The sequence below is a fragment of the Enhydra lutris genome, unplaced genomic scaffold (assembly GCF_002288905.1).
Source record: "Enhydra lutris kenyoni isolate GAN:26980312 unplaced genomic scaffold, ASM228890v2 scaffoldscaffold58, whole genome shotgun sequence".
Lineage (NCBI taxonomy): Eukaryota > Metazoa > Chordata > Mammalia > Carnivora > Mustelidae > Enhydra > Enhydra lutris.
This window is the reverse complement of record NW_019154142.1, coordinates 5,567,207-5,711,385: the sequence shown is the minus strand read 5'-3', so window position 1 is coordinate 5,711,385 and position 144,179 is coordinate 5,567,207. Positions and strand designations below refer to the sequence as shown.

At 37.1% G+C, this 144,179-nt stretch overlaps 2 protein-coding genes and 1 pseudogene across 2 annotated transcripts; 1 reads left to right on the top strand and 2 right to left on the bottom strand.

Annotated features, from left to right (window-relative positions):
• Positions 1 to 25,694: 25,694 nt before the first annotated feature.
• Positions 25,695 to 86,118, bottom strand: LOC111158284 (WAS protein family member 1). The gene is made up of 9 exons (XM_022520218.1): positions 85,943 to 86,118; positions 42,472 to 42,632; positions 37,030 to 37,164; positions 34,523 to 34,676; positions 33,314 to 33,431; positions 31,445 to 31,617; positions 29,177 to 29,356; positions 27,463 to 28,091; positions 25,695 to 26,555 (listed from the first exon to the last, which is right to left on the bottom strand). Exons 2-9 carry the CDS (start codon positions 42,602 to 42,604, stop codon positions 26,398 to 26,400), a joined length of 1,680 nt encoding a protein of 559 aa, XP_022375926.1. The 5' UTR covers positions 42,605 to 42,632; positions 85,943 to 86,118; the 3' UTR covers positions 25,695 to 26,397.
• A 561-nt stretch (positions 86,119 to 86,679) lies between these two features.
• LOC111158315 (cell division cycle 40) lies at positions 86,680 to 139,591 on the top strand. Its single transcript, XM_022520285.1, has 15 exons — positions 86,680 to 87,138; positions 99,960 to 100,046; positions 106,762 to 106,891; positions 115,773 to 115,856; positions 117,704 to 117,843; positions 119,897 to 119,993; positions 121,323 to 121,462; positions 122,307 to 122,381; positions 124,684 to 124,729; positions 126,912 to 127,013; positions 128,016 to 128,131; positions 128,359 to 128,492; positions 134,686 to 134,762; positions 136,265 to 136,409; positions 137,619 to 139,591. The coding sequence occupies exons 1-15, from the start codon at positions 86,950 to 86,952 to the stop codon at positions 137,794 to 137,796; spliced, it is 1,740 nt and encodes a 579-aa protein (XP_022375993.1). The 5' UTR covers positions 86,680 to 86,949; the 3' UTR covers positions 137,797 to 139,591.
• On the bottom strand, positions 110,642 to 113,378 carry LOC111158226 (annotated as a pseudogene).
• Positions 139,592 to 144,179: the final 4,588 nt, after the last annotated feature.

Sequence of the window (144,179 nt, the reverse complement as noted above, 5' to 3'; positions counted from 1 at the left end):
AGTCAATGGACAAAAGGGGTCATCCAGGTCTACATTTCCTGTTCTCTCTGGTAGGCTTGAAAGATCCCAGGGAGCTATTTTGGCCCCTGGGGAGAGGGCAGCAGGGAGGTTTTATGGTGGAACCAGTCCTAACTACTGTTAAACGGTAAAACCAATAGAAGAAATTGCCTCGAGCATTTTATAAACAAGGGTAGGAGTAAGTAAAGCAAGCATTAAGAACTTAATCTTAGTTTAAGTGGAAAGGAGCCTTTTGTATTTGGAATTTTTTCCTTTTTACTTCTTTCACTACAAGGTACTGTGTGATGTCTGCTTAAAAAGTACTTTTAGGGGCACCTGGGTGGCTCAGTGAGTTAAAGCCTCTGCCTTCAGCTCCGGTCGTGATCCCAGGGTGCTGGGATCGAGCCCCGCATCTGGCTCTCTGCTCAGCGGGGAGCCTGCTTCCTCCTCTCTCTCTGCCTGCCTCTCTGCCTACTTGTCATCTCTGTCAAATAAATAAATAAAATCTTTAAAAAAAAAAAAAGTACTTTTAACTGAGTTTTCCTCTGCTGTCCCCCAATGATAAGTTTACTTACTTTAAACCTGGGGTGGACGGCATCCTCTGTGTTCCTTAATTGTATCACTTTCAAAGACTCAGCACTGTGTGTGGCCCTGATGAAGTCTTGGTGGCCAAATAGCATTGCCAGGACTTGCCCTGGTCCTTGTGCCTAAACACACAAGGTGAAAGATGTGACCTTGAGCAAGTCAGACCCTTTGGGCCAGTTTCCCCATCTAACACAAGCAGACAGGCCTACATGGTTTCTTGTCCTCTGTGGGGCCTTCTGATTCTACACACAGAATAATTAACAACAGTAGGCATTTGCTTATTGGCAGGCTCTGTGCTAGGGTTTTGTGTGCATTTCTCATTAAATCCTCTCAGCATCACTATGACATAGATACAATCATTATCCCCATTGTACAGATGAAGAAACTAAAGCCTAGGCAGGTTAAGAAACTTGCCCAAGGTCACAGGAGAGCTGGGGTGAGGAGGGGCAGAGGGAGAGGGGGAGAGAATCCTCAAGCAGACTCCCCGCTGAGCGTGGAACCCGACATGGGATTCGATCCCGCTGAGCGTGGAACCCGACATGGGATTCGATCCCATGACCTGGAGATAAGGACCTGAGCTACAACCAAGAGTTGGAAGCTTAACTGACTGCAAATGGTAACCTTCTCAGCACTGATCGATAACTCGCTTCCCCCCCCTTTCTCTTTTATCTCCAAAATTAAGCATAGAGACCCTTTTTCTTTTAGTTTTGTTTGTTTGTTTGTTTAAGGGAATGTGGGGCGCCTGGGTGGCTCAGTCATTAAGTGTCTGCTTTCAGCTCAGGTCATGATCCCAGGGTCTTGGGATCGAGCCCCGCATTGGGCTCCCTGCTCAATGGGGAGTCTGCTTCTCCCTCCCCCACCACTCCTGCTTGTGTTCCCTCTCTTGCTCTCTCTGTCAAATAAATGAATAAAATATTTAAAAATAAATAAATAAGGGAATGAGAAGGATAAGGACAAGGCCCATCCAGAGGATCCGGAACCTTAAAAGTTGTCATAGTCCAATTTCTAGGTTCCGTGCCCCCTAGGACCTGGAGCTTGTGGCTCTCTTCCTTTATCTTCTACACCTGAGGGTGCAGCTCTCCAAATCTCAGCATCCCTCCCCCAGCCTCCGAGTCCCTGACACCGCTCAGTGCTTTGTTCTGTCCTTCTTCCTGAAGGTGCCTCTCACTAGGGAGCAGTCCCGAGCTGACAGCCTGGGGGAAACAATGCTTCGGATCAGCAGGGTGCTCACGGGTAGCCTGCTCTCATTCAGGAATCATCCATCTCAGAGCAGTTTGCCATCCACGGTCACCCCGGGCAAGCTGGCACTTAGTAACTTCAGCAAGTGACAAGAGTCTGAGCTAGGATGTTAAAAGTCGGATTGCAAGAGGAGGGGTTAAGTAGAAGAAATAATGCAAAGAGAAATGCAACTCGATAACTGACTAGTTCATAGATGGAGAGAAAGGAGTGAACTGCTGTCTAAGCCTTAGGATCCAGGACTTGAAGCTCAAGCAACCAGAAGAATGGTGGGGTCAGAGTTAAACAAGACATCCTTTGTAAAGGGCTTTCAAAACTTCGTTTTTTTCTAGGTTGAATACTGTACTTATCAAATTTCTGAGGCAGACCGGGCATGGGGAAATCTGTGGGTAATGGATTTTCTCCAGCCCTTCTCTGCACGTTTTCTGCCGGATTCCATGGGCTGCTCTGCCCCTCGGCTGCCTGTCCTCTAACCCCTGCTAAAGTGATGAGCTGTACCAGGTGTGAGCTGCTAAAGGCAGAAGCTGTCCCCTCTCCCAGGGGAAGCTACATTTAAAAGGAGTCTCAGGAAGAAATAAAGTGTTAAGACAAAAGCAGAAGGCACCTGCAAGAGTGGAATTAATGGGTCCTAGGGTTCATTTTTTCAGATGAGCGGGTAGTGCTAAAATCCCATGACTGGTTAATCACAAGGTTAATTCTGTTCTATTGGGATCGCTTAATTTCAAAGCTTTTCTTGCCTGACAGATTATCGCTGGAGCTTTAGTCCTGTTCTTGTGGGAGGTACGAAATCACTTTCTTTCTTTCTTTCTTTCTTTCTTTCTTTTTTTTTTTTTTGACAAAATTACTTTCTAACCATCCGTTTTTTTTATTTTAAAAGATAACAGTAGGGGCGCCTGGGTGGCTCAGTGGGTTAAGCCTCTGCCTTCGGCTTACCTGCTTCCTCCTCTCTCTCTGCCTGCCTCTCTGCCTACCTGTGATCTCTGTCAAATAAAATCTTAAAAAAAAATAAATAAATAAAATAAAAGATAACAGTAGAGTTAGAATAATTCTTCCACATTTCCTGATGGTCTGTTCTGGTGGGTTTTTCTGTGGTCCATAAGAGGTCCTCTATTACTGGGAAAATGTGATGTTTAATGTCTCATTAAAGAAGAATGAAAACTCCATCCCCACATCCAGACCTTTAGGAGAGACACATGGCTCTTCTAAAAGAGACAATTCCCCGCCTGCCCCGTTAAGTGGAATGCAATAGAATGAGCTGATCTGTTATCGCGAGCAAGAGCTCTCGGACCAGAGCCAGGAACTCAACAATGCATGCAGCCGGCAGTCGCCAGTTCCAACTCAGCTGGTCTACCAGAGGTCCAGCTCGAGGAGACACTTATGGCCTCACCTCCTCCAGGCATTGGACACTGAAAATGTTCACGCTGCATTAGTAGAGGGTAGAGCGGTGCAGAGCACGGATGCTGGAGCCAGGCTATTTGGGTTTAAAGACTTGCTCTGCCAATCACTACTTGGGTGACCTCAAGATATTTATTTCACCTGCTGTGTCTTGGATTCTAGAAAATGGGCACCCTATTCACACCTACCCTACAGGGTGGTTGTGAACACAAAATGACATCAGGTATGGAAAGCTGTTAGTGTTAGCTTTTAATGACTTCAGTGACTGAAACATTTCTTATCATTTCAGATTTTGCAGGCATTCAATTTTGCAAGGGATTTTAGTTAAAATGAGACTAAAGAAAAGAAAGCGGTATCTAGCCTCTTTAATCATTTCCAGTTTCCCTTGGATCTCTCATGGTCTAGTAGTGATGTTCACACGTGACAGGCCACACACTCAATGGCAGGGATGTCTGGGGACACTTTAGAGCCACCCTTCAATTCTCATTGCCCATCAGGGCCACAGAAGCCCTTTCCATATCCCTTCAATGTCACGCTGTCATCCCTGGCAGAGTCTCCAGTTTCGACTGAACTCAGCCAACAACTTCTCATTTCTGCTTCAAGTGAGCACCCCAACCATAGAGACAAGACCATTCAAAGACACCACATAGAGATATATTCCACACCCATGTCCTGAAGACACTCTGAATGGATGGGTCCTTTTCATCATGATATTTTATTATTTCAGTGCTGTGGAGCTATACAAATATTTATTGAATATTTCTGCTTGGTGTTTTCCCTCTATGTGTAATGCCTCTCATCTAAGTGTTAATTCGTGTTTGTTGATCTGTTGAAAAGTTAGGATAACCTTAAGCGTTTAAATTGGTGGTTGAAAATTATTTAGAAGTATTGTCATTTAGATACTCTTTCCTCTGTGTTCTGGCATCTAACCAGGGTAGCTTTTTCTAAAATAGCATAGCAGAAAAAAAAACTCTACTCCATATATTTTTAACAGTTTCTATTTTTGTGGAGTTCAGCAGGATTCCAAGAAAGAAACATAGTGAGTTTAGTATTTTACCTTTTAGCTTAGCTAGCGATTACCAAATTAAAGCCACATATAATTTAAGACAGTTCATACTGCTATTAATAAAAAATTTACTTTGATAGCATTATTTTTAGATATGAAAATGGAACATGTTTGAATGAACTCCAGAGATTACATATTTTCTTTGAGAAGACAAGTCATTTCCTGCTGAAAATAAAAGGCTGAATCAAATACTGATGTTAGAGGTCTGATAAATCTTACTGAAGAATTACAGAAGTATATAAATATACCTAAAAGGTAGCTCATTCTAGGAGAACATATTAGATAAGTTTACATGTATGATATATATTTTCTTCCTTCGATCTATTTTCCTAGAAACTGAATGAAGTATTTTAAGTTTGAACCAGCCCAGAGATGGCTCTGTTTCATATCCTATATTACCCAATCTCTTATTCTTTTAGTTCTAGAAAGACTAGATCTCATCCTGGATAATGGGATATCTGGCACAATTTAATTTTTTTAAAGATTTAATTAATTAATTAATTAATTAAGATTTTGTTTATTTATTTGACACAGAGAGAAATCACAAGTAGGCAGAGAGGCAGGCAGAGAGCGAGGGGGAAGCAGGCTCCCCACTGAGCAGAGAACCCAATGAAGGGCTTGATCCCAGGACCCTGAGATCATGACCGGAGCTGAAGGCAGAGGCTTAACCCACTGAGCCAGCCAGGCTCCCCTGGAACAATTTAATTTATCTAAAGATCTCAGAAGGTTACATCTAGAATAACAGGAGTTTTACCAAAGAAAAATAGGGTTCTTCAGGGTTGTAAAATGTGCAAGGGTAGGGTTGGATGAGCTTAGCTGACACAGCTGGATTCAGCGGGATGTTCCTTCCTCTACAGCTGTGTTTGTTGGACATTACTCTCTCACAGTATCAAAATCACAAGAGAACCCAAGACACCTCAAGTCTTGGGTGTGAGTTGAAAGGCATCCAGGAAACCTTGGCCTAACACTTTTCCTGAAATGCCAAAATCACCTGTTAAATGATCATTCTTTTGGTTTAAGCTTTTCCAGTCTTCAGTATCTCCTGTTAAAGATGTTATAGGTACTAAACTCTTAGCAACAAACCTTACGGGGGATTAGCTTATTGACTTGCTGATAGTGTACAAGCCCACTTGAGACACAGGAGAGGACTAGTGCGTTTTGTTGGTGAGATGGGGGTGAAGCATTGTGGGGGGTGTGCCCAGTGGGTTTAGGGGGCCACAGAGTCGCTGCACAGTGGACGGAGGAAGCCCTGAGGTGGTTGGGAAGGGGTATGTGGGGTGTGATGAGATGGAGAGGTCCTTAGAACTCAGGTGGGAAATTTATTCCAGGAGAGAATGGAAATTATAAGAAGTAAACACTTTGTCTCTGCATATATGTAAATGTATACATACGTGTGTGTGTCTGTGTCTATCTTTCCTTCCCTCCTACCTCAGGCTGGCCCTGGCTGGTGATTCTAACCCACCATCAGCATGGTCTTCTGCAGATTTTTTAAAGCTCCCAAGTAGGATTTTTTAAAATAAATCTTATTTTTGAAATACAATTTTGATGTGGAAAATGCATATTATCTATAGAAAAAAGTGGCAATTGTATGATCCAGAGATAGAGCTGATATATAGTTCATTCAAGAGTTCAATGTTTTATTATTTTTGCATAATTGGGATTATGTCAATAAGATTTTTAATAATCTGGATATATGTTTGTTTTTAAGGATTTATTTAGTTATTTGACAGAGAGAGAGCATTGGGGGTGGTGACGGGCAGAGAGGGAAGGAGAGACAGTCTCAAGCAGACTCTGCGTCGAGCAGGGAGTCAGTCTTGGGGCTCCCTCACACGACCCCGAGATCATGATCTGAGCCAAAACCAAGGGTCAGACACTTAACCGACTGCACCACCCAAGTGCTCCTGTTTCTTCAATGATTAAAACAAAACAAAACAAAACAAGTAAACAGCAAAAACCATTAAATGTTCCCTTCCTAAGGAAAGGAATTATGATTATAATTATTATCTTATTATTATTTTTTAAACAATCCTGTTTTTTCCCTAGAGATAAAACCTAAGTTCCATGGCATACCCTCTCCTTCCTCCAAACTCTTGCCCTTTTGTCATGGTTTAACCATTAGCTTTGGTTTGCTTCCAGCTGCTATTCTGAAGTACCCCCCCACCCCAGCCCTGCCCCATGAGACAAGGTTAACCTCACCTCAACCGTCAGCTCTCTTGTGCTCATGATTTTACTTCACTCTCTTCAATCCCTATCCATTCCCCTTGTGCTGTAACATAGCAGGATTGTTGTTGGTTCTGATCTTTACTATAGTACAAAGCAAATCTTAAGTACTCAAACAGTTGACGGATTAAACTGTCCTGTTCAGACCTTGCTGTGAGTGCCTTCCCTAGCTTTCAGCCCTGGGGACAGAAAGGGGGCAAGATGGACTCTGTTTGCCGGCTTGAAGGCTTATTAAACCCCTGTTAAATTGAGTTCTTTCGGACAGGCTGTCCTTGTTTTTGGAATAGCATGATTATTTCCCTGTCTGGACCCAAGTATACCCTTCCGACATCAAAATTGCTTTCCACGCTTTGGGCTCTGCTAAGAAATCACCAACATGCCTTCTCTCCTGGCCCTCGTGCCCCAGCTCTTTACCCAATCTGCTAATCAGAGCTGGCCATCTCCACTAGCGGATTCCAACCTTCAAGTTTATTCTTCCTGTCCTTGCCATTTGAATTCTTAATGCAGTGAGCTGAGCGTCTCCAACCTCTCTATTCAGAATTACCTCACTCTGATTCCCAGGAGTGTATGTCTATACCCACATCTTCTCTGAAAAGCCTCCTACTGCTGTATACCCTTGTCTCTGTTGTTCCTGGAATATCTAAGTTGTATCAGGGAACGTATTCCTTCATGAGCCACATCGTTCATGTATACATTCGCATGTTAGAAAGTTTCCTGGGAAAACAGAAATTTCATATGCTTCGGCGCATACATTTCACAAATTTTATGTATTGCAAAACATGTAAAAAGAAAATGCCTTCCAGCTTTTGCTACAACAAGCTAGTTCAGATATTTTATTAAAGTGAGCTGAAATTTTCATGGACTCATTTATTATCTGCCTTCCCAAAATGTAAAATTCTGGTAAGAAGGTGCTGGTTTTATTTTCTTAGGAAGATAGCTTCCGTGTCATTTTAAGTTAATGTGACACTCTCCAAGTACACGTCACCGTAGGAAACTTCAATCCTAATTAAAACCAGCTCCTTTCTTTCTTAAAACTAACTGTGTTATTAATGTGGATCTGGCACTAACTTTTTAAACTGATACAAGCAAACTTGCCCTGATTTCTGTTCATTCTTATTCAGGTTTCAGTGTCACAAATCACCACTGGCCAATACTAAAATCATGTTTTAATGAAATATCACCACCATTAGTATTTCTGAATTTATGAATTTTCATTAAAATATTCAGAGACTATCTTCTGCCGTGTTCACCAGGCAGCAGACTGACGCCAAGACCATGCCCACAGAATCCCAGATAATCGAATAATTAATCTGTTATCAACTGCTCTGCTTTCCCTTTCCTTTAAGCTACTTTTCTTTTTTCTACATGCCAGACTGGTACCGTGTGCAGTAGCTCGCTGCAAGCCGCAAGAAATATCTGTGTGGCGCTGGCATGTGCAAAGGTTTTTCAACCTGCGGTAATTAGAATTCCTTTGCTGTGGTTTTCTAATACAAATCATTTGTCACTAACATCTATGAAATCGGAGAAAATTAAGTAAATATTTTAAAATCATACATTTCAAATAACAGTAGACAGCATGATTTTTAAATCAGATCTCACCCTAAGGAAGGAATGAAATAAAAAAAAATGTAATGATACCTCTAGAAATCATGCTTTGAAGATTCATAACAACTTACACATGTGGAACTATGATATAAAATATCATAATATTCCTGTGAGGTGAAAATAGCTTTATTGGAGAAATACTAGGTGCCCAAACTATCAACCACAAAGTTCCTATTAAAATTTCAAGATGGTAACACCGTTCTGAGCACATAGCAACTCCAGGCTAACGTTTCTCACAATAGGATGGAATTAAGTATAAGCTGATACACAAAAGGTATCTGATGTTCTTTGTATTATTTCTTATTCTTGTGCATTTTCTGTAAGTTTGAAATTATTTCCAAATAAAACATATTTTAAAAGTCAGTTAGCCAGTTTGTGGGTTTAAGGGAGAGAGAGGGTAGGAAGAAGGAAGGTGAAGAAAAGGGGTAGATGTTAAGTTTCCAGCCAAGCACACACAGTCGGCTGAGGCCTAGACCTAGAAGTTCTGGTTCTGATACTGGCTATCATCTTTCATTAATTACAGGAAGAAAGACTTTTTATAGCAAATTTTCTGACCCAAAAAAAAAAAAAAAAAAAAAGTGTTCTTTTTTGGCCTTGGTTCAGAGTCCCAAACCCCAGTTCTAAAAGGCCCTCCTCTAAGATATGCCCAATTTTCAGAATGTTCCTGCAAGGCTACAGACAGGTTGGTCACAAGAGGAGAAAATTCACTCATTTTTTGATGGTTCCAGTTGCAGGCAAGTCTCAGACAACCTCACTGGCTGCATGGTTACAATGTCGTCTGTCAAGAGCTGTGAAAGTTCTGAGATTTCATCCTGTTTGCAAGCTGTTTTCCTGGATGCTGACAGAGGACATGAGACAGCTGAGTAAAAAGTGAACTACATTATTACTCACAGCAAAAGCAGTAGCCAGAGTGTCAATGTTCTCAGTGGTTCCCCAAGCTCCTGGTCCCGTGGAGGTTGGGGGGTGTGAATGGGCCTAGATGTAGATGGACCTGCATACCCAGTGGGTTATATTATGGGAGAATAATACTGAGCTTGGGGTATCCATGTTTTAGAGCAGGAAGCAAATAAGTTTTCTCTTCGTTGGGGAGAGAGAGATTACCTCACTCCTTAAGGTTGCTCACTGCAAAAACAAGGCTGAGACATGGCCCAGGTAAAGAGTGGTCTGGGCCTTGCTGGAGTGCAAGAGTATAGAAGAGTGTCTGTCTCCCAGCAGAGTCCCTTCTCAGTCATAGATCGCTGATGAGTGGTCCAGTGCAGGTTATCGGTCATAACACAAACATTTCAGAATGGAGCTGATAGAGTGGGTTGTGTAGAAAATAATGGGTAGAAGTGGAGGGGCAGGCAAGTACAGCTCATCCAAGGTTTTCTCTTTGATGAAGAAATAGAAAGTGTAGAAGAAGAGAGCAGGAGCTTATGACTTAGAGGCTAGAACCTCCCAACGGCAGTAGGAAAGGTCTCTTTTACTTGTACTACTTTCACTTGAAGCAGCAGCTGCTTCTTCCTACCTGAGCCACTCCTTTTGTCCTCTATGGGATGGCACTTTGGTGGCTGGCCCTTCTTTGCACTGCTTTCCTCTGAGATGTTTTTCAGTCCTCGATTCTAGCTGAAGTCATTTGCTTCTTGTCCCTCCTTTGTATCTTAGACTTTACTGAAGGTTCTAGTTTCACATTGAAACGAACAGAATTTAATTTCTCAAATGCCCAAAAACTTCTCCCGCAGTCCCAAGATCTCAAAGGTACAGAGATAGTCAATGTTTTTATTTTCTTTAATCAAGAATTAAAAACTTAAAAAAAAAAGAATTAAAAAATCACATAGGGCTTCCATACATTCCACAAAACATGTATTGATCACTTTCTTCCTCCTAGTACTGTGCTAATGCTAGAGATATCACATTTATCAAGACAGGTGCTTATTCCCAAAGATTTTACCATCTCTGCCTTATAAACTAAGGTTGTAAGGCATACGTAAACAGGATGTTAACTGGAACTTTTGTGCTTTATCATCCCAGAACTGTTAAGACTGAAAGTGAGGTCAAGAGTAATCAAGGACACACCCTGCGGGAACACTACCATGAACCAACCACATCTGGGACCAGATTCTTCCCTTTAGGGCATACAGGATTACCACCATCCACTTCTACTCCGCACAACGTATTAGGTAGAGCATTTATGAGGCCAAAGAAGGAGTGGTCAGCAAGAACCTTAAGAAGAGTGTGGTAATTCATGGTTGGCTGAGTGGGTGTAGGGAGGGCAGTTGGTTCAAGAGAGACTAATAGACTGGAGATGCCTAACAGTGAGTTCTCTATTTGGTTGCTAACTGAGCTGCAAAATTTGCAGGGCACCCAGATTGTCAACTAAGTATGGAAAGGGAGTTCTTGGGAGTGGCTTGACAGGTGCTCCCTGGACAGTGGAGTCATGTTATATTTATACAATCTATGCACAGATAGTAATCTATGCAATTTCAATCAAAATCTCAAAAAAAGTATTCATGGCATTTGCTAAGTTGGTCCTAAAGCTCATTTGAAAGATTAGAGGGCCAGAAATAACCAATATTCTTCTTAGGAAAAGTCAAAAGAAATTTGGCCTCCAGAAATCAAGACTTAGAAGTCTATAATAATACATTTATAATAATAAAATGTATTGCTGTAGAGAAAGACTGAATACCACCATTCTCATTCATACACAGGAATGTGATATGTGAGAGTAGGTGGCATTACAATTCAGTGGATAAGAAGGCCTGTATAATTGTTTATTATTCATAAAGAAAAATGATTCTTTATTGCATACCCCAAATAAAAATAAATTCCAGATAGTTAAAGACCTACTGTAAAAAAGCTAACTTCTAACGTTTTCAGAAGAAATTATATGACAATATCTTTACAACCTCGGGGTAAAAAAAGCTATCTTTATTTAGCAATGAAAAATACAACCATAAAGAAAATTAGTAACAAGTTTGCACATTAAAACTGAAAACTGCTGTATGATAATACTCTTCATACTCAAAGTTAAAGGCCAGGTACAGATTGGGAGAAGATATTTACAGTTCATATTATTGTATAATATAAATCACTAAGAGAAAGACAAATATTCTATTAGAAAAATAGGCAGAGGATACAAACAGATGCAGATGAAGAAACTTAAATGGCCAATAAAGATATGAAAGAAAATAACTAAAGAGATAACGTTTCACATTCACCAGAACTACAAAGATCGTCAGTACCTATCCTTGCTGGAATCTGAGACAGGGAATTTTAAAACAACAATGATTACTATGTTAAAGTCTCTAACAGAAAAAGTAGACAACACACGTAAGCAGAAGGGGAATTGAAGCAGAGAGATGGAAATGATAAGAAAGATGAAATGGAAATGCTAGAAATGAAAAGCCCAGTAAGGAGCTGTAATGCTTCTGACATTAGTAACCTGACACAGCCAAGAAGGAAATCTGCGAAGCTCACAGATAAGGCAATAGAAATTACCCAATCTGAAACACAAAAGAAAAAAAAAGAGTGTGTGGGAGGGTGGGTAAGAAAGCAGAACAGAGAATCCAGGGGCTGTGGGATAATATCAAATAATCAAGCACATGTAATTAAAATCCCAGAGGAAGACAAGAAAGAAAATATGGCAGGAAAGAAATTTGCTGAGATAATGGCTGAGAGGTTTCTAAAAGTTCCATAGAAGAACCTGATGATCAGCCCAGTTAAAAACCACTGGGTACAGGGTAGATAACTCCTCCTCACTCCTTGAACTAATAGCGCAAGTGAACTGGAAGTGTAGATAGAAGCTTTACGAGAGGTATCTGTATCCGCTGCATTAATGAGGCATGAATCATGCTGACGAGTCAACATAATAGGTCAGCAGAGGATTTGGTTTAGAGCCGGACGATTCTCTATGTTAAGTATGTTGCCATCTCTCATTTCTAATTGTTTTTTTTTCTGGAAAAAAAACAAACCATCTTACCCTTCCTAAAAGAGGTACAGCTGTACGGGCTTCACTCCTTTATGAGAAGATGACTGTAAGCTACTTTAGATCTGGGTCTTTCTTTTCCTTACAAGCACATAATAATCATATGCACCTGACGCATAGCAACAATTTGTAAATATTTGTTGAATGATCAAAAGAGATCAGCAAAAATGAAAAATGACACCTGGGACTTTTCTCCAAAGAGAAAAATTCAAGTACAAGGATGGATACATTACCCTTTTAGCTTTATGCACCACAAACTAACCTTAGATCTGCTTTTTAGCACCTCCCAATAACTAATACTGGTGAGAGTGACACTCGTTCTTTCGTTAGTTTAACATTCACTGAAGACCTCCAGAGTCTCCTAAGAGGCTAGGGCTTACGCTGGGGGTTAAAGATACAAAAATGAACAAGTTGGACTTCTCAAGATGCTCACAGTCTAATATAAGGAAATAGTGATATAAACAAATAATTACAATACATTCTTTTAAGTGTCACGTTAGTTTCACTTTTTCAAATGGAAATGATGTCCACAATATCCTTTCTTAAAAGGTAGAAAATTCATTTCAGCAATCATAGTAACTAAGGACATGGGTTTTAGAGTGAGACAGACCTGGATTCAAATTCAGGCTCTACTCTTTATAAGCTGTGAGGTGTGGGTCACAACTTCTCTGAAACTCAGCTCCTTCTTCTGCAAAATGGTGGTAATACTAGTTCCTACCTCATTCTGTTGTTAGGAGGATTAAATGAGATACAGAGTGTAAACTACACCAACACAATGAAAAGGCAGCCTACTGAATGGGAAAAGGTATGTACAAATGATATATCCAATCAGAGGTTAATATCCAAAATATATAAAGAATTTATACAACTTAATACCCAAAACCTCCACAAATAATCCAATTAAAATGGGCAGAGGACCAGAACAGACATTTTTCCAAAGGCATACAGATGACTAACAGCCACATGAAAAGATGCTCAACATCACTAATCATCAGGGGGTGCAAATCACAACCATGATGAGACACCACCTCATACCTGTCAGAAAAAACAGAAACAAAAACAAAAACCCACAAGAAACAAGTGTTGGTGAGGATGTGTAAAAAAGGAACCCTCATACACTGTTAGGAATGTAAATTGGTGCAGACACTGTAGAAAACAGTATGGAGGTTCCTCAAAGAATTAAAAATACAAATGCCATATCATCTAGTAATTCCACTACTGGGTATTTACCCAAAGAAAATGAAAACACTAATTCAAAAAGCTATACGTACCACTGTGTTTACTATAGCACTATTTACAATAGCTAAGATATGAAAGCAATCCAAGGGCCCACGGAGAGATGAATGGATAAAGATGTGGTACACACACACACACACACACACACAGGAATATTACTCAGCCATAAAAAAGAAGGATTTACCACTTTCAACACAATGGATAGGCCTAGAGAGTATATGCCAAATGAAATAAGACCAAGAAAGGCAAATACCATATGATTCCATTTATATATAAAATCTAAAAAGCAAAACAAATGAACAAGCAAACAATAAAACAGAAACAGACTCATAAATACAGAGAACTGGTGGTTGCCAGATGGGAGGGTGTGGGGGAATGGGTGAAACAGGTGAAGGGGATTATGAGGTACAAACTTCTGGTTATGAAATAAATAAGTCACAGTGATGAAAAGTACAGCACCAGCAAAGTAGCGAATAATATAATAATACTGTATGGGGACAGATGGTAACTAAACTTACCATGGTGAGCACTGAGTAATGTCATGTATAGAACTATCAAATCATTATGTTATACACCTAAAGCTAATATAACCTTGAACAATAATAATAATACATTCAATAATAAAAATTAAAAATATAAATAAATAAAGGGACACTTCAACAGAGGGGAAAAAAAGGTCAACTACTTAGGACAGTGCCTGAACAGATGGTTAGTGGGGGAAGGGAGTGGTAATGGTAATAACAGTAATATATTTCCTTTATAATATGTAAAATTTTAATCCTTGATTATACGGAAGGGAGATTTATCCAGAATGATTTAGTTTTCATGAATTCTAGACAGCTAATATTTTAACAAACATATATTACACCAACAACCAGAAGTAGAAAGATATATCCTCCAGGGAAGGTATTATCAGTGATACCTCTTAGGGCACCATTTATAATCCACAAAGACTCTACAGTCACCAAAAAGTTAAAACAGACTTTGGAAGTACAAATAAATGCTTCAAATACACACCTCCTTCCCTCAAGTAAGACTGCTTCAAAGAAAAGTGCCACTGGGGAATTTTAATATATGATGAAGTTTTCACAATATGTGTAACTTCAAATAGCATCCTACGAGTCCCCAAGCAATAAATTGGGAGCCATTTGACGGATCTGTCACTTGCGTTTTCTCATTCTTTAGAAAACTCCAGGGATGCACTGTCTCCACTTACATAACCTTCTGTATCTATGCTTTTGAACACTTCCCTTTGTTAGTTAAAAATAACCTGGATTGTTCACAGTTCTCTTTTTTCGTTCTGATGTGCCTTTAAATACAGCTGCATGCAGTTTCACAGCAAACAGCTTAATTGTGAGCCTAAAAAACTCAGTTAAAATCTGGAAATTGTGCATTTTATGTAACTCATGCTTAAGATGGAAAAATGTTTGGTTATTAATTTTAACTTTTCATAAGTACCAAAAATGGACTTCTCATTAATTTTCTTTTTGTTGATAAAGGAACAAAAAAAGAGATTTGGGCTGACCAGTCTCTTCTGGTAATGGGTGGTGGGTAATTTGGATCTACCTTTTTGCTGAGGACAATTAGAAAGCTGGACAAAATATTAAATACATGTGCTTGAAACTACCTGAGAAATAAGAAAATAGCAAAGAATTGGCAGGCCAAGGTCTGAGGGTATTTGATGGCTCAGGCACTCCCTCCGATGAACTGACTGATTCCGGATGGGGCTATTGAGAAAATAAGCAGTACGTCTAGCACCTTTATGGTGCTGGAATATATGGCAACTGGAGTCTGGGACTTGCCCCAGGGGGAGGGCAGATGAACCTCCTTACTTTAGGTTGGGACCTTAAAGGGCTGCACCCTAGAAGTAAGGTCAAATCAGAAGGAGATAGGCTCTGCAAGGACTGCAACTTACTTTGAAATACCTACATTCCTAAAACTGGATTGAAGTGATATATTGATTGCCTGGAAATAACTAAAGTAATTCCTCTTTGGGAGATGATTAAAAAGAAAAAAGGCTTTGAGCTATTTCTATAATCACAAATAACGAGGCACATAAGGAGGGAATACAATATAAAGAAACCCAACAGAAATAACAGACATTAGAAATCAGGGATATTTGATTTGTCCAGATTCATTCCAGACCCTGGAATTATCAGATACAAAACTATCCTTACTATTTTCAAGGAGATGAAAGATAAGATTAAAAGTTCTGACAGGGAACTGGAAACTTTTAAAAAATTGGAAATTCTAGAAGCGGTAAATACCTCATTCAGTGGGTATAAAAGCAGATTAAACACAGACTTAAGTAAATTATAAAAGAGGTCATAAGAAAATACCCAAACCTAACACAGAGAAACAAAAAATGGAAAATAGGGAACAATTGCTCTCTCTCTGGCAAATGAATAAATAAAATCTTAAAAAAATAAAACCACCAAAAAACAAAAAAACTTCATATAACTACAGATCTTCAAGACCTTAAAAGGATAATAAAAACATTATAAATAACTCTATGCCAGTAAATTCAATAATTTTGATGAAATGGGCATAACTAAAAATCTGAATAACCCAACATCAATGAAAGAAGTTAAATCTCTTATAATAAACCACCCTACAAAAGAACTCTAAGCCCAGATGGTTTCATTGGTAAATTTTATCAAACATTTGAAAAAGAGGAATGCTCATCTTACACAAACTGTTTCAGAAAACAGAGAAGCGAATACTTTTATAAAGTTAGCATAACGCTTAAGTGAAAATCTGACAAGGACATTCCAAAAAAAGAAAACTATTACACTTCCTGAACAGTGATAAAAATAATCTCTAATAAAACATTAGCAAATCAAATCTAATATATACAAAGGATCATGATTAAACAAAGGCTTATTCTAGCAAGGTTGATTTCGTGTTTGAAAATCAATATAATCCATTCCAGTAACAGAAGAAAGGAGAAAAACCATATAATCAATTCAACAGATACAGAAAAATGCACCTCAAATTTGGAATGAAGAGTGCATCCTAAATCTGGTAGAAGGCATTTACAAAAACCTGCAGCTAACATCATTCTTAATGGTAACATCGTACTTAATGAATGCTTTCTCACTGAAGATGGGATCAAAGCAAGGATGCCTCTCTTACCACTCCTATTCAATATTGCACTAGAAGTCCTAACCAGAGTAATAAAACAAAATTTAAATAAATAAAAAGCATACAGATCAGAAAAGGACATTGTTTTTATTCACAGATATGACTGCTTACATAAAAATTTCTATGGATTCTATAAAACTAGTAGAATAGATGACTTTAGCAAGTTGAAAGGATATAACTTCAATACATGAAATTAATTGTATTTCTCTATATTATAACAACTGAAAAGTAAAATTTTAAAAAGTTAACTACTGTCAAAAACACAAAATTCTTTAGGAGTAAACTTAACAGACAGAAAACATGCAAACCCTCTACACTGAAAACTACAAAATACTGCTAAGAATTCAAGGGGACTTAAATAGACAGACAAGGTTTACTGATGGGAAAACTCAATATTGTTATCAATTCTTCTCCGAATTGAGCTATAGATTCAATGCAATCCTAATCAAAACTGCCAGAAGAATATTTTTGCACAAATTGACAAGCTTATTCTAAAATTGACATGGGAATATAAAGGGCTTAGAATACCTAAAGCAATCTTAAAAAGAAGTAACTGAAGGGTTTTTAGTACCTGACTCCAAGACTTATAAAGGTACCAGTAATCAAAACTGTGGGGGTAGTGGCACAGGACAAAGAAACCAATGGGGTAAAAGAGAGCCTTGAAATAAAGCCGTACTCATATATTCATTTGAATTTGGCAAAGGCACCAAAGCAATCTGTGGTGGCCATAAAAATGTACTGAGATCTCCTGCTGGGGGAAGCATAGTGAACTGAGGCCCCAGCTGCTACCCTTCTGGATTGACTATTATGTTCGTGCCAAGGCCAAGCTTACCTCATATTGCTCCCAGCCAATCATTAAGCACAGCAGGTTAGTAATAGTGGCCCATCCCTCTAACAGGCAACTTTGGAATGAAGACTCCCCATTGACCTAGTCAAAACTTCTAGAATAGCTCTGTAGTCTGAGACATTTTTCAACCAGTCTTCCCTTTTCCCTCCTCTCCTCTCACCATGCAAAGGCTCTCCACATGCCTTCTTTGGTCCCCTCCCTTTCCCTCCCCCAGTAAATATCCTGCACATCTAGTCCTGTCTTTCATATGCATCTTGGAGGACATAAACTAACACAGGCGGAGGCAGGATTAGGGCACCATTGTCTAAGAACACAAGTGGTGGGATGGAATTTTGGACTGGCTTATTCATCACCTGGCAGGCCAAGAGGAATGTTATTACCCTGAGTGGTCTGCGGGGCATGGACAGGGAATCTCCGGCACAGGGGAGCAGCCAAACTGCTACAGATTTCACCTAAGGTGATGTGGGAAAACATCCTGGAGAGGTGATTGCCCTTGCATGCATAATGATTCAAACATTTGAACAAAATGAGGAGAACAATGCCTAACAGCGCAGTAGGGTTGGCTGGTTACTGCCAAGTTGCTATGATGTTCTGCAGAGGAATAGTGAGAATGTGAAGGCTGTTAACAAGCAGGTCTAGGCTAAGGCTGAGAGCTTAGTTGGGTTACTTACAAAAAGGCCCTTATTTCTGGCTATGGAAGAGCAGGTATAACTGAGCAGCTGACTGGAGATTTGTTCATTTGAGTCACAGAATTTCAGAGACATTTAATTGTTCAGTTGATGGACGTCTACAATGGAAGGCCAGGAAAATTTACATGAAGGTATATGAACAGAGAGGCCACTGTGGCAAAAAATGAAGACCACATAGTGGGCTCCCACTTACCAAGCAAATCTAGCTATAGCTGCATCTAAATGTCCAATCTGTCAGCAGCCAATCTGATTCTAAAATGTATATACAAGTACAAAGGGCCAAGAATAGTAAAGGTAATTTTAAAGAAAAACAACAAGGTGAACAGGTCTGCTTTCTTGGATATCAACATTTTCTATATGGCTGTAAACCATTTAGAAAACTGTGATACTGGTGGAAGGATAGACTGGTAGAACAGAATAAGGTCTGTAAATGCACTCATTTGTGCATATCTATATTGTCATCATTCTACAGTCAAATTATGCAGTCATATCAGCCTAAATACATACCAACTTTTTATAAATTTGCCCTGCAGAACAGAGAGAAAAGAACAGTCTTTTCAACAAATGGTGTTAACTTGATTTGCTATCCATAGGAAAAGAAAATGAAACTTATCTCTGACCTCACATGGCACACAAAAATCAATTCCAGACGGATTACAGATCCAGGTGTGAACGGTAACACAACGAAGTCTCTGGACTTTTTAGACAGTATAGAACAATCACATAAACTTGGCATAGGAAAGTATTTCTTAGGGCCCAAAATGCACTAACCATGAAGAAAATGGATAAAATGGACTACCAGGAAGTTAATAACTTATTTTCAAAGAGCACCAATAAAGTGAGAAGAGAAGCTACAGAGGGGGAAAAGATAAAGCTAATAAACATAAGGAAAGGTATTCAACCTCATTAGTAATCCGGGAAAAGAAAACAAACCACGACCAGACACTGTCATAAGCCCACCAGAATAGCTAAAACTAAACAGAGTAATACCAGAAGCTGCGACAAGGATGCGGAGGAACAGGAATTCTCAGGTTGCTGGTGGGAGTATGAAATGGTACAACTTCTTTGGAAAACTCTTTGGCATTAGCTACTAAAGCAGAAGATTCTCATGTCCTGTGAGTTTGTGATTCCACTTCTAGGTATCTACTTAACAGAAATGCTCACACAACAAGAACCATATGCAAAAATGTTCACACCAGTACTTCTTGTACAAGCCCCAAACTACAAACTTGAATCCATCAACAGTAGAATGGATAGAGTGTGACATATTTATAGCATGGACTACTATAAAACAATGGAAATGAACAAAGTAGTTTACATATAACACGGTTGAAACTCACAAACAAAATTTTAAGTCAGGCACAAAAAAAGCACATACTAAAAGAAAACCACTGATGAAAAGTTCAAAATATAGGCAAAATTAAACTATTATAGTCGAAACACAGGCTTAGGTAGTTGGTGAAAGCCTAAGATAGAAACAAGGAAGTGACTACCATAAATTACTCTTGGGGTTGGAGATGAAGAAAGGGCCAGTAGTTAGGAGGGGGCACGTGTTTTCTAGAGTGTAATATTCTATTTCTTGACCTGCATTGGCACTCACAACGTGGTAATTACGGAGTCAAAAATTTTATGCACTTTTCTGTTATGCATGTTTTACAATAAAAAAGATTAAACAACCAAGCAAAAGGAATAAGCTGATCTTTGATATCAGAATGAAGGCTTAGTGCTTGGTTAATAGGCCCCATTTTTAATTTTTTTTTATAATGGTAAGCAGTTCACATTGAATTATCTAGATTGTTTCACTGAGACCCTATGCCAGACATTTCTGAGATGGTTGGCTATTAACCAATCCAAGAATCAAATGTAAAAGTTTGGCCTCATCTTATATGCTCCAAAAAACAAAATCAATAGAATCAAGCATAGAATTTATTTTTTGAGCTGAGGGAAGTATCCTCAAAGGAAAGTGGATTCCCGCCGACCAAGTAAATGAGGCAGATGAGACAGCTTGGACTTGAAAGGGATAGATAAAAAGTCAAATCCCTTGCTACTTCTTTGTTTTGAATTACATAACCTTTGTGGCAGAATTATCTTTGACAGAATCCTGAGAAGATGATTTCTAGATCTGAAAGTTAACAGAATAAAGGGGAGCTGAGCACGTTAAAATGGGAACAGAGAAGGAATTCTGGAGACCTGACAGGATAGAAAGGAGGAGCCTCATAAGAAAAGAAAACCACAATGATGTTGCGCATAGGGAAGGTGGAATATAAAGTCTCAAAACAAGAGAAGACTCAGCTGCATGATTTGACAATCTAGAAGAGCCTATGAATGTACTTAATGAGAAAAGGAGATCAAACTAGCATTATGGAAAAATAGAGCAGAACTCCAACATGGGAGCTCAATCATGGGGTTGAGATAGCAAGGAGATCAGTCAATCTTTCCTAGAGTTTGTCCTTCCATCGCACAGTACAATCAAAACCCGAAGCTGGAAGAATCCAATGGTTTCCTTCTGGCAACTTCCTTTTATAGCCTGGAGCCTCTATAAATTCATGCACCAATCTCAACGTTTTTAATATGGTCTGACAATTTCCTATTTCCCTGGAAAGCTCTCCCATTTATCATAATGACTATTTCATTAAAAGTCATTTTAAAGGACTTTTTTCTTAAAACTGTTGACATTCTTCACATCTCCCCAGTCACCCTCAGTAGCACTGCCATCTACTTCAAAGAGGAAACATCCCATTAGAAGGAAACTTTCTCAACTTTTTGGGACCAGACCTTTAAATCTAACGGCTTACCCATCTATCCTTTCCTTCCTGCAAAGAGCTTTCCCTTTACAAATCCAAGACTAATTCTTCCCTCCAACCATGTAGGTGATCCTTTCCCTACCTTATGTCCCAAACTGCTCATCTCTAACGGTCTATAAGCCAGGACTCTGAAGTTATCCTCAACTCCTCTCTAATTACCAAATCCAGTGTATTCCACATCCTGAATTTCTCTCGAATCTATCTCATCATATATCTCCTCTCTCACCACCATCCCTAAATATTGTTAGTCATCTCTTACAAAGCCTGACTGAACTCTTGACCTCCAAGCTGACTAGTCTCTAATTTATTTACCACATTGCAGCTGCCAATGATCTTTCCAATATGCTATTCTGATAGGTCACTTCTTCAATTTTACTGTCCACGAAATAAATGCAAACTCCTTAATATGGCTCCTAACTCTCTCATGATTTGCTCTTTCTCATTTATTTCTAGTTTTACTACTCCATCCATGCATGCTTTGCATTAAGCATTCCCAGACATTTATATACCTATTTCATTTGCCTGGTAGACTGTTTACCCTCACCTTATTTATTTATATTTACTATATATTTATAATATTTATCTGCCTAGGTCTTCCTCGTATTTAAATGTCATTTCCTTTGGGAGGCCTTTCTTGACTTCCTGGAGTAGGTTTGGTCTCTGTGCTATGTGCTCCCCTAACATAACACTCATTGTTCTTTGTTAATTTATCTGTATGCTCAGAAAGTAGGGCTCTGTCTATTCACTGCTGTGGCCCCAATACCCAGCAAAGTAACTCTAGGCATCAAAAACGTCTATTAAACAAGTGAAAAGAAATATCATAAATATAAAATTTAAAAAAAAATAAAAATAAAGCATTAATGATAGGAGATGTGCTCCTTCATTTGGAATGGTCTAGATACAGTTCCTATAGATTTCCTTTAAAGTTTGAAGTGTAACATTTCATGGATTTCAAAGGTAAGAATAAAAGAGATACTTTTAAGTTATAGTGGAAGCTATTACAATAGAAGATATATTGTGATTTGATGGTTCTTATGTCTTTTATGTTGTTTCCAGGCCAAAAAGATGGATGGGAAATTTTATTACCCCTGGAGACATCACTGTCCTACATCAAAAGAGTAGCACGGAAAAAGCTAGCCTAAAGGCAGGATGGATAAATAAGAAATTTATTAAGAAATCTTTGAGTATAACACACACATATACATAAGGAACATATTTATACAGATACTATAAAATATTCAAAATCATTACCACTAAGCAAATTTACCTATAGTAAGAAAGAGGAGAAACTATAAATATCCTGAGAAAGAGGACTTCAATACGTGGTCAGAGGTTTAAATTTTTTGTCTAAAGGGAAAAAAGTCAGAGCAGCTGGCCTTACAATAATGAGAAAAAGGTATTGATAACTAGTCTGTTAAAAAAAAAAAAAAAGTGCCTGAAATGTTCATTCAGGGCTGGTATTCATTCTTTATTCAGAGCCTGGCTGTCAGGCTTGAAAGGCAAGAGATTACTGATGCATTCTACAGCCAAGTCATGGAGAACATAAGTAAATTTGTTCTTCGTACAGCAATGAATAAAGGGAGGAAAAGACTTATTCTTTGTATTATAAGGGTCTCCTATGCACTGTTTGGCTTTAGTAAGATGATTAGCTTATTAATTAAAGTTAAAAGATACAACTCAGAAATATCATACTTTGATATTTCATTTTCATTATTTCAACGGAGCAAAGCCATCTTCAAATTCTGATACTGCAAGATTAATATCCTGCATTGGTTAATTTACATTTTTTTACTATGTAGACACTACATAGATCATGAATTCCAAAAAGGAATTTCTTAAACTATTTAGGAGCTTTAAGTAATTTATTTTATACCTGCTTCAGTATTTTTAGGGAGGTAAGGTAGTTTTAAAAATAGCTGGGGTCGGGTGATGGAAACTGGGGAGGGTATGGGCTATAGTGAGTGCTGTGAATTGTGTAAGACTGATGATGATTCACAGACCTGTACCCCCTGAAATAAATAATACATTACATGTTAATAAAAAAAAAAAGCTGGGGTCAAGGTAAATACAGTAGAGTGAAAATGAAAAAATAAAGAGCAGTAATATGTTTACAAAGGGCAAAGTTAGAGCTTTTGAAAGTAATTCATGGTATTCCCATTAAATAAAAACACTATCAATTTTGGTCTCTGCCTTAAGAAAAGACTTCGCTAATATTAGTAAAACTTTTGGCCAGAAGAGTCAATCTTATGCTTTCTATTTCTTAAATTACACACACTCACGGTTTTGATGAAGTTAGGACTGGCTTAGGCTCAACTGTGTTACTGAGATTAGTGGAGGAAATTTTTCTATGTAAGAGCAGTGCCTAGGAAGATACGATTTTAAGAGCTCTAGTGGACAGAAGAAACAAAGGTATTTCTGAATCTGTTTACAAGAGATAATTATGAGTTGCCTATTTAAGATGAGGCCCCTGCTCTCTTGTGAGTAACCTATTTGCAAGCTCAAATAGGGAATAACTGTATTGCAAAATGGCATTTAAGTGTACTTGAAGAAAGCTTATAATAAAAGAACTAGAGAAATTGAAAAGGAATACATATTAACTCCAGTTGTGGTGATCTGAGAAGACTGCATGAGAATATGGGATGTGAGATGGATGTTGAAGGAAGGGTAGGGCTTTCTGAAAGTGGAAATAAAAGGTATTTCATAATTTACAGAACACAATCCAAATGAACATTTTCCTTAATTGTCTTTTAATAAATATTTATAACATGAAAATGTTTCAGAAGTCATCTCATCTGCCTAAATAAATGGAAAGCAGTGGTTCTAGCTTAAGATTACTTAAAAATACGGAGCTTACAAATATTCCTTAGAAAAAGTTATAGACACACTCTCCCTCTGTAATGACTGAGTATCATCCTAAACTCCACCGTATCTAAATATTCCCTTCCTCTTCCATCTTACCATGATTGGGAAGTTCCCTTTCAGCATCACACACAAAAAAGCCAGAGACAGCTTCAAGGAACAGTGGAGTGAAAATGAAAAATATACACAGAATATATTCTGTATGTATTTTTTACAGACTAAAGGTCACAGACTAAAGATCAAATAACTTAAGGACTAAAAAGTATTTGTTGAATTTGGCAATACGGAGGTAAATGGGTAACAATTTTGACCAAAAAAGTGAAGCTAATTATTCCTCCATGATATACAATTCATTTTTCCTGCCTCTAGGCTCCACAAATAGCGATCTAATTCATAAGGAGACAATAATTGTCCAGTAACTTTCATTCTTCTTAGGTATTAAAATTGACCACTGAATGATTGTTCTAAAATTCTCTCACCAAATTAAGCTGAATTATCTAGACTGAAAGGTTATTTTGCTTTCTACTGGCACTTTCTTATCTTTCAGAAATGTTCTGAAAAACAAAATAATCTCATGAGCTATTTAGGATATGTACTGCCAGGCTTTAAAACAGATCCACTTCTATTATTAAGAAATTCCCAACTATTTCCTTTATTATTACCTTTAACTACTTCAATGCCAGTACCATTGCATTTTGGTTACTGGTCACAACTGAGCTTTATAAAAATTATATACTGCCACTGTCTTCTACACACTTAGGAAGATAAACTTTAAATTGTGTCATATTTTCTTGAGTTGAATTTGACATATTTTTGTAAAGTTGAAAGAAACCTCAAATCACTATCCAATCTCTTTTTTTTTTTTAAGAGAGAGAGAGAGAGAGAGAGAGAGAGAGAACGAACACATGTGAGCAGGCGGGTGGAGGGGCAGAGGGAGAATCTTAAGCAGGCTCCACGCTCAGCACAGAGCCCGAGCCGGAAATCATGACCTGAGCCGAAACTAAGAGTCAGACACTTACCTGACTGAACCACACAGGTGCCCCCACTATCTAATCTCCTGTTCTAGGCAAAGCTACCCAAAAGAACAAAGCACATCTTTTGTTAATTAGAGCTATAAGGAAATTTTTTTTATGTCCAAACTATTGCCATGATAGTTTGCCACTTAGTTCCTCATTCTTACTCCACAGAGTACGGGTCATTAGTTATTTACCTAAATAACCCCCAATTATCAAGTAACCAATGACCTCATCTAACAGCTCTCTATTATTGTGGACTAATGCTGTGTGAAATAATCCATCTCAAGACTCAGGTGTAAGACAATAAGCATTACTTTTTTGCTCATAAATGTATAGGTCAGTTGAACAATTCTCCTGAGCTGGGCTAATCTTAGCTAGCTTTGCTCATCAGTTTATAGCCGGCCAGCGGGTGAGCTTGTACTCGGCTGGTGTAAGATGGTCTCACTTGGCACAGCCCTCTGTATGAGGTTTCTGATCTTCTAGCAGGGTACCTTGAGCTTAACCTGAGACAATGCTATTGGCCAGAACAGGTCTCAGGAACAATCAGATCCAAGGTGGGTGGGAAAAGAACCCATCTCTTGATGGGAGGAGCTGGAGATTGTACTGTAAAAGGATGAGGACTGCAGATACTTTTACAGTCCAACTAGAGAACTTCACATTAAACAATCTAATATTAATACTGCTTTCCCTCCAGCCTTAAATCTGGATTGGGTAAACATTAACAACACTATCACTGCAAAATATAATTTCAAGAATGCTGTTAAGGTGTCAAGTCATAGTGTGTTGAAATTAGACAGCAAATTGAGATTTTAATCTAAGAGCCTAAGGAGTTGAAAAATACTGATTTTGAAAAATGATATAAAAGCTACCTTACATACTAGACAACATGAATCTGTGTAATTAAGAAGAAATTATATAGTTTAAGTGATTTTAAAGTTTTTTGCCTACTATGTATGTATTAAAATCCTACTTTTTATATATTTGATAAATTATCAGAAATAGTTTTATTCAAAGAGCAACACCCATGAACCTTTAAAATGAACCATTTATTAAATCAGACTGTTATTCTTAACAGTTAATGTAAGTTACATGTATGTTTATGTCAGAGTATTTCACATGGAAATTTTTTAAACTCTTATAGGCAAGCAAAATCGTACCACACAATATATAAGTGGGAAGGGGGTACTGCTAAACATTCAAATAAGGCAAGTATTTAAAAACAGTAAAACAATAATTAAAAAAAATTCAAGCATTCCTTTAAGAGAATTCAATACTACTAGCTAAACATACTTTCTGAGTGTATTCATATAATCAAGGCAGTGTTTCTTCTTTTAAAACATCAGGAATGGAGTAAGGCTCATTGATAAATACAGCTGCCCTCAAGATTTCAATCTCAGTTGCTTTCTTTAAATTAAAATTCACAAAGTGCACAATTAAGATATATCAAAAAACTGAATCTGCTACTCTAACAACAGCTGTCCATGCTTAATACTTAGTGGTTTATTTGACCAAATTATCTTTTCAGGGAAAAATAAAAAAAGATAAGCCACTGTAAAACATTTAGTTTGAAATGTATGCTAGTATTTTTCTTAGAAATCAAAAATTATGGAGGAAAAGGGTTATTTATCATAAGGAAAAGAAAGCAAAACACTGGAATGACCAAACATTTTCAAAGAACAAGCACCACAAAGGACATTTGCATTCAGTTTTGTAATATTTATCAATGAATTTTTCTTACTCCAACCAATCTACTTCATCAAATTCTGAATCATCTTCTGAATCACTATATTCCACAGCAATACGGCGAGACAGGATGGTGGCAACGTCATTTTCAATGCGTTCGTGTTTAGCTTCCTGTTCACGCTGCTCTTCTACTTTGCGTAGCTGAATACCTGGTACAGAAAAACCAAAGCATTCATTGTAAACCAAAATACTATATACTACATATTATTAATCTTTCTGGAATAAAATCAAGTACATGTGAGAAATACTAACTGGAAAATGGAAAGCAAGATCTATTAAAAAGAATTTGAAGGGATCATATTTAGAATCGTATTAATTTGGTCAATTAATTCTTTCATTATCTGTAAAACTAACTGGTCAAACTTAGCAGCTATCCCGGTGAATTATCTACAGCTTATTTAGCCATGATGGTCTACTGTGCCTCCCTACTCAGCACCTCCCCCAAAAAAGTCAACCGGTGGTCAAATAAATGTTGTTGAGTGTATCTTCTGGGCTTTATTCTCTCCAGTGCTTGAGGGAAAGGCAGTATTATTCATTCTCTGCTGCTGGTGCCTGGCTTATAGTAGGTGCCTAGGAAATGCAGGCTGAATAAATAAATGAGTATGAGATGCTTTTCCTTTGTTAAAAGGGAGGAACTAAGGGAGGAACTTTAATCCCATAAAGGCATCTGGTAGAGCAAGTGTCACTGATACACCAAATGGACAGCCTTAACACTGAAGAAAACACCGTTTTTAAAGGAGTTAATATACACATTAAACATAATATAAAGGGTTTTAACTAAATTTTCTATAACTTGTAAGTCTGACTCTTTCAATTTCTCATTATTTAATGAACATTTTAAGAATCCCTACTAAAGTATGAAAATAAAATAATTAAATGTGATTTATTTTCTGGAAAATGATTTAAAATACACGTTGAACACAGCTTTCCTTTCTAAGAACCATGTGTGCAAAGATACTTAAAATTTTTTAAGTGAGGAAAACATTATTCTGTCAAATATTTAGGAAGATTCTAAGGATACCATAGCAATGCTTTTAAAGGCCACAAGGAAATTACCTTTTCGTATTGCTTCCAGAAGTACACTCCTGGCGTCACTGATAACAGGTAGAGTTGATGGATGACGCTTTGGCTCAGAAGCAGGTATAACTTGTGATGGAGGAGATGGAGGCATTAATGGAACATGGGGACCTGGGGCAGTAGATGGAGCTGGATGTAGCCCAGAGGGAGGATGAGTAAGAGCTGCGACTGTGACAGGTGATGATGGTCGAATGCCAGGTGGAGGCAGAGGAGGCGGTGGTGGGGGTGGAGGCAGCCCCTGGACTTCACCTTGCGGGAGTGGATGAACTGGTACAGTCTCGCATACTGGGGCCGCTCTAGCTACTGGAGGAGAGGGCTGTACTAGAGGAGGTGCGATCGGAGGAGGAGCTGGGTGGAGAACTCCAGGGGCAATCTGGAGAGGAGCTGGAGGTGGAGGTACTGCTGGAGCTTGCAAAGCAGTGGCTGGAGGTGGAGGTGGGGGAGGTACTGGCGGGGGAGGAGTTGAAGTCATTGAAGCTCTTAATGAAGAAGTTGACAAGGCAGATGGAAGAGGTGGTGGAGGAGGTGGGGGGGTGGGGCTCACAAACACAGGTGTCCTGCCTGTAGCTGGTGACTGAGGGCGATTTTCTATCAAACCTGTAGCAGAACTGAAATGATAAAGAAATCCTAGCAAGTTATTAAAAGAGAAAGAACTAACCACAGGAAAGATATGACTACCAGTAATTATATCAGGGCAGACGCATTAACATGTTCCTAAAGAAATTAAAAATTCTTCAGTATTTAGGATGAAGGGAAAACACCAACAAGAAAATTAAGAGGTGGTGCTTTCGTTTGTAATATTCTAAATGGTCTCATCCTTCCATGCACCTGTCATATGCACTCAAGCATTTTATGCTTACTTTGATAAATAAAATACTCAATTTTATGCTGTGATAGGAGTCTTTATAATGACTCAACATTTATCATATGACAATATTTGCAGCAATACTTGTGGCCATTACAATGCTGCATTGATACTGAAGCTATTAAGACTCATCATATGTCATTTCAGTTAAATCAATAACAACTAATTATAAGCCACAGAAGGAAATTTATGGCTCTCTTCCTTCCTGAGGATGGAACATCAAATAACTCAGTGATAGAAGGCTGGTTTTTTTTAACTGAAAATTATAAAGCTGGTCTCTATTTACCTATTAAAAATTTTATAAGCTGGATAACAATGGATAAAATTAAACTTCAAAATCACTTTACTGAAAGATTATTGCCTCTTTTCTCTCAAATTCTCAGAGTGTTCCCCATAATACCAAATTAACACTTAGAATCACATTCTTTGGTTCCCATTTCTTAGTCCCTTATCACATTCCAAAAATTTTTCATTTTTATTAATATACTGCACATTATAGGCTTGATAATAAAGCTATAATAAAATGAAACACACTTTAACCTTTAAAGTAAATTCTCATTCACTAAATTTTCCCCGAGAGAACACGTCAGCTTTTATCAGAGGCTGGCAAATGACGTTCCACAGTCAAATCTGAACTGCTGTTTTTACAAGTAAGGTTTCATTGAAAACACAAACAGGCATTTATTTATGTATAGTCACCAATGGCAGAGCTGAGTAGCTGTGACAGAGAACGAATGCCCACAAAGCCTAAAATATTGACTAACTGATCCTTCAAGAAAAAGGTTCCCAGCCCCTGAGAACAAGTATCACCTGCCCATCCCAGCATACCTGATACAGGTGGGTATGGGTTTGGCATCCCCTGCTCCATGCATTGGTGGAGGTGGAGGAGGTTCGTGTGGTCTGACTAAGACCCTTTCCTCAGCTCTAGTCAGAAGCTCACTCATCTGACTAAATGGCAAGGCAGAAAGTGAGTAAGATCCATCCATATGGTCCACATATGTCTGAGGTCTAAAAAAAAAAAAAAAAAAAAAATACAGTATTAGTGTGTTTTTCTTGAATTACAGGTGCAGTACAGTGCTCTACAGGAGATATTTAACATGTATCTTTTGATTGTTAATATTTTAACCACTACTAAGAAACTTCAGAAATTTATTATTACTTTTAAAACAAAGAATGCTGCTCACAATGTAACCTTTCCTTGTAGTTATTTTACTATATTATAATATAATACTAATTCAATTCACAAGGATAGAAAGTATTACATATAGAATCTTATAAGCAAGAAAGTAATTAACTTTCGGCAAATTGTGTTCAAAGCTATCTGCCTCTATTTCATTTTTTTCCTTCAAAATATGATGTCAATGACAAAAAGCCAGAATATGAAAACTGGAATTTTCTACCATCAGGATATCTTGTTGCTCTCTTAAACTTAAATGACTTCTAAATGTCTGTATTAGTGAGAAAGGCCTCCATGATACCACAGAGATGGCAAACTACATTGTTTTGTCTTTTTGGTGTTTTCAAAGGTGGCAGGGTACTCAGAAAATAACTGAGTAACAAAGCAACACATGACTTAAGATCAGATTTAAGCAGAACTTTAGATTTATAAATATTTACTGATTGTAGTGCATGCTGGGGATGAATGTACACAAAGTGAGTTAGAAAATACAACTATGAACACAGTTTTGAACTGAGCATGCCCACTTATATGAGGGTTTTTTTTTTTTTTTTACAGTACAGCACTGTTGATGTATTTTATGATTTTCCTTTTTTTTTTCTTAAGATTTTATTTATTTATTTGACAGAGAAAGACACAGCAAGAGAGGAAAAACAAGCAGGGGGAGTGGGAAAGGGAGAAGGAGTCTTCCTGCAGAGCAGGGAGCCCAATGTGGGGCTTGATCCCAGGTCCCTGGGATCACGACCCAAGCTGAAGGCAGACGCTTAAGAACTGGGCCACCCAGGTACCTCTCTTTATAATTTTCTTAACATTTTTTTCTGTGGCTTACTGTATTATAAAAGTACAGTATATAATACACATAACATACAAAATACGTGTTAAATGACTATTTATGTTCTCAGTAAGGCTCCCGGTCAACAGGAGGCTATCAGTACTGAAGCTTTTGGGGGAGTCAAAAGTCACATGTGGATTTCTGACTGCACAAGGAATTGGTATCCCTAACTTCCTCGTTGTTCAAGGATTAACTGTACTGAACTTACACTACTGGGTAAGTAAGGTAATACCATAATTACTTAACAGCAGAAGAAAAAATGTTTATCTATAGATTGCTTTTTCAAATAAATCTCAATTCTTTAGGCCTTTTTCTTTCAATGCGTATATTAATAGTATCTTACATGTACGTTACTTCTAAACTTGGCAAAGATATTAGCCTAATAATTTACATGTATTATTCCAAAGAAAACTTGAAACTCTTTTCCATTCAAAAATAACTACAATATATATATAATAATGACTATACTCATTCAACTAAAGTTAACAAATTCCTTTACAGAGATATGCTAGTATAATGTTTAGTTAGGATAGCATGTTACTTAGATGGGGCCATGGTGACTGAGAAAGGAAGACCTATTCTATAGTTCTGCAAAAGGGGATGAGTAATTCTGTTTAAAAGTCCTGATGTGACTGAGGTGGGAGATGTGGCATAGAAAGGGAGTCAGGAGAAAGAAAAGGAACAAAATATTACCCTTTCTCAGCTCCTATTTTATATGTAGTGAAACAGTAATATTTCAAAAAAATTCCAGACCCCATTCCTCTATTATGAAATTCTAGCAGACTGCCTGAAATATTGAGAGAGAGCACTGAGACTTCATATGAAAGCTTAAACAACCCTAAAGATCATCTATTCCAACCACCTCTTTCTATAGATGATAAAACTAAAATCCAGGTATGAAAATGACCTGCCCAAGACCAGACTTTAGTAGGCTCACAAAAGTCAGGGTTTCAAAATTATTTCTATAGCTGAAGCAGGGCCTGCTGGTTCAACAATTCAGGACCTAAGACTTAGAGGCATAGATATCAGAAACAAAGCCAGTATTTTATCATTAATTTTGTTAAAAAACAAACAAAAGAAAAGAAACCTTGTTTCAAAATGAGAGGCTGGGCCATTAGCAACTTCAATATGCTTATGTAAGAGATTAGCATCATCTTCAGCCAGCTCTGGACCTTGGGCCAGTTTCTGCCATTCTCTCCGCCTGTCATGAGGTGCTCTTGGCACTTTTTCTGGTTCATGAGGACGATCTAGATTTTTCTGCTATAACAGATGTATTGAAACAAAGCCAAATGCTGAAGTACTAAGTTTTTAAAAAGATGTTATTAACAATCAAAATAAAATTCTAACATTAATACTGAAAAAGACAATGCCATCATAATAAAGTTAAAGTAACACAGAGACAGTTCATTTGTACATTCAGAATTAAATCTTAACTAGCTTGCTTGCAATCCCAGTTTCTGGTCACGTTTCTTTTACCTCTAATTTTAACTGATGCATCAGATAAAAACAGTATGCCTAAAAAGATGGGATCAGGAGGGAGACAAACCATAAGAGACTCTTAATCTCACAAAACAAACTGAGGGTTGCTGGAGGGAGGGGGGTTATGGAGAGGGTAGTTGGGTTATGGACATTGGGGAGGGTATGTGCTATGGTGAGTGCTATGAAGCGTGTAAGCCTGACGATTCAGACCTGTACCCCTGAGGCAAATAATACATTATATGTTAATAAAATAATTAATTAAAAAAGTAGTATGCCTAAATAATAAAATTTGAGGTCAGAAAGTCCTTTCAGATGAAAAAAGATTCACCAACTCTCCTCCCAAATCTACTAGTTTTTGCTATAATGAGTGAAATTTCTACCAATAATGGCACTAACTCTAACCAAAACCTTAAAATTTATTAAGGCTATGTAATCTGGAAAGTGACCAATTAGCTAGCCAATACAATTATTCAATTAACCCATAACAACGTGTCACTCAACAGAAACAGGGTATTCAAAAAATAAAACACAGAATGATTCAAATTGTGGGAGAAAGCAGAGAGAGGTCAAAAGTTGGTGTAACAAAGTCAAATGCCCAAAGGGGCGAAGCAGATCACATACATGAATGAAGAAAATCAGGTGTAAGATGGGGATTGCAATGAAAAAACAGGCATGTCCATTCAAGGCTTTCCACCCCAAGGATTTTAAAACCACTGTTTGTCAAACAAACCACTGACTGCAGGCATAATCTGAGCTGCCAGTCACCAGTCTGTAAACTCTGGCTAGAATGCTGGGATACTGTCTAGTACAGAAAATAATAACACGAAGGCATTATGGAGAAAAGGGGAGAGGAGAGATAGTTACAGGAGAAACAGAGGGATGATAAGAAACAGATTTTGCCTCCTTCATAATTTTGCCTAAATCCCAATTTTGCCTCCTTCTTTATTTCGTTATTATCAACATATAATAAAGCAGATCCAAGAACATTTTGTTACAAAGTAGAAAATAGCAACATAGCAGACAGATAATAGGAATTTAGTGAGAATATAATCTTTCCAAAACATTTATGATATGATCTGTGGTAAGAAAATATAGCTTAATCTACTTTGCCAACATCTGCACAATATTCCTTTGTCCCTTCTTACCAGAATGCCCTTCTCTTCCCTGGCCCACTTAATTCCTATTTGTTCTACAGTATTATAAGCTTTGTTGGAAGTGTTTACCAACCCTGTCCTCTGGCTAAAGCAGGTGCCATTTTGTGCTACCTGAACCCTCCATGCATACCTCTGGTATGGCACTTACACCACGTTATAATACTGCTTGTTCATCTGTTCCCCCATTAGACTGTGATCTTCCTGTGTGGTTATAAAGACTTCAGTATAAAACTGTCAACATACAAGCCTAGTCAAGTTCCCTGCATGCAACAAAACACAAATACATGAAAACTAACTTTAATTTTTTGAATCTCTTATAATACCTTCTGTTTCCTCTTTTCCTTCCTCTTATCCTCTGTATCTTGCAACATCTTTTCTTTCCATAGATCAAAGAAATATGAAGGGTTGGTATAAAACTTCAAACCTTCTTTACCATCATCTCTGAAATGTAAAAATATCAATTAAAACATATACCAGTAAGACTTAGAGAGGCAATCAGAATAATTTTACTAAAATGCTTTTCTCTTACATTAATGAAATACAGCATGCATAAAAATACTGACAAAATAAATTAGAATGCTGCATCAATAAAATATTTCTCACGAATCAGACAAAAAAAACTAAGGAAAATGGAAAACCAGGTGTTTTTCAGAGTTGGTGTTACTAATCTGAAGAACAGCTGGACGATTTTCATCCCTAACTTGTGCTGAATACCAACTTTTCTAAAAGTCCTTTGGGAAATTCCAATAGTTACAAAAGGTTCTGCCAAAGATAAAAGCCTGAAAAGACAATAATATCATTAGAATAGAGAAATTACACAGGTTTCTGCCAATTACTCTAATTTGCTTGTTATCTCACCAAACCCCAAAAATATCCTTTAAAACTTATTCTAGTAGCAACAGTTATTTTTAGCCAATGACTTGCATACTGACAAAACAGTTTCAGATAAGTATCTGAATACCATTTTATTCAGGAAATGTGTTGTGTATATTACCAATTGAACAAATTATGTGAAAGTACCCCCTAAGAAAGCCTGAGGAATTCCAGATTTTATTTTAAATGGTACAAAACATCTTTAAAAGATACTACACATGCATTTTGTAAAAACTTAATGCATATAGATCAAGAGTAGGCATAAGCAAACAAAAATGATATTTCTACATTTTGTTAATGTGGTGGAATTTTGAGCTCTTCATTTTTTATTTTTCACCTGACCAGCTATTACATTAAAAAGACAGTAACTCTTTGCCCCTTTGTATTAATAAGTTTGCCATTGGCTTTGATTAATAATACTTTTCAAACAACTTCCTTGAGTAAGTTTTGTCTTTTGTATGCCAGAACCTTGGGAACCCACCTAGTGTATAAAGCAAAAGTTTTCTAAAGGTGGTAGATGAGGAGGGTTCTATGTGTTGGTGAAACGCTCAGTGACATAAAAAATGTTCGGGGATTCAGCGTTTAAGGGTAGAGTGCTACTGATCTGGATTGAAAGTCTGCGCTAAATCACCAGCCTTCACATTTATTACCCCACTGACCTGTAAGGAGTGAGTATATTGAGAGGTGGAGGCTGTTCGCAAACATCATACGTCTCCTGTAACGGAATAGGCAAAGTCTTGCGGTCAAAGAGCTGCTGATCTTGAATTGTGGAACTTCGGAAAGCTTTCCTCATTGTTATATCTTGCAAAGATACTAAAACAAAAATCAAAAATCTATTTTATTTCTTTTTCTAAGTGGATTTAACATAGTACACAAATTCACATACCATATTTAAGAGTTAGCACAGCTCAGGAAGTTGTGACTGTAGAGGCCTGTGAATCAGGAAGCACATTTTAAATGCTCTACCATTATATCACAGTGTTGTTCCAACCAGGTAAGTTTGAAGGCACCTGTGATTTCTAAGGCTCAAAAGGCTCTAATGATAGCCTGAAGCATCATGTACATTTCCCATCAAACATCTTTTTCCTGCTTGCCATCCCCAGCCCCCACTAACCCACATTTTTCTTCTTCCCTTTTTTTAAATAATCTTTTTTCCCATTTCCCCTTCTTACTTTTATTTAGCTTACACCAACAACAGTGAAAGAATTACTTAGTCCTCAGTGGCATTCTTGGCTAAACATACTGTTGACGTCTATGCTATCTAGACTATAAATATTATACATACACTTTAAACTTAAAACAAAGTTTACCATAAAGAAAATATTTTCAAGTGTCAGGCAATCTATATCATCATCTATTTCACTTATTACTTATCTTATACTCTAAGGATCTCTATATAGCTATAAGCTCTTGAAGACTGACCCTGTCTCCTACATCAGTATCTCCAGTAACTAGCAGAGCTCCATCACATACATGATAATCTAAAATAACTTCATTTACTCATTTTCTTTTGGACTATGCAGCATGTTAAAATAAGAAATGTACCAAATTTGTACATTCTTAATTCTTAGAATGATTTTCTGATGTTAAGAAAGTAGGTGATTTCTTAAATATTTAATATGGGTTTAAGTATGTAGGTAAATACCATAGCAAGGCCAGTACTACACAATTCTTAATTCTTCTCCCTAAAACAGTATCTTTATCATCCTCACAAGTAAAATTCACTCAGCGTGAGCGTCTGGATCTATGGACTGGCTGGAGCAATGTGGCTCTGGATGGCTACACCACGACTGTCTTTCCAGCAACTCCACTCATGCATGATTTGTAACACACTCAAAAACACCAAAATAAAATTCAGAGAAGGAAAAATTTTTTTTCTCACTATCGCTAAAAAGAGTGATACAAGAGGTATTTAATGAGAACAGACTATATGTGCTTGATGTTCTCACTAATGTTTATTTCACTTAATTTTTGCAAACAATTCAACGAGAAAGAAATTATTACTCCATTTTAAACATAAGAAAACCAAGGCTAGGAAACATGATAAAACTGGCCTAAGGCAAAATGGTTAATAAGCAATGGAGCCAGAAGAGAAAACCCCGATCTGTCTGCCTCCGAGGCTGATCCCTTTAGCCCTAACACCACACACTGTTCTCTGGCTCCTGTCAGATATGGCCCCTTTTCTATAATCAAAATAGATCAATTCTTGCCACTACCCCAACCCACTTATTTACCGTAAGTATATAACCAGGATGGAAACTAGTGTTTAATCTCCCAAACCTTTCTTAGTCAAGGATGTAAAGAATGTATAAAGTAATAAGCAGTTAAAAAAAAAAAAAGATTGATTTATTTATTTGAGAGAGAGCAAGCAGCGGGGAGGGGCAAAGGGAGGAAGAGAGAGAAACTCTAAGCAGACTCTGCACGAAGCATGGAGCTCAACACTAGACTCGATCACAGGACCCTGAGACAATGACCTGAGCCGAAACCAAGAGTCAGATGCTTAACCAACTGTGCCACCCAGGTGCCCCATTAATAAGCACTTTTACATCTTCAACTGCTCTCATTTACCATTTGTCTTATTAACATGCCACCGTGCTAAAAGCCCTTCCAGCTGCCAACATGACATTTGATATTTAAACAGTTTTATGTAACACAGTAAGTCAACACAGTATTTGTAAATGTAATTAAATATAATTATATAGATCTTTGTTTAAAAGATCATTTTTTACACAGTTTCTAAATTATATTCCTAGTTCTCACCATTACTTAAATTATTTAATAGTAATTTAGAAAACAAAAATACTGGTATTACACTCTGTAATTTTGTATCATATTCATAATGTTATTTCATGTGAACTCTGAGTTTAAAAATCTAGATTACAGATTTTAGATTATAGATTATATAGATTATAGATCTAGTTATATAAGTAACTTTGAAAATGTCTTCTTTCCAACACCCCCAAAATGGTAACAAATTAAGCAGTTCAGCTTTTAGATTCTGAATCCTTCTCTAACGTACCCCATAATTTATTGCAACATATACATCAAAGGCCATGGGTAAAAAAGACTTGTAATAAACTCGTGTTTAATACTGTTCTTAAATTAAATGCTCATCTCACCAAACCTAGGATACATGTGAAAGAAAATATAATACGAATAAACTTACATTCTTCCTCTTTAGGGTCAAGCTGTGTAACACTAACAGATAAACGGTCCACACGTTCCTGTAATGAGTTAACTCTGAAGGAAAAACTATGTGCTTCATTGAACAATTCTCCAAATATATCTTCAGCATATTTACCTAGGCAAAAATGAAACATATGCCATAAAATTTAATGTGATCAGAGATAAATACCAAACAATTTGACATTTTAAAAGTGCTGTCCTGAAATTTGGCATTTATTTGGAACTAGTTTATACTTTAAACCCTAAAGTGACCAACTGAGACACAGTGGGAACACAACATAAACCCTGGGATATCTGATTTTAAATAGATATCTGCCACTTCGTAGGTGTCTTGTGCCTAAAATGGAAATACTCAATCTGCTTTATCCATACCTGCCCTGTTGTTGAGGTTAGAGAACATTATGATGTTAAAGTATATACAAATAATACCTCTTTTGAATCAGCATTCATAAACTCTATACTAGAACTGATTTTTCAGGCCAAATGGCAGAATCTAAAAGTCTTCATAAACCCAACTGAAGACCAGTCTCAGACAGACCCAAAACACAGATCCTGAAAATTTATGAGATAAAATATCTTCTTGTTCTATTTTCTCAAAAAAGCATCATAAATCTAAAATCACTGTATTTTCTCTAGTCATACACATTTCTCTTACTGAAAAGAATAAGCAAAAATAATCCATTATAAAAGGAGAAAAAAAAGAGAAAATTCTATCTAGTAAATAAGCCAGGGAGAAGTTTAGGCAACCTATCATGATATAAAGGTGAGTCATTATTATGTGCACCTTTGAATAAAAAAAATTGGTAGTCTTCCTAAATTAAGACATTTTAGACCCAAGGATACTGTGTAGGTTAAATCTAGTTCAACAGTAAGTTCTATTGAGACAGTTCCTGAGACAGAGGTAATAAATATTTATTAAATGAATTCATTAATCTCACTAGTTTATATCTGAGTAATATTGCACTTTTCCAAGGTATGCCAATACATTACCTGTTAAATCAACAAGCATTTAATGAGGGCTCACCCTGTGCCAGGCAGATGTATGACCTTCTGAAGGCACCAAAAAGTAAAACACAAAATTCCTGTCCTAGAAGATTCTATAATGTTTAAGAAAAAAAATCGAAACTTTTAAGTCTCGATAATAAACTAAGAACTTTAATGTCTACAAAAATATAATAAAAAAGAATTGTTTTGTATATATTCATTTACTCACATATATCTTTAAACCAAATTGACTGAAAGGGTCTAATATGTACCAGACATTGTACCAGACCCTGGGTATATAAAAATGATTGAACAAGGTCTCTGCCATTGATGAGTTTTTAACAGAGGGAGAAAGAGACATCTAAAGAAATATGAAAAGCAATTTAATAAATAAGTCCAAATCTTTATTCCATTTACTTTGAGGCCTTGGTATCAATTTCCTCACCTGTAAAATAGGGATAAAAATAACTGCTTCAAAAAGAATTTGTAAGAAAAGGAGACAGTGAGCAAAGAACCTCGCAGAATTCCACATACAGGGTAGGAGGTCAGCAAGGGGCATCCCTTACTATAATATAAGGTAAAAGCCACAGAACACAGAAAAAAGCCCCTAACTTTTGGGTGTGGGGAGGTGTCGGAGACACTTCCAGAGACACAGCTCCTTCAGCAGATAAGGAAAGCACCCCAAGTCCCAAGGGTAAGAAAAGGCAGGTATAAAGTCATTCATTTATTCATCTAATGTTAGGGATACAAATGTTAGGAACACGGAGATAGAAGAGACAATTTCGTCCTTAAAAGAGCTTAGTTTAACACAGGGATCCTTAATTTATAAGCTGTAAACCAACGGAAAACTATACACAGGTTTTTAAATGTATTTGCATTTTTCTGGAGAGAGGACCCACAGTTTCTCAAAAATTTTTTTTAAAAGAGTCTATGTTCCCCCTCACTAGAGGTTTAACTACTAAAGTACTTCAGTGGATAAAATAAACATCCCATCTGTTCTCTTTTCATATCCCTTCTTACTTTCCAAATCTACCTCCTCTTTCTCTTTGAGGTAAAAGGAATAAAGTTTGTAATGTAAAACTGATTGGGCATGTATCTGAATTTGAATTATTAGAAATATTGTACTTATTACCCTTCAAAAACCTACTTGGTCTCCTTACTGTCTTACCATCTATGATGTTAAAAATCTAAATCAAAATCCTCTCAGCTAACATTCTATGTTTTCCAAAATCAGGGTCTGCCATATTTATCCAATACCATCTGTCCCTTTAATCCCCACTATGTATTTATTTTTGACTCTATTCATTTGGCTATTCTTCTTGCAAGATAAAAATGCCTTCCTTCCTATTTCCTCTCCATTTTCTAAATTCTTTTGTTTCTTAAAGGCCCAATTCAATTCACATTTTGTTCAGCAAGCCTCTTGTAATGACTTCACCTTGTTTTTCATCTTTTCTCAGTTCCTGTAATCTAAAACTCATGATTTTAATTATATACATGCTCACACTATTCAGAATGATCTCAGTATTAATCATACTTGACTCTTCAATTCAAATGGGGTATATACTCTTTTCAGACAAGAACCACATAGCTTTATCACACAGCAAAGTGTTCAGTGGTATTTGTCTATTGTCTATGTTTCTAATTAGTGTTATCAGGCCAATCTATTTATCCTCCCTCCTACCTTGCTATCTATCTGTCAAATTTAGGCTCTATCAGCTCATCTTGGTAGCATGAATGGACTGTATTCAACAGAAGGGTGGCCTTGGGAAGAGAGAATGGTAAAAGATCCCTCAGGTAATTAGAGGCTCAATGATCATTAAATAAGACAACAATAAAATGGGAAAGAATGTTGGTAGAACAGAATAAATTTATAGAAAGTGAATTCTATGTTTTCAGTTTTTATCTATTAGAAAACAGAACTGTGTTCTACTAGGAAAAACATTTTTTTGTGAGGAAGAAGACAGGAGGATGTCCCTTGCAATTGACCTTTATTTTGGTGTTCTCTTAACACTTTTGGTGCTAATGATGGCACCAAAGTCAACATTTCAATTACCTAGAACCATTTTGGATAGCCAAGTTCACTAAGTAATTCAGAGATTATTTAATGCATTACTTATTTTAACTACTTTGGATAAAAACTGATGTAAAATCTATTTTAAGCTTCCCTGTCTTAAGTAGAAATACAAAATTAAACATAATTTAACCTTTTCTTGAGGACTCAGTAATGAGTTGATTATGAAATCAAAATGTTCTCAGTGAGAAAACAGCCTTGAAATGCATAAGATTATCTGCTTTTACATGAAATGGCCTCTTTCTGGTTTTTATATTGCTTTTTCCCTATGTCACTTCTTCCTTTGCTGTAAACTACTATTTTTGACTGGCTTAGGTAATACCTGCTTCTATTTTTATCTCCTCAACGCCTCCCTCTTTTAATGTTCTGAAGCATAAATGTTTGGAAATCAGATCATCAAACCTGTATGAAATATCAAAATAAAAGTAAAGAGACTCTGAGAGAAGGATCAGTTGGGTATTTTATGTACATAGTTTTTAGTGCATGGGCTTGTTTATTTTCGCTAGCTAGGGGCTTTTTAGGTTTGATTCCGGATTCCCAACTATGTCAGTGGGAAAGCTGCCAGAGAGTTTAATTCCAGGGCAGTAAATTATTGTTACACCTTGCTACAGTATTAATGGGGTTTCTTTTGTTTTTGAATCTCTACAAACCGCTTAGAAAATGTCTACAATAGTCTCGGATTCCAAATCTGAAGCACCAGCTATATTTTACAAGGTATTTCTTTTTCAGAGTTTGGCTACAACATGACCATATCCCTGCTGTTAGATGTCACTTACATGCATTATACCAGACTTGAACATTCCTTAAGTTTCCATTGTTAGGTCATATAAAATATGGGTTGGTAGAGCAAATTAACACTCTTAATCATTATATTAGCTCTAAATTTGACATTGGGAATATACCTAAAACAACATGCCTGTATTAGATCCAAAATTCACTTTAAGAAATATTTTAACTAAGATTTATTGTCATTTCTATGCTATTAATATGTATTTTAATTTAACCTATATACTCATGTACATGTAGTAATACAAATTTTATATGAAGTTATGTTAGATTCAATTAGTACTATGTCATCAAAAAGGTCAGCAAATATCTGTAAAAATATGGTTAATCATATATTAGTATGATACTTAGGACTCTTCTTTTGATTTGTCTCAAAAGTACATTCCATATTGACTTCCCCAAGGAAAAAAACAGGTAAATAATATAGTATGTTAGTGACTCACTGCCAATAACTAACTTGAAAAAATACCCACTGAAAAAGGCAAGGAATATACTTAAATTCAAATAAATATCCTTTTATTTTTAAAACTATTTCACAGGCAATGTAGAAATTTAGTGCTTTCACCAAAAGCATTCAAAAGTAATTTTTATGTTGCTCTAGCTATGTATGTGTATGTCCAAATGTTCTCACTTGAAACACATTAATAACCTCTCTTTATCTTGTGCTAGGTACTCAAAAGAAAGAACAAAAGTTAAAAGGAAAAGAAAAGAGTCAATCTTGCCTGTAAGGACAATACATGTGGGGCTAAGATATATCTAGGACCACTTAGAGAATATACTTAAGGCCAAGAAGATCTTGTTTTTTCTTTAAAATGAAATATAAATGTCTCATTAAAAATCTAAGCAATCACTTCAAAAGACTGATTGGATTTACTTTTTTAAATTTTCTAGATTTTAAATTTTGAATAATTTACTTAATTCCTTAACTCAGCAATTCTCTTCTGCAGTCTTATCATGGGAGCACACTGCCTGTCTCCTCCAATACCTGTCCCTCCCATTTGCCTTTACTATAGGGCCAACGTGCCTGCCTTTCATCTGTGAGAAGCCAAGCTCACTTGCTATCTTCACAGTGTTCTGCACGTCACACTACTAATGTCCTTTAAACAACTCACCCGACTAACCTGATTCTCTTAGTGACTACCTCACACCTCTTAATTTTAGATATTTGATAATATAAAAATATTTCCTTAGGCTAATAAAATGTATGTAAACAAAGAAATACTAGTGAATAGTTGAAGCCTCTAAAAAAGTAACAATAATAATAAGCAAGCAAAAGTACAACCCTGGCATTATCTTTCATAGAACAAATCATATTTTAAATATAATTTCAGTAATTCTTGTCCATCATGTGATCCTGTTCCTAAAACTGTCCTTATTTCTCTTTACCAGAGGAAACACGCAGAAAAAAAATGATTCTAAAACTCATTAACTTAAAATGGGTACATTTTTAAGACAACATTGTATTCTTCTCACGAAACATCCTCCCAAATTAATCATAAGAACATCTTCTTAGTACTTATACTCTTTAGTGTAACATTGTGGTTTGCAAGAAATGTATTTCACTGATATAAAAATACTTACTTAGGCTACTTAGTTGTCTAATTATATTTGCCAAGGAAATATTGGTTACACATTCTAGTTCATTCTTAATGCCTCTAGGCAGTGCTGTGTGGCACAAGTGCCTAGGATCGATGTTTCTTTTCACTAATGGCATCTTGAGATCAACGTCTGTGCCAGGTCACCTGTAGGAAATCAAACAATAAATTAACATTATTCAATTCAACCCAAAACAGAGTAAGACCTCATCTTTCACATTTAATAATAAAATATTTGCTAGTAGGAAGACAATGAAAATGGAGTTACTGGCTAAATGAATCAAAACTTATTTATTAACCACCTTTTCACCTTCAATTATCAGAATTTTAACATTCTATAAAAAATGAAAAAAACAACTTTCAATGTCAGTTGCTTCATAATGAACTATCACTATTATTCTCCTAAAACCACAGTTTTTACTTACTACAACTAGGGGTTATTTTGTTTGTTTTTTGTTTTTTTTTTAAAGATTTTATTTATTTATTTGACAGAAATCACAAGCAGGCAGAGAGGCAGGCAGAGAGAGAGGAGAGAGGAGGAAGCAGGCTCCCTGGCGAGCAGAGAGCCCCATGTAGGGCTCGATCCCAGGACCCTGGGATCATGACCCGAGCAGAAGGCAGAGGCTTTAACTCACTGAGCCACCCAGGTGCCCCTGGTTTTGTTTTTGTTTTTTGTTTATTTTATTTTATTTTATTTTTTTTTGAGAAATGGTGTGAAAGGTCCTCTCTAAGGAAGCGCTTAAAGAGAATTAAAGAAGCTGGAAGAATAGGATCAAATTTACACTTTCACATAAAATGTATCAGGCTGAAGTTCAATGGCTCAGAGATCAAACAGTCCAACAGTCCTATATCTCCAATCTTATCAACATCGACCATATCTTTAATTGATCAAATAGTTCAACTTTCTTCCAATTATGGGCAGCCCTTATTTCCCAGGTCTCACATCTGCACAAATTTCAGCTACCATAGGTTTAGTTCAAGAATACCAGTTTCCAACAACATGGTTCCAATTTCACTTACCACACTATATTAACTACAACTGCACAAATATAAATTTCCTTGTTAGCACTTTAGTCTACAAAGCACTATGTTAATAAGACATGTATATCATGATCAGTGACTGATCATTTCCTTCCAAAGTTGGTTGGTTACTGGTCATTCAACTCACCTGTCTAAAGACAGCAAAGCATGTAGCTCTGGGTTACCTTCTTGCCTCCTACACCCATCTGAAATTTTACAAAATGGGTAACGAAAAGAAGGAATTGGCCAACAAAGATAAAAGTACAGCAAAGAAATGAAAAAATGATAAAGCTGGAAGTGAAACTGAATTTAAATGTAAATGGAGTAATAGAAGAAACAGCTAATTGTGGGAATGTTCCCATTATGAGAGACTCTAGATCTGCAGTCAGAAGAATGTAGCAAAAGTAACTTATTGACATAAATAAGGAAAATGGCTGAGACAAAAAAGATGATGTCCCTTAGGAAGTGATGCAAGCAAAAAACTTTGCATTAAAGAAACTCTTGGAAATATTTCCCAACATTAAAAATGCAAAAGTAAAATGTTGGGAGCTGATCCAAACGGACAATTTGCCAAGGCACAGAAAAGATGCTCACTCTGGCTAGATCTGCTATTCTAATTCTTACAAGGAGATGGCAAAGTACTGTTCAAGCTACTCTTTATAAGTTTTTTACAAAGAAATAAAACACTTTAATTCTAATTGTTTTTAATGTTTTATAGAACACTGTATTAAATTAATATAGTTTTACATTTTCATTTCCCTATATACATTTATAAGAGAGTTTTTAACATCTTGACAAAATTTTTTTAAAGATCATAGAACGATGGTAATATTTCCCACTGATTAAGATCCTTATATGCAGTTTTATTTTGTATGGTCACTTTTTTAGTCCCACACTACCATGCAAAATGAGGACTGCCTATACTCACCCACTGATAAATAATGGTTATGAAGAAAGTTGTTTCAAAATATTACCCTAATCCAAAAAAGGTTGGATAGCTTTTGTTGTGATTAGAATAGTGCCTTTAGGTAAAATTCAAAAGCATTTTGTTGAGAAAAACCCTCTTCCTCATCTCATTTTGTTGAGAAAAACTCTCTTCCTCATCTTTTACTTCAGTTTCAGTATTATATTTTTTTCATATTTTTCTGTCTTACTCCTTGGTGATTTTAATGGTAACTTATTATCTAACTCATTATCTAACTCACTTATCTAACTCAACTATCAAAATCTTGGTGGCAAAAGTAAAATAAAGCCTAAGAACTTAATATCCTAAATCCTAAGAAAACTGCCTAATTTCTGTTTTAGAGAATTTATAACAGTATCTTTAATGTAGGATCTTTTGTCATACTGGGAAAGGGTGAAAAAAAATCCTCAATGCTAGAAGGTTTGATTAGCAAGCAAAACTAAAATCAAATTCATTTCAGTATTTTTACTACAAATGAATGACACTACACACAAAGGGCTAATATCCAGTATCTATAAAGAACTCCTCAAACTCAACACCCAAAAAAGAGATAGTCACATAGAAAAATGGGCAGAAGACATGAACAGACATTTCTTCAAAGATGACATACAAATGGCCAACAGACACATGAAAAGATGTTCACCATCATTAGCCATCAGGGAGATTAAAATCAAAACCACATTGAAATACCACCTTACACCAGTTAGAACAGCCAAAATTAACAAGACAGTAAACAACAAGTGTTAGAGAGGATGTGGAAAAAGGGGAACCCTTTCACACTGTTGGTGGGAATGCAAGTTGGTGCAGCCACTTTGGAAAACAGTGTGGAGGTTCCTTAAGAAATTAAAAATAGGGCGCCTGGGTGGCTCAGTGAGTTAAAGCCTCTGCCTTCGGCTCAGGTCATGATCCCAGGGTCCTGGGATCGAGTCCCGCATCGGGCTCTCTGCTCAGCATGGAGCCTGCTTCTCCATCTCTCTCTGCCTGACTCTCTGCCTACTTATGATCTCTGTCTGTCAAATAAATAAATAAAATCTTTAAAAAAAAAGAAATTAAAAACAGAGCTTCCCTATGACCCTGCATTTGCACTACTGGGTCTTTACCCCAAAGATACAGATGTAGTGAAAAGAAGGGCTATCTGTGTCCATCAACAGACGAATGGATAAAGAAGATGTGGTATATATACACAATGGAATACTATGCAGCCATCAAAAGAAATGAAATCTTGCCATTTGCGACGACATGGATGGAACTAGAGGGTATCATGCTTAGCGAAATAAGTCAATCGGAGAAAGACAACTATCATATGATCTCCCTGATGTGAGGGAAAGGAGATGCAACATGGGGGGTTAAGGGGGTAGGAGAAGAGTAAATGAAACAAGATGGGATTGGGAGGGAGACAAACCATAAGTGACTCTTAATCTCACAAAACAAACTGAGGGTTAATGGGGGGAGGGTGGGGGGGGTGGGATTATGGACATTGGGGAGGGTATGTGCTATGGTGAGTGCTGTGAAGTGTGTAAACCTGGCGATTCACAGACCTGTACAACTGGGGATAAAAAGATATTATATGTTTATGAAAAATAAAATTAAAAAAAAAAAAAAAAAAAAGAAGGGCTATCTGTATGCCAATGTTCATAGCAGCAATGGCCACAGTCACCACACTGTGGAAAGAGCCAAGTTGCCCTTTAACAAATGAATGGGTAAAGAAGTTATGGTCCATATATACTATTGAGTATTATGCCTCCATCAGAAAGGATGAATACCCAACTTTTGTATCAACATGGACGGGGCTGGAGGAGATTATGCTGAGTGAAATAAGTCAAGCAGAGAGAGTCAATTATCATATGGCTTCACTTGCTTGTGGAGCATAAGCAATAACACGGAGGGCACTGGGAGGGGAGGAGAAGTGAGTTGGGGGGAATCTGAGGGGGAGATGAACCATGAGAGACTGTGGACTCTGAGAAACAAACTGAGGGTTTTGGAGGGGTGGGGAGTTCAGTAAGCCTTGTGGTGGGTATTAAGGAGGGCACGTATTGCATCAACACTGGGTGTGGTGCATAAACAATCTTGGAACACTGAAAAAATAAAATCAAGTTAAAAAAATAAAATACTGCAAACGATCTATTTCCTCTTTAAAAACAATAAAAAATACTGCACAGGATGAACCAATAACATATATTTTAGCATCTTTTGATCCACCATTGACTAACTTGACTATTTAAGGGTAAAAATCTTTAATTTAATAATAAAAAAAAAGCTAAAGTATATTGTGCTAAGACATAAAATAACTAATTCTAAAAATTGTTAACCTATTTTCTTAGGTCATGACTAAATACAGCAAACAAAAATTTCCCAACTATTATATTACCCATGTGGTTATAAAAGTAATTGTTTGCTAAAAAATTCCTAGGCTTCTTCATCTATTTTCCTGAGTTCTTAGCAATTAAACTGCCAATTACTGAAGCAAACATCAAGAGATTGAGAGAATGCAAACTGAAGTCTACATCCCCTGAGGATTTTTAAATTATTTCTTAAGATAAAATAATTCAGCTATCATTTTAATAAATGTTTTTAATTCAAAAAACATTGCTTATGGGTTTAATTTTAAATCCTGATATGAATGGTAAAATTAAAAATAAAATTAGCTACAATATTGCTAAAGGCATCATGTTTATTTATTTTTTAAAAGATTCCATTCATCTATTTGAGAGAGAGAAAGAGTATGTGAGCAGGGAGAGGAGGAGAGGGAGCTGAAGAAGCAGACTCTGCACTGAGCACAGAGCCCAACGCAAGGCTCAATCTTACAACCCAAAGATCATGACCTGAGCCAAAATCCAGACCTTGCTGCTCAACCTCCTGAGCCACCCAGGCGCCCCTAAACCCAAAATAGATTTAAAATTAAATACAAAAATACAAAACTAATACAATTCAAAATAACATTATTTAATATAACAAAATCACTTTAACTCAATCATTGCTTGCCATATGAATCTTGTACTGACTGCTCCAAAAATCTGCTTTATTTTGTTCATGCCTATCCTGCTATGTAACAGCCTTTCCTTTATTTGAACTACTGTGAAATTTTATTCATTTGTTGCCTAACTGACAATAGTGGGCTTTATTATGTTCAAATACAACATTTAGGCGCAAGTGTTTCCCTGCAGTATCACCATTTAGACTGAAACATTTAAAGTAGTACTAGTTGGCACTGAAGTTATGATAAACACAATCATAAACAGAGATACTAAAATTACTTCCCAGGATTCATATAAAGTAGACAACTAAACAATTCAGAATATGCTTTCACTAAGTCCTTTCAAAGTAAAGAATTTTTTTAAATTTTTTAATTTTTTTAAAGATTTTTTTTTTTTTTTAATTTGACAGACAGAGATAACAAGTAGGCAGAGAGTCAGGCAGAGAGAGAGAGGAGGAGGAAGTAGGCTACCTGCTGAGCAGAGAGCCAGATGCGGGTCTCCATCCCAGGACCCTGGGATCATGACCTGAGCCGAAGGCAGAGGCTTTAACTCACTGGCCACCCAGGCACCCCTCAAAGTAAAGAAGTTTTATAACAAAACAAATGAATAAACAAACAAAAAGCAGAATCAGACATACAAATACAGAGAACTGAAGATTGCCTAAGGGAAGAGGGATGGCGGGTAAAATGAATAAAGGACAGTGGGAGATACAAGCTTCTGGTTATGGAATGAATAAGTCATGGGAATAAAAGGTACAGCATAGAGAATACAGTCAATGATATTGTAATAGCATTGTATAGTGGCAGATAGTAACTCCATATGTGGTAAGGTTAGCATAATGTATACTGAATGCTGTACACCTGTATAATGATACTGAATGCTGACACCTGAAATTAATGTAGCACTGTCAACTATATTAAAAAATGTTTAAATAAAGAATTCTTAAAATTTTAAAATTCACATAGAAAACTCATAAACATCCAAAAATAGGTCCAGGCTGAGAACCATTCTAGGCCAAGCGAAAGATATCACTTAAGGAGGTGCAATTTGTTCAAGAAGCCGGGTTAGGAACAGAATCTATTTGTGTACATGCATGTTTTATCAAACTCTACTGTTTCTTCATATTAAGATGTATTTATACAACTTGCACTTTAAAAAACCATTCTAACAATTCACTATTCATGGACTGAGCAAAATTTCACATAAGAGGAGAAACAAAATGATTCTTTCACAAACCAAAACAGATGAACACTGTTTTTTCCTATTTTTAAAGAGTAGGAAACACATCAGTCATGTATCATGGATGATAATAGGCCCACCAACAGACTCCTTCTGTACTTGATTTAACCCAAAATATGGAAAATTTTACCCCTTCCCCACTATCTTTCCTTCATGTTTTCTTTGTTTATCTCCACACACATAATTCCAAATACTGACTATCTCTTTCTGGATATCCCCATGAATAAAACCTTAAAATAACAAGCCCCAAACTAAAGTCATTATTTTTCCCCAGCAAAAACCTAGCTCTTTATTTCTTATATTAATTAACAGCCCCATCAAAGTATAGCCTAGTTAGATAGAATCTTCTTTGACTCCTTTCAATCTTAACAAATCTAATCTGTACAAGAACATCTATTCAATTCCCAGGAGATCATCTGTTGGTATCCAACTGTTGGTATTTTCCTCAAAATTTTTGAAAAACTTCCAAAATTTTTGTATAAATTTGTATTTCCATATCCTCACAAATATGTGGGCTTTCTAATACCCACATTACACTCTGTAAAATACGCCATAATTTATTTGACATTCTCCTAATTCTGGACATTTTGGTTACTTCTAAATTTTTATTATAATAATACTTGATAAACTTACATTATATAAGTCTTTATACAAGTTCCTGGTTATTTTCTTGAAGTATGAAAAATTCAAGACTTTTAAATATTTATTTCCAAATTGCTTCCAATAAAATTATTCCATTTTCGGGGCACCTGGGTGGCTCAGTCAGTTAAGCCACTGCCTTCGGCTCAGGTCATGATCCCAGGGTCCTGGGATCGAGCCCCACATCGGGCTCCTTGCTGAACCAGGAGCCTGCTTCTCCACTGCCTGTGCTTATTCTCTTCCTTTCTCCCTCCTCTCTCTGTCAAATAAATAAAAATCTTTAAAAAAAATTTAAAAAAATGATTCCATTTTCATTTTTACCACACATGAGACTATTTTAACGCTTTTTCAACTCCATTATTTATTGTCTATGAGACCTCTTATATTTCAGTTTCTTCACCTTAAAGTAGGGAGAATAAGACCACCTAACTCAAGGGTATTTTATGGAAGTTAAAATGGTTGTTACATTAAGAGTTTTCAGAAAAGTCCTTGGCACTCCTGGACAACCAACAGGTTAAAAAAAGAAATCAAAAGGAAAATCAGAAAATATCTGGAGACAAAAATGAAAACACGACATATCAAACTTATGGGATGTAGCAAAAGCAGTTCTAAGAGGGAATCTGACAGTGGTAAATGCCTACATTAAGGAAAAAAGAAAGATTTCAAATAAATAACTTTAATTTATACTTCAAGATATTAAAGAACATGCTAAGCCCAAAGTTAGGAGAAGGAAGAAAATAATAAAGCTTAGAACAGAAATAAATGAAATAGGGAAAGACAACAGAAAAAAAAAAAAACAACAACGAAATTATGAGTTGGTTTTTGAAAAGATAAAACTGAGAAAACTTTAGCTAGACTAACCAAGAAAAAAGAGAAGACTCAAATAAACAAAATCATAACTGAAAGAGAAGACATCACAATTGATACCAGAAATACAAATTTCATATTCAGCTACTAAGAACAATTATACACCAACAAATTAGATAACCTAGAAAAAATGGGTAAATGCCTAGAAATATACAACCTATGACATTATTAGGAAGAAACAGAAAATACAAACAAACCAGTAAGGAGATCAAATCAGTAATCGAAAACCTCCCAAAAAAGAAAAGCCCAGAATCAGATGGTTTCACTGGTGATTTCTACCAAACATTGATTTTTAAAAACTTTTTAAAAAGATTTTATTTATGTATTTGAGAGAGAGAGAGAGAGAACATGAGCGGGGAGAGGATCAGAGAGAGAAGCAGACTCCCCACGAGCAGGGAGCCTGATGCAGGACTTGGTCCCAGGGCTCTGGGATTATGACCTGAGCGGAAGGCAGTCAGTCAGTCAGTCAACCAAATAAGCCACAGAGGTGCTCCTCTACCAAACATTTAAAGAAGAATTAAAGCCAATCCTTCTTAAACTCTTCCTAACTATTGAAGAGTCAATAATACTCCCAAACTGTTATGAAGCCAGCATTAACCTTATCAAAGCCAGATAGACTACAAGAAAACTATAGGCTGGGGTGCCTGGGTGGCTTAGTTAATCGTCTGCCTTTGGCTCAGGTCATGATCCCAGAGTCCTGGGATTGAGTCCAGCACCGGGGCTCCCTACTCAGTGGGGATTCTGCTTCTTCCTCCCCCCTTCATGCTCTCTCTCTCAAATAAATAAAATCTTAAAAAAAAAACCTAATAAATTCAATAAAGTTGCAGAATCAAATTAATACACCAAAAATCAGTTGTATTTCTATACAGAAACAACAAACCATCTGAGAAAGAAATAAAGGAAACAACCCTATATATGATAGCATCAAAAACAGTAAAATTCTTAGGAATAAATTTAACCAAGGAGGTGAAAGACCTGTATGATGAAAATCATAAGACACTGATGAGAGAAACTAAAGACACAAATAAATGGGAAACTACAGATTCAATGCAATCCCCATCAAAATTCTAATGGCATTTTTCACAAGAATAGAAAAAGCAACCTAATATTTGTATGAAGCCACAAAAGACCCCAAGAACCAAAGCAATACTGAAGAACAAAAAAGATGGAAGCATCACATTTACTGGTTTTAAACAACACTGGGAAGCTATAATAATTAAAACAGTATTGTACTGGCATGAAAATAAACACAAAGGTCAATGGAACAGAAGTGAGAGACAAGAAATAAACAATGCATATGTGGTCAGTTAATACCTGACAAGGAAGCCAAGAATTTTCTCAATAGGGAAAAGATAGTCCTTTCAATAAACAGTGCTGGGAAAACTGGATATTCACATGCAAGAAAATGAAACTGGACCCCTATCTTACACCACTCACAAAAATTAACTCAAAATGTATTAAAGTTAAGTTTAAGTGTAAGAACAAAACCCATAAAACTCTTAGAAGAAAACAGAGGGAAAAATCTCCTTAACATAGTTCTTGGCAATGAGTTTATGAATATGATACCGTGAACACAAGGAACAAAAGCAAAAATAAACAAGTGTGACTACAGCAAACTAATACGCTTCTGCACAGATAAAGAAAAAATCAACAAAATCAAGAGGCAACCTACAGAATGGAAAAAAAATATTTGCAAACCATTTAAATGATAAGGGGTTACTATCCAAAACACATAAGGAGCTTACACAACTCAACAGCAAAAACCACTAACAATCCAATTAAAAAACAGGAAGAGGAATGAATAGACAAACATTTTTCTAAGACAATGTACAAATGGCCAATGGGTACATAAAGATGCTCAACATCACTAATCTCAGGGAAATGCAGATCGAAATCATAATGAGGTATCATCTCACCTATGTCTGAATGGCTATTACTAAAATACAAGAGATAACAAGTGCTGGTGAGGATAAGAAGAAAAGGGAAACCTTGTGCATTGCTGCTGGGTTTATAAAATGGCACAGCCACTATGAGAACCAGTATGGAAGTTGCTCAAAAAAAAAAAAAAAATCAAAAATACAATTACAATATGATGCAGCAATCTCACTTCTGGGTATATATTCTCCAAAATGCAATCACTAGATTGAAGATATATCTGCATCCCTATGTTCAGTGCAGCATTATTCACAATAGCCAAGACATGCAAACAACCAAAGTGGCCACTAGGGGTGAATGGATAAAAAAGTTGTAAATACATACAATGAAATTTTATTCAGCCATAAAAAATGACATCCTGCCACTTACAACAACATGGCTGAACCCTGAGGGCATTATACTAAGAAGTAAAATAAGTCAGAGAATGAAAAATACAGTATGATCTCACTTATATGTGAAATCTAAAAAAAATGAACTAAAAACAAAATAAAAATTAAAAAGCTGAACTCATAGAAAACAGAGCAGAATGGTGCTTGTTAGGGGCTGGGGGTTGGGAGAAATGAGGAAATGTTAGTCAAAGGGTACAAACTTACAGCATAAGACAAGTAAGTTCTGGGAGTGTAATTACAGGATGACTATAGTTAACAATATTGTATTATATACTTAAAAACTGCTAAAAGAATAGATCTTAAATGTGCTCACAACAAAAAATGGTAATTATGTGACATGAAGGGTGTGCTATTGTGAACATTTCACAATATATGTATTTCAAATTATCACATTGTTATATATTACTTACATCTCAAGAAAGCTTAGAGGGGAGTCCCTGTTACATGGTCAGTGCACAGTAAATATTACTACTATTGTAATTTCTCACCAACATTAATCACTAAGAGAGAGAATTGACAGTACTCTACGGTTAATTTTTTCAAAGATTTATTTAAAGATAATGTGTGTGAATGAGATAGAGTGGGGGGGTAGAGAGAAAATATCTCAAGCAGACTGCTCTGAGCACAGAGCCCCACCTAGGATTCAATCTCACAACCATGAGATCCTGACCTGAGTGGAAGCCAAAACTTGGTGCTCAACCGAATGAGCCACACAGTCACCCCTCTTTGATTCATTTTGAAGAGGGAAAAACGATACAGAAGCAACATCAGAGAGCAAAGAAGATACTGACCCACATCTTTTCCAAGTTTAATATATGTGGGATTTATGAATACAGGTAGCACTCTCACACAAGAGGGTACGGATGAAACTAATTTTAGGGACTAGCTAGTTATCAGTTAAGGCAAGGAGAATGAAGGTTTAAGTTTGGAAAAGAGGACAAAAATAACTATACACTGGGAAGTCTGCAAGTCACAGAAGCAGAAGCTCTCTGGAGCACAGTGGAAGGATTTGGGAAAGATGGAGAAATGGGTCAAATGAAGAATTGTTCAAAGCAGTGTAAGATGTGAGTTCAGAGGATAACAGAAAACAAAGGCAGCTTGTACTTTTGCCAGCTGACTCAGAAAAACAGTCAGATGAAACATAATGGAATTATTTCTAGGTCTTTTGAGAAGAATATGGGCATTCTCTTTGGTTTATGCTATGGTCCTAAAGGTGTCAAGAGACGATGCTATGGCATGCAAAAGTAAATATGCTTTCAAACTTTACCACATACTGTCCTACAGCTAATTACTGGCATTGGAGGGATAATCCTCTCACTCAGACTTCCAGTTCAGTTGCTTCCTTCATTATAACAAGCTGACATTTTCTCCTAAATTTCATTCCTGAATTTGCAACTAATTACTTGGAAAAAATAATCATATATAGTTTAATTTTTCTTTAGTTGCATTTACTATTTGCTATGAAAAAGGTGATTTGCTATTTTCCTGACCACTCGTTAGTCTCATGAGATCTTCACATAACTTTTTATCTTGGCATTTCACTACAGAAAGGAGTGTTTTGGCATTTCAAACCTGGGCATTTCAACATCTACTTCTCTTCCTGAACATTTTTAAAAATACAAAATAAAACTAGTACCAACATTAATTCCCACTCTTAATAGTTTTCAATTCAGAAAACCCAGCTATTTTTAAGACTCATAAGCTGGAACATATATTGGAAGCCAAGTAATTCATCTTTCATTTTTGTAGATGAACAAATTTACCTGAAACAGTTAAGAAACTTGTCTGAGTTATCAACAAAATTGGCAGCAGAGCTATGATTATCTGGTTTCCAGATTTTTAACCTACTCTTCTTCTCTTAATCTGTTTTAAAATGCATTTTAAAATCCATTTTTATTTATTTTAAAGATTTTATTTATTTATTTGACAGACAGAGATCACACATAGGCAGAGAGGCAGGCAGAGGGAGACCAGAGGAGGAAGCAGGCTCTCCATCAAGCAGAGAGCCCGACACGGGGCTCGATCCCAGGACCCTGAGATCACAACCTGAGCCAAAGGCAGAGGCTTTATTTTAACCCACTGAGCCACCCAGGGGCCCCTATTTATTTTTTCAATTTTATTTTATTTTTTCAGTGTTCCAAGATTGTTTATGGACCACACCCAGTGCTCCCTGCAATATGTGCGCTCCTTAATACCCACCACTAGGCTCACGCATCCCCCCACACCCTCCCTTCCAAAACCCTATTTCTCAGAATCCACAGTCTCTCATGCTTCGTCTCCCCCTCCAATTTCCCCCAATTCACTTTTTCTCTCCTTCTCCTATAAAATCCATTTTAAAAATGCATTTTAAAAATCCATTTTATAGGGGCACCTGGATGGCTCAGTGGGTTAAAGCCTCTGCCTTCGGCTCAGGTCATGATCCCAGGGTACTGGGATGGAGCCCCACATCTGGCTCTCTGCTCAGCAGGGAGCCTGCTTCCTCCTCTCTCTCTCTCTCTATCTGCCTGCCTCTCTGCCTACTTGTGATCTGTATCTGTCAAATAAATAAAATCTTAAAAAATTTTTTTTAAATCCATTTTATATTCTTGAGAAAGCAGTCTCCCAAATTTCACAATACCTTAAAATTTTTCCAGTGGTTATTTTGAAGTTCCCCAATTCTCAGATGACTACCTCCTTAAATAATTACTTCCACATTATGTATGATGATCAAAATTTGGTGGCAAAAGAGATACAAAAGAAGTAAAATACCTTACCACCCAAAAGCTTACAAGATAATGAGGAAGCAATGATATATGCCAAAAACTTAAAAGTATTAAAATTGAACATATGGATGACTAAGGTTTAAAAGCAGGATAAAACACATTATTGGGTGATCAAAGAGAATGAAATCAAAACAAGCTAAAGAGGTTAAGGCAAGACAATAGTGATAATAGACCTGTGTGCTATATTTCACTGCTAACCCCATGTAGCTAATTTAAAAATAAATAAATAATTTAAAAATCAGTTCTTCAATCCACTAGCCACATATGATAACACAGCTACAGAACATTACACCATTATTGCAGAAAGGTCTGTTGGATAGCACTGAAGCCCAAAATGGATAAAATGGTAAGAAGATAGGTTAAGTCAGGCATAAGGAAAGAAATATAAGGAAACTTGACTGAAATGTACATGGTGATGGAAACACAAGATAAAAAATGCCATCAAATTGTAGATTTTGAACTTTTTGATATTCAAGGAAGAACACATGATTCTTCTTAAGGAGTAAAAGATCACAAACATTCGATTTGAGAGAATTTTAAAGAGATTTTACTGTTTCTTCTGGACTAAATGTGAAAGGATGAGGCAGTAAACTGGTGGATCACATATGTGGTATAAATACACATATGTATGTACAGCTTTAGTAAGTATCGCTAAATGGTTTCCCAAAGTGTTTGAACCAATTTATACCCCCACCAGCAATTTATCATAATTCCAGCAATCTGACATCCCTGCTAACACCTGGTATTATACACTGATAATTTTTTAAAGATTTATTTATTTTAGAGAGAGAGAAAGTGACTGGAGGGCAAGTTGGGGGAGAAAATCTTTAAGCAGACTCCCTGCTGAGTATGGAGCCTGACACTAGCCTCCATCCTGCAACCCAAGATACCATGATCTGAGCCAAAACCAAGAGTTGGATGCTCAACTGAGACACCCAGGTGCCCCTAAACTTTAATAATTTGATGACCCAAGCAAGACTAATCACATTTTATTCTGAAGTTTCATCTAATCTATCAAAGATTTTAATATCTAAAGTCTTTTGCCATTAATTATTATAATAAAATATTAAATGTATTATTCTTGATTAAATCTTTTCTGTGAAGTAAACAATCAGTACATAAAACCTCTCCCATGCTACAGAAACACTATTCCCTACATTCTGTAAGGATTTCTGTAAACTCAAAAATTTTATGATTGGTCTAACTAATAACAAGATCAACAAAATGCACAAAGCTACACTAAGTCATCTATTATATGAATTTAATTAAAAATTGAGGTTTCACAATATTAAATTTATATTTATAAACATACATTGAGTCACAATATTAATCACACTTTTGAGTCAAGAACTTGTGAAACTTACAAAATCACCTCTTCTATCATATTCAATTCTTAGTTACATCCTCACTTTTGTAGTGTTTTCTCTCTTGACAGGTGAAAGAGAATACAAATATTATTAACCTTTTAGTTATCCCGACTTGGACACAGAAATGCTATGCTGAATCAAATCAAGGAGAATAATCAATCTGCATTCTATTTGAGTCTCACAATCATCCATTTGCAAGTATTTATTATTACTATCATTACTATTACTTTTGGTCTTTTGTCCTATTTTTAGGAAAAAAATATATAAACTTTAATGAGGTATAACTGAGGCTTGATATACTACATGTAGTAGACAGAACTCTACGATGGCCCCCAAATCTGCCCCTAGTGCTACTTCTATGATTGTTACATTGCATGTTAAGAGAGATTTTGAAGATGTAATTATAGCCATTCATCAGCTAACTTAGTATAGGGAGATTAAATGTTGTGGGCTTACTCTAATCGCATGAGCCCTTTAAAAGCAGAGTTTTTTCCAACTGATAGCAGAAGAGGAAGTCAGATTCAAAGCATGAAGGAGATTCACTGTGCCATGGCTAGCTTGAAGAGGGAGGGGGCCACTTGAAAGGACCTGAGTGTGGCCTCCAGGAGCTAAGAGCAACCTGACAGGCAGGAATAAAACAGGAACCTGAACTCTATAACGGCAGGAAATAGATTCTGACAACCTCAATGAGCTTAAATTAAGCTGATGTTTCTCCCCAAAGTCTCCAGAAAGGAACATAATTCAGTTTACACCCTGATTTTGGCCTTGTGAGACACCCTAAGCAGAAAAACAGACATGCCCAGCCAGATTTCTGACTTATGAAACTGTTAGATAATAGTGGTTGTTTTAATCTGCTAAATTTCTGGTAATTCATTAAGCAGCAACAGAAAACTAATACACTGCACATAAAGTGTACAGTTTGATCAGTTTTAAAACAGTTTTAACACAGTTTAACACTGTGAAATCACCAGTCACCCCTTTAATTTTGTGTCCCTTTGTAATACCTACCTCCATCCATATCCACAATCACTGACTTCCCTTCCGTCACTACAGATTTATTTGCTTGTTGTAGAAGTCTATAAAAATGGAACTATAAAGTTTTTTTTTTTGCCTGACTTCTTTTCATTCAGCCTAATTATTTTGATATTCATCAGTGTTGTCCTATGTATCAATAATTCACTCATTTTATTGAATAGTATTTCATTGTATGGATAAATAGTTTGTTCATCTGTGGATGGACATTAGGATTATTTTCAGTTTAAAGTTACTGCAAGAAAAGTTACTATAAGCATTTTTTACAAGGTTGTGTGTGGCCATGTATTTTTGTTTTTCATGGGTAATACACGTAAGTTCGTTTTAAGGACCTGGGGGGAGAGGGAGGTGGGAGAAGAATTAAGGGTACTTCTGAAGTGAAAAATGAGAGGGATACTTTTGACTTCCAAAAGTAAATTTCAGGAGAAGTTGTGACCTCTCCTGTATCTGAAGAAATGTTCAAGATGTGGGAGTCTAAAAACTGGTTGAATAATAGCAAAGAAGATGAGTTGATAGGCAAAGACTTAAGTCCCTTCTTTCTAAATTCCACTTTTCCCCTCCAACATATTTTTCAATGTTTTGATTCTGTTGCTTATATGCCTGATAAAATACAGTATCATATAGATTACATTTAATGCATTTCAATGCACTATTACAAAGATGTCTGCATTCCAGATTTCTCATTTACTATGATGAACAATATTACTTATCTTCTATGAATAGGCTATATTACAGCGAGAACAATGGCACAGCCTTAACATAACCACAGTGGAAGGACGCATTTTAGCAAGAACCTAGCCCATGTGGGAAGACCTCAGTTAATTTTTTTTACAATTAAAAGCAAATAAAGAAAAGGGATCCAAAACAAAACATGCAATGAGGGGACTTGATTACCACCACCTGAACTTAATAAATACAGAGTTTATTGTTAGGCAATTCTGAAAGAATAAAAATAAGTGGTGAAATTCAGAATTCTGTCTCATAGACATACGTGAAGTGATTACAGGGAACTTGCGTGAGTATATTTCAGAAAACTAATTCAAAATGTTTTTGAAGAATAAAAGTGATGTCAACACATCAAGAATGATTAGACATGTATGAAATTTTTTTTCCTTTTTTAGGGACAGGTCCTAGAACATAGGAAATAAATTCTACTTTACTTCCCCTATTTTTTCCACAATGACTCTTCTGTGAAAGTCCACTCTGACCTAATCACATTTTTGCTTTTTCATTGTATGGTATTCTCATGACAAGCAAGATATAAACTAAGATATTGCCAGGAAGACAGCATATTTCTTCTTCAAAAGCCATCAAATAAAGACAGAAGTACAGGGACTACTCCCTAACTTTATGAAGCCAAGTGTTACACTAAAACAAAAAGTAGAAAATAACATTTCAAGAAAACTACACACCAGTTTCTCTCATAAACACTGATGCAAAAATCCTTAATAAAATTAGCAAAGTGAATTCAACAATGTATAAAAAATTATACACCACAACCAAGCGGGATTCATTCCAGTTACAAAAGGCTGATTCAATATTCAAAATTCAATTAATGACTTTTACATGAATGGTCATAGCAGCTGTATTTGTAGCCAAAACCTTAAACAACCCAAATGTCCATCAACAGATGAATGAATAGCAAACTGTTATCCACTGGAATAGTGTTTATACAATAAAATAGCATTCAGTAATAAAATGAACTAATTATGGGGGCGCCTGGGTGGCTCAGATTAAGCCTCTGCCTTCGGCTCAGGTCATGGTCTCAGGGTCCTGGGATGGAGCCGAGCCCACATTGGGCTCTCTGCTTCCTCCTCTCTCTCTGTCTACTTGTGATCTCTGTCAAATAAATAAATAAACTCTTAAAAAAAAATAAATTACTAAAAAAAAACCCCAAACAATTACTGTAATCCGTCACATCTACATCCATCACATCTACAGGCTAAAGAAAAATCACATGATTACATCAGTAGATACAGAAAAAAATTTTGACAAAATCCAGTACCCATTCATGATAAACTCAGCAAACTAGGAACAGAAGGTAACTTGCTCAACTTGACAAAGAACATCTACATAAAACCTATAGCTCACATCACACTTAATGGTAAGAAACTAGAAGCTTTCCTGCCAAGATCAGGACAAAGGAAAAGACATCCTCTCTCATTACCTTATACTGAAAGTTTTAGCTAATGCAATTAAGACAAAAAAAGAAAAAATTATACAACCGAGAAGGAAGAAATAAAATAAAACTTAAAAATAATAAGACAGTTTTATTTCTTCATTCATAGATGACACAACTGTTTACACAGAAAATACAAAAGAATCAACCAAAAAAACCTCCCGGATAATAAGCTATTATAGCAAGGTTCCAGGATATAAGGTTAATACACAAAACTCAAATTGTTTTTCTATATATCAACAATAAGCAATTAAAATGTGAAATTAAAAGCACACTGACATTAGCACCCCAAACCCCAAAATACTTAGGTATAAATCTAACAAAATACACATAAGATCTGTAGGAGGAACTACAAAATTCTGATTTTGAAAAAATTGAAGAACTAAGTAAATGGAGAAAAATTTCAATGCTCATCGATAGGAAGACTCAATGCTGTCAAACATCACTTCTTGCCAGCTTGATCTTAAGATTCAATGCAAATCCTAATAAAAACTTAGCACATTACTTAATGACTACTGACAAACTGATTAGAAAGTTTACACAGAAAGGCAAGAGAACCAGAAAAACCAACGCAATACTGAAGAACAAAGTTAGAGAACTGATATATCTGACTTCAAAATTTGCTATAAAACTACAGTAATCAAGACAGTGTGGTAATGATGTCAGAATAGACAAACAGATCAGTGGAACAAACAGAGAACCCAGAAACAGATTCACATAAATACATGATCTTGACAAAGGAGTAGAAGCAATACAATAGAGCAATGATGGTCTTTTCACTAAATGATGCTGGAACAATTGAACATCCTCATGCATTAAAAAAAAAAAAAGTAAACACAACCTTTAAAAAAAAAAAAAAGATTTTGTTTATTTATTTATTTGAGAGAGACAGAGACAGCGAGAGAGCACAAACCAGGAGAAGAGGGAGAAGCAGGCTCCGCACTGAGCAGGGAGCCTGACATGGTGCTTGGTCCCAGGACCCTGAGATTATGACCTGAGCCAAAGGCAAACGCTTGACCAACTGAGCCACCCAGGCACCCCTAGACACAGACTTTATGCCCTTCACAAAAATTAACTCCAAATGGATTGCAGACCTATATGTAAAATGTAAAACCATAAAACTCCTAGAAGATAACACAGAAGAAAATCTAGATACCTGTGAGTTTGGCAATAACTTTTTAGATATAACACGAGATCCATAAAAAATAATAAACTAGACTTTACAAAATTAAAAAACTTCTCTGTGAAAGCCATTGTCAAGAAAATGAAAAGACAAGCCATAGACTGGGAGAAGATATTCACAAAACACTGAAAAAGGACTGTTATCCAAACTATACAGACAACTTTTAAAACTCAACAGTAAGAAAGCAACCTAGTTAAAAACTGGGCAAAAGACCTAAACAGTTCCAAAAAAAGATACACATATAGCAAATCAACATATGCAAAGATGCAAAACATCATAAGTTAACAGAGAAGTGCAAATTAAAATGAGATACTACTACATACCTATTAGAACAGCCCAAACCTGAAACAATGACAAAATCCAAATGCTGATGAGAATGTGGAAGAACAGGAAATCTCTTTGTTGGAGAGGATGCACACTGATATAGCCACTCTGGGTGATAGTTTGGTAATTTTTTACAAAACTAAACAACCCTGACCATATAACCTAGCAATCACATCCAATGAGTTGAAACCTTAAGTCCACATAAAAACCTGCACATAGATGTTTATAGCATTTATAGCTTTATTCGTAATTACAAAACTTGGAAGGAACCAAGCTGTCCTTCAATAGGTGAGTGGATAAACAGACATGGTATATCCAAATAGAATATTAATGCTAAAAAGAAATGAGCTAACAAGGCTAACAAGGAGCTAACAAGGCTCATTCCTTCATATCTCATGAAGAGATATGGAGGAAACCTAAATGTGTAGTACTAAGAGAAAGAAGCCAATCTGAAAAGGCTGAAGGAAAATCTATGGAGACAGTAAAAAAAATCAGTGGTTGTCAAGGGTAGGGAGGAAAGCAGAGGTGAACAGGCAGAGCACAGAGGATTTTTAGAGCATTCTGTATGATACTAAAATGGTGGATACAAGTTATCATACATTTGTCAAATCTACAGAATATATAATACCAAGAGCGAACCTTAAAGTAAATTATGGGCTCCAAGTCATAACAATGTGTCAGTGTAGGTTCACTGACTGTAACAAATGTGCCACTGTGGTGCAGGATGTTAAGAAGTTAGATAGCGGGGGAGGAGGTACACATGTGACCTGAAGGCGAATGTGGGAAGTCTCTGTACTTTGTGCTCAATTTTGCTGTAATCCTAAAACTGCTCTAAAAAAATAAAATTTAAGTCATAAAAAAATGTGAATGTATGTAATGCCATGCAACTGTACACTTTCAAAATGGTTAAAATGATAAATTTTGTTATGTATACTTTACCACCATTTTCAAAAAGTCGTAAGAGGGTTCTAGCCACATTAGGAACCAAGAAGATATTTTATTTAGATGTTTCCTCTCCATCTCTTCTTACTCAAACTACTGTCTTAGTCCATCTGAGCTTCTGTAAAGAAACAACACATACTGGTCGGCTTATAAACAACAGAAATTTATTTCTCAGAGTTCTGGAGACTCAGAAGTCTAATATCAATGCAGATCAAGGCTGTCCAAGACCAAGATGTCTGATCAGAGCCCCCCTTCCTAATCTATAGATGGTTGTACTCTTACTGTGTCTTCACATGATTGATGGAAAAAGCAAGGGAGCTTTTATTTTTTAAAAATTATCATTTAATGGGGCGCCTGGGTGGCTCAGTGAGTTAAAGCCTCTGCCTCCGGCTCAGGTCATGATCCCAGGGTCCTGGGATTGAGCCCCGCATCGGGCTCTCTGCTCAGCAGGGAGCCTGTTCCCTCCTCTCTCTCTGCCTGCCTCTCTGCCTACTTGTGATCTCTGTCTGTCAAATAAATAAATAAAATCTTTTTAAAAATTATCATTTAAGTCTCCTTTAAGGCAATTTTTTTTTTAAACAACTTCCTTCTGGCTTAGACCTTCTATAGCATTGCTCATTCAAAGTATGGTCCTAAAACTAGCAGCAGTAACATTAACATCACCCAGGAACGTGTAAGAACTACAGAATTTTAGTCCCACCCTGGAGCTTCTGATCAGAATCTGCTTTTTAACAAGATCCCCAGGTAATCAGGATGCATGGTAAAGTTTGAGTACAGTATTCTAGAAGACTTAGCACCCCTCTATTTCCTCTTGTAGATTCCTCACAAGGGGCATGAATTCTAGAAATAAAGAAATAAAGGGAGCAAGGTACAAAAGTCAAATGGATAGGCCAAGGTTTTATCAAAGGAAAAGGAATAGGGATACAGTAATGCAAAATTAGATATATGGGGTATAGTTGGAAAAAAAGAAACATTCATGAGAAAAATAGGTGATATACCAAGCCAAGCTGCTCATTTGGTCATTTTTGCGATCTACCACAGACCTACATACTGGGTATTATGTTAACGTCTTTTAGAGAAATGAAACTCTTACTCTGTGTCAGGAACTTTGCTAAATGCTATATACATGTAAATGTACAGGTTTTTATGTATTTAACCATCATATTAAGTCATTACAAAGTCCTTAGGGGAGAGAGAGGCTATTCCTACTTTACATGAAGGGAAATTGAAGTTTAGGAAGCTAGTAACTAGCCCAAAATACTTATTTATACACAGCTGAATCAAAATTAGAAATCAGGTTCAATGTTTTTTTTTTTCCCCCCACTGTATCCCTATTTGTCTGGAAATTGATTACAAGATCCTAGTGGTCATATAAAACACTGTCTCCTGGCACAACACTCTTTGCCACTGTAGGGCCTTTGTATGCACAGTTTCCCCTTAGCATTGCTGGCTCCTTTTCATTTCTCAAGGCTCAGAAAGCCTTTCCTAATTCCTCTTAAATAGATCCCCTTGTTATCCTATTATAGTGTCCTATTTATTTCCTTCATAGCATGTTTTCAATTTATAAATGTGTATTTACTTGTTTAATGTTATATCTTTCCTACTAGGCTATAAAAGTCCTCCCTTCAAGTAGAAACTATGTTTCATTCATTACTGTCCCAATACTTAGCATACTGCTTGTTACATAGTAAGTATTCAATAAGTATTTTAAAAACAAGCAATGTTTACTTTCTGTATGGCACCATATTGGTTTATTCTCCAAGAGCAGATAGTGAAAGAAGGGACAAAACTAAATTCACCACAGGGAATTAAAATGAGAAAGTCTCCAGGGTCAACACCCAACCTGAAAAGAAAATTTATTACCTAAAAATGTGTACCTGTTACCATCACCTAAATTATTAATTGGCAAATAAAACCTAGTTCCAATGTGCCTGGAGTATCTAGGATAAGTATCTTGCTACTTAGAAACACAGGGATAATCATATCACTGCTAGTGTGACTTTGTGACTTCACAATAGGCTTTCCACTTTTCCTATTTCACTATAAGAGCATTTACCAGGCTAAATACCAGGTTGCTGAAACATACAGAAATGAAATTTATATAGTAATTCCCAAACACAGCATAGTGTAGTTCCAAAGACAGGATCACACTGTTTCTAGTAAAAAAGCAGTAACTGTGTTGAAACAGATTTTTAAATAATGGTTGTTTTTAGATGTTGAAAAGAGAGAATTTCTAAGGTCAGTTATTTTAAAGGGGAATAACATGTCTGTATGGCATGTAAATCAGTATAATGAACTAAATTTAAATAGGTCACTAATTTAAAATTTTTTTATCAAATAGTAGCTGGCATCAAACAAAGTGTTCCAAATATAGTCAGAAACAACAAACCTATCTCTTAATTTTGTGAAAGAACATTTACTTCTGCTTTTTATATAATCAATACGTTTCTTGAAGGAAATTTGGGAAATATTCACATACATAAAAATAAAAATCATCTCAAATCCCAGGAAGTAGAGAACAGTTAACATCTTATTCAATAAATAACCATAGTTCAGACTTACTACAGTATTAAGTAGATAAACTCTGAAAGAGAATCTAATTCTATATATTCTGTGCCTATTCATTTATAGATTTTTGTTCATGCCATTCCTTCCTCAATGAACGAACCCAATGTTAATCTACTCACCTTTAAGACTGAGAGCTATTTAACATCTCTGAGCATCTGTTTTACAAGATTTCTGTGGGATTTACAGGCTTCCAGTCATAAGTGAATAAATCATAGAATTAGGAAATATAGGCCATGTAGGTCATATTTTAATAACATTGGATGGTAACAGATGGTAGCTACACTTGTGGTAAGCATAACGTACAGAGTTGCTGAATCGCTGTTGTTCACCTGAAACTAATGTAACATGGTGTGTCAACTCTACTTCAATTAAAATAATAATAATGATACACATTAAGAGCTTAGTACAGTAGGTGCTATACAAATGATAGTCACTGTTATGGCTAAATATCACCTCTTTGGTCGGACTTCCACAGATTATTTTAGTCCTTTACTATTTGTATGTCACTTACATTATGGTTCCTCATCATGGGCCAACATCGGTCTTATCTCCCTTACTAGGATCTGAGATGATCTGCGCAGTTCCCAAGTTTCCCACATTTTTAGTGTATATAGAAACTTATGGCCAATTCAATATATTTTTTCAAAGTTTACCTGTAAATCATTAAACTGAGAGACAGAGATGAGTAGTAAGTCTCAGTTTCTGCCCTCGCATAGTTTATAACCTTGTAGTTGAAAAAGAGATGTCATTTAGTGTAAATGACTCTAGATCCACAAACTCTTTTTCTGAAACCCTTGGGGACTAATGTGTTTCAGAATTTAGAATTTCTCAAATTTTAGAAAGGTAATACAATATATATACTCCTATTAACCTCTCAGCAAGGTCTAGGTCAGTACCATATGATCAAACTTTATTGTTTATATAATAAAATGTATGAACATTTATATTAACTGGTATAAATGAAGACTACAAATAGCCTCACATCAGTTCAGGTAAGGTTTTATCACTGTATGTTTCTAACTGCTGCTATAACAAATTACCACAAACTTAGTGGCTTCGACAATACAAATTTACTATCTTACAGTTTTGGAAGTCAGACATCTCCCTAAGCTAAAGCCAAGATGTCTGCAGGGCTGGGTTCTTTCTAGAAAATCTATGAGAGAATCTGTTCTTTGCCCCTTCCAGTCTCTAAAGGCTGTCAGTGTTCCTTGGCTCCTGGCCTTCTTTCATCTTCAGAGCAGTTATCTCATCACACTGACCTGGCTTCTGCTATCACATCTCCTTCTCTGACTCTCTTGCTTCTTTCTTTCCCTGATTATATTGAGCCTGTCTCAATAATCCAGGCTAATCTCCCCATGCTAAGATTCTTAATTAAATCACCTCTGCAAAGTCCCTTTTGTCAAATAAGGCAGCACAGTCACAGGCTCCAGGGATTAGGACGCAGACATCTTTGAGGGTGCGTTACCCTGCACACCACAGCCACCAAGTAAGTTAAAAAAAAAAAAAAAATACTCCCAGCCTTCAGAGTCTTTTGGACTTCAGAAATACAGATAAGGAATTTGGGGCCAGTACAAGGGAGAGTAAGGGCAATGATATAAGAAAAGCACAGGATAATTGTAAAAACATAATGAATGGAGAGACCACAACCATTAAAAGCTTCATGAAATAGATAGCATTTGATGAGAGCCTTCAAAGATGCAAAGGACTGTGACAAATGAACACAGGAAAACCTTACAAAAGGTAATTTTCAGACATAATTGCTCCCCAAAACAGCAAATTCAGAGAAAACTACCCTTGAAAAATGCAGAGGTTAGAGGTGCTAAGCCCCTGTACTGTTGAAAATCCACCTGTAATGTTTAACTACCCCAAACTTAACCATTAATATTCTATTGTTGACCAGATGCCTTACCAAAATATAGTCGATTAACACATACATTGTATGTTATTATGTATCATATACTGTATTCTTAGTGTAAGCTAGAGAAAAAAATGAAAAAGTCATTAGAAAGAGAAAACATATTTACAGTATACTGTAAAAAAAATACATATATAAGTGAACCTATGCAGTTCAAAACCCAGGTTGTTCAAGAATCGCCCATACAGTACACACTGAAGGAAGAAAGAGAATTGCAGTTTGACTAAACTATATCAAGTTAAATTAAAAGAGTAATTAAAGAAAGTTGAAGTACAGATACAATAGGTTATGTTGCTTGTCCGGATGAAGAGTTTGTCCTTAATCCTGGAAAGAGTGAGTAGTTAGTTAGAAATATTTTGAACAGAGAAATGACATGATATGATTGGTATTACCCTGGAGAAAGATTAATTTGGCAGGACTGATTCAAAATGGAAAAAGGAGAAGAGTAGCAGACCAGTGACTAATCTAAAGAAGTCCTAAGTATCTTAAGTAGGGTGGTTGAGAAGCAGGATAAGATAACTAAAATTCCCAAGACAGTTTCATCAACATGATTTTCAGTAAAAGTAGCTACCGATTCTAGTGCTGCATGTCAGGTACTATTCTAAATGCTTTCTATCTCACAAAAGAGTATGAAAGAATTTAACTCCACTTTATAGATGAGAAGATTAAGACACAGAAAGTATAAGTAATCCTACAATGAGTAAGTAGCATGGCTAGGATTTGAGTCAGGTAGATATGACTTTAAAATTTAGAGGAATATGAATGCAAAATGACATAACATTAATCTGAAAACTGGATAAATTAATTTGTGAAAAACTCACCATTCCACCTGACAATAAACAGTAAGTTAGAAATGTATACTATAAACTATAAAACAAACACTAAAATATCACAGGAGTTTATAACTATTAAGCCAACAAAGGAGACAAAATGGAATCATTAAGGAAGCAGTAAAAAAAAACCCCAAAACTACTCGATCTAAGAAAAGACAAACAAGGAGATATATAGGATTGATGAAGAATCAAGACAGCAAGAAAACAAATAACAAAATGATAGATTTAAACTCTAATATATCAATAATCACATTACCCATAGATTATCTGAACATGCCAATAAAAAGGTAGAGATTGTGAGACTAGATTAAAAAAGAGTAAGGCCCATCCATATACTGTTTACAAGAAATCTGCTTTAAATACGAAGGTACAGATAGTTAAAAGTAAAAGAATGGAAGACCACATTTCATGCTAATGCTAATGAATAAAAAGCTGAAGCAACTACATTAACATCAGATGAAAAGTCAAATAATATTACTAGAAATAAAGAGGATCATTTGTAATAATAAAAATTCATCAAAAAGACACACAAATCTAAAATGTTTATACAACTTTGGAGGTACCTGGTGGCTCAGTCGGTTGTGCATCCAACTTGGTTTTGGCATCCCTCATGGTCTCGGGATGGGATCGGGCCCCACATTCAGTTCTGCATTTGGTGTGGAGTCTGTTTGTCTCTCTCCTGCTCCTCCCCCTGCTCTCTCTCTCTCAAATAAATAAAATCTTTAAAAATTAATAAAAATAGCCTTAAAGTACAGCAAAAATAGAACTTCAAGGAAAAAAAGTGCACAGCTGTAGTCAGAAATTTCAACATCTCTTTCAATAACTGATAAAACAAGTAGACAGAAAATAAGAATATAGAGGTTGAAGAACACCATCAACCAACTAGACCTAATTGAATTTTTTATAATATTTATTTTAGAGAGAGAGCATGTGAGAGAAAGAGCACAAGCAGGTGGGAGGGGCAGAAAGAAAGGGAGACTGAGGGGGGCTCCATCCCAGGACCCCAGGATCATGACCTGAGTGGAAAACAGATGCTTAACCAAACTGAGCCATCCAGGTACCCCAACCTACTTGAATTTTATAGAATGTCCTATTTCAAAACAGCAGATACATGTTCCTTCAAGTGTACAAGTAACATTTACTAAGAGTGGCCATATTCTGTAATGTAAAACATGTAAGAATAATTTTTAAGGATTCAAGTCCTACAAAATGTGTTTTCTGACCAGTCTGATTAGAAATCATTAACAGAAAGATACCTGGAAAATACAAAAATATGTGGAAACTGGAAAACATATTTCTACATAATCCCAAATCAAAGAAGAAATAAAATGAAAAAAGTTATTTTGAACTAACTGAAAATGGAAACCACATATTAAAATTTGAAGGAAGAAACTAAAATAGTGCACAGGGGGTATTTAGCACTCAAGTGTCTGTATTAGCAAAGAATTCTCAAATGAATGGCCTCAACTACATTCATCTCAAGAAACTAGAAAAAATAGAGCAAATTAACCTCAAAATAAACAGAAGAGAGGAAATAACAAAGATGAGAGCAGAAATCAATGGAACAGAAACAGAAAAACAATGGAAGAAAAAAAATGAAACCACAAGCTGGTTCTTTGAGAACATCAGTAAAACTGACAATTAGCCAGACCGATCAGGGAAGAAAAAAAAAAAAAGATACAAATTGCCAATATCCGGAATGAGCAGTGTGATAACTATATCATATATAACTACAGAGATTCTATAGATATTAAAGAATAGTTAGGGAGGGGCGTCTGACCGGCTCAGTCCCAAGAACATGCAACTCTTTATCTCATCAGGGTCATGAGTTCAAGCCCCACCCACTCAAGTGTAAATCAAGATTACTTAAATAAATCTTTTTTAAAAAAGAATACTTAGGGAATGTTATAAACAACCTATCCTAATAAATTCAACATCTTCAGTGAAATGAACAAATTCCTTGAAACAACTACTAAAACTCACTCGAGAAGAAACAAGTAACTTACATAGCCCATTGAAAAAAAAATACTAGCAAAGGATTTATACTACTGGACTGCATACTTATTATAAAAATAGCCCCATATATATATATATATATATATATATATATGCGCTCAATTAATTTTTCCATCAAAAAAACTTTTTTTTTAAAGATTTTATTTATTTATTTGACAGAGAGAGATCACAAGTAGACGGAGAGGCAGGCAGAGAGAGAGAGAGGGAAGCAGGCACCCTGCTGAGCAGAGAGCCCGATGCGGGACTCGATCCCAGGACCCTGAGATCATGACCTGAGCCGAAGGCAGCGGCTTAATCCACTGAGCCACCCAGGTGCCCCTCATCAAAAAAACTTTTATCTTTACCTCACACCATGTACAAATGGGTTGCAGACCTAAATGTAGAATATAAAATGATAAAACTTCTTAGAAAAAAAACAAAATCTTTGTGACCTTAGGTTAGGTAAAGATTTCCTACATATAACACCAAAAGTACAATCTATAAAATGAATCACTAGTAAACTAGAATCCATCAAAATTAAGAACTTCTGCTCTTTGAAAGATACTGTTAAGAGAATGGAAAAACAATGCACAGATTAAGAGAAAATATTTGCAAATCACTGATCTGATGAAGTACATGCATTCAGAATAAAAAACTCTGCAAATTCAATTAGAAAACAACCCAATAAGTAAATAACCAAAGATTTGAACACATAATTTACAAAAGAAAACATACAGATGACACATGAAAAGATGGATCAAGATCATTAGTCATTAGGGAAATGCAAATTACCACTACAAACCTATTAAGATGGCTAAAAGCAGAATGGTAAGGATGTAGAGCAACTGAACTCATAAGCTGCTTGTAGAAAAACGGGGACCTGGGTGGTTCGGCTGATTAAGCCTCTGACTTCGGCTCAGATCATGATTTCAGGGTCCTGGGATCAGCCTGCACGGGGCTCTGCACTCAGCAGGGTGTCTGCTTCTCCCTCTGCCTCTGCCCATGCCCTTCTCCCTGACTTGTGCTTGCTCTCTCTCTCTCTCAAATCTAAAATCTAAAAAAAATAAATAGATAAATATAAAACGGCACAAAACACTTTGGGACTTTCTTATAAAGAAATGCCTACTATATAACCCAGCCATTCCACTTCTATGTATTTACTCAGGAGAAATTAAAGCACATGTCCAAATAATGACTTCTACATGAATGGTCATAGCAGCTGTATTTGTAGCCAAAACCTGAAAACAACCCAAATGTCCATCAACAGATGAATGAATAGCAAACTGTTATCCACTTAAATAGTGTTTATACAATAAAATAGCATTCAGTAATAAAATGAACTAATTATGGGGGCGCCTGGGTGGCCCAGATTAAGCCTCTGCCTTCAGCTCAGGTCATGGTCTCAGCGTCCTGGGATCAAGCCCCACATTGGGCTCTCTGCTCAGCAGGGAGCCTGCCTCCCCCTCTCTCTGCCTGCCTCTCTGCCTACTTGTGATCTCTCTGTCAAATAAATAAAATCTTAAAAAAAAAAAAAGAACTAATTATGGATGAAACAACTTGTGTGAATTTTAAAATCATTATGTTGAGCAAAAGGAGCCAAAGAAAAGACTATACACTACATTATTCCATTCACATAAAGTTCAAGAAAAATGCAAGCTAACCTATAGTGACAAAAAGTAGATTAGTGGTTGCCAAGGGTGAGGGTTAGGTTTGGTGGGGTTATTGAGGTTGGTGGAAGGTGGAGGGAGAGGTAGGATGCAGAAAATACAAAGGAAGACTAGGAAATCTGGGAGGATTCATTATCTTATGAAGGTTTCAATAAAGTATCCATAAGTCAAAACTTATCCAATTGTGTAACTGTATGTCAATTATATTTCAATAAAGCTATCAAAAATCCATTTAATCAAACAGCATTTATTAACTATTTATTCCAATATAGTCAATACTCATATCACGCTATACAATGCTTATTTTCTACTACCTATAAACAAAAAAATAGATGATGTAAACTTACAATAGTAACATTAGACATCAACTTCAATGTACAAGAGGATATGGTTTTTCATAAAAATTTTTCTGGAAATAAGCAAGCAAAAAATCTTAAGGACTAAAAAATCTTAAGGACTAACAAAATCGGACAGGCTCAGGTAGATCAGTGAGCTTTGCTATCCAGTCCTACTGAATTGAAAGTAAATACAGTAATCACTATGGAAAACTGGTAAGCGTACAACTTTAACAATTCCCACCCCATCACTTAAAATAATCCACACAACTATAAAATAAAAGATGAGTTGGATTACTAGAAATTTATAATTTGTCTATGTCAAAGTCAAATATTTTTCCACAGAAACCATTTCATATGGTGACAAAGTTCCAGACCAGTTCCCAAATCTTATTTAAGCAGGAAGGGATTAATTAGCCTCTCCTTCTTCTGCATCACTGTTTTTCCCTCTACTGGATCACTGCCATCAACATAGAGACATGCTATAAGTTCATTGTTCTGTAAAAAAGATCAAAAACAAAAACAGACCTCTCTTGGTCCCACTTCTCTCTCTAGCAACTTTAACCCCTCTCCCATTTCTCTGTGCTCCTTTATGGCAATATTCCTTGAGCTCTCAGATTCTCTCCACTAATTCTTACTTAAATCTGTCCCATGCTTTCATTCCCAGCAAGCAGCGTACCAAACCACTCACCACGATCAGTGATCTGCTCTAATTCTCAGGCCTCTTCTCACTCAGCCTATGAACTACATCTGACACAGGTGTTCACTCCTTGAAAACGCTTTTTAAATCGGGCTTTCTGGAAACCTCAATTCCTGGCTTGCTTCCTACCACCTTCTCATCTTCTGTACGTCTAAATCTTACTTACTAAGATACTTACTAAGTACTTCAGGCAGGACTTAGTCCCTAGACCTATTTTCTTATTTTTATTTACACTCACTTCATTACTGATTTCATATTAAATTTTCTTAAAGTGAGATATATCTATATTTAACTTGAAGAATCTGTACGCTTTACTGTCATCCCCAAATAAACTATAGATATAGCTATCATTATTTGCAGATGCAGCTATCTATAAAAACAGATTCAAATAGAAACAAAAATCTTAAGTAGAGTAAGTGACTTAATTTTCAATAAGTCATCACCATCTTTCTTTAGTTTTACTTATAACAGATAGGGAGTTACTTTAAAATTAAAAATAAAGTTAAATTAATGAGTACCAAAACAAATAATTTAGTATTCAGTCTAGTCATTTATTAAATTAGAAACACTTAAATATTACACTAAATATGTCATTAAAAACGTCAATCATGACCTTATATACAGTCCTAGTCCTGTGGGCCTATAACGTAACAGTAACATCCTATATTAATATAGACTTGTTTCAAAAGCCCTTTTACAACAATCATCTCATTTTACCCTACAAAAGACTCCACAAGGATATTTCAGTAAATACTGTTTTAACCAGCAGTTTCTGCTCCTAACATGACCTCTCACGTAACAGTAAGACTTTAAATGAGTGAATTTAATGAATTTAAAATTAGTTGGAGAATCCTAAATCCATCCCCACTACAAGGAATATATATTAAAATTCATGCTCAAGGGATGGCAGGTCATTAATGTCATCTTTCTGTATTTAGTATAACATTACAAAAAGGAAATTTACATTTTCTTTTTAATGCTAATGAATGAAACTAAGTCCTTTATAGAAAAATTGGTAGAGATATGCTTTATTTCATTTACTTCCATGACTAGACTGACAATGAAAATATGATTTTTATGATATTAACACTGACTGACGAAGATATAAGGTACATGAATGTTGGTTAGCTGCCTCTGTTCCAATGAAAAAGATTTACTTTAGCAAGCAAGAAGTAGAATGCATTTGTAATTGAGCACTCACTAGTAGTCCATGACTCCTTTCCTCCCTCCAAGATTTCCACCTCAGATGACATGGCATGTACTGCTTGCCAACCCCAAATCAAATGTTAGAAGCACGTAGACTAAAGCAAGGCTTTCCAAAGCATACACCCTTCTTTTGAAGGCTCCATTGTTAGTACTTCCAGACCTGAGGATTGAGGAGTCAGCACCTTCCCTTCTACAAACTATATGAAGTGTCTGTGTACACATTCTTACACAGTTCTACCTCCAAGACCTCCATTTCTGAAATGTTCCTTTCTGATTTAAATAGTCTATCCTACCTCTTCAATTCCTCATTATAAATTTTTAACCTTTGACCGTCCTTGTAATCCTTTCACACTCCTCTATTTTCAAAACCGTCAACAACTTTTTGGCTTTGCTTCCCCTCCTACCTCACTAGCATTTCAGATGCCTCTTCAAAGGAAAAGGGCCCCAGACCACAAGACCTTAGCTTCTGGTCCCAAAAAACCGCCGTATCAGAATGTAACATATTGTATACCTTCTGACCACACCTTCAGCATTTCTCTTCCGGTTCTCCTTTTAATTCTTACCCTGTAAATATTAAGTCAGGAGTTTTGTTACACCCCATTCCTTCTACACTCTCTTCTTCATAAATCCATCTGTTTTCAAATCTTGAACTATCACCTCAAAATTACTTATACAAACGACCCCAACATCCCTATAAATATTTAATCCTGTGCTATCAGTCTACCAGACAATACCACAAGAATGTCTCATTAATCCAAATTCAACACATCCAAATTCAAAGTCATTTCCCATGACTCTTCAAAAAGAAAATGTACTCATTCTTTGGACTTCTCTATTTCCGGTTAACAGCACCGAATCACTTAGAATATGAGATCACCTTTAAATTAAAGCCAAGAACTAGATTCCTTACTAATCAATTTGCTAATCCTTTGATTGTGTATGAATTATTGGCAAAAATAACTGCAAGCTCATCAAAGGAATATGATATAGTCATTTTCATTTAATTCCTTTGATGGTACACGTATTTGGAACACTATTTTTACGCTGTGCATGGCTTAAACTCTGGAACCAATCTCCAACACATACCTCCAGTTTTACAACCTAACAAGTAAATCAAAATAATTCCATTTTCCCCTACATCTAGAGAAAGCTTGAGTCAGGCATAAGCATTACGAGGATGGGCAATTAAATTTTGGCTACTACTGAAAGATTCTGCAGCTTAAAGCTTAAGTTTGTACCTCATAAAAATTAGAACTACACCTTTTCACAGGGTTGTTGTCAGACTGTATTATCACATATGCCTAGCACTGTGCCTAGCATATAATAAGGGCTCAAAAAAATGGTACTACTGTTATTACTGATGTCACTATGAGGTCAGGAGCAATACAGCCAAATGGGAAGGCATTCTGTTCCTCCAAGCCACTGCTTACAGCACACATTTGTTACAGTGTTATTTTGAATCAATCTATGTCCTACATTTTCTAGAGCAACTCTAATTTAGATTACTGTATTACAATGGTTCTTTTAAACCTTTCGAAGTTCCTAAAGTTCCAACATTTTGTTATCTAAACTTCATCTTTCAGCCTGCCTTTCATCCCAGAAGTAAGCATAAAAATTTTTAGATGGTGTGATGCATACTTTTAGTTCCTGTGTTATATAACAAAATCAAAACTGAAGAAATACTTAAAATGTATACCTTAAATAAACACCTAAGGACTCCAGGCAGAGGAAGCCCCCAATTTTTGTACTTTTCTTTTAAAAACTATTACATCTCATTTTACTTCATTCAGGTCTCTGCTCCCCTCTCTCTCCCTAACAACCCTATTTAAAGTAGTGGCTCCTCCTATTACTTTCTGTAACTTTGCCCTGCTGTATTTTACTTCATAGCACTTATTGCCACTTATCATCATACCATATTGGTATTTGTTTATTGCCTATTTCACTCACTAGAATGCAAGCCCCATTTAAGCAAGGATTTTGTTTTTTTCTCCACTGAATACCTAGCACTCAGCAGAATCTGGTACCTAAAAGCTGCTCAATAAATATAATATTAATTAACAGAGAGGAGAAGACCCTCTTATGATGTATAATTTCATTTGGTTTCCTAGAATGTAGTAGATCAGATGTGACAATTTAGAGGGGGAAGCTACTAGAAGCAGGCATATAACATTGACAGTGAAATATTAAGAAAGTTCAAGGGCATTTAGATGCCTCAGTCAGTTAAGCATCTGATTTGGCCTCAGGTCATGATCTCAGGGTCCTGTACTGAGCCCCGGGTGAAGTCCCTTGTGGAGCTCTGCATAGAGCTCCCAAGCTCAAGGGGAAGTCTGCTCCTCCCTCTCCCTCTGCCTCTCTGCCCCATTCATGCTCTTCCTCTCTCCCAAATAAATAAATCTTTTTTTTTTAAAGGAAGTTCAAAGTATCAAACATAACAATGTTATGAGCAATGTTATTGTTTTTTTTAAAGGAAGTTCAAAGTATCAAACATAACAATGTTATGAAACAATGTTATTGTTTCATGTATCATAAGTGAAACAATATTCCCTACCAACATATCATTTCATCAAGTTTTTAAGGTGTACTTGGTTACTTAGCTATCTCCCTCAGAACCAACTGTGCCTCCTTCCTCAGAATTATCAATAAATCATAATATCTTCTTTCAAAAAACATTGTCCTAGGCAGCCTGGTCTCAAGCTAGTTAATTACCAAGGTGCTTGATTATTATTGAGCTTCATAGTTTATATCACAATTCAATATACCTAAGTTACCTAACTTTTACATAGTGCTTTATAGTTCACAAACACCTTCTAAGGTATTTTTAATCCTTACAATAGCTCTTCCATGTGGTGGTTATCATACACATTTTACAAATGAGGAAACTGATCAGAAGTAAAATGATCCAAGATAAAGGACTAAGAGAAAGGACTAAGAATTAAACCTAGTCTTCTGGTTTAGGTACACCAATTCCTGATTAATCTCTGGGTAATTACAGGAGGAGATATAGATAACTGAAAAATAGTCATTAAAAATCAAAATTGCAGTTTATCCAAGGAGAATTACTAGAGCATGGCTTGCCATATAAAAGAAAGGAAGCAACCTAAGCATCTAACGGGGGGGGGGGGGGGGGACACAAATGAAATAAATTCTGGTATATCCATACAGTGGAATACTACACATTTTTTTTCCATATTTGGTTACTTCCAGGTTCCACTCCGACATGTAAAACACTTGAAAGTCATTACTCTTCTCTCACAACAAAATAAAAGTTGAACAACCTGAAAAATAATGGACTTTTCCTAGATCTTGAGATACTGAGACCAGAGGACACTCACCCAAGAAACTACAAAGAATGATACAGAGAATACAGATTAGCCAACAGAAGCAGAAGGTACAGAAGTCAGGAACTGATATGAACATTTAAATGGTAACTTGAACAAGTTGCTGGAGGCTGATTGTGGACTAGTTTGAGACTTTAAAACTCCTGGAGGTCTAGTCTGAGGGGGCTGGTAACACTTTACAAGGTTTTATGCCCCACAAGTTTCTCTAGTTAAAATCAAAGAAAAATCCCCTTCTGATTGGCTGGGGGAAGAGAAAAAATAACATTTCGAAACAAGTCCATAGAATTCTCCACACTAGCAAAGGAAAAGACTTCATCAGAGCCTTATCCAACTTGGAGAAACGAAAACTACCCAATTCCTGCCCACCTTTGCCTTACTGACATACCTATAGTGTGGGGAAGAAAAGCTGAGAAGCATTGGTGGAGGTAATAATGCCTGAGAATTTTCCAAAATTAATGACAGAAGCCAAACTATAAATCCATGAAGCTCAGAAAATATCAAGCAAAGAGAAACACCAAAATGTCTATACCTAAGTATATAACATTCAAACTGAAGAAAACTAAAGAGAAAAACATTGAAAGAAATCAGGAAAAAAAAAACCAAACGCTTTATATATAGAGGAACAATGATAGGAATTATGTTGGACTTCTCATCCATAACCATGCAAACAAGAGTGGAGTAAAATATTTCAATAAAAAACCACCAACCTAGAATTTGTCATTGAGAAATTATCTCAAAAATGAAAAGAAATACTTTCTCAGCCAAATAAAAACTGAATTTGTCACCAACAGACCTGATTTGCAAGAAAAAAGTTCTCTAGAGAAAAGGAAAATGATATAGGTTAGAAACTCCAATCTACATAAAGAAGAGCTACACAGAAGAATAAATGAAGAACAGATAAAAAAATATTTTATTCCTGAATCTAACAGATAACTGTTGGTTCAAAGTGATAACAGTCACAAAATTCCAGTTGATTATAGCATATGGATAAGCAAAATAAATAGCAGCACTGTTACAACAGATAGGAAAGAGAAATTGGGAATTCTCCATTATAAGAAATCTGTAATACCTGTGAAGCGGCAGGCAACCTCTAGGACAATAACTAAAAATATTCCAAAAATAAGTATAATTGGTACTCTAAGAGAGGAGAGAAAAATGGAACCATATAAAAAGCACAAATAAAGCCAGAGAAGGCTGAAAAAGAGAAAAAAAAAACCACAAAGAACAACTGTAATGAAAAGTTACAAAAATGATTGATATTAATCTGACTATATCAAAACCACTTTAGATATGAATGGTTCAAATACACCAATTAAAAGACAATTCCAGAGTGGATGAAAAACCCAACTGTGTGTTGCCTACAAGATACCACTTTAAATATAAAGATACAGATAGATGAAAAATAAATGGATAGAAACATGCTAACACTAATCAAAAGAAAGCAGGAGTAGCTATATTAATTTCAGAGAAAGCAGACTTCTGAGCAGGAGAATTTTTCAGGGATAAAGAAGGGCATTACATAATCTAAAGGGGTAAATTCATGAAACAGAGTACATAACAATTCTTAATGTGTAAACACCTAACAACAAAGAACCAAAATATGTGAGGCAAAATCTGATAGAACTGCAAGGAGAAATAGATGAATTCATGACTATAGAGACTTCAACACCCCTCTATAAATAACTGACAGATCCAACAGGCAGAAAATTAGTAAGGATAGGGCTGAACTGAACAACACCATCAATCAACTGGATCTAATTGACATTTATACAGTATTTCACCCAACAACAGCAGAAACCACATTCTTCTCAAGTTCATATAGACCATTCACCCAAACCACATTCTGGGCCATAAAACACACCTTCCAAAATTTAAAAGAACAGATATCATACAATGTATGATCTCAGACTATAAACAATTAAAATAGAAAGCAACAGCAGAAAGACAGCCAGAAAATCCCAAGATGTTTGGAGATTAAACACCACACTTCTAAATAACACACGGGTCAAAGAAATCTCGAGATTTTAAAATATTTTGAAGTAAGTGAAAATGAAAAATACCACTTAACAAAATGTGTGGAATCCATCAAAAGTAGTGCTTAGAGGGAAATTAATAGCCCTGAATGCATATAGTAGGAAAGAAGAAAGATCTGAAATCAATAATCTTGGGTTCCATCTTAACAAACTACAGAAAAAGCAAGCAGAAGCAGCAAAGAAATCAACAAAATTAAAAACAGGAAATCAACAGAGAAAACAAATGAAACCAAATGATTCTTTTTAAATATCAACAAAATTGATAAATTTCTAGCCAGACATTATGATGTATCACACAAAGCTTTTATTTTGGTTTTTAGAATAAAGTACTAGTCTTCATCCTCAACTAAAATATAAAATGCTTCTCCTGTTCCTTTTTTCCTTAACCGTTCCACAATTTTCTAACATCATTTCTAGCACATGTATGTTACAAAATTTATCACTGCCCCTCCAAAAATATGACATATGTGAGACAATAGAGTCTTATTAAAAAGTGGAAAACAAAGACTTACTTTTGTAGCATAATGTGAAAAAATGACAAAGTTCGTATTTTTGGTAGAGAAATCAATTAAGTTAATCTATGCCCTGACATGCAAGCTTTTCTTTTTTCTTTTCAAGTGAGTTAGTCAGTATAGAAACATTTACTTTAATTAGAGTAGACCTGAGTAATGGTTACTCAAGAGGAAAGAACGGCAGAAAGCTCTACCATTGTCAAACATACCCAAAATAAAGCACTGCTGCCATCATCACCCAATAGGTGTTAACCACACCCAACCTCCACCTTCTTAGAATTCCATTAGAACCATTAGTTTAAGAAGTGGTACTTTACCAGTACAGGGTAGTTAGGAAAAAAAAGGGGATTTTAAAAATCTGTGTTCAATTTCACCTTTATCATTTTTATGAATACAAATTAATCTATGATAGGACTTGGCTAGTTGGCTGCTAAGTACCAGAAATATAATTCCAACTAGTTTATGGGGAAAAAAAAGACAACTTATTACAAAAATATAGTAGTAGTGGTGGTATTACACTTGGGTGTCTCGTGGAACCCAATCTCAGGACCATGGACAGGTGACTACAGCTAGGACTGTATCTGCTCTTGTTCTTTCTTCCAGATGCCCATTTATCTAGTTCACATGACAAGAAACACCACCACTAACAGTTTCTGGGTTTTGTATCTTCCAGTTTCGGTCACTAGAGCAAAACCCTCTGGGCACTTAGAATTCAGGAAAAGCTCTGAGTGTCCTCCTGGCTTAGTGCAGGTGTATAGAACTGTACCTATAAACTACAGAAATGGGCAGAATTGTGACTCATCTCCCAGAGTGATCTTTTGAAAAGATGGATCTGGTCCAGTTGTTAACCTGATGAAAAACCCTTCCTGGCTTTCCCCAATACACTTACAATAAAATCCACAACCCTAATTGAAATAAGACTTATGTGGGCCTTACATGGTTGACCCCGTTTACCTTTAACAACCTTATTACATTATGCCACAATCCCTCTTGCTCACGATATAGTTGAGTTTTATCTACTTTGGCCTTTTCTTAGCTCTTAGTGGAATCTAACAAGCTCTTTCCCACTTCAAAACTGTTGAATATGTATCGTTTGCATTCTCTTCCTTTTTCACATAGCTAACTTCCACTAATTTTTCCTCAAAGCACCCTCCCTGACTCCCAAGGTAAATTTGGTTCCCTGTTCTTTTCCTTTATAGCATTCACCACAATTTCTAATTACAGACTCATGTATTTGTTCAGTATCTGTCTCTCTTACTATACTGTTAACTCCAAGAGAACTGAGACCTCTATTTTGTTCTCCATTGTATACTTCTAGCACCCAGCTGGCCTTCAATAATTATGTGCTGAATGAATAATTGGTTTAGCCTAGGACAAGTGGTAACCACCACTAGACTGACCAATTACAGATGAGAGGAAGGGTAGCAGGCAGGCAGAATTACTGTTATCAAGTTATGAACATGGTTGCTCCACATTAACTTACTGAGGAAAGGAAAGAGAAAGTGGTTTCCAGACAACCTGTGCTTCTGGTTGAGCCAATAAACAACATGTTTATTTCAGTTAACCCTCTTCTTCCATTAAATTCTAATAGGATTATGATACCAATGAAATAAAATAACAAATACAATGGTAGCTATACAGTGACTTGTATATATAGCAAGCATGCAATGTTATTTTTTATCTACTTAGGAAAACATGTTACCTATTATTTTTTGTAATATTATTAACCTCCAAATAAGAAGTTAATTAAAAATCTACAAAATACTCCAATGTGTATGACCAACATAGCTATGTTTCATAATCCCTTTTCTCACAGCATCCTGATCTTTCCACCTAAGGGAATTACTTACCTGCTATTCTGTAGTAATTTAAGTACCCACTCAAATATCTATTTAACTTACAGAACGAGTTCTAGAAACACAAAAATGAAGCAAAACAAAACCACCAACTAAGACAAAAAAACTGTCTCTATTCTTAATGGATCCATAAACACACTTTCTCACTCTGCCTCCAACCCCACCATACTCATCCCCCAGGCCATGCCCAAACTTCCACAGCACCCAATGCAAGACTGTCAGATTTAACAAATAAAAATGCGGGATACCCCACACAGTATGTGACAACCCTATTCTCTGGCCATATTCCAATACTTTACCTTCATAAACCCATTCCAAAACCCTAGTTCCAATATTTTTCCTTATAAAAAAAAATTTCTCTGAAGATTCACTGGATATGATCTTCTTCCAAAATATAAATAAATAAAATCTACCTTGACTTTATCTAACAGCTGTCGGTAAAAAACTCTAAAGAATAAAACAAAGCAAATCATCTTTGTTTCTTGGTGGAACCAGGAGTTAAAAAATAAAAAAGAATAAAAATAAAAGCAGACAAAACAACATTACAAAAAATTCCTTTAAAAACCCTAAAAAGTCTGGCTTCCAAGAATAGGCATGTGAGAAAGATTAAGACTATAATCTTTTCAGGGGTAGATCCAGAGAGAAGAAATTCCCTGAGAGGAGGAAGTACAGAGGCAGTAATATTAGAAAGGAAAAATCAGCTCTCATAAACAAGTGGTTACACTGAGCACTGAAATGCCTCTGAATTTTATCTGTAACTGAAAGGAACCTCAGAGATTATCTACTTCAACTTTTTCATTTAACAATCCAGAAAACCAAAGACCCTGAAAAGTAAAATGACTTATCAAACATCACACAGAAGACCTTAGTTCCTTCCAATTTCTCTCATTCTCTCACCTCTTGCCCCATATAATGTAAGGCTCACTGAACTGAGGAAGATCCTCCTCTTCACATCCATTGGGTATTAGAGAACAAGTTCCTAATAATGTTGTCATGCCTAACACAATAGAAATGTATTCTTAGAATTTCAAAGAAAATTCTGAATGGATTTTCTGAAAGAAAAAGTGTTGTACACAACTGTAGTTATTTTCAATTTAATATTTATCCTAATTATTAGTAATAGAATTCTCTTGTATTATAAATCTTATAATTTAGGTACATTATGGGTTAAATTTGGTAGGCTGCCTGCGAATCTAACCACCAAGAATATTGTTTTTGAGGAAGTTCCCAATTCCAAACCATCTTACAAATTTTAAAATAAAGATCTCATGCCAATACACAAAGACTCAAAATTATAAACTGAATGTGATAAATTAAAAATTCAAGATTCTTCACTTCATAAAAAGCTTTACCTCAAGGTCATTTATTTTTAAAACTTGGTATTCAGGCACATTTGACACAGGATATAATTAACATACATCTTTTTAATAATATTTCACTGGAAAACTGAAGTAAGCAAAAAAGAACCAAAACATTTCTATACTTATCTAATTTAGGAAAAACAACAAAAAACCTTTAATGCATATTTTCATGAAGTGACCTAGAAGAGGTAAGAAAATTAATCATTTTATGAATGAAAGGTTGACAATCCCTCACATTATTGTATACAGATATTTAGTACTCTTCCAAAAAATATAAGTAAAGGAATTCTAACTGAGCAGGTAAAAAAAGTTCCAAGAACCTCCAAAGCATTTCTCTCTTTTCTCCTGAAATAAAGCAAAGCTGTATTTCATGATTTAAAATTTATGGATAAATTTTTAAAAATTTCTATTCAATCCACTAAATCAATGGATATTCTTCACTCATTCTATTTGTCTCATAACAACAAAAATGAGGCCCTACTATTTGCTAAACACTATGCTAGCCATTTTAGATTTTTGACAATAAGATTCAGGATAGTTTCTGTCCTCAAGAAGCTTAGAAAAACCTTTAATTAACTGTATTTACCCAAGTGAAAATGACAGCTGAATTTTAAGTTGGTCATTTGAGAAAACATTAAAAATGTAATCAAATTCATTCTCAAAAAAAGAAACTACACAATAGTAATTTTAAAGACGTTTGAATAAACTCATCATCTATATGAAGCTTCCCCACAAAGTAACCAAAAATACAGCTTTGGTAAAAGTTCTAATAATATATTTTAACAGTAACTTTTGCTATGAAAATTAACTGAGTTAATAATATTCCAATAAGGAGATCAAAAGTTACTATTACTATCTCTGTGATAATGAAAACCAAACACTTGGAAATGGATACCTTAAACTACTCTGAAAATGAAAAAAAAAAAAAGGTGTAATATAGTATTATACAACATTAATACACTGCATCTGAATATGGAATTATTTATAAACCTGAACAAAACTCCATACCACACCTTACAAATGATCCCAACTATGTATTTTGGATCATGTCATCTGCAAATTTTTCAATGTAAAAGGCCTTAATGTTTTTTGGGAAAAAAATTTTATTTTTACAAACTTAATTCAAGATTCTACTTGTTTATTATCAAGTCATATAACTTTTTTCATGAATATGAACTATATCCACAGTTATATCTACATATAGGTATTAACTACAATACCCATTAAATTTGCAATTATTAAAAACTCTTTATGGATGAGAAACATTTTTCAATTTATAGCCCTATATCTCCAAGGCAAAATTCAATATAAATCAGCCATTCTAACATGCCAGGTGATATCCTAATGACGTTTTTATCTTGTATTTTACCCTGAAATATTTTCATCATCCATCAGTTAAAATATCTAAAAATTTAAAAGCATTTTGAAAACATCTTTATTGAATTTATGCATACTACTCAATGACCTAAATGGGTATTGTCTCCATTTACATATAAGGAAACCAAGGCACAGAGGTGTCCATTTTGTAAATTGCAAGGTCATTTCCTAACCAAGCACTGATTCTACACCATCAAGTTATAAGTGCGCCACTTCCAAACGCCGTAAAACAATTACTGTACCTTAAAACAACTGCCTCTGCAATGCCTATGTGCAATTCTGTTTTATCAAGAGGGTATGGCAACAAGCTTAAAGGAGAAAAGCCAAAGGGGAGGTTCACAAAAAAAACCAAAAAGGAAACACTTATTTTTGGCAGTGAATCTTTTATTTTTAGGTAAGGAGAGGTAAACAGTTTTTAACACAAAAATCAAGTAACCAACAGTTGTTTCTTCCGTTTTCAAAAAAATATTCCATCTTTCAGGTAGTTCGTGCAAAACTGGAGCCTGCCCATCCTTGGAGAGAGAAGTTAGAAAAAAAATAGGAAAAAAATTCCACAACAAGTAATTAAATACATGGTATTGCAAATAACTGAATGAAAAATAAAATTTAGAGAAATTAGCGAATGCTCATTATGGCAGTTGAAACCCCACCTTAAATATTAAATGCTTCCTTTCATTCAACTGAAAGCTATGAATAGCAATAAAATATTACCGAAAAATAACAAAATACAAAACTTTTTTTATCCAAAACTTGAGAAATTTTCTATCCAGTACTTTATTCAAATATTCGCCATAAATAAAAATACTTTGCTAACAGAAACTTAGAACATATGGGAAAAGCTGCGCACGAGAGTTCAAAGATAGACTGCATTTCTAATTACGAGATAGCACTATCAACAATTAGATGAAAGTTACCTATCACACATATTACATTTAAGAACATTAGATGGGTTGAATAACCAATAAACCAATTACCGCACAAGAAATAAGACTTAATACGTGAATCTTAACACCAAAGAAAAAAATAAAATTTTAATCCAAAGAGCACCTTATACAGAAAGGGTCAAAATTAGACTGAGTCATATTAAAGTATCTAGTCTAGCTAGAGATTAGTTAATTAATCGGCTGTAAGACAGGTTGTGAATGTTCAGGTCAGAGGTGCTTTCTTTTCATCATTATTCCAGTTCAGCACCCAAGCGCATGCAAGAGAAGGCGTCAGAGTACCGAAGCTAGGGGGCATGCTGTAGCAAGGGGAAAAGAAAAATGGGAAAGGTGCAATGGATGCTGCATAGTTGAATAATTATCTGGGTGGCACAATGGGCGAGTCCTGCCGACATCGGAGCTGAGTAAGCGGCTCCCTAACTCTGATCGAGGCACTCCCCCATTACCACGCATCGGAGGCGACCTCCCCGCCTCGCCCCCTCTTCAGGGGAAGAAAGGGATCCCCGCACTCGCTTTACCTTCATGTCTGTAATATAAAGACGCGCGGCGCAAACACGCAAACGCACTAGCCGGCTTTACGGAGCCTCCCGCACGTAGCGCAAGCGGGGGATTCTCTACCACCCGGTGCTGCAGCCGCCCCCAGAGCGAGCAGGCAAGGGGGTGCCCGGCCAGGGCAGGGGCGCTCAGGCGGTGGCACCCCAGGTGAGCCCCGCAGTCTCCCCACCTAGAGCAGCCTCGGGCGGTCCCTGCAACCGAGACCCAGGCGCGCCGGCCGGCTGCCGTCTCCCTCGGCAGCCCAGCCCGGCTGGCTGGTGGGCGGCCGAAGCTCCGGAAACCCGCGAATGGGGGTGGGGGCCGTCGCGGGGGAGACGCGCCCATCCCCGTCACCTTTGCCGGGCAAGAGCGCCACACACACCTCTCTCCGTTCTGGCCGGTGAGAAAGAGTTCCTCTCCCAGCACCCTCTCCCCACCAAATACCAATTCCTGAGAGATTGGCGCTCACCGTGAAATCATGGGGGTCTTGCCTTACCCCGTCTTCATGCTTCGGTGGCGGCCGCCGGTCCCCCTCAGCTCCCGGGACTCCACCTAGAGCCTCCAGGAGCGACAGGCTCCGGCGTGGAATCGTCTGTGGGCAGCGGCCGAGGCACCGGACTACTGGGAACGCCGCCTGCGGCGCCCGCCGGTCGCCGGACCCACCGTGTGCTCGACGCGCGAGCGAACAACACCGAGAGCCGCCGCCGCCGCCGCCCCCCGCCCGCCCCCTCCCCGCGCGCGACGCTCCACAACCGGGCGCCGGGATCGGCGCCTGAAGGAGGGGGGACCGCTGACCCTCGCCACCTAATCTCCCATCCTTCCCAACAGGAGCTACCCTCCACAACTCAGGGTCTTCCAGCTTAAGATTCTCGCTTTCCTCTTCAGCTCCCAGTGCCCAGGTGCAGCCGTGGTGGAAAACTCAGCCTCCGCCCACCCACCCAACAGAAGGAATGAATACGGCTTTCCCCCCCCATTTCCTGAGGCTGTTTGGTATTGCCCAATCCTCAATTTGGGGGAAGGGGACGGAGAGAACAGTGCTTGGCCGGGGAGTGAGGGAAGATGATAGCCAATTGAATGAACCATCCATTCAGGGGAGGGGTCAAAGAGAGGCCTGCCCACTTCGCCCCGCCCCTCGCCCCAAACTACATTTCCCATTGTACCTCTCCAACTTCCCGCCGCGCTGCACGCCGGGAGTGTGGGACTTTGCGGCCTCGAGGTATTTCGGAACTCGTAGTCTTTAATCAGGCCACAAAGGTCCTGAAAGTTTAAAGGTATTATAATTCTATTTCCCTAGATCAATGCTTTCATATTCTCGGTTCTCTTATACGTATTCAAGTGCTAATTAGTGTACAGTTTAAAATTTCGTAAGTGAATTCTTACCAAGGAAGTAAATACTGTGTGTTATGGTCATCTGTCAGGACCTGGAAGCCGCTCCTTCCGCCCGGGCCTGGTCTCCGCAGAGGATCTGGTGCCGTCATGTCGGCTGCGATTGCAGCTCTGGCTGCGTCCTACGGTTCGGGTTCAGGGTCCGAATCGGACTCGGACAGTGAGGGAGGTCGGTGTTCCCTGCCAGCTGCCGACTCCCTCATGCACTTGACGAAATCAGCTTCGACCAAACCCTCTCTGGCAGTGGCGGTGGACTCCGCTCCGGAGGTGGCAGTTAAGGTAAGCTCTTTGGTCACTGATGCAGTGCGGGACTTGTCTGCTTCTACTCCAAAATCCGGCAGTCTCTCGTTAGCCCCCGGGTTACCTCTTCCTCGGTGAGGAGACTTAAGTTGCTAACGCTCGGATCTCTTCTTCCTACCTGCGTCTTCCTCGGGAGAAGCCGGGACTTGGAAGTTCAGGACAGCTCTCCACTACTCCCCGCTTTCGCCTCCCGCCAGCAAGCAAGTGGGAAGGGGAGTCCGGTTGTGAAATTTGAATTTATTGTGATTAGGATGTGGCCTGGGTAGAGCAGGTTTCAATTAGAACTTCCCAAACTAGAGTATGTACCCTCACTTGAAGTGAGTAATGGCCCGGCTTTGTTCTGTTTCTAAAGTCAGAACTCGATTCTGATCCCCGCTCTACCACTTATGTGAACTTACAACCTTCTCTGTTTCATCGCCTGTACAATGGAGATAATTTTGGAAGTACATATTTATACGAGAGGGTTATGTAAAACTTAAGTGAAATGATACAAACGTAGGTTATAGTACAGAGCCTAGTAACTAATGAAAGTACAGTAAATGTTAGTTAGTTTAACCTTTGTGATTGTATATGTCAAAGAGTGACAGAAGCCCTTAGGTTTAAGAAACAGTGTGCTTGATCCCAGTTGAGGAAAGTGATAGAGGGAGACATTGGTTGTATGGATCATTTAACAAATATTTACTGAAGACATGTTATTTGCCAGGAACTATCCTAGGGGCTGAAGACACAGAGGTCCACAAGCCAGACATCTTTGCATACATGCTAGTGGAAGAGGCAGCCCATAAAATGTGAGCAAATAAAGTGGTTACAGATTGAATTAAATAGTATGAAGGAAAAAATAAGAGTTCTGTGATAGAGAAGAAGATAGGATTATGACTTCCATAGATTGGTCAGGGAAGTCTTTTCTGAAAGAGTAGCTTTGAAGGAGGACGAGAAACCAGCCATCTGCAAGACAAGGCAAGAGTTTCCAAGCAAGCGTGGAGATGACAAAGAGCCTAGTGGGTTTGAAGATCTGAGGAAAGGTTGGTGTGTCTAGAACCAGAGGAAAGCATCTCCCAATTGGTAGTGTATGCCCAGTAGAGCCTAATGGGGGTGATCAGAAGTTCAAGATCGGGTGATGGGAGGCAGTGTGCAAAAATTACTTTGTACTTAAGATGTTTCCTATAGAATTGTCAAATCAGTATGTTGTATACCTGAAACTAATAGAACATTGTATGCGAATTATACTTCAATTAAAAAAAAAAAAACAGACCAAAAAAAAAAAAAAGATGTTCCCAAGGCAAGTCTTCTGCAAGTTTTTATGAATTTTACTTTTTATTAATAGAATGGTATGAAAGAATGCTTAGGATCCTCCTATCTTTATGACAAAACAAACTCCCCAAACTTGTATCACCCACTCCAGCAGCCTCCCGAGTTGTCATTCTTTGCACAGCTTAGCTTTTTGGAGCTCTCACTTCATCTCATTTTCTCAACCAAGTGCAACCTAGCCTCTTAGGAAACTAGTTGAGAACTTGTCAAGTTCTGCCATCTGACTTGAATGTCTGTATCAAGTGACACTATTAAATAGGTCTTGTTTCTTGAAACTTTCTCTCCCGTGGCTTCCTTAGGGCCATCCTCCGTTTTCCGAAACCCTGCTCTTCTGTGCTCCCTTGTATGTTTCCTTTGACTCTGCCCTTTGTCCCCCTTTCATTCCTCATATTCTCTCATGCCTTCAACTTCAGTCTGTGCTTCTGATGCCTCACAAGTGAGCACTATGGTTCACATAGGCTCTGGAGTCTTGCAAGACTGCCGGGATTCAAATACTGCTCCAGCACTCACCCAAATGGTCACCTTGGATGAGTTACTTTTTTGTTGTTGTTGTTAAGATTTTAATTATTTATTTGAGAGAGAGAGACAGACAGAGAGAGTGACAGAGAGCACAGGTGGGGAGGAGAGGGAGAAGCTGGCTCCCCGCTAGGTAGGGAGCCCGACGTGGTGTTCAATCCCAGAACCATGAGATCATGACCTGAGCCAAAAGGCAGACACTTAACCAACTAAGCCACCCAGGTGCCCTTTGGATGAGTGACCTAAGTGTTCTGTGCCAACGGTTTTTCTGTTTTGTAAAGCGGGGATGACACTAGGACCCATCTCGTGGATAGATTTGTTACAAAGCACATTCAGCACTTATGTATAACACTGTCAGACACACTATCTGTGCTATTTCCAACTCCTAGCTCCAGAACTACTAAACAACTCTCTCTGGAGGGTTCTCAGGCACCTCCAGTCCAATGTGCTGAAAAATTAAGACTATTTTTTTCCTCTCAAGGTCAGCCTCACCTGTTTTTCCCGTTCTGGTTAATGATCCCACAACCCACTTACTAGTCCGAGCCAAAATAGAAGGGGCTTCCTTTTCCTTCTTCCTCAGCCCCTGGAGCTAGTCGTTCAGCTGGTTCTGACATTTCTGCTCCATTAATTTCTCTAAAATTAATTTTTCCTGTCCATTTTCACTGATACAGCCTTACTTCATGTCTGCATTACTTCTCCCAGGAGTCATTCTTGTTTTTCCTTTCTCTTTCAACCCCTGCTTCTGGGTAGTGGGTCCTGTCATCGTGACACAATGGTATTTATCAAATATTTTCTTTCAGATTTTTATTTCTCTGCAAGACTATTATAATAACCTTCTAACTGGTCTTTGTACTTTTTCCTTTCTTGTTTCCTCGTTCTATAATCCATTCTTTCCTTCACAATGCATCTAAAGTAATCTTTCTAAAGTCCAGTGTTATATCACTTCCCTGCCCAAAGACACTGTGTTACTACTAATTCCTAAGTTCTTGTGTAACCTGAGGCCTGCCATTGTCCCGTACTGAGCTCTCTACAAAATAAACCCCCAAAGCCCTATTTTCTTTTTTTTCCTCTCAAGATTTTTGGCCACACTGGTCTCTCTGCCTGGAAATCCCTTCCTTGTTCCTCATGCTGCTTACCCCAACCCCCGCCAAAAAAAAATCCTACTCTCCTTCCATCTCAGTGCACATATTTCCTCCTCTGTCTGTCCAGGCAGCCCTCCTTGGTACCTCAGATGTAGTACTTGCTGCATATCTGTGACTTGTTCACTTTTCCTTTACCCTGAACTCTTGGGACACCCTGGGGACCAGAGATGGTTGTGTCTATTTTCATGTCTCCTATGCCTAGTACACAAGATTGAGGGAGATATATTTGGTGAAAGAATGAATTCAAACACCTGAACTTTTAAGTAAGATAATCCAGAAAGAGAGGTTGTATAAGGTACCAAAGGTCCATTAGAAGCAGAGTACAGAGTCCGCCTGCCCCAGCTGATGAAGGTTCTATGATGAGAGAGTCAGGGACATCGGTTATCACTAGTTTTGAACCAACGCATGCTTGTAGGCAAAACAAATAAACAAATTAAACCTTAAAACCTTACACATAGTAAGTGTAAGGATAGAAAAATGACCAAGGGAGGCGATGTGAAGCATGCAAATATGTTCATCTGTATTTGACTAATTGTATTTATGACAAATAGCAAGCATTTTGATAAGAGTATAAACTTAAGCAGTGAACACTGCTTAACTGAACACTAATGAGATTGAACATCTTTTCATATATGTTATTGGTGATTTGACTTTTTTTCCTTTTTGAAGTTGACTATTGGGTCGTCTTCCTTCTTATTTATAGGAAATCTTTGTATAGTCTAGATAATATCCTGTGTCAGTTACATGTGCTGCAGATATCTTTTCCAGTTTGTGGCTTGTCTTCTCACTCTCTATTCTGTCATGATAAACAGTTGTTTACTTGTCCAGTCTTAGCAGATTAGTCTTTTATGAATTGTGGTTCCTGTTTCTTGTTTGAGAGCTTTTCTTATCCCAAAGTTATAAGAATATTCTCCCATTTCATTTTTTGAAAGCACAAAGTTTTGCTTTTTACATTTAAGTCATAAATCCACATGGAATTAATTTTTGTTTATGGTGTGAACATTTTTATTTTTATTTTTTTTAAGATTTTATTTATTTATTTGACAGAGAGAGATCACAAGTAGGCAGAGAGGCAGGCAGAGAGAGAGAGAGGAGGAAGCAGGCTCCAGAGAGAGGAGGAGCAGAGAGCCCAATGCGGGGCTCAATCCCAGGATCCCGAGGTCATGACCTGAGCCGAAGACAGAGGCTTAACCCACTGAGCCACCCAGGTGCCTCATGGTGTGAACATTTTTAATACTATGGCTTGATCTTTTGGTAGGACTTTTCCCCTCACCCCTTATTGTTGTTGTTAGTCAAGAATGTTGTGGCTATTCTTATCCCCTGTAATTCTATATACAGTTTAGAATTGACTTGTGGAGTTTTACTAACATCCAGGTGGGATTTTGTTTGATTATAGTGAACCACAGATCAATTTAGAGACAATATTATATCTATTCATTTCTTTAGGTTTTCTTTAGATTTTTAATTTCTTCCGAAGTGTTTAATTTTCTCCATCAATATCTTGCAGTTTTGCTGCCAGTATTTCTAAGTGTGTCTTATTTTTATGCTAATATATTAATAAATAGCATTATTTTTTCTATTTATTAATTTAACTGGTCTCACTACTTATATAGTTAGATCTGCTGCAAGTATGACAATATTTTTTTCTTTCTTTGACTCTATTTCTTTCATTTTTTTTTTCTTGCCATGCTTGCTAAGTTTTCCAGAATGATCAAAAGTAAGAAGGTGGAAAAAGAATATATCCAGCAAATACTGAACAACAACAAAAAAAATAAGTGCCATTGGTTGTATTAAGATCAATAAAGTAGACTTCATAATGATACAGGTTCAATTCACAAAGAGATATATGGCAGTTTTAAATTCATATGCATCTAATAATGTAACCTGAAAATATTCAAGTAAAAATTGATAGAACTACAACAAAAAACCGACAAATCTACCATCATAGAAGAGATTTTACTATACCTTTCGATAATTGATAGAACAAGCAAAAAAGAAAAATTATGAAATGGTGAATTTGAACAACAAAATTAACAAACTATGTAAAGGGTATGAAGAACTTGCACTCAAAGCAGAATATTTTTCTCAAGCACTAATAAAGCATTTTTTAAAAGCTGACCATACACTAGGCCAGGCACTGGTGAACTTCAGTAAAAGGCCAAATAATAAAGATTTGAGGCTGTGCTGGCCACATACAGTCTTTGTCATACCTTCTATTTGTCTTCCTTTTTTAAACAAGCCTTTAAAATAAATGCCATACTTAGCTTGTTGGTACAAAAACAGACTGTAGGCTAGATTTTCCCCATAAACTAGTTTGGCAACCCCTCTAAACCATAAAATAAGTCTCAATAATTTTTTTTTAAAGATCTTATTTATTCATTTGACAGGAAAGTACAAGCACAAGCAGGGGGAGCAGCAGAGGCAGAGGGAGAAGCAGGGTCTCTGCTGAGCAGGGAAGCCCCATTCAGGGCTTGATCACCAGGACCCCACGATCACGACCTGAGCTGAAGGCAGAACCGACTGAGCCACCCAGGTGCCCCAAGCCTCAATAAATTTTAAATCATGTTACCGCATTCTCTGAGCACGATGCTTCTAAGCTAACCAGTTAACTGTAAAATTCCCGTACTTGAAAATTACAAAATTGTACTTCTCAATAACCCAGGAGCCAAAATAAAAAAAAAATAATAATAATGGAAAATACTTTGAACAGAGCAATAAGGAAAATAATACTCACCAGAACTTGTGAGGTGCGGCCATAGCAATTTTTTTTTTTTTTTTTTTTTTTTTTTTAAGTATAGTCTTACATACAGGTAATAGGAAAGAAAGACTTCCCAGGAAGTTAGTATACTAGGCATCCATGCTTTTGCATTGATTTTTTTTTTAATCATTCCATCCTTTTCCAGTGCTGATTTGTAAATTATGCCCTCAGTTTCTGCTCTTTGAGTGGTTACCCGTAGACATTAAAACCTGAATTAATCAGTACTTTGCCTCTTACTGAACAGTGCAAAAGCCTTAGAATATTTCAGTTTTATTAACATTCCCCTACCCCTGCTTTAGCTATTAGTGAGTGTCCTGTATTTTCCACATATATTTAAACTTCAGAAGATGACCGTAAGCCAAGCTGATTCTTGCATCTCGTATGCAAGAGGTTGCTTTTTTCTCCTTTCAGTGCACACTTCATGTCCTCTTGTGAGGGCTAACTGGTGGCAAATGCTTGTAGTTTTAGTTTGTCTTTTTTTTTTTTTCTTAGTATTTATTATTTATCTGAGAGAGAGAGTGATTGAGTGAGGCAGGGTGGGCGGAGGGTAGAGTGAAAGAATCTCAAGCAGACTCCCCACTGAGCATAGAGCCCCACATGAGCTGGATCCCATGACCCCAACCTGAGCTGAAATCTAGACTTGGCCGCTCAGCTGACTGAGCCATCAACTACATGCTCCCTCAGTTTGTTTTAAAATGTTTTTATTTAACCCTCTTTTTTGATGGATCTTTTCACCAGGTTTAGTTTACTTAGCGGGCAGTTTTTTCTCTCAGCATATTTAAAATATTTTTCTTTTTTCTTCAGATTGCTTTTAAGACCCTTACCCTCTGCCTCCTTTGGGGGCTGTGGTTTTCAGTCTTCACGTTCATTATGGGATACCCAGATGTGGATTTCTTTTTGTTTGTCCTGCTCAGAATCTGTGGGGTTTCTTTAATTGGGAATTGATGGGTTTGGAGTGTGGATCTTCAGTGTTTCTGGAAAGTTCTCAGTTCTTACCTTTTCACGTATTATCTTAGTCCTGTTCTCACTTCTTTTCTGCTAGGACTCCCATCAAACAGTTTTGTTTTCTCCAGTGTATGAGAACAGTTATTTTCTTGTTAAAAATGTATTTTAATGCAACACTGTCAGATTGGGCACTTTGGAAATCATGTAATGAACCTTATTGGGTTGCAAGAGTTGCTTGTTAATTGACTTTAAAGTTAAAAAAGTAAAAGCAGGCCTGGCTTTCTCTCATTGTAGTCCATGAATGTTACTTTTCCCGAGTGCATTCCCTGCTTTAACATAGCCAACTTGAGTAAAATGAGAATTCGGCCTCTAATTTCTTTATGGGTGATCTTTCTTATACTTATGAACTTCAACTAGATCACTTTTTTCCTCTGCATTTATTAAGGGCCAAACCCAAAGGATATCTTTATGTGAATTTCTATTCTTTATCTCATCCATGTAAATGTCCATCTTAGGAAGTTTATTCATTTTACTTTCTTGGGGGGGGGACTATAAATTGATAAATAGCTCATAATGATTAATATTTGTTTTCTGCTTTATAGTTTACAGAGTGCTTTTCCATCTATCATGTACATGAGTAAAAAATGTGAAAAGGACTCAAAAGTAAATATTATCTCATTATCCTCAAATTACTTTGATTCAACAGAAGATAACCCGTTCAAACTTATTTGACCCATAGGGTACCCTTCGCTCACTGCACTTTAATTTTTATGGATAATTAAAACTGAATGGAATTCCTCTGTAATTCTGTGGTAATTTCAATTGCATGCTTAATTATTATTAAACCCCTCTTGGGTATTAAAACAAGGTTGTGATATTGTCCAAGTTTTTCTAATTAAATGTATAATTAATTAAAAACTCTTCATTTTCCGAAGGGTTGTTCAATTTGTTCTACAATTTTAGCAGGAACCAGAGACTGGGATCTATTTATATTTTTTATTAGTTGCCACTGATGTGTATATAAGAGTAATTCTTTTTAAATTATACTTTGCCCTTAAAATTTGGTATCTCATGGCACTCTGTTCAAAATAATTCAAATTCAAAATACTCCTAATCGGAAAGATCTGATAAACCACATTTTAAAGTGGTTCTAGCAAACATATTCTGTGAAATCCACTGGGGAGATCTGAATGTGGCTAAGCCTTGTTAGTTTAAGCAGTTTACTCTAGAATTGAATATTGAGAAATGCATTTAATTTAGTTTTTATGCAGTTGAAGCCATTTGTATATGACATTTTAATTTTACGATCCTAGAATTTTTCTACTCAACATTCAGCAGATACTGTCTCTAATCGGTGAAGATTCTAGTGTGCATTCTAGGGTAGTAAACAGTTCGCCCTTGAACAATGAGAGGTTAGGGACAGCAACCCTCTCCCTTCCAACCCCCCTCCCCGAGTATCACTTTTGACTACCCAAAAACGTAACTACAAATCGTCTACTGGTGACAGAAGCCTTACTGATGACATGAATAGTCAATTAAAACATACATTGTCATGTGTGTTATATACTGTATTCTTACAATAAAGGAAGCTAGAGAAAAGAAAATGTTATTAAGAAAACCATAAAAGAAAATACATTTATAGTACTGTACCGTATTTATTGAAAAAAATCTGCCTACAAATTCAAACCCTTGTTGTGCAGGGGTTAACTGTATACGGATCATATTTTAGATGGCCTCGCATCTGAATCCCCTTCCTAAGAGTCTTAATGTGAGGAACAGCCCTTGCTGCCCCCAGCCTTCAGTGGTGAAAAGCCCAGCTTCTCATTCCCCCAGCTCCCTTTCAGCTAAGGCTCAGGACAGTAACTTAGGCTGAGCAGACAAAGGCACGCACCTAAATTCTAATCTAAAGCCAACCCACAAAGAAGCAAGAAAAGAGAATATGTGGAGTGGCAGTGGTGGCCAACGTCTAGTTTCCCAACTAGGGCAGTAGTCTCAACAGCATCCAGTGGCAGCCACAGTGGTTTAGTAATGATGTTCCGGAATGGTGAACTCTTGTCCCCAGCAGACTGGTTCTGTGACATGCTTGATTTTCAGTTGGGATTCCATCTGTATACTCACCCTATTTTCCCAAACCGAGTCTCTACCCTTCTTGGCAATTCCAAGAGAAAAGATGAGATACTCAAAAGGATTCAGTGCTGTTTAATTGGTCTGTAAGGGTTTTTCCCCCTGTTTGCAGTGAAGAACCCTGACTGAGAGTCTGTCAGTGATTTTTTGGTTTATTGCTAATTGGGTGTCTTTAACATCTTTGTGGTTACTTGAAATTTTTTCCTTTTCTCATTTATTCTGTTAGCTTCTTGGGGTCAGTGACTTAATATTGCTAGTGCTTATTTCATAGAAGTGCTATAGGAATTATATGAGAAAATATGAGACAACAGTAAGGTCGTTAAGCACTTTTTTTCATAGTGTGTACCCTCTTCTAGCAAACTATATAATTCACTTAGTATATTGTTTATTGTATGTCTCCCCCACAGGAATATAAGCTCCACAAGGACGGGGAGCGATATCTGTTTCTGTGGGCCTAGAACAATGCCTGACACACAGTAGGCACCCAGTCAATATTTATTAAATATATAAATGAATTTGAAGTTACCACACTTGTTTTGTGAAGAGGCCTGTTTCCCCAACTACACAAAGAAAATAACATCAGTTGTGAGTTCTAACATCTCCCACCAACTCCGAACATCTATCCTTGTCTTTGTCCTCTCTGTTTCATCTCAGAGAGGACTCGCCTCTTCTCAGAGGATAACCTTCCAACTGTGCTGGCTTTTTTCCTGGGTTTCTCCCTACTTTCTCTTATCCTGTAGCTTATAATTGACTAAATCTTGGCTTAGTCTTTCCTTAAGGAGGGAAAAAACAAACTTAATTTTACCTCAAAAATTCTTCAATCTGGCACGCCATCTCTTCTTTTCTTTATTGCCAAATGTCTTGAGAGAGTAGAAATGATCACTGTCTTGTTTTTCTAAATCCTTAGGTATAGTTCTGTCTCTTACGACTGCTTTTCCATACTCTACCGCACTACCCGAATCGCTCTGGCAAAGGTTTCATGTGACGTAATTGCCCAAATTCAGTGATCTTTAGTCAGCCTTCATCCTCTTTCTCAATGGATTTGACTCTTTCTTTTTTCAATTTAACAAATACTTATTGAACAGGCACTGATTACGCTGCATTCTACTGGGCAGTGAGGATGTAAAATGTTAGTAAAAACCATGTGCAACAAGTGATATAATATCATAGTTGCTGTAAGGAATTATGTAAAATGATTGTAGAAGAGCAGTTTTCCTGAGTCAAGAGAAGGGAAGATAAAAGAGAAAATAAGAAGATGACGTATTATCAGATAATAAAGGGAAATGCATAAGGAACAAAGACAGTAATATCGCCAATAGCACAGCTAGGGTGAAAGTGCTTGATATTTTTAAAAATCAGAGATTTATCTAATAAGGCAAAGGTGGGAGTGTATTTTCAGATAAGGAGGTATTACAATGGATGAGACAAGATATGATGAAGTCTGTACGAGGATAATGGGGACAAGGATGAGAAGGCCAGTAGAAGTAGGATTGCTGGAGAAATATTTCAGAGATAGAATCAGTAAGACTCAGTGCCTTATTTGTTACCAAGGAAAGGTGGAGTCATGGAATGAGACATAGCAAAGTGTTTGATGTGGTAGAACATCCATATCATGTAGTTCAATGGGCAATTAGATAATATAGATCCAGAGACCAGGATTGTGGTCAAGATTTGCAGATAAAAATTTGAGGAGGAGATTGAAGTCCTGAGAAAGAGAAGATAAGGTAAAAATATGGACAGTTCCGAAACTAGAGAGGATGGAAGTCCAAGGGAGTCATACCTGAGGAACCCTATCTTTGAGAAGTAGAAAAATTAAGTTGCCTGCTTTGGGTGAGGGATGGTTTACAAATGGTAAAATTTTGGAATACTCACTGTGTGCCTCTAGTACTATTTTTTGTTTTTGTTTTCTAGTCTTTGGTCATTAGTTGTTCTGCGTCTACCAGGTTCTTCACTGGTCAGTGACATTGCTGCTTCTCCACCATCACTATCAACTTCATGATATCTCACCTTTTAAAAAAATTATTTGATATTGCTTTGAATTGTGTTTTTTATTATATAGACAGATGTATGTTACATTAGCAAAAGGCCAACAGAATGAAGAAGGTGATATGGTAGGGTTGATTCTAGGGGTCGAGGATACATGCGTACATTTGAAATCCAATCTTTAGTAAGGGATGTAGACGATAAGTACATCTGTGGCGGATGATGATAAATATAATGTACAAAAATAAAGCAAGGTAAGAGGAAAGTAGAAAAACTGAGACCTGATAAAGGAGAGAAAACAATCATGTGGCTATCTAGGGAAAGAACATTCCAGGAAAAGGAAATAGTATATGCAGAGACCCTGAGGCAGGATCGACCTTTGGTGAATTCTAGGAATAGCAAGTGAGCCAGTGAGGCCTGAGTTGATGAGCACTGGCACAGGACTTGGTGAAGATGGAAGTTTGTGGGGGCAAGTTTCACAGGGGGCGACCATTCTGAGATCTCAGAAGAGGAGGCTAATTCTCAACCAGATAGATTCAAACATCCTCATTTTCTAGTAGCAGTTCTGTAATTCTGCTTTACCGAAATGTAATTCAGAAATGATATGTAACTTCCTTAAAAATTTCAAAATATAACTTGACTGCCCTAATTAAAGGAAAGGTATATATAGCCTGCTTAATATGTGAATTAAACATGTATGAATAACATGTTTTTAATATGTAAATACTCAGGCAGGACAATACAGGAAGATAAAATCCCCTATAGCACTACCCGGGGAACCATACTTACTCTCTGAGAACAACTGGTAACGAGCCTTTGGCCTTCATTAGGCTTTTACTCTGAGTGGAGAAGTTACTTGAGGATTTAGAACAGGAGTAACATAATATAATATTTTTTATTAATTATTTTTATTAACATATAATGTATTATTTGCCCCAGATGTACAGGTCTGTGAATCGTCAGGCTTACACACTTCCCAGCACTCACCATATCACATATCCTCCCCAATGTTCATAACCCAAACATAATATAGTATTTTAAAATCACACAGCTTCCTGCATGAAGTGAGGCTGTGGTAGACAAGAGTAAAAGCAGGGAGCCTGGTAATCAGGTGTGAGATGGTAAATTAGACTGTGAGGTGACCATGAAAGAGGACTTGAGAAGTGGTTGAACTTTGGATGTATGTAGAAGGTAGAGGCTTTCCTGATGGATTGGAGATACAACAGGAAAGGTAGAGGAAGCGAGGAGAACTCTGGGAGTTTCTGCCTAAGCAAATGTAAGGCTGGAAGAAGGCACTGGGGAAGGGGGGAACAGGAAGTGAGATATAGCAAATTTGAGATGTCTGTTAGGCATCCTGGGAGAAAAGATGTCGAGCTAAAAGTTAGATACACAAGTCTTTAGAATTCAGAGCAAAGGCCCAGGCTAGAGATACCAATTTGGAACTTACTATATTTGTAGCAGGTGGTGTAGTTACATAAAATAGAGATCACCAGTGATTCTGTAGTGGACGTGAGATTTTTATGTTCATTAAACTGGGGGGTGAATTTCAGAAGGTTGAAGCATTGGCGTAGAATGTAAGATTTAGATTTAGAATATTGGGGCCCTGACACTTCTGTAGCCCAGAACCTGTGCCATCTGGGTATATGTCTAATCAGGTTTGCTGAATAAAGAAGTAATTGTCCTGAATTTGGAACCAGAGGTTAGGTCTTTTGAATTCATAAAAAAGAGGACTTGGGCTCTCTTAATTTAAAGCTTTGAGTAGTTTATTAGCCTATTTAGAAATTTTTTAAATTTGTTCAGGTGGGATAAAATCAGCATTTTGGAAGGAAAAAAATATTGTTATGCATTCTAACCTTTACACCTACATACTTTTATTAGTCTTTGAGTATTAGAATTATTAATCATATGGTATTAGTACAATAATCATAAAATTGGTATTAAAATAGCTAGTGTGACCTTAATATAGTTTCCAGAATAAAATGATGACTTGTCAGATCTTTAATGTTCATTTGGTTTTCTTTTAGGAAGATTTGGAGACTGGAGTTCACCTTGACCCTGCTGTCAAAGAAGTTCAGTATAATCCTACCTATGAGACCATGTTTGCTCCTGAGGTAAGAAGACATTCTATTCAAGATTCTGCCTTTTGCTAAAGCATTTGAATTATACATAAGTAGATAAACAATTGGTGAATTTTTCAGATTTTTCTCAAGAGAGTATGCTATTTAAACTTTGAAAAAATATGTCCTATTATATGCCAATTATATCTCAATTTTTAAATAAAAGGAAAAGAAAAATGTACTTTTTTTTTTTTAAAAAAGATTTTATTTATTTATTTGACAGAGAGATCACAAGTAGGCAGAGAGAGAGGGGGAAGCAGGCTCCCTGCTGAGCAGAGAGCCCAATTCGGGGCTTGATCCCAGGATCCTGAGATCATGACCCAAGCTGAAGGTAGAGGCTTAATCCACTGAGCCACCCAGGCGCCCCAAGAAAATGTACTTTTAAAAATCCACTACTGTTCCATCTACTAACATACAGCATCTGACGGAATGGAACAATGCCTTTTGAAAAAAGAAATTTTTAAATATCTGATTCTTGGACGAGAATGTAGTTAACATCTTCCTCAGTTTTGTTTACGGAGTATTACAAATTAACCATAAGGGAAAAAGAATTTATTATTAACATCATCAGTGCATAGTATATTGTGAAACATCTGGTTACAAATGCTCCTGTGCTAAATGCTGGGAAGAAATGCCATGCTAACGTGTTCGCTGCTCGGTAGTGGTCACAGTGTGTATTGCCTGCTCTGGGTAAGATATCTTATGATGGTGATGATGGTGGTGGTGATAATGAAGATGGTGGTGATGGTGAAGATGATGGTGATGGTGATAAATGGTGATGGAAGCATAAAGAAGATGAGGAAGGAAGAAAGGGAAAAAAAAACAGTGAAAATTGTCCATTTAGGAAAGTCTTGGTGTAAAAAATAAATTTCTAGCTATTTCATTTTTAAAAAGGAAAGAATGCCTGATTGAGAAATAGAGATGCCAAAAAATGGTCATTATAAAACAAAATGGGCCTTCAGTAGCAGGGTCTTTAAGAAATACTTTAAAAATGGGGTATGGGGTCATATTTTACTGCAACTGGATAGAGAAAGAGGTACTTTTAATTTTTTGTTTTTTAGCTTGTAGTCACTTGTCCCTTTTTTTTTTTTTTTTTTTTTTTTGATAAAGCAGAGTCATAAAGCTGTTCTGTATAATTTGCCTGCTCAGGTTTCTGTAGTTACTTAAAATATGGCAATTGAAATATGTAGCACAACTGACAACAGGGCTCCGGCGGTTCCCAGGGTGTCCCGTAAGCGGAGATCTCTTTCTCGTACTGCAGCACATTTTAAATCTTATTTTATTTTTCTTAAATCCTTCTAGCCTGCTGAACCTATAGACTGTTTCATATCCCTTGGTACCATTTTAGCTGGCACAGTGAAGAAAGGTTGTATATCACATATATGCTTCGTGATTTTTTAAATGAAAAGTGCCTCCGTAAAATAGGGCCACTAAATGCAGAAAAAGAAAATTTGGAAGTAGTGTGGTATGACATTCTTATGTCAGTGCATTTTATATGAAGTCTTTTTCTCTTCCATTTTTAGACCTTTTGCATAACCAATATATTGCTGTGTGACTAGAGTTTTTGAAATTTAGGAGATTAAGATTTTTTTGGTGATACTGGTGAGGCATTAGGCCTATCATCCTCTTTGTGAGATTACCAGTCCTGTTAGTATTCTGGGTTTTTTTTCTCATGTTAAGGAGCCTCGCATTCAAAATATAAATTAATTTATGTTAGAACACTGATGCTTGTCATCAGTTTAAGAAAAGAGAGATAAGGTGGACAAATGAGAAAAAAATTACTATTTTTCTTGGTTCCTAAATGAACTTACTACCTTTGAATTTTATGACTAGGATCTGTATAATTTGACAAAGTGTGGAAAGGTGTTAGCAGGAACTTTGCTTGATGAAATTCACGTTCCCATATGTTGAGAATCCATTGTTGGAAAAAAGATACAATCCTTCTCCTCGGCTACTGTTTACCAGAGATGATACGTTCAGTGTTGTTTTTAAAAAAGATAGAGACCAGACTGTTTTGTATATGCCTGAAGTGGTATTCAAGTTAAGGGAGAGATTGTATCTGATTATGAAGATAAGAAAAAGTTGCACAGAGGAAGAACTATTTAAATTAAGGAATATTGGGGCACCTGGATGGTTAAGTGGGTTAAAGCCTCTGCCTTAGGCTCGGGTCATGATCCCAGGGTCCTGGGATTGAGCCCCACATCCAGCTCTGCTCAGCAGGGAGCCTGCTTCCCCCTCTCCCTCTGCCTGCCTCTCTGCCTGCTTGTGATCTCTCTCTCTGTCAAATAAATAAACAAAATCTTTTTTAAAAATAGATGATAAATGGATTTTTTAAATTCTTATTAAAGAGTGGCATAATCAGAGCTGAATTTGTAGGAAGGCTAATTTGATAAGGGTTTGCATGATGGAAAAGAACAGGAACAGAAACGAATGAAATGAAACTGTCATTTATTACTGTATACCAGGTAGCATAGTGAGGAATTTATATATTTGTGTACCTTATCTCTTTTAGTCTTCACAATAATCCTGTGCAATAAGTACTCTAACACCTATTTTGTTTCGAGGAAACCAAGTCTCAGGTTACACTGTGAGGGAGTAACATATTTGAGAATGTGAGTTCATGTAACTCCTAACGATTGCTCTGTGGCTGGAAGACCAGTTTGCAGACTGTTATGGGGTTTACATGTCACACCCCTATGCACATACTTTGACTTTGCTAGTTCAGTAAATTAACTGAATTGACCATTTCATTTTATAAAATATGTTTTTCCCTCCCATCCAGGGACTTTTCCTAAATGGTCTAACTTAGTATCCAGATAAGCTTTCTCAAATTACAGACAGAACTTGAAGAGATACTAGCCATTGTTTTAGTCCACTGCTTTTCTTCCTTTCACTCCATCCTTTTTGGATCTACTTAGAGAAATGTGTATTTGCCAGCTTTTGTAGACTCATATAAAATCCATAAGCCTCAGGGAGATTTTCAGATTTAAAATAATAGTACTTTTAGGAATAGAAAAAAATACCAAAATTAAAAGAAAAAAAAATCCTAGTTTTTGTTAAAAATCTGGCCAGAGATTTTTTTTTTTTTTGGCCAGAGGGCTGCTGTAAATACTAATGTTAGAGTGAACTTTAGAAATCAGATAGATCAGTTCTTTTATTTTGTAGATGAGGAAACTGAGGCCCAAGGTCATAAAACCCACACTAATAAAATATTCTTTTATTAATAATATTTAAACTGCTTTTATATCTTAAGAGATCAAGGTGTTCTGCCAATAAAATTGAATGGTGGTGATCTTTTCCAAATTTGTGGAAAATAATTAAGTTATTCGAAAGGCTCTTCTTACTTTAAAGTTTGTTTATAAGTATCTAAACATTGATGACTACAGTAAATATTAGTGAAAAACTTACCAGCAATCTAAGTATTATATGACTATTAGTTCAGTAACTTGGGGGGGCATTCTATATGTAAACTTATTATTATGATTTCATACAGTCAGTTTTTACCAGTGTAAGTTTTCTTAATTCCTCTGATGTTTTACTACTAAGACATTGACCCTCAAGCATTCTACCTTCTGAAGACTTTTGAGAACCACTGCTTTACAATACACAGGTTTCTTAGATTTATCTACCAGTGTCTTAACAAATTAAAAATGCTTTCCTCGGGGCCCCTAGGTGGCTCAGTCAGTTGAGCCTTGGACTCTTGGTTTCAGCGTGGGTCGTGATCTCAGGGGCTGTGGGATTTGTGTGGGGCGCCACAAACCGTAGGGGATCTGCTTGGGATTCTCTCCCTTTGCCCTTCTCCCCACACACGCATGCCCTCACTTTCTCTCAAATACATAAATAAATAAGTTTTTTTAAAAAATGCTTTTCTCTGGGTGCTTAAGTCAGTTAAGCATCTGCCTTTGGCTCAGGTCATGATCCTAGCTGGGATTGAGCCCCGCATTGGGCTCCCTGCTCCACAGGAAGCCTGCTTCTCCTTCTCCCACTCCCCGTGCTTGTGTTCCCTCTCTCACTGTCTCTCTCTCTCTGTCAAATAAATAAAATGCTTTCCTCCTACTTTATAAATAAATCACTACTTCACTCAGGTGAAAGATGTAAGCATACTCAGGAATATCCTGAGATGTCGTGTTCTGAATTATGAATACTTAAATATGTATATTTTATATGGGAGATTAAGATTATAATTGACTGTGGTGTATTTCAGTATGGTCTTAGCTAAAAACTGTTAAATACTCATACCTAATTAACTTAAATATGTATTTTTAAAATCCCTTGAATGCAAATTTACCTTAAACTTAGTTAATTACCAGAAGTTAAAAAAAAACTGTAAGTCAGTCTTGTGTGTTTTTTATAGGCTTTGTTTTTATTTTTTTAAAAGATTTTATTTTTATGTAATCTCTGCACCCAAAATGGGGCTCAGACCTACAACCCTAAGATCAAATGTCGTATGATTTACTGAGTCAGCTAGGCACTCCTATGCTTTGTTTTGTTTTTTAATGGTTAACCCAGAATTAAAAGAAGTGCATATTCGCAGAGACCTTGAACACATCTGGGACACATAATTTTTAAGTAATTTGGAAGAGCTGAGTTCTGCTGAGTAACATTCTCTCCCTTTCTTTGTTGGCGTTTATTTAATGTCTCTGAGATCAGTTCCGATAGCTGCTGGTAACCAGGCAGTTCAGGTGAGCCAAAAGCACGGAGATCCTCCCCCAGCCCAGCTTCCTGTTAGAAGATCTTTTTGTTGTCTCAGCTTAAGTACCTGTAAAATGTAATAAATTTGTAATAAATTTCATGACTGAATGAAGTTACTGTAACTGCCAGCATTCAGCAGTCTAAATGTTTTTCTCCCCTACATTTCCACCCATCAGCAAGGAGGAACTAATGTGGGCTATGAAGTCTTAGCACTGTCCTTTATTATAATTCAGAATAAATAGTAGTGAAAGTTCATAATTCAGAATAAATAGTAATGAAAGTTAATGAAAATTTGATATTTTTAAATTGAATCACTTTAAATATATAAGTGGAAGCTGTCAATATAAAAGTATTATAGTAATTTATTTTCTTCTGAAGCAGAAAAACCACAAGGCACGTGTAACAATTTCAGATTTTTGTGCATAATATAATGTTGATATCTAGAGAAGGCAGCATTCTGCTTAAGAGAGGATCAATAAGTTATATTTATGGCTCTTAGAAATGTATCATAGGAAAGGTGGTTTCTAATGGTAGTGACTTAAGATGTTCTAACTTCGAAATACTTCATGACAGTATACCTACAGAGGTCAAATAAAAATACCTTGTCTAATTCCACAATTTCCAAAGTGGGAAGTTCACTTTATTCTTCATTTAAAAAGAAAATACAGGAATGCCTGGGTGGCTCAGTCTGTTAAGCATCTGCCTGTGGCTCGGGTTATGACCTCAGGGTCCTGGGATTGAGTCCCATGTCAGGCTCTCTGCTCAGCTGGGAGTCTGCTTCTCCCTCTCACTCTCCCTTTGCACTTTTCCATCTCTCTCCCTCTCTCTCAAATAAATAAATAAAATCTTTAAAAAAAAATACAAAGTTGGATTTTGCCATTACCATTAATTAAATATTTTTAAGTTAATAGTGCTTGATATAATCTGGTACTTTTTTACCCAATTTTTTAAAAAGCTACTATGATTGACATTTAAAGAATGTTACAGTGCAGTGGAATCCTAGACTAGGGTTTGTTCTAACCTGGTTCTACCAATTAAGACTAAAACTCCCGACATTAGGACAGATAAAATACATCATCTTTAGGTTTTTTCCTTCATTTCTAACATGAAAAGGAGAATACCGCTCTAACTTTCCAGGATTTTTGTACAGATCAAAGTAAGTAACATTTCGAAACCATTGTGGAAGCTCAAAGCATTATAAACCAAACAGAGAATAATGTACTATTTTGTATAAGACTTGTTAGTGTGGCTTTTCACAGTAGAGAAATTTTATTTTCATTTGTAATGTCTTTTCTGGGGACTTTTTCAAGCATTTTACTTTTATTTTCTATTTCCTATTCTCTGCCCCTGGTGGGATTCTGAGTAATCTTTCCTTCATTAGTGCTTTCTATATGCCAGGCATTATGGGAGAAATTGAAGATTTTAAGTCTCTACCTTTGAGGAACTCATAATCTAGTGGAGAAGAAACATGTATCTTTTAAAATTACATCACGGTGCCATTATTGAAATAAAAGTCACCAAATATCATCTTTACAAATTAAAAAAAAAAAGTCGCCAAAAAAATCCCAAATCAGAATTTAGACAAAAATACAGTTACTTTCAATTATCAAGAGCAGCATTGTCAAATAGAACTTCCTGCAGTGGTGGAAATGTATTAGCCAATAACCACATGTGACTCTTGAAGTCTTAGTTTGGCTAGTGTGACTGAGGAACTGAATTTTTACTTAATTTAATTTACTTAATTTAAATTTAAATAGCTCCCCCCACCACCCCGCCCCCATAGACTTAGGAGAGCTGGATTCCTCTCTTTCTGACCTAGGGGCTGACAGACAGTGCTAATCAGTCATTGCCCAGCTGCACCGAACCATGTGTGGGGAGCATGTTCCCCAATAGGAACCCAGTATGTCCCCCAATAGCCCCTAATGATTTAGAGTTGATAATATATTGTACAATAATTCTAGTAATTTTAGTTTTATATATCAGAATTTAAGTTTATTTTTTTCTTATAACATTGCAGTTTGGACCAGAAAATCCCTTTAGGACACAGCAGATGGCTGCCCCTAGGAATATGCTTTCTGGATATGCTGAACCAGCTCATATCAATGATTTTATGTTTGAACAGCAAAGAAGAACATTTGCCACATACGGTAAGGTGATTAAGATTTACAGTTTCCAGTTTGACACGCTTTTGTGTGAATAATCTGTTTTATCTTCTTTTTAAATTTACTAATCTAGTTTCCTTTTTAAGGTAGTGTATTTCCTTAAACGCATCTGTATTTATACAAATGGGAAGATGAACTCATGTTTTTAGCTATCATTCTAAATATGCTGTTATTTCTGAGTACTAGAAATATTCTGTGGCCTTAAAAACAGAATATTCTCTGTTTTACTTGATAATGAACACTTGTTATTGAATGCCCATCATATGTAGATTGCTGTTGGAGTTTGTAAATGACCAGATAGTGTTAAGAGGTTACTTTTATTTTTAATTCCAGTATGGTGAACATGCAACGTTATATTAATTTGCAGTATACGGTGTAGTGATTCAACAGTTCTATACATTACTCAGTGCTCATCATGATAAGTGTACTCTTAATCCCCTTCACCTATCTCTTCCATCCCCCCACCTCCCTCCCTCCTGGTAACCATCAGTTTGTTTCCTCTAGTTGAGAGTCTGTTTTTTGCTTTGTCTCTTCTTTTCTTTGGTCATTTATTTCTTAAATTCTGCATATGAGTGAAATCATACGGTATTTGTCTCTCTCTGACTGACCTATTTCACTTGACCTTATACCCCTTAGATCCATCCACGTTGCTGCACATAGCAAGATTTCATTGTCTTTTATGGCTAAGTAATAGTCCAGTACATATGTATTACATCTTCTTTATCCATTCATCCGCCAGCTGGACCTTGGCCAGCTTCTGTAACTTGCCTATTGTAAATAATGCTGCAATAAACATAGGGTTACATATATCTTGTTGAATTAGTGTTTTCATATTCTTTTGGGTAAATAGTAGTAAAATTACTGGATCCTATGGTAATTCTATTTTTAACTTTTTGAGGAACCTCCCTACTGTTTTCCATAGGGGCTGCACCAGTTTGTATTCCCACAAGCAGTGCATGAGGGTTCCTTTTTTTCTGCATCCTTGCCAACCCCAGTTGTTTCTTGTGTTTTTGATTTTAGCCATTCTGACAGGTGTGACGTGATACTCATTGTGGTTTTGATTTGCATTTCCCTGATGATTAGTGATGTCAGGCATGTCTCCATGTGTCTTTTGGCCATCTGGATGTCGTCTTTGAAGAAACGTCTGTTCATGTCTTCTGCCCATTTTTCATCAGATTGTTTTTTTGGCACATTCTTTTTATCGTGTTATTTACTGATGGACTTTATTCTTTATTTATTCTCAGATCTTATCTCTGAAATGTTTTCTTTTGTTCACTAAAGGACATCAGGAAATAGAGTGGCTACAGATTCATTGTGTAGAATAATTATATCCTATCAGTGGTAGAATTTAAGAAAGTTAACATGCACACAAGATTGGGAATCTCCTTTAAAAGAAGATGGTCTTTATAACGCATTGTGATGCGTACAATGCAGGATAACCATTTTTTGGACTGGAAGTGTCCAACCCTTCTAGGTGATTTCAGAGGTACATAGTCTTAGCTTTTGGCACACTGTCAATTATAACCTTGTCATGGTGAAATATGATCAATGAAATATGACAATCTTTACAACCAATTTCCAAGATACATTGTGATAAATCACTAAGACTATCTGTACTAAAACTTCAAACTACTTTACAGTGAGTCCGTTTACATTACTCTCTAAAAATTAGAAAAAAAGTAACTTTCCAACCTAAGAATAATTATGTAAATTATGGTACAGTCACGACATAGTGCTTAAAAATGATGAACTGAGATTACATATTAACACTGGAAAGTGCTTATGATAGAACACCAATAAAAAGGTAAGACACAAATTTTTCAGTATAGAATGATTATAGTACAGAGTAACTTGGAGAGAGATCACACATAAATATCAAGTATATATGCGGCACACAAAAATCAACTTTATTGAATCATGAGTTTGTTATATTATAGTCTATAGTGAAACAGACTTTTATTTTTTTTTCTCTCTTCAACTTTTTTTTAAATTAATTTATTTTTTTATTTTTTATAAACATATATTTTTATCCCCAGGGGTACAGGTCTGCGAATCGCCAGGTTTACAAACTTCACAGCACATATACCATAGCACAAACCCTCCCCAATGTCCATAACCCCACCCCCCTTCTCCCAACTCCCCTCCCCCTAGCAACCCTCAGTTTGTTTTGTAAGATTAAGAGTCACTTATAGTGTGTCTCCCTCCCAATCCCATCTTGTTTCATTTATTCTTCTCCTACCCCCTTAACCCCTCATGTTGCATCTCCACTTCCTCATATCAGGGAGATCATATGATAGTTGTCTTTCTCCGATTGACTTATTTCGCTAAGCATGATACCCTCTAGTTCCATCCACGTCGTCGCAAATGGCAAGATTTCATTTCTTTTGATGGCTGAATAGTATTCCATTGTGTATATATACACCACATCTTCTTTATCCATTCATCTGTTGATGGACATCTAGGTTCCTTTATAGTTTGGCTATTGTAGACATTGCTGCTATAAACATTCAGGTGCACGTGCCCCTTTGGATCACTACGTTTGTATCTTTAGGGTAAATACCCAGCAGTGCAGTTGCTGGGTCATAGGGTAGTTCTATTTTCAACATTTTGAGGAACCTCCATGCTGTTTTCCAGAGTGGTTGCACCAGCTTGCATTCCCACCAACAGTGTAGGAGGGTTCCCCTTTCTCCGCATCCTCGCCAGCATCTGTCGTTTCCTGACTTGTTCATTTTAGCCATTCTGACTGGTGTGAGGTGGTATCTCATTGTGGTTTTGATTTGTATTTCCCTGGTGCCGAGTGATATGGAGCACTTTTTCATGTGTCTGTTGGCCATCTAGATGTCTTCTTTGCAGAAATGTCTGTTCATGTCTTCTGCCCATTTCTTGATTGGATTGTTTGTTCTTTGATTGTTGAGTTTGCTAAATTCTTTATAGATTTTGGACACTAGCCCTTTATCTGATATGTCATTTGCAAATATCTTCTCCCATTCTGTCAGTTGTCTTTTGGTTAACTGTGAAACAGACTTTTAAAGACCTTGCTTGTTTTCTTAGACTTTAGAAAGGACTTAAGCAATAATTTAGAGAGATATGACTACTTTAAAACAAAACAGAAAAGAAAAGGCTTAAGTTTATCTGATATCTATTTTCCTTCTTAAATTATCCTATACTAAGAATAAGCATTTAAAACTACTCAGTTTGGGGCTCCTGGGTGGCTCAGTGGGTTAAGGGATTGCCTTGGGCTCAGCTCATGACCCCAGGGTCCTGGTATAGAGCCTGGCATTGGGCTCCTTGCTCAGCGGGAAGCCTGCTTCTCCCTCTCTTGTCTGTTACTCCACCTGCTTGTGCTCACTCTCTCTGTGGGTCAAATAAAGAAAAAAGAAAAAAAGAAAAAACTACTAAGTTGGCTTTAGACCTGGTTTCAAAAATAGGCCTGTTTTTTTTTTTTTTTTTTTTTTTGATAGCCAGTGGTTTTTGCCTCTCCCATTAAGGAGTGGTGGGCTAAAACACAGATTGAACTATTTAGTGAGTTAAAGACTTAAAAAATGAAAGCTAAAACTATCCAACAGATTGTGCCTTAGTGTTAGCACAGGTTAGACTAGTCACTACCTTGGTGGGTGGCCTCATTGTTTTGGGGGTTCAGATTTTACGCAGTAATACAATGTCTCGGTATTTTCAGATAAGAGTTCTTGGTTTGTACCAGTCACAGGGGGGCCAGAGGTCACCAGACCGGTCTGTTCATTTTTCAGAAATGCTGTCGTAGGCCTGATAGATGTACTGAGAGACTTCAGGAGGTCTACACTTAGTGATAGCATATAATTTGGGCTTCCTGGCTGTCCGCATAGTTCAGCCAAAATCCAAATGCCATTAGTGAGCTTCGGGGATTGGTACAGCATGTCCTGCCCTTCCACATTCTTCTTGGCAATAGTTATAAACACTGTTGTTTTGCAATTTGTTGGAAACAGTGTCAGCATTTAAATGACATTTCTTAATCTGAAACTGAAGCTCATTTTCTTCGGGAATATCCTTCCACATTTCAAGGAAGACCTGGTGCTGCGTTTTGCCATCTTCTACAGAAAGTACATTGAGTGGGATGAGAAGACATCAGTATTACTTTTCACAGCTACCTGCAGTTTATTCATAGGTTCCATATTCATGGCTGGGCCCAAGGTGTTGAGAATCAGGGAGACATCAATGCTCTGGTTTGGCATCAGTGGTGCGTGGATGGTCAAAGGAGTGCTTGGGGTGACCCCAAAGCTATTCTTGTTAAACTGGACTGCAGAGTCTGTCATGTGCTAGAGAGCTTTGTTGGTGAAGTTCATTTCCATATAGATGTGCCGTTTGCAGTGACTAAATGTTGCAGACATCTCCAGGCCTTTAGCTTTTACTACAGGCAGCCAGACATCCACCAGGTGCCATGCCTATCCCCATGGAGAGTTCAGACAGGTCATTCAGACCACTGCTGACCAAAGCAGGAGTAGGTGAAGGAGCAAAGTTTGCAGGCACTGATGAAGGGACAAAGGATTGTCCCACCAGACCATCTAGTCCTCCCGAGAGATCCACTGCTCCCTCTGCATGGAGGATGCCAGTAGCACATTGACTAAGGGCCAAGGTCAAGGTTTAAAAGGTCTCCTAGAAGGTCACCTTGGGAGCAGCTAACCTGAGCCTGTTTTAGGTTGGTGGCAGTGGTGGTGTGGGCAGGGCTGTCACCTGCATCAGTGCTCCCATGGTGTACTGGCAAGTGTTTGTGGTGGATTCCATGACTCCCTTCTACAAAAGCATTGGGCGGCTATGGTACATGGAGGCCAAAGAACCCATGTGGCAGATGAGTTGCTCCAGCAGAGTGATCTTACTAAGACTGTCTCCTCAGACACCAGTGGCTTCTCAAACAAGATTGCTTCTCTGGCTGTGACAGGGTCTGTTGAGAAAAGGCACCAATAAATCCAGCCCCAGCCTCGAAGGTCAGAATTAGCAAAATCCTGTGTTGTCAAACTCAAGACTCACTATAGCAGCTCCTATGTTTCTCATGGTTTCTTGAGAAACAGTTTCACGATGGCAGTAAGAAGAGTGAGCTACACCTGGGCTTTCATAAGGAAAACCCTCCAGGAAGCTCTCCAGTGACTCAAAGCACTGTCAGTTCTCTCCACATATTCTCCCCCAGTCCAGATCATAGCTGCTTGAGCATCTGGTGCATCCAGCCAGTCTAAGTTCTCAGACCGAGTGGCATGGTGCTTTCCTACTTGATGGAGTATTTGTGAAAGCTCTCCCTGATAACAACAGTTACCTCTTGGATCACATAATTTCCTCTAGTCTGGAGGAGCTCAAACAGCGTGCACACATGGCACCCTGCAGATAGCCCACTTTGATGGCTCACCAGCCAGTGGCCTGCACAGCCTCGCGAGCAAAGCCAGCATCCACCTCTGTGGTGTATTCCTTTAATTCTGCCAGAACCTGAGCAGTGTTGTTTCGGAACACGAAACGAATCACAATGTCCAACTGCTCTAGTTTAGAATAGATGGGATCACTGTAGTTCACAAAGAAGACTTCGATTTTCTGCTTCAAGATTTGGGGCCTTTCTGGAAAATTACACTGATACTCTTCAGGGTAACATACTGCACCTCCGGCTCCCTGGACAGCACAGTGACAAGCGCAGGGGCAGTTCCTTCAGCAGCATATTGCAGTAGTCCCAGTCCTTGAGTAACAACTCTAGAAACTTCACTAGGACTCTTACTGCTGAAAGCACCGCTGCTCAGTTGGCACGAAACTGCCAGTGAGTTACAGGCTCACAGATGCTCTGAGCCTGGCGGTCATCTTTAGGGTTGTAATGAGACAGGAGGTCCAAGATGAAAATTTGACCCCATCCAGCGCACTCATTCAGGTGATTAATGTTCTTTGGTTCAGATCAAGTAGGTTGCTATTCGGGCAAGATTCGATTTCAGAGCATGCTCCTACAGCATTAGCCAGTTGGGTTAGAATCTGCTCTGAGATCGCACAGAGAATCTCGAAATGATCTTCCGCCATTTGGGCATTGATACCGTGGAGCTTTGCCACACAGAGTGCTGCTGTTTTCCAAACACAGGGATAGCTTCCTCCTCCATCACGCATTTGCAGAGGGGTTCACAGAGATCATCCGTAACCTTGTCCACCCAGATGCACTCTCACAGTCCTGATGGCCAAGGCCCAAATGAGAGGACTGGGATCTTCACAGTCCTTCACAAAGCCGTTGATAGCCATGATGGCCATGTCTGGCTGACTCGTGGCATAGTTCATCAAACAGAGATACCCAAGCATCTTTAATTCCAGATTGTCAGTTTACATCTGGAAAGAGAGAGCTGACATCCTTCCCCACAGCCACGGTAGCAGTCACTTTCTTCACAGCCTCCTTCCTCTTTTCTTTCTTTTCATTGTTGAGTTCAGCCTTCAATTCAAAGATTTCTCCATGTTTATTGATTGTGAAATACTTGGAGTCGGTCATGGTTCTGGATCTTTCTTGTGCACCAGAGGCAAGGGTTGGAATGGTGGCAGGAGCCAGCAAACATGGTCCAAGTGGTGGTGTAACGGTTTCCTGCATGTTAACTGAATATAAATGTTTTTGAAGGTTTTGTTACATCTTGTCAAAAGAATGCTCCCACCTTACACGGCCACCACCACATGTGCAAGTCCTCTTTCCCTTTACCCAAGATCTGGTTGATCGTTTTTCCTTTATTTATGTGATAACAAAAATATATTTAATCTCTTTAATTTGTTTCATTTGGACCACTACTGAGGTTGAAGGTTTTTCCCTGTATTTGTGATCGGATCTAATAATAAAAGTGGTATTATTGGATACTCTTAACTTGAGGAAACAAACTGAGAGTTGATGGGATGGGGAGGTGGGTGGGGGATGGGGTAACTGGGGGATGGGCATTAAGGAGGGCACGCGATGTAATGAGCACTGGGTGGTAGATGCAACTGATGAATCGCCTGAACTCTACCTCTGAAACTAATAATACACTCTATTGGTATACTTTGAATTGAATTGAATTTAAATAAAATTGAATTGAATTTAAGTAAAAAATTTTAAGAAATAGAGCCATTTCAAATAAGACTATAAAGGAAGAAAGTAGGTATTAACTATATTAAAAATATAAAAAGGAAAATAAACTTTAGCAAGATAGATGAGACTACCTCAGAACTAAAATGCGGACATAGTCACGTTCTTGAAACATAGGATATTAGAAAACTAATTGGACTAAAATTCTGTAGTGTTAGAATTGTATCTTCTTCTGTGCCTGGCTGACTTCTAGTAGGGCATATAGCTAAATATTTAACTTCTCTCATTTGTGAAGGGAAAATATTGTTGTCCCTTAACTACGTGAGGTGGGAGGCAGTAGCAGTAGTAATGGTGATACTGGCAGTAAAGATTTATTTTACTGTAGATAATGTGGAGAAGGAAGAGAGCATGAATTCCTGTGCTCAGAAACAAGGCTATGGCCAGATGAGCTGGGGATTGGTGCTTCTATATGTATCACAGGAAGTACCAGGGATCTCCCTTTCCTCTCTGCCTCCCAATCCATCCCTCCAAACAAAAATAACACAGTGTCACCTGTATAGACATAAATCTCTCCGAAGATAGAATTACATTGTAGATCAATTCTTATGATTGAGATGGGGATTTTTAACATCAGATATGTTGGTCTAAATTTTGTATGAGCCTTATAAAATCTCATTTAAAAAAGCCTTTATAGAAGACTGCTCTGTACCTCAAAGAGACAAAAGATAAAAGTAACTCATGGGATTTGGATCTGTGATTTCACAGAGTTTACTCCAAAGCTGCTTTTCTGTCATCAAGCTCTCTCCTCGGGCCAAGAACATATTTTAATACTAAAAAAAACTATATGCAGTTCAGTTCATAGCCAGGTGGTTGGTTCTAGTCTAGTCTATCATGAGGGTGTGTTGAATACCTATATCCTTAGCTTATTTGGAAAGTGTGTTCAATGACAAATCTTTTTCTGTTCCCCAAAGGAAGTTCTCTTTAATCTTTAGCTGGAAAATTAAAGTATCAACTTTATCCATTAGGATGTACCCCTTAAAAAAGTGGCTAGTACTTTAATGTATTTTGTGATCATTCACATGAGTCATAGACCATAAACTGATTAATGACTGGGTCTCTTTTGTAAATATGCTGATTACTAGAAGTAATTTTACCAAACATATATAATGTTATAGCACCCCCACTTAAGAAAAATTGAGTTAATACAGATTTTCTTTCCTTAATTAAGTCCCCAGACACCACTGCAGACTAGTTTTATATAGATAGTAGCTACATACTTTCATCACTTATTGAAGGAGTTATTCACATGCCAGTTGATATTCTTACTTACTTTTCTTACCAAGGAAACATACATGATGATTTATGAAGTAGAAATGTATTATTTTAAAATCGAGGGGGACAGGTGTCTTTACAGTGCATAGCATTTTCAAAATAATAGCTAGATTTTATATAATTCTTCTTACTCTGTTCTTTTTAAAAGTATTTAAGAGTTTATATAATTTGATAAGCTACAGCCCTATATTATCTAGTACCAAAAACAAAAAGGAATGGTTTCTAAACTTCCAAATGTGTGAGGTACATATATTTGTAAGATCTTAGAAATTTAACTAACGTTTGCTTGGTCAGAGAGACTGTTAATAATGTAAGGTCAGCATGCTAGATTCATTCTAGAAGATACTTCTTACTCAGCTGAAGTCCTTCAATGGTCCACCCTGAAATGCTGAGAGACCATTTCACCATCTGGGAAGGAAAACGTGAGATGAGTGTATCTGTATGTAAGAAAATGAATTTTAAATGGCAACAATGGGATCAGTAATATGGACTTTTTCCTTACAGGTTATGCATTAGACCCTTCATTAGATAACCATCAAGTGTCTACTAAATATATTGGTTCAGTAGAAGAAGCTGAAAAAAATCAAGGTAATTTATTCAAATTTATTTGAAATATTTCATATCAAGTATATGTATATATACACACACTTACACCTACTGTCTTGCAGATTGACCTGAGATAGTAGGAAAAACTAGTATTTTATTAGATTGATTTTATTTTTAAGTTGAGACAAGTAATATAGAGCAATATAGTTTAGAACTATTATAGTTTAAAGCTTGTTTTTGCTACTTATGAGGAATGCAGCCTTGTAGGGAAGGTGTTGGTACCTATCATTCATGTTGTTATGAGTACTTGGCACAGTGCCAACCTTGTAGAACTCATTCAATAAATTATAATTAATGTGTAACAAATGTTTGCAGTTTATTTCTCAGCACAGATGTCAAGCTACATTTTTACAGAGTGGAACAAGTTTTATTATACATTGTCTATGGAGATTGTCTTAGGGTTGCTTTGAAGGCTGAGTTTGAATATGTTTTAGAATATGGGTTTGTGCTCATATTCATTTTGTACTTATAAGACAAAGTATCATACTCTAAATGCTGACTTGTCACAAAGCTCATCATTGGAATCTTACCCATAAAATATGCTCATTAGAAAAAGAATATGCTGGGCAGCTGTGGGGGAGCTCAGTGGGTTCAGCCTCTGCCTTCGGCTCAGGTCATGATCTCACGGTCCTGGGATCGAGCCCTGCATCAGGCTCTCTGCTCAGCAAGGAGCCTGCTTCCCCCCTCCCCTCTGCCTGCCTCTCTGCCTACTTGTGATCTCTGTCTGTCAAATAAATAAATAAAATCTTAAAAAGGAAAAGAACATGCTGCTTGTACGAGGATACTTCTACTTAGAAGACCCTGTATCATCCAGCAACATTCAGTGTATGAGCTACATTATTGTTAAAATAGAATTTGACAAGCTTTTGTTGTAGCACACAACCTAAAGGAAACTCATTTGAATTAATATAGGCAGGCTTTTTCGAATAAGTTAGACGTCTACAAGCCATATCTTTATGTAGTTAGATTTTCTGTTAACAGTTAAATTGTGATTGTGACTCCCATAAACCTTTCTTTTTCCAATTTAATGACTACGCAACTTGCCGCCTCCTACTGATCAGAATCTCAACCAGAAACATCCTCTTTCCTGTTTTCTTTTTAGTCTAAGATTTATGGTATGAGAGGTCCAATTTAGATTTCGATCAGATTCTTGTGAAACCTTGCTTAATATATATATTGTTAATTTTTAAGTTGCTAATTCCTTACTATAATTCAGTTTTAAATGACAAATTTAAATTTATTCTTGCTTTCAAAAGTAGCCTTATCTGGGCACCTGGGTGGTTCAGTCGATTGAGCACCCCACTCTTGATTTCAGCTCAGGTCATGATCTCAGGGTCGTGAGATCAAGCCCTGTGTTGGGTTGCACGCTGAGCTTGGAGCCTGTTAAAGATTCTCTCTCACCCTCTCCCTCTGTCCATGTATATACACTCTCTCTTGAAACAACAACAACAAAAAAGTAGTTTTATCATTATTTAGTGATACTAAGTTGCTGGATTCCTTTCAGGAAGTGGTAAAATCCACTGATATAGGTCCTTGATTCATTAAAAAGGATTGTGTACCTTGTAGGATTATATAACCAGGTCTTTTCTTTAAATATATTAGGACTCTCAAAACATTGCAGTAGTAGAAAGCTTCTCTTCCCAAAAGGTTGAGTTTCTCTTTGTATGGCATGAGTTGGTATACCTGGCAGATTCATACAGACTTTACTTTGTGTTCTTTAATGAATCTTTGGTCACTTGAACAATCACTTTTCTTTAACCACATAAAGTAAAAATTATATATATGCTACTGTTTCTTTAGAAAATATCCATTTTTTTTTTTTAATGTAGGTTTAACCGTGTTTGAAACTGGTCAGAAAAAGATAGAGAAGAGGAAAAAGTTCAAAGAAAATGATGCATCTAATATTGATGGTTTCTTGGGACCATGGGCAAAATATGTGGATGAAAAAGATGTAGCCAAACCCTCAGAAGTAAGTTCTGATGTTTTTCATTGCCAGTTCAGGTAGATGCTGTGTGTCTGTGAAAGAGATCTATATTAATAAACTTGAGATTTCCTTAGAGAACCAAATGATGACTTATCAGTATTTCTCTGCTGTGGTTGACTGAGAAAATAGAGTCAGATTTTTAAATTTTTCTTGGGAATATTTTTAATTTATCCTTTTCTGATTTATTTTCTTCCATATTTTTAATTAAAATACAACATTGAACAATTTTTGATAATTTAAATTTAGTAAAAATTGATAATGCTGTTAAGCTACCTTGGTAGCTGCTCTTGATACCACGTACTCCAATAGTAACCACAGAATCAGCCTTTCTGTTGTTTTAGAATTGGTGGTGGGTTTTATTTGTTAACTTATATGAAAATTTTAATAAACAGATAAAACCCACCACCAATTCTAAAATTACAGAAAAGCTGATGTCAAAAAATGGGCAGAAGACATGAACAGATAATTCTCCAAAGAAGACATACAAGTGGCTAACAAACACATGAAAAAATGTTCATCATCATTAGCCATCAGGGAGATTCAAATCAAAACCACATTGAGATACCACCTTACAGCAGTTAGAACAGCCAAAACTAACAAAACAGTAAACAACAAGTGTTGGAGAGGATGTGGAGAAAGGGGAACCCTTTCACACTGTTGGTGGGAATGCAAGTTGATGTAGCCACTCTGGAAAACAGTGTGGAGATTCCTCAAAAACTTAAAAATAGAACTTCCTTATGACTCTGCAATTGCACTACTGGGTATTTACCCCAAAGATACAGATGTAGTGAAAAAAAAAGGGCCGTCTGTACCCCAGTGTTCATAGCAGCAATGTCCACAATTGCCAAACTGGAAAGAGCCAAGATGCCCTTCAACAGATGAATGGATAAAGAAGATGTGGTCCATATATACAATGGAGTATTATACAGCCATCAGAAAGGATAAATATCCAACTTTTGTATCAACATGGATGGGACTGGAGATTATGCTGAGTGAAATAAGTCAAGCAGAGAAATTCAGTTATCATATGGTTTCACTTACCTGTAGAGCATAAGGAATAACATAGAGGACATTAGGAGAAGGAGAAGGAAAAGTGAATTGGGGTAAATCGGAGGGGGAGATGAAGCATGAGAGGCTGTGGACTCTGAGAAACAGACTGGGGGTTTTGGAAAAGAAAAGGGTGGGGGAATAAGTGAGCCTGGTGGTGGGTATTAAGGAGGGTACGTATTGCATGGAGCACTGGGTGCGGTGCATAAACAATGAATCTTGGAACACTGAAAAAATTTCAAAAGAATTTTTAACAAAGAATAATTTATATTTGAAAAAATAATAATACTATGAAGTTTTATAAGGTAAAACCATAGAACTCTACCTGTCCTTCTCCATCTCCTAATCCTACTGTCTCTATGAGCCAGTGACTGTCCTAGGTCTTAGGGATATAGCAGTGGATGAGATCAAGAAAATCCCGTCCTCGTGAAGCTTATATTCTAGCTGTATCTTTCATCCATGTATCTCAGTCATACATATGTGCCACTTTTTATTTACATTAGACATCATCTGTTGACTTCTTTATTATAGATAAAGATTTACTACTATCCCACCTTCTTTCCACTGCTCCTCCCATAAAAGCTGTGTCACAAATCTGTGGTCATTGCTTAGATCCTTATGACTTAGTAAAAGCTGTTTACTGGAGAACAGCATTGTGTACAAAAATTGAGTTTCCTTCCCAATACCAGATTTTCTAGCTACTTTGTGTTTTTTTGCTTACATAATTAGCATACTACAATAAATTTGTTTCTAGGTGTGCCAGAAATGTGGGTTTTGTATAAAATGAGTTTAAGAGTATTAACTAGTACCCATTATGTGTTTCATGTCATTTGTAATCAGTCAGAGAGTTGAGACTATTATCCCAGGAGACATACGTAACAGCTATTGTTTCACGCAAAATTGGAGCTCAGTATAAAGTATTTATAAGCAGCTTTGGGCACAGTGGGGTTCTAGAACATCCATTTCAAAGTTCACTCCTTAATTTCCTTAGGAAGAACAAAAAGAATTGGATGAAATTACAGCAAAGAGGCAGAAAAAAGGCAAACAGGAAGAAGAGAAACCTGGAGAGGAGAAGACAATCCTACATGGTAATATATTTTTTATGCCTCTTCATTTTCATGATAAACTTTCATATATTCGGTCTGTTCTCTGTTCATATGTATCAACTGCCCTTACTAATCAGCTGCTGTACTTCACTATATTAAGAATAATTATATTTAACAATTTGCATCTCAAAGAAATTACAGCAGACTCTTTATATTCTAATAAAGGAGAGGAAATAACTTGATTAATGATCGCCACGGATGATTCTTTGAAGTGCTAGTGAATTTTTAAAAATAGGAGATAAAGAAGAAATCTGAATTGTCCATAATCTGTTCTTCCCTAAGAACAGATTCTTCCCTCAGTCACTTTACCCTTTTGTTTTTAACCCAAATCAAATATTCTCCAGATATCTACATCATTCATAACTAAGTTATACTTTAAAAGAAAGACTTTGTTTTTCATGTGAATAGACTGGAGATTAAGATTCTCAGACTAATTTTGATATGTGGAAGAAAATGCATATTCAGGAAATGTACTCCAAAAGGATTTATAAATATTCTAGAATGTTCCTGGTTCATTCATAACCAGTTATATTTGGAAAATTATGTAGTGATTATCAAACTGTAAAGAATAATTTAGTACCATTGTATTGATTATTCTAATGTTAGATCACAAATATCAAATATTTAGGTTTGATGAGTCTATATTTGGTTTCTCAAACTCCAGTTTTCTCTCCAAGGACGCAATTTAATACTAAATTGCTTGCAGCCATAATCAAAATAACAGCCAACAGCTACTCAGAACTTACTGTGTGGCAGGCAGGTTACTAAATGCTTTATGCACACTATGCAATTTAAGTCCCACTAGTTAACTTCACTGCAAACTTTGTGTTGAAAGTGAAAAAGAGAATGGAAAAGGAACCTGGAAGGGCACAAAAGAGGAAGTCAGGGAAAAAGGATAGTTGATATTTTTGTTTTAACTTCTTTTCTATCCTGTTTTGCTTCTGGGTCTTTGCCAGTGACTCACAAGGCCCAAGCATTTTCTCTTCTTCCCTCGATATAATTATGCTGCGGTGAAATCTTCTTTAAATATCATTAAAATGTGTAACTAAGTAAGAGAATTACACATCTTATTTAAAGGACTGATATTCTCTGGGTATTTAGAAATTCCAAAATACTACCTCTAATTGTAAATAATAGCAGGGATTTCAAACAGCTCAATTTTAGCTGACTCTTAGCTTAACTTCATCAGAGTGTTGTTACCTAAACCTTAATAAGGAACAATAGCCCTGTGAGTAAATTGTTATCATTTAAGGATACAGATTTTATAACTATAGCTTGTATGTGTTCACTGCTTCCCTTTGTCTTGTTCAGTTAAAGAAATGTATGACTACCAAGGTAGATCCTATCTTCACATACCTCAGGATGTTGGTGTTAATCTTCGGTCGACTGTGCCACCTGAGAAGTGTTACCTTCCCAAAAAGCAAATTCATGTGTGGTCTGGACATACGAAGGTAAGCAGGTTTGTCATAGGGATTGGCCATGATTCATAATTCAGTGTTCTGGTAGCCCAAGCCTTTCCCTAGAAATTCCTGCCACATTCTGCTTTTTCTAGGGTACAATGTCAGTGAATAATGGGTCAGTAGTAGCACCAAAACATCAGTAATTTTGCCTTAGCTCTTGGGATTACCGTGCTTAAGAGAAGATTAGCTGGTTTCTGGTTTATAAACTATGATCATATTGAGACTAAGGCAGAGGCAAGATACTGGAAAGTTCTGATGTTGATATTCCTTGTCATCTGCACTATTCCAACTGATAATTCCCAGCTTTTAGCAAAGAGCAAAGGAACTGAGTGAAAGAAGGAAGAGGAGAGAGAGCATTAGCAACTTGATTGACTTAAGAATTCCCTTGGGTCAGAAAGTCAGTAGCAATAAACAAATAAAACCCACCACCAATTCTAAAATGACAGAAAAGCTGATGTCAAAAAATGGCAGAAGACATGAACAGATACTTCTCCAAAGAAGACGTAAAAGTGGCTAACAGACACATGAAAAACTCTTCATCATCATTAGCCATCAGGGAGATTCAAATCAAAACGACACTGAGATAGCACCTTACACCAGTTAGAACAGCCAAAATTAACAAAACAGTAAACAACAAGTGTTGGAGAGGATGTGGCTAAAGAACATATCTTCAAAAGTTTAGTGTCAAAAAGGCTGTTCTTGGAATACTAACAAAGCTTATTCTGGGGCATGATTTTTGGAATGAAGAAAAAAGTAAATTAGATTGCCTAAAAATACACTGTCCTTTCCTTATGTTTCATTTCAGTTGATTGATTACTATAATACCTTTTTATAGGGCGTCAGTGCCGTCAGATTATTTCCTCTATCTGGCCATTTATTGCTGTCTTGTTCCATGGACTGTAAAATCAAGGTGAGTTTTCAGTAACAGAGTAGGAATGCTGCAGAGCTAGTGCTTTGGTGAAGTCTGTTTGGTTAATTATAAAGAAATTTGTGTTTGATAGGCAATTAGAGCCTAATTATTTTCTCTTAGGCCCCGTGAATACAGCCATTTATGAATTCCTTCCAAACATGTGTGGCTCTGTGGTCCAATTGGCTAGGCTCTTTTGTAAGCTTAGAAAACTGATTAGAATGTAATCAATCACTTTGGTTTTAGATACACAAATATTTAACCACTAGTAATGCATTTTTTTAGAGGTTTTGGATACGTAACTGAGTTCATTTTTTCCTCAGAACCATATGAGCTAGAGAGAACACGCATTAGAAATCCCATTTTAGAAAATAGATAATGTAATTCACACTTTTTCTTATAAATGCAAGTAGGTACCAAGTAGCAGAAATGCTCCTAGCTCCTTTCAGTTTTTTCATCTCAGGAGGCTCCACCCTAAGTTAGATTTCTGCTGTAGAGTATGTGGGGAAAAATTCACTTGCCACAGCATGTCAGCTTGAACATGGGCAAAGCCTTTTTAAAAAATCGTGAATCTGAAAGAATAGTTATCTTTTTCTGTGTCTTCTGTCTAGTTTGTTATGATGGTCAAGAAATATCAACTCTGTAATACTCTTGAGGCTTGGAAAGTTGAATCATTAAAATTTTACTCTTTGTAAACAATTCATGGATATTAACAATATATGAAAGTAGCTTTTCTTGATGAGAGCAATCATCTAGGCATTTGTCTCTATTCTGTAGCTTAAAATCAAAGGCCAACTATTTGGAGTGAAAACTTTTTTTCCTTTTTTTTTTTTTTTCTTTAAGATTTTATTTATTTATTTGACAGAGATCACAAGTAGGCAGAGAGGCAGGCAGAGAGAGAGGAGAGGAGCAGGGAGCCTGATGCTGGGCTCCATCCCAGGACCCTGGGATCATGACCTGAGCTGAAGACAGAGGCTTTAACCCACTGAGCCACCCAGGCGCCCCCCTTTGTTTCCTTTACCTTTGACTTAATACAAGCTATGTTCGTTGAGATGAAGGTCTTCTGACCAATTAAAAAAGCCTAGTGTTCAATTTTGTTCACATGCATAAACATTTACTAGGTATCCATTACGTGCAAGGGGCTGAGACTGAAAACTTATTAGGGCCCTGTCCCTGCCCTCAGGGTGATCATTTCATTATGATGTAAATGATGGTTATAGAGTCAGGTGGAAAGTTCTGGTTTCTAAGAGGAAACGTCCTTCAGCAGAAAGGTAACTAAATAAAAAGTGGTGGGGGTGAGGGGAGCATAGGTAGTAGTAGTAGATAGACATGGCCTGTGCTGAACACTATGAGTTTGTGGCTGCTGGAGTCTTGAATCTGAGAGATACAGAATGGCAACAGGCATCAGCGAAGGATCAGGTGCTAGAGGTCCTTGCCTGCTATGCTGTAGGGACTGAGACTTTATCCTCCTGGCACGGGGTGGCCAGAGTGCTGTTTCTTTTAGAACACTTGTAACATTATTGAGGATTAGATTTGAGGCACGCAAGAATAAAGGTAGTTTTAGGGGTGCCTGGTTGGCTCAGCTGGTTAAGCGTCTGCCTTCAGCTCAGGTCACTGTCACAGGATCCTGCGATGGAGTCCTGCATGGAGCCCCTTGCTCAGTGGGGAGCCTGCTTCTTCCTCTGCCTGCCACTCCCCCTGCTTGTACTCTTTCTCCCTGACAAATAAATAAATAAAGTCTTTAATAAAAGAAAGAATAAAGGGAGTTTTGAAGCTATTGTATATACTAATTCACTTTAGGTGTGATGAGAATTATTAGCCTATTATACTTTAGATCATCATTTTCATATAGCTTCTATAATATTTTGTTACTTTAGAAAGTTCAAAAAAAATCTTCAGTACCAAAATGTTATAAACATGGCAGTTTTAATAACATTTAGTTCTTCTGGAAGTAGCTCATATTACATAAATGGAAACTTTTCATCATGGAAAATATGTCAAATATAGAAAAGAATAAGAAGAAAGAGAGGATCACTTGTATCAGCTCCACCTAAGTGCTCTTGATATTTTGCTGTATCTTTGTCAGATCTCAGGGGTGTGTGTGTGTGTTTAGTCCAAATGGTACAACACAGACTAACAGCACCAAGCATCATGTTCGTTGATGTATGATGCCTTTGGTTAAATCCCCAGTACCCGCAGATACGCACACACATAGCTGCCAGATGGTTGTTGCTCTTGATTGAAACTTGTCATTCTATGGAAGTCTTATATTCAATTTAATATTTCCATGTGTTTTTTTCCCCAGCTCTGGGAGGTTTATGGAGACAGACGCTGTCTGCGAACATTTATTGGTAATACTCCTTTCCTTTCTGTCTATAATCTGTTTGGAAAAACTTTTTAAACTCCATCATTGACCATAATGTTACTACACTGCTAATGAAGGGAAGTCTTCAAGGACTCGAACTGAGTATTGAAGAGGAAGTCCTCCCACGTAGACACATAGACAACAAAAGAGAGAAGAGCAGAAGCAGAAGTGGTCTGAGAATGAATGCTCTTTGGGACAGCCGGGTATAATGCAGAATTGCCAGGAAGGGGACACGGGAGAGGTGCCAAGAGGGAACAGCAGTATAACCGGGGGCAGAGCATGACGGACCTTTGGTGCCATCAGTGAGGAGTGGAGAATCTATGCAGAGGGCCTTGGAAAGCCTGCCATTAAACTGCTCTTGAGGAAATGGGCTCAGTCCAATCTGAAGTTTACAGAGATCACAGTGGTAGTATGAAGATGTTCTGGTAGGGCAGGCCTGCAGGCAGGGAGACAAATGACAGGGTTATGTCATTGGCCTGGATTAGAGACCATGAGAGCCTGGCCTAAAGCAGCTGATGGAGAGGAAAAGAACAATCAAGAGTTAAAATCAGCAGGACTTAGTCACTGGATGTGAGTAATAAGAGTGAAGCAGAAATCTAGGGTGACTTCCAGCTGGCTGACTGAACGGGGGTGCCATTGGCCATGAGAGGGGACATAAGACGATGACAGTGTGTCACTTGTTAAACCTGAACTGCCTTTGGAGTATGGAGATGCACATGTCCAGTGAGCAGTTAGCCGGGTGTTGAGCTTCGAAAAGAGGTTAGGAATCAGCAGCTAAAGCACACAAAAGAATAAGACTGAGTGAACTCCTTGAAGGAGAAAACAAGGCCAAAAAGAGAACAGCTTTGTGGCCAACTAGCCTTTTGGGTAGAGGATAGTTTACTGTCTTTGTGAGATTTCATGTGAAGGCTGGTTACGTTTCCAAATGTAACTGTACATTACTGAATTTTTGTGTGATTTGTAGTGGCTCTGTTTTTAGATTTAAGTGGGAGTCCATTCTGCATGCCTTGTTAGAATTTTGGGGCCTCGCTGAACAAATGAATACTGCCCAAGGTGCCAGAGCATCCTACAGGGAGACTCTCAGCAGCAGATGGGAACAAAATGCCTCTTGTACATATGGTGGACTTGGTGTCCATCTTGTACATGTGGTGGACTTGGTCTCCATCTTGTACATATAGTGGACTTGGTCTCCATCTTGTACGTATAGTGGACTTGGTCTCCATCTTGTACGCATAATGGACTTGGTCTCCATAGTGGACAGATGGAGAAACTATCTAACCAGCAGATAGTTTTTCAGTGGAAAATGAAATGACTGGTTTTGGAAGAAGGGACTCTTGCTGTAGAAAAGAATGCCTAATTACTGTCGCACGTAGCCCGATTAGAATTCACTGGTGATGGCGGTCCAGGGCTGCTGTGTGTGGCTGACGATTCATGCGACCCATATTCTGTCAGTCTTGGTCATGAGGGGTGGTAAAAAAACAGAAGTTTCTGCTTTGATTTAGCCACATTTTATCTGTCCCTGTAACTTTCAAAAGAGTGGTCTGGCAGACTGGTTTCCAAGCAAAGGACCTTTAAGTTAATTCATTGTCAGGATGGTATCTTTAAAACAAGATAGACATTAATGTTAGATTCCAAAAGGCTTAGTCTCTTGAGGTTCTAAAGTCACTTCTCTGAAACTTGGTAACTTGATCACAGAAATCCACAGGTATTGGAGAAGAGCTACGATTCCCTGAAATTTAGGATTGGGTCGCTTTGTTTCACTTAGTGAATAGTCTGGAGAACGAACCTCCCAAATGTCGCTAGGCCCTCCTCTTTCGTTGGCAATAATTGGTCTGTTATGTTTCTTTAAATTCTTGGCTGCTTAGTCATCAATTATGTATACTGCATATTAAAAGATTTCTCTGACAAACTCTAAATGTTAGATCTTTTCTCTTGGCTCTTACCTAAATGTTAAGCATCAGAAACACCTAGGGAGCTTTCTGAAGGAGAAATAAAAAACCGCTTACGTTCCCAAGCCCACTCCTACCATATTCTGCGTCAGTAAGTCAGGATAGGATTCCCGAGATTCTGACTCACAGGGTGGCTTGCAAATGCTGTTTCTCTCGTGGTGTTTCTGTTTTAAGAGAAAATCCTTGCCCTCACCTCCATTTCTGTTGTCCCTGCCTTAGGCCACAGCAAAGCCGTTAGGGATATCTGCTTTAATACTGCAGGGACGCAGTTCCTCAGCGCAGCTTACGACAGGTACCTTAAGCTCTGGGACACGGAGACAGGTAAGAGCTCACTTATACTAATGCCAGTACGCATTTATCTTACAAATTAGGACGTATAAACCATAGAACGTCGAGCAGTCTTCTGTGGCAAAATGGTGCCTCTGTAGCTGCTCATTCTCATATCGACTGTCAGCTAATATCATAAAATGTTCGTAGAGTTCAAACTCAGCTACATAAGTAGCTCTTTTACTCTGAACCTTTGTTTCCATCAAATGCAACTTACAAAGCGAACATCCTGATAGGCAAGCAAATTTGAAATCTTCCGTAGATGAGTTAATTATCTTCTTGTTCCCCTCCACCACCAAGGACACCGCATTGCACATAGAAGCACAATAAATGTCTGACGAACAGAATTAATTTAATTGCCCCTGTTGATTACAAAGTAAGTCTGTCTACAGACCCACGGGTCAGGTGGTTTAATGTATTCACAGACGTTAATTATTTTAGTACTTTGTGGCTACTATAATTTTGCATAGTTAGAGAACCATCTTTCATTTACCAAGCTCTAAGGGTCAAGATAATAGCTAATATTTATCGAACACTTACTGTTTACCAGGCATTGTGCTAGGCACTTGTATCCAGCATCACATCCAATTCTTAAAATAGCCCTATAATTACTATTATTATTATAGATGAAGAAATTGAGGCTTAAAGGGGGAGCTTTTCCAGAGCCACATAGCTCATAAGTGGCTGAACTGATTTAAACCAACGTCTCTCTGATGCCAGAGCCCCTACGCTTACCCCACAGTAGTTCTCAACTCCGGCTCCACATCGTAATCACTTTCTCTCTTCTGCAGTCGATGATCCAGATTTACTCTTGAAAAAAAATATTTTTAATCATAAGGAATCTGTGAAAAGGAACATTAGAGTTTATAGTAAGGAACAAGCAGTCTGCCTTCTCCAAAATGTATTAAGTAAATGATCTCTAGATTTTAATCCCCGGGCTGTCTTTGAAGTGGTCAAATTTCTCTTCCCTACTTTAACTTGAGTCTTTGGTTTTAGGACAGTGTATATCAAGATTTACAAACCGAAAAGTGCCCTATTGTGTCAAATTTAATCCTGATGAAGATAAACAAAATCTCTTTGTAGCTGGTATGTCTGATAAAAAGATTGTGCAGGTAAATCTTTTTTACAGTATTTTTTAGTAAGATTCCTATAGCTTATGTTGTATTAAGGGAATGGAATAAGGAATGTTAACTTGTTTAGTGCTTGCTGCTAATGGTCTATTTTTAGTAGAAAACAGTCATTATGTTAGATTTTTTTTTCTTCACTTTCCAAAGTTCTGACCTTTATTTTCACATCTGCTCCACTTCTGTCTTTACCTTTTCTCTTGTTTGATCTACAGTGGGACATTCGAAGTGGGGAAATTGTTCAGGAGTATGACCGGCACTTGGGGGCCGTCAACACCATTGTTTTTGTTGACGAGAACAGGAGATTTGTGAGCACATCTGATGATAAGAGCCTAAGAGTTTGGGAATGGTGAGTTTTTGTCAGTAGAATATCTGATTTATGTAATTATATCAAGCAATTTAAAAATCTGTAGCCAAAGAAAAGCCTGATAATCGGCAACTATGTGAATATTTCCACAACTATGATATCTGGCTTGCCAGCCAAACTGTTTTAAACATTTAAGTACCCAGAATATGGAAATAAAACTTTAGACATGCTACATTTCATAGTCTTTGGGCAGTCTATCTAAAGGTTATATATTTTGAGCCATTTTTTCTTGCATTGGTGAAAAGTTTATATATTGTATTGCCTTTCGTTGTTTATTAGGTACTTTGTCTTTGCAAAATGACTGATGAGATGTAGGGCCCACAAATGTATAGACTCTGTTATTCACCATTGGGATTAAACATTAGACCCTGACCTCAGAGTCAACCCAAAAAAAGAAAGAATACTTAAAAATCTCTTAAGTTTTTAAATGTCTACATTATGATTATTCAGTACTGAAAATGGCCCCATTGTGTCCTGCCATTCGTAACACATAATGGTAAAAATCGAATGTTTTATTTGTAGAATATGTTGGTTAGTTTTGCTTTCCTTGAGAGAGAAAGAAAAACTTCCCTAAAGAAATACTAAAACTGGTTTCACTAAGTATCATAGATCGTGTTTTTTCATTTATTTATGAAGAAATATGTAAGAGTCTTTTTGTTCAAAGGAATGTTTGGATGGCGCCCAGCTCGTTTTTATAGTCCGTTATGAAACACAGCTCAGCCGTGGTTATAGCCTTGCAGGGCCTAAAAAGTGTGACTTCCCACCCCGGAAGATGCTCTGCTTTAAGAAGTGGGAAGCCAGGAGTTTGCTTCTGAATCTGAGTCTCTCTGGGGAACTCAGCAGGTCCCTAACCCTCGTCAGGGAAATTTGGGTAATTGAAGGTTTCGTGTGATTGAACCGCAATTTGTCCCATGCTCACCACCAGTAAACCTCTTCAAACTGCCCCCGCTCATGGAGAGCCAGCTGTGTACTCTATCTACAGTTTTAATGTCATCCTTAAAGTCCAAGATTTGAGACTGTTTCATAACTAAGATTTTTTTTACTTCAGAAATGATGTTACATGCCAAAAATCCCATACGGACCTAAAGTTTTATATGAGCCGCCTTACATTACTTGCACCATAGTCTGAAGCATAAACATATCCGTGTACTTGTTTTGTTTATACACAGTTTGATTATACTTAAACTTTCAGATGTTTCTATCTTCAGATGATATTTCAGCTCCATTTTAAAACGTGGAGTGGTTTAAACGAAATTGGTAAATATTTAAGTGAAGTAGCAGTTACAGGGCTCTAAGAACGCTTGCGTGTGCTTTTGAAATTAGAACATTGGTCAGCAAAATATGTCCAGCAAAAAAAAAGTACAGATCTTTCACCTTGGTTAAATTTATTCCCAAGTATTTTCTTGTTTTTTGAGGCTGTTACAAATGGGATTGTTTTCTTAATTTCTCTTTCCAAGAGTTCATTGTTAGTGTCTAGAAATGCAACTGATTTTATAATACTGAGTTTGTGTTCTGCAACTTCACTGAATCATTTATTGGTTCTAACAGTTTGTGTGTGTGTGTGTGTGTGTGTGTGTGTGTGTGTGCGTGTGAAATCATTAGGGTTTTCTATATATAATATTATACTATGTCATTCGCAAACAGAGACAGTTTTACTTCTTTGTTATTTGGATGCCTTTTTCTTCTGGCCTGATTGCTCTGGCTAGGACACTCAGTACTATGTTGACTAAAAGTGGTTAGAGCAGACATCCTTCCTGATCCTGAGTAAAAGCTTTCAGCCGTTTACATTTAAGTATGATGTTAGCTGTGGACTTGTCACACGTGGCTATGTTCCCCCTATACCCAGTTTATTGAGACTTTTTATCATGAAAAGATATTGAATGTTGTCCATTTTTTGAGATTATTGTATGATTTTTTTTTATCATTCCCTTTTGTATTTCATTGATGTATATATTGAACCATCCTTGCATCCCAGGGATAAATCCCACTTGATCATGGTATATGATTCCTCTAATGTACTGTGGAATTCAGTTTCCTAAAATTGTACTGAGTATTTTTGCACCTATATTCATTAGGGATGTTGGCCTATAGTTTTCTTGTAGTGTCTTTGTCTGGCTTTGGCATCAGGGTAATATTGGCCTTATAAAATGAGTTTGGAAGTGTTCCCTCCTCTTCTGTTTTTTTTTTGCGGGGGTGGGGGGGAAGAGTTTGAGAAGGATTACTATTAATTCTTCTTTAAATGTTTACTGTACATCACTAGTGAAGCCATCTGGTCCTGGGCATTTTTTGTTGTTTTTGATTACTGTTTCAATCTCCTTAGTTATCATTGGTCTGTTCAGATTTTCTATATCTTTATGAGTCTGTCTTGGTAAGTTGCATGTTTCTAGGAATTTATTCATTTCTTCTAGGTTTTCTAATTTGTTGGTATATAATTGTTCATAGTAGTTTCTTATGACCATTAGTGCTTCACTGTTATCAGTCATAATGTCTCTTTCATTTCTCTTTTTATATGAGTTTTTCTCTTGTTTTCTTAATTTAGCTAAATGTTTATTAATTTTCTTTTTCAGAAAACCAGCTCTTAGTTTCATTGATCTTTTCTATTATCTCTAGTCCCTATTTCATGTGTTTTCTCTCAGACATTTGTATTTTTTTTCTTTCTGCTAACTTGGGTCTTAGATTGTTCTTCTTTTCCTGGCTCTTTGAAGTGTAAAGTTGTTTATTTGAGATTCTTCTTTAATGTAAGTATTTATCAGTATAAACTTCCCACTGGCTTTTGCTGCATCCCATAAGTTTTGGTATGTTGTGTTTCTGTTTTCATTTGTGTCAAGATAGGTTTTGATTTCCCTTTTGTTTTCATCTTTGACCCATGTTTTGTTTAGTAGCGTGTTGTTAATCTCCACATACTTGTACATTTTCCAGTTGTCTTGTAATTGATCTCCAGTTTCATACCTTTGTGGTCAGAAAAGATGCTTGATATGATTTCAGTCTTAACCATATTAAAGATAGTCGTGCGGCATCATATATCATCTATCCTGTAGAATGTTTCATGCGCACTTGAGAAGAATGTGTTCTGCTCTGTTCGGTGGAATGTTCTGTATACATCAGTTAGGACCATCTGGTTTAATGTGTCATTTAAGTGCAATGTTTCCTTATTGATTTTCTGTCTGGATGCCCTGTCTGTTGTTGACAATGGAGTATGGATGTCCCCTGCTATTATTGTATTGCTGTATATCTATTTCTCCCTTCAGATCTGTTAACATTTGCTTTATGTGTTTAGGTGCTCTGATGTTGGGTGTATAATACTTGTATTTGTTATATCTTCTTTAATGAATTGATGGCCTTCTTTGTCTCTTATTGTAGTTTTTGGCTTAAAGTCTATTTTGTTTGATACAAGCCTAGCAACTACCCCGGCTTTTAGTTTCCATTTTCATGGGATATGTTTTCCATCCTTTCACTATCAGTCCTTCAAACTGAAGTGAGTCTCTTATACACAGTATATAGTTGGGTCTTTTTTTTTTTTTTTTTTTCTCCATTCACCTAACTTGAGTCTTTTGTAAATTTAGTCCATTTACTTTTGAGGTAATTGTTGAGAGGTCTGGACTTTTACTAGTGCCATTTTGTTCATTGTTTTCTGGCTGTTTATAGTTCCTTTGTTCCTTTCTTTCTTCCTCTCTTCCTTTGTGATTTGATGATTTTTCTATAGTACTATGCTTTGATTTCCTTCTGTTTCTCTTTTGTGTATCAATAGGTTTTTGCTTTGTGCATACCATGAGGCTTACATAAAACATTCAGGTCTTGCATTCTCAATCATATGGCTGGTTAGTTAGATGATGAAGGGTCTGGTGGGGAGAGAAGGTAACTGGCATCCAGTTTAGTGAGTCAGAAGGAAACATGAGCATCAGTCTTGCTACAAAGCCAAATAGGAAGCAAAATCACCTCAGGATCCCTAGAGCTGACCTTTACCACATACATCCGTCCCTGAAGGCAATTACTAGTGTTACTGGCAGCTTGCAAAAAGGGAGGCCCCGACCACCTCAAAGTGAAAACTGACCCCAACAGTAGGAAAATTCTTATTACTAGCACCCTCAGATGGATGATGTTTGCCAAACTTTCACACCCTATGCCTGCTAAGAGTAGCACAATGATACAAGAAGACAAACTAAGGGAAACTTGGTTTCCATAAACAATGCTAGATTATTAAGATTATTAGACAATTTTAAAGGAGAATAAGAAATTATCATTAGATATTGAACAGCCTGGTATGCTAATTGGCTGGAATCATGAGATGTCATAGACATGTTTTTTTCCCAAAGGTATTTATTACATTAAAATATTTTTAGAAGAAAATTTGACAGATGTTTTGTTTATCTTGTATCTTTAAAGTTTCATAGATTTTTTTTTTTTTAAGATCTTATTTATTTATTTGACAGAGAGATCACAAGTAGGCAGAGAGGCAGGCAGAAAGAGAGAGGGAAGCAGACTCCCCGCTGAGCAGAGAGCTCGAAGTGGGCCTCGATCCCAGGACCCTGAGATCATGATCTGAGCCGAAGGCAGAGGCTTTACACTGAGCCACCCAGGTGCCCTAAAATTTCACAGATTTTTATTAAGTTTTTTTCAAAGAGTTCATTTCCGGATTGAAGATTATATGTAAGATATAAATTACTAGCTGCTTATACTGAATTAGTTTCGAATGAGAAAATAGTGTTGTGTTTATTAAATGTAACTATGCCTAGCAGACATTTTCACTAGCAGTTAACAATGTTCACAGAGTGTTCAGACCCATTTCTTGTTCTAGACCTCACTGTATCGAGTCCTTGAAATAAGGGATCTGCGTATAGTTTTTTTTGTTTGTTTGTTTACTTCTAGGAAAACATTGATTGATCTGAACCTAGACTCTGGTTAATTTAGAAATGCTCTTCTGTTTTAATCTATGTTATTGATTATTATTGGCTAATAATTTTATATGAGGAAAAAACAGTTGAACCTTTTTCAGACTGAGGTTCTTTTCAGTACATGTGGGTTATTTTGAATGTCACTTCTCATTGGTATTTTAGAGAGGAATAAAGGGTTGGAAATTTGATAAATGATACTGTTCCCCAGGTTACACCTAAAAATACTTTGTTCTAACCAACGGCCTCATAGAAGTTTTTTCTAATCATTTGCTTCTTCTGGATGGGTAGATAGATGAATAGAGAATATCCTTACGTAAAGGCAAATTATTATTATAATGATTGTTATTCTAACTAATCAAAGCTTTGGAACTTGAACCATAGTTAGAAAGTGATAGTGCTTCTTGATATTCTGTTATTCAGCAGATTTCCACACGTTATTCTGTAAAAAAACATTTCGGTCACTCACGAAAAGCAACAAGACCCAAGATCCTTCGGAATTCCTAAAGAGTTTTTTGTGTTTTTTTAAATCATGGAGAATATTAAAAACAAAAAGGCATTTGGAACTTTTCACGGCTCTAGGTGACTAGTTTTGGATTTTTGTTGTCTTTGTTTTATTCTTTGTGTCACTCACATAAGAATTTCTTTAATGCACTTTTCTCCTGCACCATATACATGTAGAATAATAGAAGATGCCCCGGTGCCTGGGTACCGGGTACCCAGGTAAGGAAATCTCCCTTACCCATTCAAAAATCTCATTACTTCCAGATGGGCTCTGCCTGCCTGCAGATCCCTGTACAGCTTCGCCTCTATCCCCTTGCACTGCCGAAGCCTCTTTAACCCTCTCACCTGCTTGCAGAGTTAACAAGTTAAGGCTGACTGGCAGGTAAACTAAGAACACCTCCCTCCCTGTAGGCTTGCTCAGACATCTTGCTGCTGCCTACCATGGTACATTTTTGGATGAGTTCATTGTCAGAGAACTTCAATCACAGACATTTTTTTTTTTTTTTTTAACATAAAGGCCAAAGTTTAAGTCAAATAGAGTTGGAAAACTAAGTCACTAACATTGTTACAATTATCATGGAAAGGCACTTGTGAAGTACAAGACTGGTAATAAGCAACAGGAGGCCATTTTGTGATTTTTTTTTCCTTCCCCACAGGAAGTCTCATGAAAGGTTAATTAAATATATAATCTCAAGAATATCTCTTTAGGTTCGGAGAGAACTCTTCCAAAGGTACTTTTTTAGAAATTACTTAATTCTGAGAAGCTGTTTTTTAAATTTTAGGGACATCCCTGTGGATTTCAAGTACATAGCAGAGCCCAGTATGCACTCGATGCCTGCGGTGACTTTGTCTCCAAACGGTGAGTGAGTAGGTAGAATGTGGTTTTAAATGAGCCTCTAAGACAAAGTGTGATTTCTGTATTCAAAAGAACTTTGGCCGTTTCCTCCTAGGGGAAGTCTGTCACAGGGCCATACTTGTATAAGGAAACCTTTTCGATATTAAAAATAGTTGCTGGTTTTCATCTGTGAGTCACCTCACCCATTCTCTTGTTTTTAAAAATAATAATAATGAGAAGAAGGAGGAGGAGAAACCGTGAACTGCAGCTAACGCTGACAGAACATTCCATCTGAGGATCAGGGATGTTTGTTTGTTTGTTTGTTTGTTTAATAATTCTCCTTCCAGCAGAATCATGTTCAGTCATTTAGTGATTTTATTGTGAGCTTTTTCTTTCAGAGGATAGACAATTTTGATCTCGTTCCCCATAATAAGAATACTTTAGCAATTTACTGTAAAAGATGTTCTCAGGCAAAATAAAAAAGATAAATCCAGCTACTACTGTTTTCAGTTCAATAGTGCATTGCCTTCTAAGTACGAAGTAACTTCCACTGCAGATATCCTGACAGTGTACTGACAGACTCAGCCCCATCCCTGAGGGTGTTGGAGTAGACGGTCTGATGTTTGGGCAGCACTGTCACCGAGGCCCCTTTTAACTCCCATAGCTCCTGTGAGTGTGGAGCAAGGAAGAGGCGGCAAGAAATCCTTTGCTCTTCTATCCAGGCGTCTGCCACAGGCAGATCAGTGATCATTTTTGTCAAGCGCCTTAGGATTTTTATGAGAAGAGCCACCTAACCGGGTCTGATTTTGATAACCACCACGTTGTATACCGTCACATTTGTCTCTCTCTACACCTTATGTAGTAATTTTTACACTCCCCGTTACAAATATTGTGCCCATCTTGAACAAGGCCATCTACCCTCTCAGACTGAATATTGTTAAGAGCATTCCCTTTGTTAATAAGTGTGCAAGTATGTCGGATGCAAGAAGATAACTACAGTTTGGGCTCTAGAGACTTTGGTGAATCTTGGGTAGATAAAAGCAGTTTGGCCTTTCAGGAACAGTTCCGATATCTCTTTTTTGTATGGTTTTATTTAATAATCCTGAGTTTTCTCACCTAGCATTAATCTATCCTTTTTCCATAATTAACACAGATAAGTCTCTTTTCCCCCATGGTTCTCTTGTCTGTGCTTACTCCTAAAATTAATTTCATTTCATAAAATTTTCTTTAGTTTTGTTAATGCTAAACTCAGAATTTCTGTATATCCTTATTCAAACAAAAAAGGCTTTTATATGAAGAGTGCTCAATGATACGGGATTATTCGAGCGAAATCCATTACTTCTTTATATATAAATCCCTCGTCAGTGACAAATTTGTAATGCTTTATAGCTGGTATGGTAAATTCATTTTCCTATTATTATAAAGCAATTGGGAACAAAAGAATATTAACATCTGAACAGATTGAAAATAAGTCTTTTCAGAATTTTCAGTCTTGCTCTGACATGTCTCATTTATTGAATTCACAGGGAAATGGCTAGCCTGCCAATCGATGGACAACCAAATCTTAATTTTTGGAGCACAGAACAGGTTTAGATTGAATAAGAAAAAAATTTTTAAGGGCCATATGGTAGCGGGTTATGCTTGTCAGGTGGACTTTTCACCAGACATGAGGTAAGTTTAAATTTTTTTTATATTCTCGTATTCAAATGTGATGACATAAACCAATGTCGTACAAATAGTAACAGTTTAAAAATCACGGTCCCATACGTAATCGCATGATTACTAAGCAGATTGTCACAACGCCTGATGGACAAGAACAAGTTTTGAAAACTACATTTGGCTTTTTTAAGTTCTTTAGTGGGTCTCTTTATGTTGCTTAGTCCTGTGCCCTTTAACCATAGCGTAAGTTCCTGTCCATACGGTCTATGCCATATTTTCTCTCTGCTTTTCTGTAATCACTATATGGCTGTGATCAAACACTGGCAGAATTAATTCTGTATTGCAGTGTTGACATTAAAAACTTCCTGCAGCTTTTCTGCGGTGAGACCTCAAATCCAGCTCTTGAGTCTTTCTAGGCTGTACTGTTTGTGAAACCCGGACAAAGTCTCTCTATGAGTAAAACTCTGCATTCATTTCCTCATTCTTAACTAAAATATATAAGGAGAAGTATTCCAGAAGTCTGTGTAACCTTGTATATTTAGGCTAGGAATTGTACCATAGACTCCTGCCTCCGAGTTAGTCTTAAACATTTTCAGAAGTGTTGAAGCCAAAAAGTAATTATGAAGGTGGTTGAGTCCAATTACAGTAGAACAGGTGTCCCCGGGCGCTGTGTGAGGCCGGTTCCCCTGCACTGTTTCTCTCTAAAGAGTGATTGGATACTGCTTCTGTTGTGGCCCCTGGGTTTCCCAACCTTCCAGGCTAATCCATTTTTTACTCACAGATTGGTAGCTCGATGGGGAGAGTGTTTTGGGTAGAAGTTTAAATCATAGACTGCTTTATGCTCTACTCTGTTATTCTCACTGAGCATTGTGTGTTCACACTGACTTACTTATATTACCATGAAAAAGATAAACTCCCAGTGCGCCTGGGTGGCTCAGTGGGTTAAAGCCTCTGCCTTCGGCTCAGGTCACGATGCCAGGGTTCTGGGATTGAGCCCAGCATCGGGCTCTCTGCTTAGCGGGGAGCCTGCTTCCTCCTTTCTCTCTGCCTGCTTCTCTGCCTACTTGTGATCTCTGTCAAATAAATAAATAAAATCTTTAAAAAAAAAAAAAGAAAAATATAAACTCCCTGTTTCTTATCCATTTTGTCAGTTTAAGGTGAATTTAACAATTTAATCAAGGTGAATTTAACAATTTGAATTTATTTCTCTTCCTATTCTAGCTATGTGATTTCAGGAGATGGCAATGGAAAATTGAACATCTGGGACTGGAAGACGACAAAACTCTACAGTCGATTTAAAGCTCATGATAAAGTGTGTATAGGGGCAGTGTGGCACCCTCATGAAACATCTAAAGTCATAACGTGTGGTTGGGATGGTCTCATTAAGTTGTGGGATTAATGAGATTAATCCTTATCTAGGGTCATTTTTGATCCAATATCATATTTAACTATATTTAATTATTAAATGTGTTGGATGACAGCTTGATTTACAAATTATGATTTCCTTACATGGCCTTATGAAATTGACCCATTGCTTAAAAAATTTTTTTTGGTAAATTTGGCTCATACAATTTCATTGGCAACTTCATTTTGTTCTTTATAGATATTATTTATATAGAAATGACCATTGGCTTTCATTGTGGTGAGTAGTAGTTGTTGGCAGTCAGTTTGGGTTTACCCCCCTCCCCCCCCTTGACATAGCGAAAGGATCTCTTTGGGGTTGAGGAAGAATCCCTGGTGGATTGGGGGTTTTAAAGGAGGTAATATAATTAATGACAGATAATTCTGAAAGGCACCATGTTTACCTCTTCAACAAAAAGGGAAGTAGGAGCAGGGACAATGTAATTTAATGTAAATTTGAAAGATAGTAAAACCACGCACAATTACTGTTCCCATTATTTTTGGTGGGTCAAGTTCAAATCTTTGGATTCAAGAGTTCTATTTTTTATGACATATATCGTATGTTTACTTGTAAGGCAGCAATCTTCTCTGACTGCAGTGTTCCTTTAACTATTAAACAATGGAAAATAAACAGTCCAGAGTTTTTTCCTTGGCTTTCTTCCCAGTTAGTATAGACAGGACTATATGTAATCAGAGAATTATGTTATTTTTGAAAGTGAAACTCAAAAGAATTGAGTCAAGACTTTGAGTTTTATTTGTATTTACTATCTGTAAGGACCTGGCTACACTTCCAGAAATCAGGGTCTCCTAGGTCATCGATTCATAGATGTTACTACTGAAATACTCCTCATAGGAGATAGGGTATGAGGGCATCGTCCAAAATGTCAACTTGTAATTTCTTTGAAGTAGTGTGTTTGATATTTAAAATTATTTTGATTTTGTTTATGAATATATGCAACAGAACTTTTTAGGAGTAGAAAAATTTTTAACTTCTCTCCGAATCTTTGAATAAAATTGACACTCCAGAAAGATGACTGTCATTCCCCAGTTTGAGAAGCAATAACTAGTTGGTTTAAAAAAAAAAAAAGTTTAAGAACTCGGATTGTGAAATCAGGATAGCCTCTTGTATAGAGTAGCTAACAGCACTTTGGTTGATAAGCCATTTCTCCTGTTTTATTACAAATCTCTGTAAGATATGTGAATATTTGAATGTGCTTTGAAATATTTCAGTACCGTGCTTAAAGACGTTGGTTCATAGCTGCTCAGAGTGCTGACTTAGAGACCAAAATCATGTTGAATGTTGATATCCTAAGGGCATTGGGCTCTCAAGAGTAATTCATGCTCCTTGTGCTTAAGAACTTCCATTTTCAAAAAATTAACTTTTAAAAAGGCCCGGTATAGATGACCTGGCACTATGGCCACATATAAATAAATTTCAAAGAAGATAGAAAAAGAGAATAAAAAATGGTAAGACATGTTATTTTGGGGCACACAGACACTCAAAGAAATACGAACACACTGCCCGGCCTCTGCCTTTGTGTATCCGCCAGCAAGAGTGGCTGCCCTTCCCGAAGAGGAAGGAATTCACACAAGACCTTCTCTTTAGTCCCAAACCACTGGTTTTAACAAATGTGAATGATTGAATTGTGATGGGACGGAAAGAATTAATCCTACATTTAAGCGATCTTGTTCAGCATCAGTATTGTATATGTTACAAATCATAATTTCTAAAGCTGGGTTTATTTTATTGTGTTTTTGACTGTTTCTAAACTAAGTAACTGTATATAAAAGTTGTCTCTTTTTTTAAAAAAAATCGTATTTTTAAATAAAGCATTTTTTCTAGAAAGTGTTACCAAAATTTTCATTCTTAGTCTTAAGTCTTAACTGTTGAGACAACAGCTTAAACCATCTGCAGATTTTAAGTGGTCATTTTTATTTTATGGGGAGAAATGCTTTTAGAAGTGGGGATGATATATGAATATGGTATATTAATGGATTTATTCTAGTTAATATCAGAAATATGGGGCAGCGCGCTGACAGCACACAGATTGAGTCTAACACATTCCATATTTGTTCACTCAGTGGTGGCACTGAGTTATGACTGCACCCATTTCAGAGTATTCAAATGAGTGGGGTTCTTTTCCAGCTTAAAAAAGTCTCAAGATTGTGTTGTTATTGGAATTAAGTGGTTACCTTCTGGCCCCTTTTCCTCACTGCAGCCTTTTGATCACACCCAGATTTCCCTCCTAAAGGTTAGCATAAAAGTGATGCTTTACTGAAAGTGTTAATCAGATAAATATTTAAATATTGAAGCAGAAGCTGGGAATATTTTGTCCTTATAAGGAGACAGTTTTAAGATAAGGAACAGGAAACAGTATCAAACAGGCACTTCTCTAAGTAAAAAAATATAGAGTGATTCTTGACGATGCATTGTGAGGCTGGTTGATGCCCTTATTGGCATATTTATAAATTACCAGAAGGAAAACAGTGACAGTGAAATATTAAACTCTTGAATGACAGCCGTAAGGACTGCGGCACCACCAGTGATTATAGAATGCTTTCCTTGAAGAACAGTGTCTCTCAGTGCAGACTGAGAACCCTCTGCATGAGAATCACCTAGAGATGGTGTTGCTCGCTGAGATACAGAAGAGGGAAGAGCCATCACGAAATGAGGTATGAGGAAGGCACATGCGAAGTGCCATCCAGTCAATGTGGGTTTCAGGGTGAGACCTAGGGAACGCCGATGCTGTGTGCCATCAAAGATGCATGTTTTCCACATACTGACATCTCTGAAATAGGGCTGTGTCTTAAAATCAGTGCTGTGTCATGGTTTAATTGGCTGCATTCTCTCTTAGTGGATCATACAGTAACTGATGAAATACAGTAGAAACAAGGCAGGTGCTAGGGGTCCTATGAAGAAGAGATGATCCAGTAGAAAGAAGGTTCTATCACAGCACATGGCTCCAAATTCGTGAGAGTCCATAAATTTGCAGAGAACACCCATGTTCTCAAATGTTCTCGCTTTGATCAATGGGTAAATAAAACAAACTAACCAAAGACTGCCATTGGGAAATATAGAGATATTTATATTAATATATATTTGAATGTATATTAATGTGAATATACCAAAAAAGTTGTATGTTCATTCACTGGGTCAAACTCAGCACTTTCAGCAAGGTCCCTAGTTGATCCTCACACTAAGGATGAGAACCAGTGCTCCAGAGTCTGAGTTTGTCTTAAGTATTTCAGAAATGGCACTGTTTGGTACACGTAAGAGAAATTTTGTTAGCCAGACATAAGTACGTGTGTGTGTGTGTACATTTAGGTATGTGTATATATGCATGTGAAGATATGTATGTATATACATTTTCTGAATTTATATGTTCGTAATCACTTTAATCATTGTGGAAACAGCTTTCTCAACCTAAACACTGTCATTTTATCTGGAACTTAAAGGAAAAAAAGTTGCAGCTTGGAACCAGAGTCCTTAGAGGGGCTTTAGTTTTAGTGACAAAGAAAGAGCAAACTCCTCTGCCTGTACAGCTTCCTGTAACTGCAATCACGATCTTTAGGGGAATTTTCTAGCCCCCGACATCCTATTCTTCACTCTTCAGCATTTGCGATCTGACGGACTGACTCAAATCTCAAACATTTTTTAAGTACACATTCCAGGATAGTGCTAATAGAAAATGTGAGCCATGTGTGTAATTTTTTTTCATGTGTACAATTTTTAACTTTCTAATGGCCACATTAAAAAAAATGGGATGTTAATTTTAATAATACATTTCATCTAATATAATATAGCCAAAGTATTAGTTCAACATTCAATTATCTTTTTAAAAGATCGATTTAGGGATGCCTGGGTGGCTCAGTCGGTGAAGCATCTGCCTTCAGCTCAGGTCATGATCTCAGGGTCCTGGGATCAAGTCCTGCATCAGGGACTCCGCTTCTCTTGCTCAGCAGGGACCCTGCTTCTCCCTCTGCCTGCTACTCCCCCTGTTTGTACTCTTGCCCTCTTTCCCTCCCTCTTTCTCTCTCTCTGGAAATAAAATCTTAAGAAAAAAAAATTATTTTATTTTAGAGAGCGCAAGCTGGGAGGGAGGGCCAGAGGAAGAGGGGGAAGGAGAATCTCAAGCAGACTTCCCACTGAGCATGGAGCCTAATGTAGGACTCAGTACCAAGATCCTGAGATCATGACCTGAGCTGAAATCAAGAGTCAGAAGCTTAACCAACTGAGACACTCAGGTGCCCCTCAATTATTTTTTTTTAAAGGTTTTATTTATTTATTTGACAGACAGAGATCACAAGTAGGCAGAGAGGCAGGCAGAGAGAGGAGGAAGCAGGCTCCCTGCTGAGCAGAGAGCCTGATGCGGGACTCAATCCCAGGACCCCGGGATCATGACCTGAGCTGAAGGCAGAGGCTTTAACCCACTGAGCCACCCAGGCGCCCCGCCCCTCAATTATTTTTTAAATAAATATTTTACTTTCCTCATACTAAAATCTTTGAAACCTGGTATGTATTTCACACATAACAGCATGTCTCAATTAGACACTAAATATTCATCAGATAATTTTACCTGTTTCACACTAAGTCGATGTACCAAGCCCAAGTTGTTGCAAATACATCAGAGCTTTCTAGTAATTGAATCAGGTAGATGTTTCTAAATTTAAGTTAATTAAAAGTAAACAGAATTTAAAATTCAGTTCCTCAGTCACATTAGCCACATTCTAAGTGCTCAGTAGCGACCTGTGGCTAATGGCTACCATATTACATGAAATGGGTCTAGCACCGCTTTATACACCCATGGCTCAAATATTCAACTAAACTGCTTTATCTTTGGAAAGGAATCAAAGGTTCAGACTACTCAAAATACATTAAGAATATAAATTTTTCTCTGCTCCATTTTGGGAAGTTTCCTCAGGTTTATCTTCCAGTTTGCTTTGCAATCTCTTCAGCTGTGTCTAATCAGCCGCTTAATCCATTAAATGTATTCCAGTGACTTTTCCTTTATGGAAGTAGTTTTATAGATTTTTATATCTACCTGTTCTTCATATATCCTTTTCTTAAGGTTTCTATATAGTCTTTCATGCCTTTAATCATTTTAAACAATTGATATTATACTTTAAGACTTGTTACATCAAGTGCTTGAGCTGAAAACCCCAGTGTTTACCTCATGGTGGGCCGCTACCTTGTCAGTTGTAATTTTTTATCAAGCGTTCATCTTTTTTTTTTTTTAAGATTTTATTTATTTATTTGACAGAGATCACAAGCAGGCAGAGAGGCAGGCAGAGAGAGAGGAGGAAGCAGGCTCCCTGCTGAGCAGAGAGCCCAATGCGGGGCTCGATCCCAGGACTCTGAGATCATGACCTGAGCCGAAGGCAGCGGCTTAACCCACTGAGCCACCCAGGCGCCCCTCAAGCGTTCATCTTAAGCAGGTCTTGCTTTTTCTTTTTTGAAGAAATCTTTGTAGCCTAAGTTGAAGAGTACCTGTAATACTTTTACATTCATTTCTGCCATACATCCTTATGTTTCACTCCCTCAGTTTTTTATCTTCATTTCTCAGCTTACGGTTTTCCTCCCCATGAGATTAATATAAATTCAACTCCTCAAGCAGACCAGAGGTTTCAAATTCTCATGGGAAACTTGTAGTTCCTCCCAGAGCTGCAGCAAGGATAGGCTTTCTTGTGTTGGGGGATGAGGATGAGGGCGGTAGTTTTTTTTTAGAGCTCTTGCATTAAGGTCGTATAGCCCTCCCAGGGCCCACTGTGCAGGTGTCTCCGTGCCAGTCCTTTCCACCGACACAGCCTTATCTCTAGTGCTGTAGGCCTCTAGCACCGCTGGTCCACTAACCCCTTAGGACTCCTGCTGAGTAGGTTCCTGCTCTACCTGTCTGGGTCTAGGCTCCCTCTGAGCTTTGTATGTCTGAAGATTCTTCCCTCTTGGGCGTTCTGCCACACATATAAATGTACCTATGTGTGTGTCAGGTGCACGCATGCATGTTCACACATGCACATACTGAAGGATCACCGCAGATACACACACTTAATCTAGTATCTTCAGATAGTGCCACTTCATTAGGATATTCTGTAAACAGATGTATAAACCAGTCTAGTCTGAAACACCCCAGTTTTTAGAACCCTGCGAGTTTAAGCATATTATCCGAAGAGGTACTTGGCCTGAGGGCACTTCATTTGACTGGAGAGCCATCATCACGAATTCATTCTTCTGTTATCTGGGCCTTTTCTTCTGAATAAGCACATCATTTGGATTCTTCTAAATTTATCCCAAGGCTTCTCTTCATAGCACACAAATCAAGAAATTACCCTGCCACTGTCTGAGCCTTCTCTAATCACAAAAATCTTAGAATAATGAGACTTCCA

Bases quoted from the DNA above. Each gene is read 5' to 3' on its own strand.
- LOC111158284 (XM_022520218.1), bottom strand. From the start codon at position 42,604: ATGCCATTAGTGAAAAGAAACATCGATCCTAGGCACTTGTGCCACACA. The intron at 34,677-37,029 runs GTAAGTTTATTC...TTTTTGTTTTAG, and splicing joins TGACCCTAAAGAGGAAGAAT to TATCTTTGCAAGATATAACA. The intron at 26,556-27,462 runs GTAATTTCCTTG...TTTCTGTACCAG, and splicing joins TCTGGAAGCAATACGAAAAG to GTATTCAGCTACGCAAAGTA.
- LOC111158315 (XM_022520285.1), top strand. From the start codon at position 86,950: ATGTCGGCTGCGATTGCAGCTCTGGCTGCGTCCTACGGTTCGGGTTCA. The intron at 100,047-106,761 runs GTAAGAAGACAT...ATAACATTGCAG, and splicing joins AGACCATGTTTGCTCCTGAG to TTTGGACCAGAAAATCCCTT. The intron at 127,014-128,015 runs GTAAGAGCTCAC...CTTTGGTTTTAG, and splicing joins GCTCTGGGACACGGAGACAG to GACAGTGTATATCAAGATTT.